Source organism: Symphalangus syndactylus, chromosome 8, assembly GCF_028878055.3.
Source record: "Symphalangus syndactylus isolate Jambi chromosome 8, NHGRI_mSymSyn1-v2.1_pri, whole genome shotgun sequence".
NCBI lineage: Eukaryota > Metazoa > Chordata > Mammalia > Primates > Hylobatidae > Symphalangus > Symphalangus syndactylus.
This window is the reverse complement of record NC_072430.2, coordinates 21,119,733-21,263,911: the sequence shown is the minus strand read 5'-3', so window position 1 is coordinate 21,263,911 and position 144,179 is coordinate 21,119,733. Positions and strand designations below refer to the sequence as shown.

The window sequence follows — 144,179 nt, the reverse complement described above, 5'->3', positions numbered from 1 at the left end:
CTAAATGGCATTTGGAATAAGCACCCAGGAGAGGCCTGAAGACTGTGCAGGCAGCGAGATTCAAAGCACAAGGTTCCCAGGCTTTCGGCATCCTACTTCTCCAGTGTCCCGTGCATCCATTTGTCCCAGACCTCCTACCCCACTCTGCCCTAGTTGAGGCCCCATCATATTTCCCATGAACCTGATATGGTTTGGATGTGTGTTCCCTCCAAATCTCATGTTGAAATGTTATTCCCCATGTTGGAGGTGGGGCTTAATGGGAAGTGTTTGGATTTTGGGGGTGAGACCCTCATGGAAGGCTTAGCACCATCCCCTTGGTGATGAGTGAGTGCTTTCTCTGAGTTCACGCAAGAGGGTCGTTTAAAGAGCGTGTCCCCTCCTGCACCCCGTGCTCCTGCTCTCATCATGTGAAGCACTGGCTCCCCCTTTGCCTTCTGCTGTGATTGGAAGCTTTCTGAGGCCCTCCTGAGAAGCAGATACTGGCACAATGCTTCCTGTACAACATGCACAGTTGTGAGCCAATTTAACCTCTTTTCTTTATAAATTACCCAATCTCAGGTATTCCTTTATAGCAAACAAAAATGGCCTAATGCAGGAGCATTACAACAGCACCATCACTGTCCCCCAGCCTGCAGTCTCCTCTACTCAATTCATTTCCAACAGCTTTCAGCTGGGCCATGTTAAGGCACATCTCAGTATGTCTTTACCTGGCTTGTAAACCTTCAAATTGGTCTCCTCACAGACACTGCCTACAGCAGTTTCCCAAATGATCTTCCGGGTCACACTAGTTCCTACAAAATATTAATGGTGTTCCTTGGGAAAAAAGCTCCATGCCCAAATTGTATTGGAACTGCTGGGCACAGCAACAAAGGCAAGCTTCCACACAGATGGACTTCTCAGCACCCCCACCATGCAGGCGGTACCATGAAACTCCCAGAAGGGGAGAATGGGCCACCGTTTCCTCATTCCCTAGCTTACTGGGAACACCTTCTTCCTCTCTCTTTTGTGGAGGTAGAATTCCATCGAACACAGTGTGGGGAAATGTGGCCTAAAGAATGAAGTCCAAATTCCTTAGGCCAGCATTCAAGATAACCTGTGATTAGGTCCTAGGATCATGGAGAATTGAGTTAATTGTATCAGAATGGGATTTCTGCAACCACAAAAGCCTCCAGTGAGAGTAAATGAACTTGAAATAGAAGAGATCTTGTGCTGCAATCCTGGGGATGGTGCCATAGGTGGGAATAGGTGGATGCACGAGGGTCAGGTAGCCTGGAGACTCTGTGCTTAAAGAAGGATCTGCTTAGAAAGGAAGTTTCTGGTTGAACAATTTAAAGGGAGACTATTGTGAATGTAGCACGAATATCTGCCCTACCCATCTGAGAAATGGCCATGATAAAGGTAGAGGACATAGGAGTGGGAACAAGCTTTGGAAGTCACATAGTTTGGTGGTCTCATAATAGTGTTCCTAGCAGTCACCTAGAGGTACTTGTTAGACACACACCCCCACACTCCCCTCAACATGCACATGTTGGAAATTCTAACACAGCAGATCTGAAATGGAGCTTGGGAATCTAAATTTAAAATATGTTCCCCAGATGACTTGAATGCATGTAGTCTTTACATATTTCCATATATATTGATCCAATAAATATTGGCTAATAGATATTGATCTATTCTTTGTTTCATACAGATAATGAAGCTGAGGCCCGTTCAATCCATGAGGGGCTAGGCCATGGGTTGAGGTGCCTTCTAACTTTACATCAGGTCTCTCTCCACTTTACCAGGTCTAAACGAGCTGGAAGTCATCCCTGGGAGAAACAGGTTTTGGAGAGACAAGGAGCAAATTGTGTCCTCTCTGGAGGACTAATCTGGAAGTTTAATTACATAAACATAGGAAGCAAATACTGAAGAGCCTAAGGGGGTGACAGCCATAGTGATTTTAACCAGCTAGTTAGAGTACAATGAAGTATTCAGGGTGAGAGAATTATGGTAGGCCAAGGGATAAAACCTTGCATGGAGAAAGGATGGTGATGACATGCTTCCAGGGAGGCCCAACCATGCTCCAGAATGTCCTCGCCTAGAATAGTTGAAGAGTTAGTCAATATAGCTACAAGTATTTTTCAAGCATCAGTGCTTTAGGTCAGGAGCAGAGTCTGGGACAGGGACTCAGAGACAGAATGCACTGAGGGATGAAGGGACTGGGAGAAGTAGGACATGGTGGGAGGAAAGAGGCAAGGATGTAGCCTCTGCTGAAGTCTAGCTTCCTCTGGTCCCATGGGGAACTCAGGAACTTGGCATCTGTTTTAAAGAGCTATCTCGCATCGTGCCCTGAAATTCAGCAGTTGTTGGCTCTGCTGAGCTGGTCCCACCTCGAGGCAAGTGTTGGACTGCTGTACTCTCATATCGGTCTGTTAATGGCTGCAGGCTGCTCCTCCTGGGGAGTGGGGTGGGAGCTATCCTTTCAGAGGAGGTGGCTTCCTTCAGCTGAGAACAGTTCTCCAGAGAAGGTACAGCTGTGATTTGCCAGCTGCCAATACTTGGAGAAGGTGGGAGCTAGAGGCATGACAGAGTAGAGGGGATTTGGTGGAGTGCACACAGCATCCATCACCACCCAATTGTTTTGTACCCTACGGAGGGGAAAACTGAGGTCTTGAGTGAACAAAGGACTTGCTGAGGGTCACGTGGCTCAGTTCCTGAGTTTGGAGCTCTACTGTCACCAAGCCCCTTATTTTTATCCACAGATCCTCTAAGCAAAAGGGTGTTGCTGGTGGAATCTGTTTCTTTGTGCTTTCTCGGTAGAGCCAACAACTGCTGAACTTCAGGGCATGCTGCAAGATTTTTCTTTAAAACTGGTGCCATATTGATTTTTTTCAGGACCTTGTCCTTGCTGCCTGTCCTATACACTGTAATGAATTGCTTTCTTTTTCTGCTTGTACCTGGGGGTGACTTTATCATAGAAAGGGCTATTTTAAAAAGCAGACAGCGATGTCCTCTTCAATATGTTTCCCTGATGGATAAAAATGCATTCTCAAATGAACACAATGTTGGAATCATAGAATTTCGCACTGGAAAGGGAATATCAGAGACTATCTGGGGATCAGCGGGGTGGAGGGGGGATGCTTTCAGCATCCACGATATGCCACCACCCACTCTTCTTCACACACCTTTTCCTTGGCAGGTTTTGACTACAAGTCTACAGGTGTGCAGTGGCTAATTTCTCTCCCTCCCCACTTTATGAACCAGACACATAGCAGCAGAGTAGGCAATAAAACAACATCCCAGGATTTCCTGTGATATCACTTATAGCCTATCAGAGCTTCTGATCACTGCAAGATAATCTGAGACAACACCTGAGCCAATATCATTCCATCCAAAGCAAAGAAGCTTGATATTTTAATTAACTTGTCTGGCCTCGTCATGGGCATAAGTAGAACTCTCGGGGGGTGTTTTGAAATATGAAAACAGCTCTTGGATCTCAGTTTTGACCTTCAAATGCCTCTGGGGGTCTGGGAACGCCCCACTTGGGACTCTGAATATTTTCAGATTGCAGATGGGGAAGCTGAAGCCCAGAGTGGGGAAGTGATTTTCCCAAGGCCACATAGCAAAGAAGATAAAAAACTGAAACTTAAGGTCAGACATTTCCTCAAGACATCAAAAGTTAGAGCCCATGAGATAATGAGTGAAAACACGCATAGCAAACTGTAAAGCTGTCTACATATGTATGTGATAGGCCTTGAGTCCACTTCTTGAGTCCATCCTTTTGAAAGGTTGCCTTGACAAGCAGCAGGACTGAGAAGTCATCAGAAACCTGGAAATGCCAGGACTTACAGGTTGTTTTTTGTTTTTTGGGTTTTTTTGAGACGGAGTTTTGCTCTGTCACCAGGCTGGAGTCCAGTGGTGCGATCTTGGCTCACTGCAACCTCCGCCTCCCGGGTTCAAGCGATTCTCCTGCCACAGCCTCTCGAGTAGCTGGGACTACAGGCACGCACCACCACACCCAGCTAATTTTTGTATTTTTAGTAGGGATGGGGTTTCACCATGTTGGCCAGGATGGTCTCGATATCTTGACCTCATGATCCGCCTGCTTTGGCCTCCCAAAGTGCTGGGATTACAGGCATGAGCCATTGCGCCCGGCCAGGACTTACAGTTTTAATAAGGAGAGCCAAGACGTTTTTCTGTGGCTTTTCTTGAAGGTGATCTCACTGCACTGACTGACGATCCTTCCCCATTTTTATAGCAATCTGGTGGTGATATCACAGCAAATAAATTTAAGTGACATGTTCACTTCAATTGCAGGCTTTAAACTCTAAGCATTGTATTTTATTTTCCTGAAGATGTGGCACACAGCTGATTCACCTGTACTCCTGAGTCATATTTATAGGACAAAAGCTTTCTTGGCAGCAACGCGAATTAGTTCATGATTTTCAAGATTCATTGCAAAAGCTGGGTGCATGTGGCTTTCTATCTGGAAGGGCTGAAGTCATTATTATTCTCCCTCATTGATACAGGGTTCACCGCCATGTGAGCTCAGGCTGCCCACCTGAGGTGCTGTTCTCACTCAGGAGATTTGCCTCCACAAGCTCCAAGACTGCTTGGAAGACCTGGGGTCATTTGAAAGGTATTACTGAATTGCTTCCTTTGGCCCACTCCTGCAGATCCTGAAATTCCATTAGAGTGTCTCAGTTCAGCTTCATTCATTGACATCAAGCTGGAAGGGACCTGAGAAAATATTTAAATTAGCATCTTCATTGCACAAATGAGAAACAGAGGCTTCTACCAGGGGTGTGTCTCACCTGTGGTCACACAGCTAATGACAGAGCCAGAACTAGGACTTAGAACTGTTGGCTCCTCCCGGAGGGCTGATTTTGTCACATCCTGTTGTCTTCTCAATTGAACAACACCTGATAGAGTGCTTATCAGGCTCTGGTGTGGAAAACGCAGCCACACATTCATTCTTTCAGCACACTTTGTCAAATTCCTATCACATGTGAGGTACTGTTCTAAGCTATTGGGAGCAGGGTGATGAACATGATAAAGGGTTTATTTTATGAGCTTCTATTCTTGGGAGAGAGATGAACTGATAAACTAATAAATAAGTAGGCAAACAGATAACATCAAAGACTTAGAAGTACTATTTTAAAAAACAAAGCCACACAAGGACTTAGTAGGAGAGAGAGTGATGGTTCTAGGGAGGTACTTTGGCGAGATTGTCCAAGAAACACATCTCTGTGGAGATGGCTTTTGAGCAGAGACAAAATAATAAAGCAAGTCATCTGAAGAGCTCCCCAGGCAGGGTGAAGAGTGGAGGCAAAGGCGCTGGGGTCAGAATTAGCTTGATGTACTAAAGGAATAGAAAGAAGATCCGTGTGACTCTAGTAGAAGGAATAAGATGAGAGTCTTAGAACATGAGTTTACAGAAATAGGCATGGGCTAGATCTCCTTACATAGAATCTTTTTAAAAATTAGCTTGTAATAATTGTACTTATTTATTAAGAACAAGTGATATTTTGATACATATACAATGTATCATGATCAAATCAGAGTAATTCGCATGTACAGCGCCTCAAGCATTTATCATCTCTGTGTTGGGAATATTCTGAATCCTCTCTTCAGCTATTTTGAAGTATACAATACATTTTTGACAAAGGTGTGAAGTACACATATTTGGGAAAGAAGAGTCTCTTCAATAAATGGTGCTGGGAAAATTGGATATCCATGTGCAGAAGAATAAAATCAGATCATCTCGGCCCATCTCTAGTATAGAATCTCGTGGCTCATGATAAAGCATTTAGATTTTATTTGTAATTGATTAAGATGATCTGATTAACAGTTTTTAAAAGTCACTCTAATTGTTGCCAGGAGATTTTCATATAAGGGGTTTGGTAAGGAGGTTTTGCAGCAGTCCAGGTGACCATGGAGGCAGTAGTGAACTTGGAAAAATGACATGTGCTCAGATTCTGAGTATATCTTCAGTGCACAGCTAACATTCTTGCTAATAGATTGGATGAGGGTATGAAAGAAAGAAAAGAGATAAAGTTGCATTCTTTAATTGAATAAATGGAATGCCACTTATTGAGGTGAAGAAATATGTGGAAGAAATGCTTACGTGAGTAGGGGAGGTGTATGAAAGCATGAGTTCTGTTTTGGATGTGTTAAGTTTGAAATACTTAGTCAACAATCAAGTGGAGAGAAAAGTAGGCAATTGATACATGGGTCTGGAGTTCAGAAAAGACATTAGGCTTAAAAAACAAAGTTTTTAAAACTTTATAGTTTGGGGCTTAGCAAACTACAGCCTGCAGATCAAATCCATCTGCTGGCTGTTTCTTGTAAATAAAGTTTTATTGGAACACAACCACATTCATCCACATATTGTCTGTAGCTGCTTTTGCATTACAACGGCAGGAGTTGAAAGACCATCTGAGTCAAAAAACCTAAAATATTTGCTAGTCTGGCCCTTTATGGAAAGTTTACTGGCCACTGTAATAGTTAATATTTAAAACTGTGAAAGTAGATAATAGTACATAATAAGTGAGAGTATAGATAAGAAAAAATTAAGAAGAACTCGAGTTCTGAGGCATTTCACCATTTAGAGGACTAGAAGAGAGTGGGGACCATCAAAGGAGATTGAATGGAGTGACTGGCAAGACAGGAGAAAAGGATAGTGTGGTATCCTGAAGTGATCACTTATGTCAGATGCTGTTGATAAGCAGAGAGAAATGAGGTCTAAGATTCAGCCTTTGGGCTTGGCAAGATAGCAGGCATCTGTGACCCTAAAAGGGGCTATTGTACTGTAGTGGTGGGAATAGCAGCTCAACTCAAGTAGCATTAGGAAAAAAAAGAGGTGAAGAAATAAGGACAGTGGGAGCAGATTTCTCTTGAGTAATTTTGCTGTAAATGGGAGCATAGAAATGGGGGTGTGGCTAGAAAGGGATGTGGGGGTCTAGAGAATTGTTCTTAATTTGGGAGACATTTTGGCATAGTTGACAGTTGATGGAAATGGAGGGAGAAATTGGTGACACAGGAGAGACAATGAATGTTGGAAGAAACAAAGTTCTTGGCTAGAAAACAGTGTTCAGAACCCACACTTGGGCTGGATAGGACAGCCTTAGATGGGATCAGTGCTATGGTTTCAACATTTGTGTCTGCTTCAGAATTCATGTTGAAACTTAATCCCCAGTGCAATGGTATTAAAAAGCGAGACCTTTTAGAAGGTGATTAGGTCATGATGGCTCTTCCCTCAAGGGTGAGATTAAGACCTTATGAAAGGGCTTGAGGGAATGAGTTTTCCTTTTCCTTCCTTCTAATATGTGAAGACACAGCATTCGACCCCTCTGGAGGAAGCAGCATTTAAGGCACCATCTTGGAAGCAGGGACCAGAGCCTCTCCAGATACTAAACTACTGGCACCTTGATCTTGGACTTTGCTGACTCCAGAACCATAAGCATAGATTTCTGTTCTTTATAAATTACCCAGTCTCAGCAGGAATGGACTAAGACAACCAGGAATAATTCTTCCATTGTAACAGAATGAAAGCAGATAGGTTGGTTGATTTGAGGTGGAAAGATTTAGAAGGTTTTTTTTTTTTCTTATTGCTTCTATACTGTTTTCTTAGGGAAATAGTAGGTAAAACCTACCTCTACATATATACCCAAGAGGCATTAAAACATACATCCAATCAAAAACCTGTATGTGAATGTTCATAGCAGAAGTATTCATAAGAGTCAAAAAGTGGGAAAAACCCAAATATCAATGAACTGATGAAAGACTAAATAACATGTGGTATATCCATACATGGGAATATTACTAGGCACTAAAAAGAATAAAGTATGGATACGTGCCATAACATAGATGAACCTTGAAAACATTATGCTAAGTGAAAGAAGCCAGTCACCGCCAAAGACCACGTAAGATTCCACTTATGAAATATCTAGAACAGGCAAATCTATAAGGACAGAAAATAGATTAGTGGTTGCCTAAAGTTGGAATGGAGGTTGGGGAAAAACATGACCAGTAATGGGTATGAAGTTTTCTTTTGAGTGATGAAAATGTTTTAAAACTAATTGTGGTGATGGTTGTACAGCAGCTCTAGCAAACTAACACAGGTTACGAGGATAAAGACATTCATCTGGCTGGAGGGGAAATAAGTTCTTCCTTAAGTCTTTCAAAAATTTGGACCCGTGGGGGATGACCAGAAGGGATATGACCTAAGAGCTCAAGGGATTTGAAAACATTGTGCTTGCTCACCTACACCCATCTAATCTTCGACAAAGCTAACAAAAACAAGCAATGAGGAAAGGACTCTCTATTCAATAAATGCTGCTAGGATAACTTGCTAGCCATATGCAGATTGAAATCGGATCCCTACCATTCACCATATACAAAAACCAACTCAAGATGAATTAAAGACTTAAATGTAAAATCTAAAACTATAAAGACCCTAGAAGAAAATCTGTGACCCTCAGCAAGTTCAATTATTATTTTTTCTTTCCAACTTTTGTTTTAGTTTCAAGGGGTACTTGCTGAAGGTCACAGGGTCCAGAAGAGTCTTTGAAATGGAGGTGGAAGATTTCACAGGTGTACGTGTGTGTGTTTCTGTGTGTGTGTGCGTGTGTGTGTGTGCATGTCATGTGCACATTTGTGGGCCAGAGTATTATAGGAACAAAGTCATGGAGACAGGAGAGCATGAAGTGGGTTTGGGAGCAGTGAAAGTTTGAGTTTGGGAGCAGCACAGGGATGAATGATAGGATTGGGCTGGAGAGGCAAGCTGGGGCTTTGTTTCGGATGCTGCTCCAGTGGGTGGCCCCATTTTTCAGGGCTAGATGAAGATAAGGAAAGTGGGAGCCACTGTTTCCCCACAAGTTTCCTGGACGAGAGGATGGGCCATTTAGTGGTTGTCCTGGAAGTCACAATGAGCCTAGAGCCCATGTGTGAGATATAGACAAGGAAAAGTCACCTGGGGCAGTTGGGAGTATCAGTGAGGAAGGAACCTTCCACCCTAAAGGTGTGGGAAACTTAGGAGAGGTTGGGTCCATGCAAAGAGGGTCTCCTTTGGGAGTGGGTACATGAGGGAGGCACAGAATGGAAGAGATAAACTAATGAAATTAGTATCTGCTGAGCAGCTTCTGTGTCCCAAACACTCTACTAGGCCTTTCAGGTACATTATCTGAGTTCCTTCTCACAATAGCCCAGTAAAAATGGTACCATTACCCCATCTTCCACATAAGAAATAGACTCAGAGAGAGGTAGTCACATGCCCAAAGGCAAAGAGCTAGTGGCCAGGCTGAGCATGAATCTAAATTTCCCTGCCTCATTTTTACACTCTACCATACCTCTGCAGTAATTTTTGAAAGGACAGATTGCCTGGCCATATGGGCCATCTGCTCAGTTGTTGTTGATCACAATCCACCCACCCCTCTGGCATAAACATGCCTTGTTCACCCAACCAGAGGAGCTTGGATACCATCTACGCCTCCTTGGGTTCTTAAAGACCACAAGAATAGCCACCCAAGATGAAATGGTGAGGCTTTTGCCCAAAGCGGGGGCCTCAGTGGGCTCAGAGACCGATGGGAATGTGTGTGACAGTGTGTTTATCATATTCAAAGGGAGACCTTTCTAATAACAAGTGTTGTATTGGGGACAATTATTTTTAACCAGGGCTCTTTCAAGAAAAGATGGACAATAAACTTCATGTGCCCTTCAGCTAAAAGCATTTTACTTTAACCTTCAGCTACAGAAAGCCTGGGGAATATGACAATGGTTTTCATTCATTGACCACCTACTGTGTACCAGGGGCTCTACACATATTATCTTGTGTTGTGATGGGAAACACAAGGATGGTGCATTGCCAGCCACTGAAGCCAGTATAGCAGAAGCATGAGAGCCCTTGTCACATAGGTGAGCACCAGGGCAGTCATCCCCAAAGTCTGCTGGGTGGAAAGAATGAGTGGTCCTCTATCTGGTGCACTCCCTGCAGCCACACAGATTGCATTTCTGGGACACTTGCTATGGTTTAAATATGTTCCCCAAATTTTATGTATTTGATACTTAATCCCCAAATTTATATGTTTATGGCATTTGGAGGTGGAAACTTTGGGAGGTAATTACCATTAGATAAGGTCATCAGGATGGGGTCCCCATGATGGAACTGGTAGCTTTATAAGAAGAGGAAGAGGGACCTGAGCTGGCATGCTCTTGCTGTCTTACCATATGATGCCCTTTGTGATGTTATGACATGATAAGACAGCCCTCACCAGATGCAGCCCCTCAACCTTGGACTTCCCAGCCTCCAGAACTATAAGAAGTATTTTTTTCTTCATAAATTACCCATCCTTGCGTATTCAGCCATAGCAACAGAAAAAAGACTAAGACAACACTGTGATCTGCATGCCTGGAGAGGGGCAGAACATCTGAGCTTCCCACGTCATCACAGCCTCTGCCAAGCCTCTCTGATAGTTCCTGCTTTTCTGGCAATTGCAAGCCATCTCCCCATGGGCTCAGTGGTTGCCTTTCTCCATTCTGAGAAGATTCTGATTGTGAATTCAGCACAAAATCAAGGCCGGTTCTCCTTGATTTTTCTCCTTCCTTTACTAGGGAACTTTCTGTTTCATTAGAGCATATTTGAGCAATTGATACTCCTCTACCAGCAAGATTTTGTGTGCACAATGATTCCACTGGGACAAGTGTCCAAATAGACCTTATTTTCTGAGCTAGTGATTCACTGGGGGTAGATTCAAGGAAATTGATGAGCACATCACCACATGTATGAGGGTCCGTGACTCTCGAAATGGTTAGCTCATGTCCTGCTAGTCTAGATTGCAGCCTTATTAACTCTTCCTTGGACACAACCTCTAATGGCTTCCCCACTTTCACTGCCTGTCATTCAGCTGGAAAGGCTCAGTGAGGCTGGGGCAGGCAGGACAGAAAAGGCCATTGCAGAATTACGGAGTAAACATAAAAGATGCCAGGGAAAGGGGAGGGTAAGTCTAGGACCAAGAAGGCTTGTGGGGTGGGGGAGCTGGAAGGTGGCAGGGGAGCTGATTTTCTGAGAATCTTCTACATACCAGACACTACTCTGAGCCTTTTAAGCTCAATATCACAGTGTAATCCTTCTAAAGCATAATTCTGCTCTCACCACTTCTCTGTTTAAAACCCTTCAAGGGCATGTTGACACCTCTAAATAGAGATCCAAACCACTTCTTATGACATAGAAGACTCCCCAGCTCCAGTTCCTGCCTAATCTTGCACCACTTTTCTTTCTTACATCCTGTAGTCATACATTGGCTGCACCTACAACTGACATTGCAGTTTCCCAATGACTTCCTCTCATACCTTCAAGCCTCAGCACGTGCTGATCTCTTTGGTCATGATACCCTGTCTTCAGTGTCTTCATCTGTTAGATAAACAACCTGCATTTGTTCTTTAAATGTCTCTTTCTCTAGGCCAGGCACAGTGGTTCATGCATGTAATCCCAGCACTTTGGGATGCCAAAGCGGGTGAATCACTTGAGGTCAGGAGTTCAAGACAAGCCTGGCCAACATGGTAAAACCCCATCTCTACTAAAAATACAAAAATTAGCCAGATGTGATGGCGTATGCCTCTAATCCCAGCTACTGGGGAGTCTGAGGCAGGAGAACCATTTGAACCCGGGAGGCAGAGGTTGCAGTGGGCCGAGATCATGACATTGCATTCTAGCCTGGGTGACAGAGCGAGACTCCATTAAATAAATAAATAAATAAATAAATGTCTCTTCTTTTGGACACAGCCTTTTGTCTTCCCCAGGCTTGGACAGCTGTCCTCTAACTGGGTTCTCATATGCTCCATTGCAAGCCCTATCCTAGACACATTTCACTTCATAGTAGTTGTCTATTGCCCCACTGGACAGTGAGCTCCTTCAGGACCAGGTCTGGATCCCTGAATCCTCAGCAGCTTACATGATACTGAGCATGTGGTTGGCCCTCCAAATACGTCTGTTGTGTGAATCAATGTCTGAGTCCATTTGCAGATAGGCTGGCAGGATACCAAATTTCTTTCAAAAGCAGTGTCAGAAAGCTTCTAGTAGCCAGTTACCTTTTGATACCCAGGGATGCAACTGTAGAACTTTGGGTCCTTTAAAACCAGTAAAGTCATCAGAAAATTTTAGTGGATGAAGACATGGAGGGACACACATTTCCAGCAAGTGCAGGAGAGGAAACAAAGAAAATCACCAGAAGATCTGACTTCTGAGCTGTTCATGCCTCGGCAATTCAGAAGGCAGGAAAATGCTCTGGGCAAAGCCAGAGTTTATTTATTCTGCCAAATTCAAGCCAGTTTTAATAATATAATGGCTTTAAAATGGTTTGGTATTCCTGGCATGGCCTTCCTCACCTGTGCAAGCCCAGAATGCCCTGCCCCCTAGCATATAGACATTCATTCACCCGCTCACTCATTTTTTTCATTTATTCATTGAATACATAATCCATTAAGTGCCAGCTCTGTGCCAGGCTTTATACTAGTGCCTGGTAATTAAGAGATTGCCAGAGAAAATGAACCTACTGAGGGATGGGAAAAGTAGGTGGTCTCTCTAATACAATGAGTGGTCTAGTGGACTTAGCACAGAGGAGGGCCCCTGATCTAGCCAGGGATTCAAGGAAGACTCAAACTTGACAAATGAGGAAAGAAGCCTTTACTAGCAGGAGGAATAGTGGGGCCAAGTCCTGGGGGTGTGAGAAAGAATTGTATATTGTTAGGACTCCAGGTTGTTCATCACTGATGAATAATGATGCCAGAGAGGAGGCAGGGCTGAATCTAGGGGGCCATGAATGACAAGTCAATAGTTGTCATTTTAACCTTTGGATGATGCGAGCCACTGGAAAGCTTTAAGCAACGAAGGACAGGATTTGATTTTCAGTGATTGCCAGGCTGCTATTTGGAGGATAAAATGAGGTTGGAAGTCCAAGGTGAGGGGCAGAGAGTGACTATAATCAGTGAAGGAGCTTGCTTGAATTCTGGTGCAGATGCATTTGAGGACTACTTCCTCTGCTGCCTGGCTCAATGCAACATTCAGATCTTCCTTCCTCTCATGGAGAGTTCATAGGTTCAGAGGCATCAAATTCTTTTGTTAGGTGACTTGTGCCTTTTATATGGTCTGAGGGGATGTGCTGAAGACTGATTTCATGCCCACTTGTCATCAGCCTGATGTCTGTTACACCCTCAAAATTCTATGGGCTTCACAGAAGTGTAAATCAGCTTCAGGGGCCTTGGAGACCATATAACCAAGGCCTTGTGCTGAGCATACCTACCTTTGTCTCTTTCATTCCAGCTTATTTGGGAGTGACTTGAAAAGTACCATGATTATAACCCTTCCCTGAAGCATAGGGACCAGCCCCTCCCTTCCTCTCCTGCTTCCTCTCCCTCAGCAATTTTTTATAAGGAAGAATGTCTTAATTTTTCCTTAATTCTTGAGGGATGGTTTTGCTAGATATAAAATTATTGGTTAAGAGGTTTTTGTTTGTTTGTTTTTTCAGGACTTTAAATATGTCATCCCACTGCCTTCTGGCCTCCTTGGTTTCTGATGAGAAATCAGCTGTTATCATATTGAGGATCCTTTGTACACAATGAGTTGGTTCTCTCTTGTTGCTTTGAAAATTCTCTTTGTGGCTTCGGGTATCCACAATTTGAGTATAATATGTCTTGGTGTGAATCTCTTAGAATTTATCTTGTTTGGAATTCATTGAACTTTATGAGTGTGTAGATTCATATCTATCATCAGGTTTGGAACTATTTTGTTTTTGAGATGAGGGGTCTCATCTCAAAAAAAAAGTGAGATGGGCCTTTTTTTTTTTTTTTTTGAGTCTCACTCTGTCACCCAGGCTGGAGTGTAGTGGCACAATCATAGCTCACTGCAACCTTGAACTCCTGGGTTCAAGCAATCCTCCTGCCTCAGTCTCCTGAGTAGCTGGGACTATAGGCATATGCCACCACACTCAGCTCATTTAAAAAAAATTTAGTAGAGATGCAGTCTTGCTATGTTGAGCAGGCTGGAGGTTTGGGAAGCTTTTAGCCACTATTTTCTCTCCGTTCTCCTTCTGGGATTCCTATGATGCATATATTGGTACAATTGATGGTGTTCCACAGGTTCCTCAGGCTCTGTTCGTTTGTCTTCATTTTGTTTTCTTTCTGTTCCCCAGACTGGATCATATCAAGGGCCTTATCTTCAAGTTATCTGATCCTTTATTCTTCCTGCTTAAATCTACTGTTGAAGTCCTCCAGTGAATTTTTTATTTCAACTATTGTACTTTTCAACCAGAATTTCTGTTTGGTTCCTTTTTATAATGTCTATCTCTTTATTAATATTTTCATTTTGTTCACACATTCCTTTCCTAATTTCATTTAGTGGTTTGTTCATGGTTTTCTTCAGCTCATGGAACACATTTAATACAGCTGATTTAACATCTTTGACTAGTTATGTCTGGTCTTCCTCAGAGATGGCTTCTGTTAAGTTTTTTTTTTCCTGTGATTGGATCATACTCTTCTGTTTCTTTGTAGGTTTTTTTTGTTTTTTCCTTGAGAACTGGACATTCTGAGTATTATAATGTGGCAACTCTGGGAATCAGATTCTTCCCTTCTTCAAAGATTGCTGATTTTTGCTTCTTGAAGGCTAGCATTATCTGTTTGTGACTTTTCCAATTTATTTCTGCAAAGTACATATTCCTTGTTGTGTCTGGTCACTGAAATTTATGTTCTATTTTCTTTGAAGTCAACTAGTGACCTAACAAAGATTTTTCTTAAAGGTCTGGCTCTAAAATGATGGGGGAAAGGGTTCTATCTCTTTAAATCTTCCAATAGAAGACACCAGGGAAGTCACTGATGACAAGAGACTGTACCAGTCTCTCAAGCCATGACCAAACCAACCAAAATGTACAACTTCAAACTTTTGGAGGACAAGTCTCACTGCCCACCCTCTCACAGCCAGCTGTGCCAAGAACATAAGCTTCTATGCCCACAGGTGTAGTGGGGCTGAGAAATGGAGGAAAGTACTTGGTTTGCCCATGCTACTCACTTATGAAGGATCAGCAGCCTCTTCCTTTATCAAGAATTCTATTGGGTGTCATTAATGTCCTGAAGTTCCAGAGTTCCAGCAGAGTTTATTTCACTTACTCTTTTCAGCTTAATGTTTGCTTTGGGGGAGGGACTAGTCTATAGAGCTATTTGCACCATGATTTTGGGTGATATCATGGTATCACTTGGAAGAGCTTTCTGAGTTCCCCTATCGGGGAGGGAGGCATCTGGGGCTTGGTAGAATGTCAGTGGTAAGTTCAGGTCTCAAAGAATAGAAGCAGGGATTTGACCACTTAGGATTGGCTCCAGGCTTGGATTCAGAGTGAGAGGGAGGGGTGAACTGGGGCCCTCTTTAATGCTACTCAGCTTACTACCTTTGGGTAGGATGAAGTAGCAACTGACATCTATTGAGTGCCTGACATTTTTTCATTAAAGCCTCACCAGTCTTGAATAAGAAATTTTACTGTCCTCATTTCATAAATGAAATGACAGAGGCTCAGAGAGGTGATGTAATATTTCCCATACCATATAGCTGGTAATGGTGGGGGCAGGATTTGAACCTAGGTCTGTGCGAGTCCACAGCTTAACCCCTCTCAGCTTATCATGCTTTGGATGGGGAGTCCATGTAGTAGCCCTGCCTAGAAATAAAAATGTAGTATTTGATTAGACCTTCACCTGGGCTGTACCTCTCGGAGGCTAAGTCAACTGGACCTCAGTTTTTCCATCTCTGCAGTGGGAGCTCAAGGTGGTTTATCTCTGAGATTCTATGGAATTCAAAGAAAACAGGGGCCCAAAACAGGCCTGTAAAGCCCCAGTTAAGAGCTTCCCAGGACTCAGAGAGAGGGGCTGGGTCCAGCCTGGCTGGAGCAGGGCATATTCCCTCCACAGAGGACTGGTCCTTCTCAGCAGCACCAGTCTGGCCCTTTGTCTGCTGAGGTGCCAGTTGGCTGAAGAAGCTGCTAATCTCTGCTTAGCATCCTGGCAGGATAGGGGGCCAGAGAGCCAGGGTTGGAAGGAGCTGCATCTTCCTTCAAGGAGGCCTTCATTACACCCACACCTTGGGCACTGCCAGGTGATCTCTCTGTCTTGTTCCAAACATGGCCAAAGACTGGCCTTGGCTGAACATGGCTTATCTTTAGAGAATACTCTATGCTCAGCTGAAATTAGAGCCAATTTTTTTCTTTGACACTGTCAACCCCTCAACTTTTTGCGCCTACCTGCATGTTGGCTGCTAGCGTATGCTTGCTGACATAGCAGATCCTACTCTTCAGACTAGGGCTATTTGCTGTGGGGAGTTAGCCTTTCCATGGAGCTGCATTTCTTGCCTCTCACTCAGGTAAAATCCCTCCTAGTGGCCTTGCCCCACGGGAAAAAAGCAAGAGTGGTCCTTCCTCATCATAACTAACACCAGGCACCAGTTGGATGCTTGAGGCAGGTAAACTCCATCCTGATCCACAATCAACACTTCCCTGCCTTCATTCAGGTTGTTCTTCCTCCTCTTTTGTGTTATCCAATCAAAAAGCAGGGAGCTACATTTTCTCCTTCTCTTGCCTTCCCTGCAAACTGAGTTGAAACCAGCAGATACACAAGGGTCCTTGCTGTGTGTCAGGCACCAAGGCACCAAGATGAAAGAGTTGGTCCCTGGCCTCAGGAACTCATAATACATGTCAACCAATTGGCTGAGGCCAGAAGAGCTCTGAAGACCCAAAATCAGAGAGGTTATGAAAAGGTCCTCCATTTTTCAAACCAATGAGGGATGGAACTTTCCCTTATTGGGAATGAACCAGGAATGATCCAGGGATAAGGCATGCAGCCTAGATGCTACTGTCTGTGGTGTCAGAGAAACAGAACCAATAGTTTCTCTCTCTCTCTCTCTGTCTGTGTGTGTGTGTGTGTGCAGAGAGAGAGAGAGATTTACGACTTATGTAACAATTGACTAACATGATTACAGAGGCTGACAAGTCCCAAGATCTGCACTCTGCAAGCTAGAGACCTGGCAGAGCCGATGAGTAGTTCCAGTCCTAAAGCAGGCAAACTCAAGATCCCGAAAGAGCTGATGTCTCAGTTCAAGTCTGAACAGGAAAAACCTAATGTCCCAGCTCAAAGGCGGGAAGGCAAAAGAAGCTCCTTCTGACTCAGTCTTTTTGTTCCATTCAGGAGGGCAATCTGCTTTACTCAGTTTACCAACTCAAATGTTAATCTCATCCAGAAACACCCTCACAGACACACCCAGTGTAATGTTTGACCAAATGTCGGCACCCTGTGGCCCAGCCAAGTTGACACATAAAATTCGCCATCACAGGGAGAATCTTTCACTGGTTTCTGTGTGCTGAGTCTCACCATCCAACAGACTGATACATCATTTGATGGGGAGAATGTAGCAGAGACATTAATGGTGTGGACTCTGAGCCACTCTCAGCATTTGTGCCGTGGATTTATCACTTTCTCTCTGTGTGAACTTGGTCATTTTGTTTAACCTTCTGTGTCTAAGTTATCCCACCAGCAAGATGGAGCTATTAATAGAAACCATGTTGTGGTGTCGTAGCAGAAGAGAGTAACTCTGTAAAGCACTTAGCACAGTGTCTGGTGGATAATACCTGCTCAAGACTTGCAAGTTATTGTCATTGTTGTTATTACAGACTTTTTGCCTCTTCCTCCAGAGTGTGTGCTAACTCAGCACAGAGAAAAGTGCATGGGGTTTGGACCCAGAAAGGCCAAGTCTGGCTCCATCCTGCACATCTAGAGCAAATAGCCAAGATTCTCTGTGCCTGGCACTCCCTGTGTGTAAGTGGGGAGGATGTGACTCAATAGATTGCTTCAAGGGTTAGAGAAAGCATCCATACAGCATCCAGCCCACCTGAGCTACTCAATGGTAGCTGGTTCCTTTTCCACCCCTAATGGCAGAGACTGCATCTGTCTTTCATTAGCATCCCCAGTGAGCACCACACTGGTAGTAAGGGCTCATAAGAGGTTGTTTGAATGCAGTGGCTTTGCCTGATGAGAAAACATGGCCCTACCTATTCCCAGACACCCTTTCTAGAGATCAGGTCCAACAAGTGCTCAGTATCACGTTGTATCCACATAGCCTTCTAAGAGGACAGTCTGTCCCAGGTACTTGTGAAACTCTTGCTGCTGCCAGGTCTAAGTGAGCTGATGGAAGGCAAGAGAGATGGCTGGTGGGAGAAGAGCAAGGCTGTTTCTCAACTCTGGGACAATGGGAAGTGAATAGAAAATAGAGAATCAATTGCACTTGGGAGTGATTCAGAATAAATTGCCACTGTGTCCCCTGAGCTATCACCCCACTGACCAATGGTCCTCCTTATGTCAATTTAGTGTTTCCCACTTGTAAAGTACGTGGACATCACCACATGCCTGAAGACAGGCCGGGCAGGGGCAATTATTCTCATTTTTCAGAAGAGGAAACTGAAGCTGAGTAGAGGAATATGCCCAGGGTCACACAGCTCTCCTCTTCTCAGGTTGATGTTTTTCTCCATGGAGACAAAACTAGAGTCTTTTCAGAGTATCCCTGGTGGCTGGCGAGGCAGAAAGCACAGCCCCACAAGTATGTCTCAGGCTGGCAAACATCCCCGAGTGGCTGGAGATGAAGGATTTCTTCAACAGTAAATTGAATCTATGTTATTGTAACAAGAGTTGTGCTTCTGACTCCCAAGGCAGCCCAAACGGTCAATCAGGACACAGGTCTTTTTCTCCAATCCTTGTCAGTGGGTGCCAAAGTCTCTTCCTTCTCTTCTTCTCCTCATCCTTCTCCTGCTCCTTGTCCTTCTTCTTTATCTGCTCCTTCTCTTCCTTCTTTTTCCGTAATCTCTTTTCTTGACCAGATTGCAACATGCAGCTTCACACTTTAATGGTCTGGCCTTGGGATAAAGTCATCAATATTCTAAGAAACCATTTCAGGAATTTTTTTTCTCTTAGTCTCTTTTTAAGTCAGGTGTTTTTAACCTGATGCCATGGACAGTGATTGACTCTGAAAAACAGAGAATATTTGAATTGATATTAAATTTTTGTGTCTTTTTTATGTGAATTGGGGATGGAGGGCATAGCATTCATCAAATTCTCAAAATGGAATAAACACAAAAAGGGTCTTTATTAAGGGCTTATTGACTCAGACTTAACATACAATGATGACAAAATGGTATGATGTGGGCTTCCTGATCCATGGAAAAGTGGCAGAATCTAAGCAAGAAGACCCCTGCACACAGCAGGGCCTAAGCCAAGTTGTCTGATGTCTGTGGACATGACAGATGAAAAGAGTTGGTGTTCGTCTTTTGAAATTATTTGGTTCAAGCTGAGTGTCTCTCTTTATGGAGAAGTGATCAAAGAAGAGTCTATCAGCCTGCAATCCCAGCATTTGGGGAGGCCAAGGCATGTGGATCATTGAGGTCAGGAGTTTGAGACTGGCCTGACCAATATGGTGAAATCCCATCTCTACTAAAAATACAAAAATTAGCCTGGTGTAATGGCACACGTGTGTAATTCCAGCTACCTGGGAGGCTGAGACAAAATAATACCTTACACCAGGGAGGTGGAGGTTGCAGTGAGCTGAGATTGTGCCACTGCACTCCAGCCTGGGTGACAGAGTGAGACTGCCTCAAAAACAAAACAAAACAGTCCATCATTGCACTGAATTGTTTTACAGAGGAGAGGTGACAAATTTTATTCTTGCAGAAATATCACATATCTGGAGTGGAAACATGGAAGAAGTTTATTTTCCTTTTCTAGAGAGCTTCCCATCAAAAGGAATGGAAAAAATTGAAGCTTTGAGAATTCAGTTGGACAAAACAAAGAACTTCTTGGATTCAATGCAATTACAGTGTAATTTGGCCAAGAATCTATCTTTGGATTGAGCTGATGGCTAGGAAACTTAGAAGTTATTAGTCACCCTGGAGTTCAGTACACAGGCTGATGCCTATTGGAATCGTTTTCCCATCATCATATCCCAGTCCTGTCCACACAAAGAATCATGATAAGTGTGATCATTAGGTGACACCAACATACAGGGCTGTTGGGTTTAATTATGAGAAATCCCGTGTTCTAGTGGAAAGAGATCAGGCTTTGAAGTCATAAAGTCTTGGGTTCACTTCTTGGCTGCACTGCTCAGCAGCTGCATGATTTGAGGCAACTTTCTTCGTTCTGTAATTTTCTCATTCCTTGCGCATAAAGTGAGGATGAAGACTCTTGCCTTACCATTTGGTTATGATGATTAAAGGAGATAATGTACAAAAAAGAGCAGAGCCTGGGACCCGACATGTTAATTCCGTTTCTCCCGATGAAAACGTGTTTACCTAAAGGTCCAGCTCCAGGGAACCCAGGCTTCTCAGGACAGGAATCTCCACACAAGAAGGGAGAGTCCAAGAATAAACAAAAAAGTTGTGACAAAACTCAAGCACTGAGCCCTACTCAGCCCTACTGGTTTCCATTTTACCCATATGCCCAACTACTTCATGATTTAGTTTTCTAGCTTCTAGTTGATTAGAAATTGAATTAGAATTGGGTTAATATTCAGCTCTCTTTCATCTTTGGAAAAAAAAAGAATTGGGTTCATAAAAGGAGAAACTATTATATTCATTCATAAGATCACCAAGAAAAGATTTTGAAAAAATATTTAAAAAGTAAACCCTAGATATGACTAGCAAGGGCAGTCAGTATGTTAGCCCAGGGCTGCTGTTACAAAGTGCTATACGATGAGTGGTTTAGCCAACAGAAATTTATTCTCACAGTCCTGGAGGCTACAAGTTGGAAATTATAGGATAGGCAGGATTGGTTCCTTCTGAGGGCAGTGAGGGAGAATCGGGTCATGCCCCTCTCCTAACTTTAGGATGATTTTCTGTCAGTCTTTCTTTCTTTTCTTTTTTTTTTTTTTTTTTTTGAGACAGAGTCTCACTCTGTCACCCAGGCTGGAGTGCAGTGGCGTGATCTCGGCTCACTGCAACTTCCGCCTCCCGGGTTCAAGCGATTCTCCAGCCTCAGCCTCCCGAGTAGCTGGGACTACAGGCACACGCCGCCATGCCCAGCTAATTTTTTGTATTTGAGTAGAGATGGGGTTTCACCACGTTGCCCAGGCTGGTCTCGAACTCCTGACCTCAGGCAATCCACCCGCCTTGGCCTCTCAAAGTGCTGGGATTACAGGTGTGAGCCACTGCACCTGGCCTGCTGTCAGTCTTTCAAGCCATAATAAGTGTTTCTTGGCTTGTAGATGCATCACCCTGATTTCTGCCTTCATCTCCACCTGGCATTCTCTTTGTGTGTGTGTGTGTCTGTCTCCAAGCTTCCCTTTTTTATAAGGCCACCAGTCATATTGGATTAGGGTCTCTCTCTACTCCAGTATAACTTAATATTAACTCATTATATCTGCAAAGACCCTATTCCCAAATAAGATCACATTCTGAGATACTGAAGGTTAGGACTTCAACATACGAATGTGTAGGGTGATGCAGTTTAACCTATACTAGGCAGAAATCTGGGATTATTTAGTTTAGGGGCAAGCAGTATCTGCTTTCTGAAAGAAAGACTGTATTTGGCTCCATACTCAGAACAATGATCTCTGGGTCATTAAGAAGGGACTTAAATTTTCTTCAGCATCTTAATCATTTTAGAAAGAACTCTGTAAAAAATGACTAACGTGGAAGATGCGTGGGGCTCAATGCTCACTGATGCAGACTCGCTGCTCACCAGGCACAAATGCAAGCTGCAAGCTGCCTTTCCAGAAGATTCCCAAAGCAGGCAACTGAGCACTCACAACAGCATGAGATCAGTTTTGTGGTTTTCACCTCAAGGCTTAGGACCACAGGGTCTCTGCTGAGCTGACTTGCAGGCACTCAGACTGGAAGCAGAATGACTTCTTCTGCTAGGTACAGGTCACCTGAACTAACCAGGGATGTGGACCAGGCTCTGAGCAGATGCTCAAAGGAGGATTCCACGAGATCACTGGCTTTCAGGAATCACTCCTCCCTAGGGAGTGTGTTAACATCTCTGGCTATGAAATGTATATACTATGCAGCAAGGCATAAAACAAATGGCACTTACTGTCTGAGTCTCCGGACTGAGTATATATGCATCAGAGGCAGTCTGAAGTAGCCTAAAGAGAATCAGAAAACCTAGATCTGAGGTCCAGCTCGCTAACTTCCTAGCAGAGCAAGCTTGGCGAGTGCCTTACCCTCTCTAAACATCAGTTTCTAAATCTGCAAAATACTGATGACTTCCACACAGGGTGATGTAAATATCGCATGGGGCAATGGGTGAGAAAGTACCTGGAACGCTTTAGAGTGTGCCATAGGTGCACTGAGTCATGCTGGTCTCCACCCAACTGCTCTCGGGGGCTGTGTTCTCATTTCCCACATGCGGTAGGTGTTGGCTGCCAGCAGCTCATGCTTGCATCCTTTTGGAGGGTGGCCTTGGTTGATGGGAGCTACTTTGCCCAGGGATGCCTGGGATGTATAGCCAAACCCCCAGGAGTGACTTGTGGCCAGCAGTGGATTGAGATGGGGTGTAACCACCCAGACGTCCTGCCTCTGCCAAGACAACTTCTGTGGTGCATCTGAAGCTCCAGAGCTCCCCATGGCATCAGGAGGCCAGACTCCCCCTAAACCACACATTCGCCTAGCTTGTCCCCTTCCCATATTTCACATTTCTGACTCCTTCACAGGTTTCTCCTGAGAACACTTCCTCTTTAAATTGCTCACACAAGAATCTCTGTCTTAGGCTCCACTTCTAGGGAACCTGACCTAAGCCAGGAGGCCACGCAAGAATCACTGGTTGGCCTTTCCATCTTGCAGTGTTTCCTCTTTCAGAGGTGACACTAACTAGTCTGACTCTAAGATCTTTGCACAGTTCTTTACTCTGCCTTGAATATTCTTCCCCCAGATCATTAGCCGGCTGACTCCTTGTCAGTCAGATCTCCCTTTAAATGTCACCTGCATAGAGAAGCCCTCCCTAACTGTGTGATGTAAAGTGGTCATTTAAATTCTCCACATAGCCCTTGGCATACTCTGCTTCTTGCGATCTTTGTTTATTATCTCATCCCTCTTCCTTCCCCTGTGGTAAGCGAGCCTCGCTTTTCATCTCTGCGATAGCACATTTGGGCTGAACAGTCTCTGAGGGTCCTTCCTGCTTTGGTGTTCCACTTTCTATGGGCTGGGATCAAACACAAAGCATTAACATTCCATTAGCAGCAGCAGACAAGTGATCGCGTTGAGAGTTCCACGGCTGCCTCCTGCGTGACCCAGAGCAGACTCCTTCCCTCCCTGAGTTGGTTTCCTCACCTGCTGCACAGAGGTAGGACAAGATGACCTCCAGTTGCAGTCCTATAATTCTGATGACATGTAATGTCTATTGTTTCTGGAACCTGCGGACACACTACTGCAGGACTGCTAGTGTTGAACCTTCTTTGTTTTCTGCGCTTTCTTAAAACAGTTACAGTCAGCTGATATGAAGGCTTGCAAATACCTTTTTATTATTTTGGGGAGTATGCCTGGTGTCATTTTATTACCATTAGGCCTGTGTGCCTCAAACCTCATCCTTTCCAATCACAGATGCTGAAAAGAAACCTGTTTCTCCCTGTCATCCATAGGTGCATGGGACAAATGAGACATAGTCCCTACACCAAGGTGCTCAGTCTCTCAAGTGACTGTAATTATAGCACGTTGCATTCGTTCATTCTTTCCTGCACTAATTCATACATTTATTCAACAAATACCTAGTGAATGACTATTATCTAGACTCCAAGGACTCAACAGTGAACAAGATAAACTGCCTATCCTCATGGAGCTTCCGTTCTTGTGTTACCTGCCATCACAAAAGTATTTCAGGGTCCTCTCAAGCACTGAAGAGGAGGCAACCAGCTCTCTCTGCTTGGATAGACCTTGGAAGACTCTTTGGAGGAGAGAACATTTGGGCTGGGTTTTGAAGAATAAAGAAGAGTTTTCCAGACAAAGAAGGCATTCATGAAGGTATTGCTGTGGCTGAGTTGGAAGGACAGTGGCAGGGAGACTAGGGGAGGAGGCCAGAGAGGTGAACCAGGCAGAGCCAGATTGTGAAGACCACGTGAATCATCCCAGATAGTTGCACTTTATCCTGAAGATAATGGGGAGTCACTGAAGGTTCTTACTCATGGGAAAGATATGGTTTGAGAAGTGTCTTGGCACTCGGGCAGCGTGGCAAAGAGTATTCATTTCCTACAGCAGCTGTAACTAATCATCACCGACTGGGTGACTTAAGACAACAGAAGTTTATTTTCTCACAATCCTGGAAGCTGGAAGTCTGAAATCAAGGTGTCCGGCAGGGTTGGCTCCCTCTGGAGGGATCGGAAGGGGAGTCGGCTCCATGTGTCTCTCTCAGTTCCTGGCAGTTACTGGCAAAGCTTGGCATTCCTCGGCTTGCAGTTGTATCACTCCTATCTCTGCTTCACGTGGTCCTCTCCAGCGTGTCTCTGCCATCACACGGCCTTCCACTCTCTCTGTCTCTTCTCTTCTTACACGGACACTGGTCATATTGAATGCAGGGCCCACCCCATTCCAATATGACCTCATCTTAACTAATTACATCAGCAATGATCCTATTCCCAAATAAAGTCTCACTCTGAGGTACCGGGGTTAGCACTTCAACACATCTTTTGTGAGCACGCAGTCAGCAGGAATGGGGCCACAGAGCCGGGGGGGCAGCATGAGGTGGACACTCTGCCTGTAACAGCACCTGTGTCACCAGGTGAGGGACTTGTGGGCAGGGATGTGGGTTTGGGGTATTTCCATAGCCCTCTCTGTAGGACTGAAAACCATCAGTTGTCCATAACGAGGAATGGGGCAAATACCTGATAAGGCTATGGGAGACTAAATCCCATCCCTCAGTCGCTCCCGAAGCAATCACTGCCTTCTCTGTGGGTGGTTCTGCCCCTCTGATAATGCACGTCACCACTGGCAGCAACTTGAAGAGCCTCTCTGTACTTTTACATTCTAAATTATGTACATGACCCATGCCTGGAACAGCCATGCCCAGCACCCAGCCACTTAGCACCCAGAGGTGCCACAACTCCAGCCCACCTGGAGGACCTCTAAGCAGGGCCCCAAGCAGAAGTTGTGCAGACTGCAACCCTGTCTGCAGCTTGAAGATCTGGGGTTTTTTCTGGAGCCCTTTCTCTGCTGTGGTGGATGTGGAATCTCTGCCCTCCCCACACTCCTAAGCCTCCAGTGATATCTCCTGAGGTGTGGGCTGGGCAACAGAGCCTGTTTGGAATGTTGTTAGGATTTTTTATTGCTAGTATCAGAGGAGCTATTGTAGATTCTTCTCACATTTCACCTGACCCAAATTTCGGGTGGGGAAATGGGGAACTTCCCCTTCTTTGAATTCGCACAGCTCTTGATTCTCATGTTCATTCTTGTATTCATCCATTCATGCACTCATTTATTTGACACCTTCAGCAAATATTTAATGAGCACCTATTCAGTGCCAGGTTGTAAACAAAATAGAGCAAAAGCCCTGTCTCACGGAGCTAATATTTGACAATTATGCAATGAATATCTTTCATGTGCCAGGCACAAAGAAGACACCTGCCCTTCCTTTTGCCAAGTAGCATTTCAGTGATTAAAAGCTTGGGCTGTGGAATTCAAGAGCCAGGTTTCAAATACACAATCAGTTACTTACAAGCGAGGTGAGCTGTGGCCATATGTTATAATCTCTCAGAGCCTCTGTTTCTCTCTATGAACTGAGGACAATAATATCTTCCCCTGGACAGTTATAAGATCAGGTGAAATGATACATGAAATGTGCAGCATAGAGTCATGAGTGTATAAAAAATGTTCAATGAACATTCACTGTTATTATAATTGTTACTAATTATTACTAAATATTACAGTTGCAAGAGAACATGGGTTCTGTCTCTCCACCTGGTTGTATGTGCACATCAGCTCCTCTTCAGAGTTGAGAGCTTGCAACAAAAACATGGGTAAAATAATACTAAAAACTCAAACGAGAAACAGAAGAAAAGGGACAGATTAAAAAACCAAACCAAACAAAACAAAACCCCAAGAAACCACAAAAAGCACAGGAGGGAAGAGAGAAAAATGACTGAAAGGCTATTTCAGTAGCTGATTTTCAAGTAGCCTGCCTTCTTCCACAGTAGAAAGAGTCTGGGCAAAGAGCAAGGCAGGCTCTGATGTTTGTAATGGAAGCACAGGCTGTTAAGTGGGTAATAAATGCTTCTGCCTTTGACATCAGAGTGGGATGCATCCCACAGGTCTTTTTACAGGAGACATATAGGATGATGCTCTTCAAAGCATTTGCACCAAAAAACTGCAGGGCTGCTCTTGTTGGAAGTCTGAGGGAACCTATTTAATCCCTCCTCTCCCCTCTGGCTGTGTAACCAATTGAGAACGCACACAAGGAGCCAGGCAAGGCTCAGTGTCAGTGTTGTTATTGATGATACCGTATTGGGAAGCTTCCCTAAACTGCATTCACCATAACAGAAAGTCTGGAGCAAGGCAGGCTTCCCTGCCTTAGCAGCAAGTCTGGAGCAAGGCAGGCTTCCCCACTCAGGGAGTGCTGGCTGGGGGCTCATCCTAGAGGCAGCCTGGGCCTCACAGACCCCACAGTAGGAACATTGGCAGAACTTCAGCTGGTGTGGCCAGAGAGCCATCTCTTTCAGGTCTCTCCCTCGCCAAGGGTCTCAAATTCATACCTTCAGTGTTATCTCTAAACAAGTTATATTAGTTTGCTAGGGCAGCCATAATAAAGTAACACAGATTGCCTGGCTTAAACAACAGAGATTTATTTACTCACAATCCTGGAGGCTGGAAGTCCCAGATCAGGGTGTTGGCAGGGGTTCTTCCCAGGCTTTACCCTTTGGCTTGCAGACGGCTGTCTTTCCTTGTTGTCCTCACGTGGTCTTCTCTCTGCACATGTCTGTGTCCTAATCTTCTTTTCTTACAAGGACACCAGTTATATTGGATTAGGGCCTACTCTAATGACCTCATTGTAACTTGATTGCCTCTTTAAAGGCTCTATCTCCAAATACAGTCACATTCTGAGGTACTAGGAGCTAGCACTTCAACATATGAATTTTGGAAGAGACATAATTCAGCCCAGAACACAAGGTCAGGCAGACAGTCAGGGAAATATGCCTGGAGAATATAAAAATGTTCATCATGCTGCATTCTTTTAAAAGCCATTTATTCTTTTGAATATGTCACACTTGCACATGGTACAAATTTGAAATGCTACAAAAGAATATGGAAAGAAGCATAATTTTCCTTCCTCCCTGACCCCAGTCCCCATAGAAGCCGTGTGATTTATGTTTTGTGTTTGACTCTCCAGAAAGAGTCTTTGCACATATGTGTGCTTACACAGAGCACACTCTCTGTTCTGCACCTTGCTTTTTCAACTAAAAGTGTATATTTGAGGGGACTTACTTGCCTAAGAAAAAAAAGCAGGTGCACTTTCCTCTATTCATCCTGTTAAGCGCAACTAAAAGCCTAGGCATTGTATGCAAGACAAACATACAGAGTTCCTGCAAGATAGAGAGGGGAAGGCAAAAGGCTAGAGACCTCAGAACCCAGGGAATAACATGGTGGTGGGTTCCTTGGGTTTTATTTTGTCCTCATATATCCCAGAATTGGATGTGAAGAAGCCAGCACTCCCAGAAACATGAACAGGAGCAGACAAAGTCAAAAGCTCAAACAGAATCTGCTCCCAATAACTACTCTACATTAGCTAAACACTTCACACACAAAAACCTGAAACCTCTAACCTCACTCATGACAGAAAAGGGCAAAAGAAGAGCCTAGATTTTCAGTCTCATGATGTTTTAACAAGGCACTCCAATACTCCTACTGATGTCAGAGGTGGCCAGTTAGGAAGCCAGGAATTTCATTCCTACCAGCTGACAATGAGACCTCCTTCGCAACAGTATCACTAGAGACCATGTGGGGAGCCTGGACTTTCACTCTCACCCAGCAAAATGGAGAGCCCCCTTCTCAAGTATCAACAAAGCCAAATGTGAACTCAGGACTTCTATTTCTGCCTAAAAATGACAAGACAGTGTCCCCACTTCCCCTGCTAGAGCAGTCATTAAAAATAGCTAAAACACTCAGATTCATAGCCTCATTGCATAAAACTAAAATGTCCAGATCTTAAAATAAAATCACTTGTCATATCATAAACCAAGAAGATCACAGACTGAATGAGGAAAGACATTTAATAGATAGCAACACTGAGATGACAGAGATATTAGAATAATCTGACAAAGATTTTAAAGTATCATGATAAAAATGCTTCAACAAACAATGATAAACAGGCTTGTAACAAATGAAAACATAGAAAGTTTCAGCAAAGAAATAGAAAGACAAGGCAAAAATTAAAAGATATAAAGAAGAACTAAAAGGTAAACTTAGAATTGAAAAATACAGTAACCAAAATAAAAAGTTCAGTGTTCAGTGGATGGGCCGAACAGCAAAATGAGGGGATAAAGAGTAATTAATGAACTGGAAGATAGAACAATAGGAATTACTCAGTCTGAACAACATAGGAAAAACAGAATGTAAAATCAAAAACAGAGCCTCATGGACCAGTAGAACTTCAACAAAAATCTAAAATTTGTATCACTGGGGTCCCAAAAGGAGAGAGAAGAATTGTGCTGAAAAAGTAGTCAAAGAAATAATAATAGCTAAAACTCCCCAAAGTTGGCAAGACATACAAACCTACAAAGTCAAAATGCTGAGCAAATCTCAAACAGGATAAACCAAAGAAATCCACACCAAGACACATCATATTTAAATTTCTGAAAACCAAAAACATGAAAAAAAATCTTAAAAACAGCCAGAGAAAGACAATATCTTATCTGTAAGGGAAAAACAAATAGAATAACAGTGAATTTCTCATTAGAAAATATGGAGGCCAGAAGGAAGTAGCACAATATTTTCAGGTGCTGAGAGCAAGAACTGTTAATCCAGAATCCTACATCTAGTGAAAATATCCTTTAAAAATGAATGAGAAATTAAGACATTTTCAGATGAAGGAAAATTAAGAGAATTTGTCATCAGTAGAACTGCCCTAAATAATGGCTAAAGACAGTTCTCTAAACAGAAAGGAAACAATAAAAGAAGGAATCTTGGAACATCTGGAGGGAAGAAAGAACATGGCTAAAATATGGGTAATAAAATAGGTAGTCTTTCTCCTCTTTGGTTTTCTAAACTGTGTTTGATATTTGAAGCAAAAACTCTAGCATTGTCTGATGTGTTCTAAATTTATGTAGAAGAAATAGTTAAGAAAATTATTAATCCAGTTTGGCTCTGTGTCCCCACCCAAATCTTATCTCTAATTGTAATCCCCACTTGATGAGGGAGGGAGCTGGTGGGAGGCCATTAGATCATGGGGGCGGTTTCCCCCAGGCTGTCCTTGTGATAGTGACAGTGAGGGAGTTCTCACAAGACCTGATAGTTTAAAAGTGGCAGCTTCCCCTCTCCATTCTCTTTCTCTTGCCGCCTTGTGAAGAATGTGCCTGCTTCTCCTTCACCTTCTGCCGTGATTATAAGTTTCCTGAGGCCTCCCCAGCCATGCAGAACTATGAGTAAGACAGACTTCTTTTTTTAAATAAATTGCCTAGTCTCAGGTATTTCTTTAGAGCAGTGTGAAAATGGACTAATACAATTATATTATACATGAGGGAGAGTAAAGGGTCATTAAGTGAAGTGAGGTATCATCCTTAATCAAACTCTAAGAATGATGATAAGAGTAGACTGTAATAAATTATGTATATAAAGTAATATCTGGAGCAATCACTAAAAAAAAAAAAACCCTACTCAAAGAGATGCACTATAAAAAACACTATAGAGAAATCAAAACTCTACATCTTTGTAAATCTAAAAATATCCATATAACCCACCAGAAGGAAGAACAAAACAGAGAGAACAAACAGAAAAATAAGACTTAAGGCTTATCATGTAAATAATTACACTCAGGCTGGGCACGGTGGCTCACACCTGTAATCCCAGCACTTTGGGAGGCCGAGACGGGTGGATCATGAGGTCAGGAGATCGAGACCATCCTGGCTAACACAGTGAAACCCCGTCTTTACTAAAAATACAAAAAAATTAGCCGGGCATGGTGGCGGGTGCCTGTAGTCCCAGCTACTTGGGAGGCTGAGACAGGAGAATGGCGTGAACTTGGGAGGCGGAGCTTGCAGTGAGCCAAGATTGTACCACTGCACTCCAGCCTGGGCAACAGAGCGAGACTCTGTCTCCAAAAAAAAAAAAAATAATAATAGTAATTACACTCAAACACATCAACTGAAAAACAGAGATTAGTAACATGACTCAACTATATTCTGCTTACAAGAAATTCACTTCAAGCATGATGATACAGGCAGGTTAAAAGTGAAATGATAGAAAAAATCTATATCCATGCAAACATTAATCGAAGGAAAGCAGGAGTCGCTATGTTAATGTAAGATAAAGTAGGCTTCAAAGATAATTATCTGAGCTAGCAAGGGATATTATACAATGATAAGTCAGTTTACCAAGAAGAAATAATAATTGTAAATGTGTATGTCTCAAACAACAGAGCTGTGAAATGTGCAGCTCCTGGTGCTGTGATTCATGTCCTCCCGTTCCTCCCGCTTTCAGGGGGCCCCTGGGGAGAATGTGAAGCTCCTAGCGGGTGGGGGATGGCTGCAGCAGCAGGCAGGGAAGTCACAGGACGGCCCTTTCTTGTTTTGGCCCCACAGTGGGTCTACCAAGGAGGCGCTGACAGCCTCTCTCAGCAGCTCAGAGCATATGAGCCCCAGGAGTCCCAGGCTGCCCAGACCTGCTTACTCAGATAGGCTTCCCAACCCTTCCAACACCTGCCCAAGAAAGAAAACCTCCACATGAGCATCTCGCTATTATAGCCTTCATGTTCTGCTCAGGAAGTGGCCCTCGGGGAGCAAACTCCAATAAACCACCTTCAGAAAATGGAGCTGGTGACTGGAGGAGAGGCCAGCCCTTGCCCCTGGAGAATATGCTGACACTGGGCTTCTTCCTGCAGTGACAACATCAATCAGACCCTCCCACAAAAAAAAAAAAAAAGCTGAATTCATCTAAGTAAAGAGTCCCTTCTGAGGTTCCCCTTCCCATTGCAGGCTGAGTCTGCCCTTTTGGGTACTTGACCCCTTCCTTATTACCTGCAGTCCTTTCCCACAGTGGGAAATAATCTTGGATTTGATTTGCCATCTGCGCACAGGGAGGCATGCTGGGGTGGAGGAAGGAATGCAGGAACTCAGATTGGGGTCAAATCGTAGTTCTGCTACTTCCTAGCTGTGTGACTGCAGCCAAGTTACTTAACCTCAAGCCTCAGTTTTCTTGTCTCTACAATGAGCATAATAATTCTGCCTACTTCTACTTAGGTTGTTTCACATCGTGCCTGGCAATTAGTAAGGACTCATTAAATAGCCTTTTTTTAAAAAAAAGGAAGTTCCATATTTGGCCTTATAATTTATATGTGTGTCAGGAAAATCCACTATCTATTCGACAGGCATTTATTGAATGCCTTCTATGGACCAAGCACTGTACTAGTCACTGGGGACATTATGAGAAAACAGTTATTGAGTCTTGTTGGGGAAACAGTATTATTCAAATAAACACAAAGATGTTTATTAAACAAATGTGTATTTAGGCACCTAAGTGCTATACAATTGTTAACTCATCTGATCCTTATAAAAATCACACGAGGTAGGTACTATTCATTCCCCCACTTTACAAAAAAGAAAATGGGGGCATAGATGGATTAACTTGCCCAAGGTCACCTGTATCAGTTAGCTATAGCCACATAATAAACCAGTCCCAAAAGTTAGTGCCTTAATACAACCATGTATTTGTTCTCACAAGTTGTTGGCTGGGTATCAGCTCTGATCCAGGCTGGGCTCAGTTAGGCGGTTCTCCTGTTCTCATCCATGTGCCTGTGGCCAGTAGGGGCTTGGCTCTGCTCCACATGCCTCTCCTCCTCTTCTGAAAGCAACAGGCCAGTCCAGGCATGTCCTTTTTATAGGGATGGCAGAAGTACAAGAGAGCGAGCAGTAGGTTCAGAGCTGGTATCCTGTCATTTCCCCCCTAATTCCACTGGTTAAAGCAAGTGGCTAAACACAGGGGCAGGCAGCAAGCCCTGCCCACAGGAGAGGGTACTGCAAACTGGCATGGTAAGGATAAGCAGAGATGAGTGAGGAACCAGGGTAATGATGCAGCCCTGCACATCACCTGCCTGGTGGGTGGTGGGGCCAGGTGTGTGCTGGCAGTCTTGATCCAGTGTCCTGCTCTTATGCATTAAGTGCATTAAGCTGAGCTGCCTCTTGTGTGTGTGCAAATGAGAATAATGCTGGGAAAGACAAGCATGGGGTGCCATGAGTGTAAATCACAGGGGAGTGCTGGAGTCTGGGTAGTCCGGAAAAGGTCTTTCTGAGGAAGTCATGTTTGAGAGGAAAAGGATGCATCCGGGTTAATGCAGCAGAGATCACACTTTGTGCCAAGGTTGCAAGGTGGTTTCACTTCCTAGCAGGGGATGGAAGGCCTTTGCAATGCCCCCTGACCACCCTTTGCAGCCCCCCAGCCTCCAAATCTGTCCTTTCATCCAACGAGCCTGTGCTCTGCCTGGCCACGCAGGACTGTTGACCTTCCAGAGACAACCCTGGGCCTGCTGTCTTCCATTGGTCAACGCTCCCTCCTGGACTCCCCTTCTTCCTCCGAGGCCAAGCTCAAAGCCTGCCTTTGTGGAGCAGCCTGCCCTGATCCTCCAGGTAGAATTCACCCCTTACTACCACGAGCCACCCCACCAGTCACACATTCTGACCACAGAATGCATCACACAGCTTTGTAGTGATTGGCTTTACGGAATAACGCAAAAGATGGTCATTGAGCTCATACTGGTTGGACTTCCACACTGGACTCTGAGCCTCTTGAAAGTGTGGGCACATACACACACACACACACGCACATACACACACACATGTCCACACAAATGCACACACACACAATGCACACACACACACACACCATGAAGAGGTGATGTGAAGAGGAAGGTGGAGATTGGAGTGATGTGACCTCAAGCCAAGGAATGCCTGCAGCCACCAGAAACTGGGGGAAGCAAGAAACGGTTTCGTTCTTGATTCTGGACTCATGGCTTTCAGAATTTGAGAGAATACATTTTTTTTTGTTTTAAGCCACTCAGCTCGTAATGAATTGTTACAGCAACCACAGAAAACTAATATGCCCCTCTTTGTCCGTTAAAGGAAGAAAATTCCACCAACATTTTAGCCTTCTTGGAGGAGCTGGGGAAAGGGCTCAGCCTCGGCTCCACCAGTTCAGGTAGAATGACTAATAGGATGGGCCCATCTTACCCATGGGTGCTTCAGAAGCAAAAGTAAATCAGGCTCTTCCCTCTCTTCCCAGCCCTGCGGGCCCCTGCCTGCTCTCAGGGGAGCTATGGCTGGTTCCTCTTTCCTGTCCCAGAGAGCTAAGCCTTTGTTCATCCATTTCCAGTGACTCCAGAGAGATTCCCCAGCTCTGTAATCAGAAACACCTTGTGGTGGTGTGGCCTTGTGGCCATCCGGTCTTTGCAATTCCAACCCCCAACTTCATGGAGGCAAATGGTCAGGTCAGACCACCCTGTCACTAGAGAAGGGAAGAGGCAGGAAAACCAAAGCCACATGCTTTGGCAGAGATCCCAGAAGAATGGTCCATCAGCCTACTCAGACGCACACTCGTGTGTGAGGCTCGCCATGGAGACACGTGCAGAGGACTCTGTTCCCTGTTTGGGGAGCTCATGGATCAATAAGGCATCGCCCAAACATCATTCAGTCATTCCTCAAACATGCCTGGCAAGCCTCCTCTGTGCTGAGGACTGCACCAGCTGAGGCCCAGGGTTAGAGCAGGCTCTGGCGCCACACTGGCTGGGGACACGGTTCTGCCGTGACAGCCCTCAGTTTCATGTCGCAACATGGGGACAATAATAGCACCTGCCACTGGAGGTTGGGGTGGGATTGGTTGCTTACATCCCCTCATTCAGCCCCTTTCCCTCCAGGGTTCCTGCCAATGGATTCTGCACACAGGACACTGAACCAAGAGAGGCAAATATCGGCTTTGTTATCTGCGTAGAGCATAGCGCTTCTTGGTACACTGAAAGTGGCTTGGCCCTCAGGTCAAAATGCAAGTCTTCCTCATGCTGGTGGAGATGCTGGACCCAAAGGGGCAGAGGCTGGCTTTCAGCCCTGTGAGCAGAAGATCATGGGTTCTTATTCCAGGCACGCTGTGTGGCCTTGGACAGGTAACTTAACCTCTCTGAGCCTCAGCTTTCTCATCTCCAAAAAGATCATTATGTGGGTCTTCCTGTGTGGCTGTGATGACAAAAACCGAAGAGAGGCTCTGTGTGGTGGCCCCATCCTCAGTGTCCCCCACAAACAGGTGCACTGCAATTTCCTCTGTCCTCTCCTGAGATAGAGTCTGAGCCAAGAACACCGTCCCAGGCTGGCAAGGCAGGGGTGCTCCTGAAGCTCGTCCCTCCACCCCACCACCCACCTCTTTCCTACCATGCCCCGGTTCTGACCCTGCTCTTTCTGTTTCAGGCCTTTCCCTTCTGCTTCTCTGCAGCTCCTGGCTGGGCCCCTTCATCTTATAAACACTGCAGTGAGAGCCCTGACAGCCCCACTGGCTCCCTGGAGAGGGAACAGTCACCGAATAAGAAAATGTCTATTAAGGCTGGGCTGGAGCTCCCATCATTCACATGGCATCGGCTGCATTCAGCAAATGGGCTTAGACTGTACTCACATCCTTAATGGGAGACTGGGACAGAAATAAAGCAAGCAGGAGCTTTAGGACAGCCTGGGGGCAGACGGGGAGCTCAAGGAGCTCTGCTACTTTCTATGTTTGTGATCATGGGCACCTCCCTTATGTCTCTGCACCTCAATACTTCCATCTGGGAAATGGGGCAACCCCCTTCACTCTGCTGCATTAATGTGAGGCTTTGACCATGCACTTGAAAAATCCTTGATTTTATTCCTTGAAGACTCTATGCATTCAGCAAGATCATTTGTCCTGAGAGTGACTGAAAGGCTGCCCCAGGCCTCTGGGGCTGCAGAAAGGGTGGAGAGCCAGGAGCCTTAGTTCTGGGTCCTACTCCTGGGCCTGCAGCCTAAAGGAATGACAACTCAGCCCTGCCCTTTCCTTCAGGGTACATGGTGGGAACCTCCCAGCAGAGCCAGCTTCAGTCTCACTATCAAGAGGTCCTCTAGGCCCTGCATTGTGCCGGAGCAGACAAGGGAATGGCTTCCCCTCCCCCTCTCCTCCCCTCCCCTCCCCCTCTCCTCCCCTCCCCTCCCCCTCTCTTCTCCTCTCCCCAGGCTGCAGCACACAGCAAGCCCCTCCCCCAGGGTGCTCCTCCTCCCCCACTGGCCTGTTGAGACAGGGATTGTTGTTTTTATCCCACCTCCCTCTGCCATCTTCCCTGTGGGCTAGTCAGCAAACATGTTGTAAGTCTGGGGTCACGCTAATGTCCTCAAATCTCAGTTTTCAGGGAAGTTACTCCTTCCCTTAATGCCACACTTCCTTAGCCAGAGATCCTCCAGGGTAAGACCAATGGGAGCAAGTCCCAAGCCAGGGGATCCGGGTACCAGCTGTCCTGACTGCAGGCTGTCACCTCTCACTCCAGCTGCCACTCTGACTTCCTCCCATCACCTCTGGACAGCTTTGAATGGCCTTCGGGGAGCTGCACCTTCAATTTCCAGTCCAAATATGGACCAGAGGCACTACAAGCACAGTTAGCTTAAGGCTGTTGGGTTAAGAGACTTTTCTGAGTTTTGAGTGCAACATACAGGAATTATTTTAAAAGAAGCATCTAAATATGAGTATGGGATCTTGCTGCTCCTGATGTTCCTTGGCCTTGACTCTATTTGGAGGGAAAGAGGGAGGTGCCTCATGGACATTCCTCCTTTTAGTCCCCAATTGTACCAGGTTGTAGCATCCCGCCCTTTGCCATTTTTGCCCCCCCTCCCCCCCATTCTCTAATTCTGTCACTGGATCCTACTAGAGGAAGCATTAGTTCATGGCAGCAATTGGGTTCCCTGTGAAGCCATCCCAGAGAGGTTTAGCCTGAGGCATCCCTGAAAGGCCTGACAGCATGCCCGCAAATGGGTGACAGGTCCTTCCCTGAAGAGGGTTCCGGGCGGTACATCTCCCAGCCCATCACTGCTCACACCTTAATTATGTCTGCAGGGATCACCCTGCCCACAGTAAAGACAGTCTTTGACATTTTTACCCAAAACAGTCACTGCATTGGGATTATTCAGTGCTGCTCCAAGAATACTGGGTAAACACTGTCCTTACAATTGTCTGGAGCACCAAAATGACCACAATATTGTACCGTCTGGAACAAAGCTGTAGTCAGCCCCAAAGACAGGGTCTGGTTCCATTCCCAGAGCCACCAAGAGCTGGGAGATGAGAAGCATTTCTCTCCGAAGCTTTGGTGCTCCATGCTATACCCACGCAGACCTCCCAACCTGCATTTCTGTGGAGGCTGTGATCACCGACAGGCTACCTCTTTTTCGTGGCAGTTCCAGGCTTACACCCTATCCTTTCACCAGGGAAAAGGCAGAGGGTTTCTTTGCCAGTAATTTGCATTCCTGTTAAACTTCATTAGCTCTAATTGGTCTGGCCTAGGTCATGTGCCCATTTCTGAATCAATCACTGTAGCTAGAGGAGAATGCCATGCTTTGATTGGCCAGCTATTCATGTTGCCATGCCCATCCCAGGAGAGGAGAATGGAGAACAGAGCCAGAAAACTAAATCTTGGATTTAAGAATGGGGAGGGGTGGTTCTCCAAGGAAATCTGGGGTGCTGTCACTAAAATGAATGGAATGGATGCTGAGCAGGCAGATACAAGAGGAATCTACTCAGTGGTTGAGACTTTGCCATAGTGAAAGCAGTTGGTGTGGAGTGGATCCTCAGAACTAGGTGCTCATCCTTCGGTCTCCCCGTTACCCTGGCAGGTTTTCTGGGGGTACCTTCAGGTCATGTCTCAGCTCTGGCTTGGGCTCTCCACAGTGTCCGTACTCACTGGGGGCTTCCGGAAGTTCATGCTCAATACCATGAATTCCCAAACCTCGAGCAACTGCTCAGGGTTTCTGCAGTGTCTGCTAGCTTTGGGTGAGGGTTAGGTCACTGATTCTGTTAATGATCCATTTTAGGGTGCTAGCATTCATCCACAGGCACAGGATCCCACCAGCCTGGCCCACAGGACTTGTGATTAGGGGAACCCAGTTGCGCAGTAAGCAGCAAGGCCCTAACCATTGCTCAGGCAAGAGTCATCCCCTTTCTGAGCCTCAGTTTCCTTCTCTGAAAGATTAAATGGATGGTCACTGTGCTCCATCAGCTCTGAGATTGATGGGCCTCCCAGCTTGTGGGGGAGGAAGCTCACGCCTCTTGAATAGCTACTGTGTTGGCGTTATCTCCATATATAGCATCATACATTCCTCACAGTGACCCTTGGAGAAAAGTATTTAATCTCTCATTTTCAGCTGAGAAAACAGAAAGAAGAGGTTAGACAACTTGCCTTGGGGTTATAGAGCCAAGCCTTGAACTTAGTGTGTCTGCTTCCTTGTCAGGAAAGCACCGGCCAGCTCAGAGATGGGGCTCTGTCAACTCTCTTCCCATAACTTCTCTCTCCCTCTCCCTTCTAGAGAGAGCTCCAGGAAGAGTTGCAAAGTGGGAGAGATTTATGCCTCCTGTCCTCTTGGGCAGGCCCTATTCCTCTCTGGTGACAATTGCATTCTTGGCATTTCCATTTCCCTCCTGGAAAGCAGCCTTGTCTTATGTGTTCTCTCACACTTGCCCTCTTGTTCTTCAGTTCTTTCCTGCAGAGTGACATTAATCCAGTTTGGGGGCAGTGATAGCTGAAAAACAGTCAATGTGAGGGCTGGAAATAGCCTAAGAAATCAGCAAATGCCATCCCCTGCTTTTGCTTCTCTGCACTTGCTGGAGGGAGAGAGCCTTCATTATCACACATGTAATAAAAATAAATGTTTATTGACTGTTGACTGAGTGAGGACAGGATTCATGGTGGCTAGAACAGACCTTATCATTTAATTCAATACATTGTCTTGCAGTTTAATCAGGATGGGTGGGTGACCAGGGCAGGCTCCCACCAAGTGGGAAGTGGCACAGCAGGGACAGGAGGAGGTATTCAAGCTCCTAGCACATAGAATTACATCAGAAAATGCACAAAAGCCAAAGTCAAAGTCATAATTCTCTGCCCCTTATTCCCACTCCCAGTCTCTTAGCATTTCAGATGTGAGAAAACAGAAGAGAGAAAAGGAAATCCAGCCATAAACTCCTGATTCAGAGAAGCAAATGTCAATCCCAAGAACAGGGCAGTCCCTCTTCCCAGCTTTCAAAGTAACATTCCTGAATGGAACATTCACCAAAAGCCTGTATAGCAGACAGATCAATCAGTTTGCCTCCTATGCCCAACTTCCCCTTCTGACTTAATCAGCTCCACTCACTTCCTCTGCAAAGAGCAGTCATGTGACCTCAACCCTGCCACAGCCAGTTGGACCAAGCATGACCACATGACTCAAGACTGGCTTGTTTGTGGGCTGGACTGAGTCAATGAAATGCTCAATGAGAGGAACTGAGTCACAGAGGTCAGAGGTGGTAGCTATTCAACAAGAAGATCTAGAGAGCTGTAGTTGGGGGTGGTGTCTTGCTAAGCCAGAACCATGAGAGATGGAGTAGTGTGGTCTGCAGAAACAAGAGGGTATACAGGCTGTGAGAGATGCCAAGCTGGAAGGCCACGAGGCCCTAGAGAGAAGGGGCTGAAAAAGCCAGAGACTCCTCTGTGTTTCCTGAAGCTCTGTCCTATAAGTAAGGAAGGTGCTAAATGCATTCAATGACCCTTCCATTTGCTGGGGCTGGATAACTGGTGTATTAGTCCATTTTCATACTGCTATAAAGAACTGTCCAAGACTGGGTAATTTATAAAGGAAAGAGGTTTAATTGACTCCTGGTTCAGCATAGCTGGGGAGGCCTCAGGAAACTTACAATCATGGCAGAAGGCAAAGGAGAAGCAAGACAATTTCTTCACAAGGCTCGGCATAGGAAGAAGTGCCGTGCAAAGGGCGAGGAGCCCCCTATAAAACCATTAGATCTTGTGAGAACTCACTATCACAAGAACGGCATGGGAGAAACCGCCCCGTGATTCAATTACTCCCACCTGGTGTCTCCCTTGACATGTGGGAATTATGGGGATTACAATTCAAGATGAGATTTGGGTGGGGACACAAAGCCCAACCATATCAACTGGTTTTCATAATAACCAAGAGAGCTCTGCCTGGGATAGCCTACCATGAGTCAGGTGTGAAAGTTGATCATATGAATTGGGTTATTCCTTTTTTTTTTTTGAGACGGAGTTTCACTCTTGTTGCCCAGGCTGGAGTGCAATGGCATGATCTCGGCTCACCGCAACCTCTGTCTCCTGGGTTCAAGCGATCCTCCTGCCTCAGCCTCCCAAGTAGTTAGGATTACAGGCATGTGCCACCACGCCTGGCTAATTTTATATTGTTAGTAGAGATGGGGTTTCTCCATGTTGGTCAGGCTGGTCTCAAACTCCCGACCTCAGGTGATCCACCCGCCTCGGCCTCCCAAGGTGCTGGGATTACAGGTGTGAGCCACCGTGCCTGGCCCTCTTTTTTTTTTTGAGACAGGATCTCACTCCTGGAGGCAGCCTGCAAGGAATGACAGATTCCTAAGAAGGGAAGAAGAGACTGCAAAGAGAAGGGTCCTAGGACTGACCCTGGGGACACACAGACTTTCAGGGCAGGAGAAAGTGGTCAGACAGAAGCAGGGGACCCAAGGGAGTAGAGAGTTTTGGAAGTCAGGGTAGGAGAGAATGTCATGTCAAGGAGTTAGAACAGACAGCCACGCCACCTGCTGCTAAGAGGCAAAGAAGAAGAGCGTGGTGAAAAGGCTTTGTGTTTTACTCTGTAGAGTGAGGTTGACTCAACCACCAGCACTTAGTTGTTATAAAATGAGGCATGGCCTACTGTTCTTTAATTATGCAATTTAATTAAGTACCTTTTTCTCCCCTTTACCTGTTTGGCTTCACAATCATATGCCATCTAAGACTCTTTGTTTAAAAGACGCAGTGTGGGCCGGGCGCGGTGGCTCACGCCTGTAATCCCAGCACTTTGGGAGGCTGAGGCGGCAGGTCACGAGGTCAGGAGATCGAGACCATCCTGGCTAACCCGGTGAAACCCCATCTCTACTAAAAATACAAAAAATTAGCAAGGCATGATGGCACGTGCCTGTAGTCCCAGCTACTCAGGAGGCTGAGCCAGGAGAGTTGCTTGAACCAGGGAGGTGGAGGTTGCAGTGAGTCAAGATTGCGCCACTGTGCTCCAGCCTGGGCTACAGAGCAAGACTTCATCTCAAAAAAAAAAAAAAAAAAAAAAGAAAGATGCAGTGTGCCATTGAAATCCATACTTTGCTGGGCTGGTTCCCACTTCCTTCACCCTAGTGTATTCCCAGCTTCAGCTTCAAAGATACATCTCAGGGCTTGGTTTAAGACTGTTAACTACTCCCAAATTAAGATACATTACACTCCTCCCCATATTCTTCCTCCGCTATGTCTGCTGGGCTGAAAACAAAAGAACCATTTCAAAATGCAATAAACACTACATGCAAATCAGTGCCCCAAATAACTGTGGGTAATCATTTTGGAGAACCAAAGCTGCTTAGAATACCAATGCTGTGCAGGCAGGTTTGCATGAGGCAAGAAATCCCAGGTGGCCCTGTACTAGTTTGGCTAAGAGAGGATGGGTAAGTCAAAGGAAACCGCTATCACAGAGACCTGAGCCTTTCCTTGAAGATTCTCCAAGAAAATACCACCAGTCTACAGCTTTATTTTATGAGCTGAGTTGGGACTCCCACTTACAAATGGGCACCAATAAGGTCTCAGCCCATCAATGATTATGGCAGCTATTGGCTGTCCTCTGCTTGTTCCCCAAGCACTATGCTGTGTGTCTTCACAATCTCTATCTCACTTAGTCCTGCATGGGAAAATATAACCTCCACTTTACAAATGACTGAACTGAGTTTCTGAGCTCTTAAGTAGAACAGGAACTCAATTTCAAACAGCCTTAACCAGAAATCTTTATGTGGCCTCTCTCTGAGTAGATTTTGTTTCATGTTATATATTTGTTCAATTCCTAGGTTTAGAGGGGACGATAGAGTGGGGTGAAAAGGATCAGAATGGGGCATTTGGAGAACTGGGTGTTGGCACCAGCATGGACCTGCTTTGTGGTTCTGGGGGAGTCACCTCATGTCCATGTCCATGGGCCTCATTTTCTTCCTCTATGAAAATGAGGGGATGGGCTGGTCCCATGGTGACCTCTCCTACTCAACCTTACAAAGGTGGCAGGATAGAGTTTAAGTTCCTTTGTAGCCTCACTCATTCTCATCTCCCACCCCTCCCTGACACCCTTTCACTGCTGCTGCAGCCATGACAAAGGTTGGAGGTCCCCTGGACAGCCCCCAGCCTTTGCACCAGCTGCTGCCTCTGTTAGGGGGCCTTCCAGCTTTTCTGGTTGGCAAGCTTCTCTTCATCTACCGAAGCCCCAGCTCAAGTGTCCCCTCCTCTTCACAATCTCCCTGACTCTAAAAGGAAGTTCTAATAGAGCCATCTCCCCCTCTTATATCCATAAGAATCCAGTTCACAGCTATCCGTTGGAGCACTCTGAAATGCTGGGTCACTGTCTCCCTCCCTTCTCCATGACCCAGGGCAGGAGATGGGTTGCACTGGGGCACCATTGCATTGCCACCCTCAGGCCCAGCATCTAGGATATAATGCTTTCTAGATGGTGACAGAATGAATGCCCTTCCAAGGCAAACCTCATCTCTGGCATCCTAAGATGGTATGAATTTAACTGTGCTCCTGGCAGAGCAGAAAATGCCAAAACGAGAGATAATTTTACCTTCCCTGTCTATTTCTGTTTCTCTGTTTCATTGACTTTCACTCCTACAATCCAGCTCATTGTCAGCAGACAAGCCATCTTGTGAGGGTAAATAAATGTCAGTCATAGCTGGGATTCCCTCTTCTCCTGAAACAAAGCCTCCATGAGCCTGCGTTGGAACATGGAAGGGCCTGATATCTTTGTGGCTAGCATTATTTTGATTTGGAGATCCGATCACCCAGAAAAGCCCCCTCTCCTAAATATCCACCTTATTGGGAAGCCATGGTGTCTGAGGGCACTGTTAGTAACTTACAGTGAGGAAATTCTCTGTTCAATGGACATGTCATTTGGAAAAATATCAAAGCCATTAACTATCATTCAGAAGTATTTTGACTCACTCATCATTCATGTGTTTATTTATTCATGTATTCACTCATTCAAGAGTTACTATAAACTGGGTACAAATCATTTTAACTTCCCTCCTGAGAAAGGTTCCACACTGGCTTATCGACCCAAGGTTACCAATTAATATAGTAATAGCCGATATTTATGGAATGCTTATTGTTTACTGGGCACTGTAGTGAAAACTTTATCTATGTTAATGTATTTAACCCTCACAACAACTCCACTAGATTGGTATCATTTTTTATCGTCTTTATTTTGCAGATGAGAAAACTGAGGCACAAAGAGATTCTTAGCTTGCTTAGGACCACATGTCTGGCAACCAGCAGAGTTGGACTAAGATCATCATATGCTCTTTTTTTTTTTTAAATTATAAACTTTATTTCTCAACATAAGCTCCTTCAAGTTCAAGACACTTTTCTAAGCAATAATACCAGCCATGTAGTCCATCCCTAAAGAACTGAGGGTCCTGAGAATTTAACTATGTCAATGCAGTCTTTTTTACATTACTTTTTTTTTTCAAAGTGTTTGTTGTTGTTTATTTTCTTTGAAATTAACTGGCATGCTGGATCTCATTGATACTAGCATCAAAATACCTGATATTATTAGCCGTGACATATGTTAACTAGTGGTTTCTTTTCTTTATTTATTTTATTTATTTTTTATTTTTTTATTCTTTTTTATTATACTTTAGGTTTTAGGGTACATGTGCACAATGTGCAGGTTTGTTACATATGTATCCATGTGCCATGTTGTTTTGCTGCACCCATTAACTCGTCATTTAGCATTAGGTATAATCATATGCTCTTAACTACAACCTGCACCCTTAGGATGGGAAGGGACCCTAGGAGGCAGTCATGTCCCCAAGGGTATCGGCAGAGTCTAAGGAGCATCAGACAGGAGGCAGAACCCATGACTTCCATCCAAAACTATGCCCCTGGCCAAGTATGTCACCTTGGCAAAGCACTTGGCCCTTTGAGTAACAATGTGGTTTTGTTATTCTTGCTGGCTTTAATTAACCTGCTAATATTTTTAAAGGAACTTGGATTAGAAGATGACTAGCGAAGCCAGAGGGCTCTCCAGCCTCTACAATTCTGCAAACTAGATCTTCCCCACACCCTGCAAATTATTATCGGTACTGTCAAGGTGGCTGAGGCTTAATGTCTGAAATCGACATCAGCAGAAGGCAGGCTGTGCTCTGGTCAGGCTGCTCTGGAGGGCCTGACACCTTGTTTCCTGGGGCTATAATGAAGATGGGGGTTCTGTAGCTCCAGCCTGTGATTAAACCACTTCCAGGAGGGTGTAGGGAAGAGAGGCCTGAGGCCATGACCTTGGAGGAGCCTGTTGAAAATGCACATGTTCCATTTTCACAGTGTGTCCCTTCCATCCTGTCCCCAGCTCCAACTGCTGGCACTAACACTGGTTAGAATCTCAAGGGTGGCTGGAGGGTCTCTCACACGGGGCAGAGTGATGCTGGCCAACGGGGTTTTCAGTGCGCAGGAGACACAGAGAATAATGCACACACAGAGCCAGGAGAAGTGGGCTGGACAGTGTCATTTTTCAGATCAAGTGACAAGGTATCAGGTCATTCAGTGTTAAGGACAAGGTCTTCATATATCCTAGTGCTGCCCCAGAAAGGCCGTGTGATAGGGCGGAGCGAGCACAGGCCCTCACGGCAGTCACATGGACTTAAATCCAAGTGCTGCCTCTCATTAGCTGTGTGTCCATGTGTGGGCTATTGGCATCCGTGAGCCTCACTTTCCTCTTCTATAAAATGGGGAACTCTCTCCAACTTTCAGGGTTGTAGCAACAATTAGAAATGACGTTAGTCAAATGCTCAACTCTCAACTCAGCACACAGATGCTCAATATTTGTTTTGTTCTGTTTTTTTGAGACGAAGTCTCGCTCTGTTGCCCAGGCTGGAGTGCAGTGGTGTGAACTCGGCTTGCTGCAACCTCCACTCCCTGGGTTTAAGTGATTCTCCTGCCTCAGCCTCCCAAATACTACAGGCGCACACCACCACCCCCAGCTAATTTTTTTGTATTTTTAGTAGAGACAGGGTTTCACTATGTTGGCCAGGTTGGTTTCCAACTCCTGACCTCAGGTGATCCGCCCACCTTGGCCTCCCAAAGTGCTGGGATTACAGGTGAAAGTCATTGCAACTGGCCTTTATATGCTTTTTACTTCAAGTTGTATATATTTTTTTTGAACTCTTACAACCATGAGTCACTTTGCAAGATACAGAGGGAAAAATGAGGCTCAGAGAGGTTAATCCAATTACCAGGGTTGCTTGCTGGATAAATAGCAAAAATCAAGTGTACAGATCTGACACTTGATCTAAAAGTCAGCATTTTCCACTCTAGTTTTCTGCCCCTACCTCCCCTGCCCCCATCATTTATGGCATCACATATAGTAAAGGGATGTAAGCTAATGGCTTGGGATTTCTGGGCATGAGAATTCTGGAAACATGGTTTGGGTCTTGTTCTTTATATTGGTGTTATCTGGATCAAATGTTTTGAGTCTTCTGAAAAAGTCTAGGGAAATTTGATCAAAGGTGCTTACCCCAAATATAACTAGTCAGTGACGTCCTTGAGAAGTAAAATCGAATCCTCTAATTGAAAAATTCACTCATTAGAAAAGACTTTGAATTATAAATACAGTCAGATAATGGATCTTATAAGGAGTTGTATGTATGACAGGATTTTCCCTTATTAATTCATTTTTTAACTGGAACTAAAATGCACATTGATTTTCTTCTTATCATTCTTTTAACAACTCTGGCTAAATGGGAACTGAGCAGATGAATGACAAATGGAACACTCCCACCTGTCTCTGGGCTCATGAGACATAGTCAAGTTTACAGTTTTGGGAATATTCTTAGTATGTGACAGAAATTCATTAGGCAACTAAGCAGAACACAGTGATTTGAGTGGGAAGAAAGCTGTCTTGCTCTGGAGGGCCAGCACCAACCAGCAATAACTCCTTTGCTCTCTCCTGTTCCCTCCCTTCATACAAAGCGTAGTGACATGCAGGCTGAGAGGTCAACACATGCTTCCAATTGTGCCCAAGACATCAGAGCATGAGCCTGTGACTGCTTTGTGAAAAACTTGCTCCAGCACATTAGGCAAGCCACCCCATCTCAGTGTCCCCATCCCTATCAGTTTCCTGGGGCGGCTGTAGCAAATTCCCAAAAGCTAGGTGGCTTGAAACAGCAGCAATTAATTCTCTCATGGTTCTGGAGTCTAGAACTCCAAGATCAACGTGTGGGCGGGGTTTGTTCCTTCCAAGGGTTGTGAGGGGAGAGCTGCTCCACGTCTCTCTCCTGGCTTTCAGTGGCTGCTGACCATCCATCACTTCAATCTCTGCCTCCATTTTCACATGGGCTTCTCCCCTGTGTCTGCGTCTCTGTGTCCAGATCTCCCTCTTCTTCTGATAACACCAGTCATTGGATTAGGGCCTGCTCTAATTCAATATGACTTCATTTTAAATGAATTACGTCCACAAAGATCCTATTTTCTTTTTTAATTTTTGTGGGTACGTGGTAGGAGTATATATTTGTGGGGGTACATGATATGCTTTGATACAGGCATGCAATGTGAAATAAGCACATCATGGAGAATGGGGTATCCATCCCCTCAAGCATTTGTCCTTTGATTTACAAACAATCCAATTATAACCTTTAAGTTATTTTAAAATGTATACTTAAGTTATGATTGACTGTGGTCCCTCTGTTGTGCTATAAAATAGTAGGACTTATTCATTCTAACTTTCTTTTGTACCCACTAATTGTCCCCACCTCCCTCTGCAATTCCCCCACTACCCTTCCCAGGCTCTGGTAGCCATTCTCTGCTCTCTATGTCCATGAGTTCAACTGTTTTGAGTTTTAGATCCCACAAGTAAGTGAGAACATGTGATGTTTGTCTTTCTGTGCCTGGCGTATTTCACTTAACATAGTGAGCTCCAGTTCCATCCACGTTGTTGCCAATGATGGGATCTCATTCTTTTTTATGAGTGAATAGTACTCCATTGTGTATATGTACCACATTTTATTCATCCATTCATCAGTTGATGGACATTTAGATTGCTTCCAAATCTCAGCTACTGTGAACAGTGCTGCAACAAACATGGGAGTGTAGATAATCATGTCGATACACTAATTTTCTTTTTTGGGGGTATATACCCAGCAGTGGGATTGCTGGATCATACGGTAGCTCTATTTTTAGCTTTTTGAGGAACCTCCAAACTGTTCTTCATAGTGGTTGTACTAATTTGCATTCCTACCAACAGTGAGGGTTCCCTTCTTTCCACATCCCCATCAGCATTTGTTATTGCCTATTTTTTGGAAAAAAAGCCATTTTAACTGGGGTGAGATGATATCTCATAGCTTTGATTTGCATTTTTCTGATGATAAGTGATGTTGTGCACCTTTACATGTGCCTGTTTGCCATTTGTGTGTCTTCTTTTGAGAAATGTCTATTTACTTTTTTTTGGATCATTTTAAAAATCAGATTATTAGATTGTCTTTTCCTATAGAGTTGTTTGAGCTCCTTATATCTTCTGGTTATTAATCCCTTGTGAGATGAGTAGTTTGCAGGTATTTTCTCCCATTCTGTGGGTTGTCTTTTTACTTTGTTGGTTGTTCTCTTTGCTGTGCAGAACCTTTTTAACTTGTGATCCGATTTGTCCATTTTTGCTTTGGTTCCTTGTGCTTGTGGAGTATTGCTCAAGAAATTTTTGCCCAGACAATGTCCTAGAGATTTTCTCCAATGTTTTCTTGTAGTGGTTTCATAGTTTGAGGTCTTAAATTTAACTCTTTAATCCACTTTGGTTTGATTTTTGTATGTGGCGAGACATAGGGATCTAGTTCATTTTTCTGAATGTCCCTTATTTTCAAATAAGGTCACATTTATAGACACTGGAAAGTAGGACTCAAACATACTTTTTGGGGCATGCCATTTAACCCACAGTACCATTCTTAATTGGGGATATTGGAAGAGGTGTTAATATAACAGATGAATTCTATTCTGCCAAGTAGTCCGGCTATTTCATCCTTAGGTCTAATTACAACAAAACATGCTTAAGGACTGTCAGAATCAGAGGGCGAGAGGTTTTCAAAAATCTAGATGTGGGACTCTTTAGGTGTACAGTGTCACGCTGAGGCATAAACGCTGGAAAGGGCAGCCTTGGGATAATTAGAGTTTGACTTGGAGTTTGTTTAGCAGGAAATGTCATATTTGTACTTAAGTTTAGAAGTGATAACCTCGCTGAGTAGTTTGAAATAAAAAAGGGTTCATCATTTTGGCTCAAGTGCTAGCGCTGACCTGATTGTTGAAAAGCATTTTTAAATAGCATAAGATAAAGGTCAAATACTTCATAACTCTCAAACTTCTGCCAAATGGGGTTGGAAAGATTCGTGATTCCATAGCACACAGGGAAGGTGCTGAATGCTCTACCTACTGCTGTCCTGGCTCACCCCCTCCAGTCATGGCTCCTTATCTCTTGAATCACCTGTCATGGAAAGCCCCCACCTCATCAGGCAGCCTTCCTGGCATATCTTTATCTCTGTGCTTTGTTCTTGCTGTTGTTCCTTTAGATAGAACTCTAGTCCCTCCCAATATATTCTTTCTGCCACAGGCCATCTTCCACTCCCTTCATTGTCCATTTTTCCATGCAGGCCAAGCTCAAATGTTGCTGTTTCAGGATACAGATGTTCCAATTATTGTCGACAGCAGAATCCTGACGTCACTAGCCAGGGGAGGTCATTCAGTAATCAATCAAGTATTTTCGAACGCCACTTATGTGGCAGACACAGTGTTAGGTATAGCAGTGACCATAGAAACTGACTACCTCCTCATCTTTGCTGGTGGATCTTGAAGTCTAGTAAGGACTCTAATAACACCTGAAAGAGTTCTTTTATCTCTGAATGCTATAAAGATGCCATAGAAAAGTTATTGATGTGAGCTGAACTCATGATATGGAATTTATTTAATATACAGTTTACTAAAGAATTAACCTTAGCCCAGTTTCATGTGACAAGTTATTACACTGTATTTCCTCGAATATAAGATCCTGTCTTTTCAAATGTCAATGGTCTTGAAATCAAGCTGCAGCTTAAAATTGATTTTTAAAAGAACTTGTCCTCTGTGCAAATGTTGCCTCTGCCTGTCAGGTGCTGTCAACTAATTTGAGTTATTTGACTTGGCAGCACCACCTAGAGTTGGATTTTATCTTAAACTGAATCCCTAATTGTCACTTGCAATGTCTTCAAAAAGATTACATTCCAGGGCAATGTTAAAACAGAAGTTATTACAGGCAGAAGGCCTGAGTACAGATCTGTGGGAGGTAAATTTACTAAGAGTAAAGCCAATAGTTGTGGCCAGAGGGGTCCCGCACTTTCTCATTGTCTTGAAAAGCAACAACCTCTCCTCTGGGCGGTAAGGATGCTAATTCACAACCTATAGAGCGAAGCCTTTGTCTTGTTGTGAGACACGTATAAAACGATGGCACCGGTCAGGCAATGCAGTTAGCTGGCAGCAAGAGAAATCGACTGATCCCTTAGAATGGATTAGAGAATGGTAAAGCTGGGAGAGTTAGTGTGACCGGCCCATGCTAATGAAGGACGGTGACTTAGGAGTCATGAGTCAGAATCTTACTGATTTCCAAGAGAAGGTTTCTACCTTCCAGCAATAGAAACTCAATTAAGAAAAAAACACAATGTTGAGTTTAACCAAATAGGAAACTCAGACAGAGTGCCAATGTTCTTCAATATGCCTTGAATTAAGGCATTAAAGAATGAAGGTCATGAACAGAAATTATGGAAAACAGCATGTCTCCACACTGCTCTGCATCAATGCCAATGGCCTAAGGTGAGTGAAACTTCAGACGCTGAATTATGTAAGCCCTGGGCTTAAACTTGAATTAAGAAACTAGAGAAGAAGGTGGCATAAATGGGTGACATTGTCATCTAATTTTTCTTTAATGTACATTTAACAGTGCTACTTAAAAAACAAATATTAATGAAATTAGGGATATTTTATAATGGTTAAAACTACAGCAATTCCATTTCTGAGTATATGTATATAAATATATATACATATATATGCATAGAAATATATGTACATATATATGTATATAAATATATGTACATATATATGTATATAAATATATGTACATATATGTATATATACACACATATATATGTACATATACACATATATGTATATATATATACACACACACATACACACACATGTATATACATACATATGTCCAAATTCATTGACATCAGGATCTCTAAGAGATATCTGCACTTCCATGTTCATTGCAGCATATTAACAATAGCCAAGATTTGGAAACAACCTAAATATCCATTGATGGATAAATGGATAAAGGAAATGTGGTATATCCACACAATGGAATATTATTCAGCCTTTAAAAAGAAGAAAATCTTACCATGTGTGACCAAATAGATGAACCTGGAGGACATTATGCTAACAGAAATAAGTCAGTCACAGAAGGACAAATACTGCATGATTCCACTTATATGAGGTATCTAAGTAGTCAAACTCATAGAAGCAGAGAGTAAAAAATGATGATTGCCAGGGAGAAATGGGGATTTGATGATCAATGGGTATAAAGATGCAGTTATGTGAGATGAATAAGTTCTGGAAATGGGATATAGTTAGTGCCTATAGTTAACAATACTGTATTGTGTACTTAAAAAAATTAAGATGGAGGCCGAGGCGGGCAGATCACGAAGTCAAGAGATGAAGACCCTCCTGGCTAACATGGTGAAACCCCATCTCTACTGAAAAACAGAAAAAATTAGCTGGGCATGGTGGTGGGCGCCTGTAGTCCCAGCTACTCGGGAGGCTGAGGCAGGAGAATGGCGTGAACCTGGGAGGCAGAGCTTGCAGTGAGCCGAGATTGTGCCACTGCACTCCAGCCTGGGTAACAGAGAAAGACTCTGTCTCAAAAAAAACCAAAAAAAAAAATTAAGAGAGTAGATCTCATGTTAAGTGTTCTTACCATAAGAAACAAAGACAACAGGGCATGAGGAAATTTTGAGTAGGATGGCTATGTTTATTGCCTGATTATGGTAATGGCTTCAGGGGTGCAAGCATACATCCTAACTCATCCAATTATATACATTCTGTATGAACAGTTTTTGTATATTAGTTATACCTCAGTAAAACTGTTTAAAACAAACTAAATTAAACTAAAAATGGAAATTCTTGTTGGATTATAGTCATATTATTAGCATTTATCACTTAGGGATTTGCATTTGAGTGATATGGCAGAAAACCCAAATATCAATGACATAAGCAATATAGGTACATTGTTCTCATAAAAAGGAAAGTTCATTAGTAGAGAGTGGCCAGCATTGGTTCAGGGCCAGTGACATCCTGATGTTCTTAGTCTTGTTTGTATGGTTGCAATATGGTGCAGTGGTTCCAGCCAACACATCTGTGTTTCGGGCAGGAGGATGGAAGAAGAGAAAAGGTGCAAAGGAGAAGAATTTGCTCCCTTTGAGGAGCTTTCTTGGAACCCACCCCAAAACTTCGACCTACATCTCACTGACTGGAACTCTATGAAAGCGTAGCTGGGGAATGCGGTTGTCATTTGTAAGCTGGGTTCCTTGCTATCTTCTAAAAATTGAGTTTTTTAAGTAAAGAATTCAGGGATAGTGGATATCAGTGGGCAACCAGCAGCATCATAGGACCTTCTTATGACACTACAGAGAGTGTTTCTCTCCATCTGTAATTGCTCAAAGGTCACAATTCAGGAAGAGAGTCTTCCCTATTTGCAGCTCATAGTTCATGGTTTAATACTACACAGATGCACTCAATGATAAAAGCACAAATTAGTTTGTCTTCCCCAATGTGCAGACTTTTCTGCACTGCACACTCCACTGTGGTGGAGGGAAAGTTCATGTATCCCTGAGTTTGGCAGGAAGGACAAAATTCTGAAAGCGTTTTAGCTGAAAAAAAAAAAATCTTTCTCACTGCACAGAAATCAATGATTGAAAAATCCCTGCTGAATTGCACCATCAAAGATCTCCTCTGGCCCTGACACTTGCAGATTTATCTTTAACCTTCCATTTTGGCTATTTGCGGAATTGAACCAGCCTCTCCACCAAAATAGAAGTTGCATCATTTGATCGCTGAAGTTCCTACTGGGTTTACAATTGTGTGATCCTCAGTGTTGGCATTCACGGTTTCCTCCTACAGGCTTCTTTGACTGTTCATCTCTCAGCATTTCTTTATTTCTGTCTTGTGTGATAATTTTCACGTTTGCATCCACACCATACTGTGGGCTGTTTGAGACCAATGATCTTCGTTCCTTCATCCCAGCAGCATCCCTTCCATGGGCATCTTGTGGATCCTTATTAATACTGGCTAAATAAATGGAGCCCTCTTGTGGAGTTAGGTCCTTGCCTAAGGATGCTGTGGACTATTGAAAGCCTATTCCCTCTGCGTCTCCCACTGTTGTTTCTGCCCATGATGACGGTTAGGGTGGCAACACCAACAGAATAATGACCACCATGGACCAAGTTATAAACTAGATAGCACACATTCTATCTAATCCTTCTACAAACCTGAGAGGCAGTGACAGTTGAGAGGGAGCTGATTCCCAGAGAAGTTTAGCCCCTTGGCCAAGGTCACACAATGAGCACTTGGCAGAGCTGGCAAACAAACCCAAATTTGACTTCAAAGCTCTGTTTGAGGCCGGGCACGGTGGCTCACACCTGTAATCCCAACACTTTGGGAGGCCGAGGTGAGCAGATCACAAGGTCAGGAGTTCGAGACCAGCCTGGTCAATATGGTGAAACCCCATCTCTACTAAAAATACAAAAATTAGCCGGGTGTGGTGGCATGCACCTGTAGTCCCAGCTACTCAGGAGGCTGAAGCAGAAGAATCGCTTGAACCCAGGAGGCAGAGGTTGTAGTGAGCTGAGATCACACCACTGTACTCCAGCCTGGATGACAGAGTGAGACTCCATCTCAAAAAAAAAAAAAAAAAAAAAAAAGGCTCCATTTGATTGAACCCAGGATAGCTCATCTTGCACTTTCATGGACTAGACGTTGACTTGTAGTGCGTTGTGGTTGTTGCAGAGGAAATGGAGACATTCCTTCTGAACCTAGAGCTAGAAACAATAATGGCTTGGAAGGAGCATTCGTATTTGTTCAAATGCACTCCTTAGCTACAACCTCATACTCTTTCCTAGAAAGAAATATCTTACATACTGTCAAACCTCCCACAAAGATTTTCACATGTCTCCAAAGCTTAACAAATAAATATCATTGTCTTATTTGACATGCTGATCCCACGTGTTTTCTGGCCAGTGAAAATATCCAACTAAGGAAGGCTGGAGCATTTTAGTTCAAAGATGTCTGTCAAGGCCCCCAGTTTCTGTAGAGCATCTTCAGGGGAGAGGGAATCAGCCGAGTGATGCCCGTCGTGGTGGCTGTCCAGCACTTTACAATTCAGAAAACACCTTGCCTCCAATATCTCTGTCGTTTTGCTTCCCTTGAAAGGTAGAAAGGTCATGTGAGGTAAAGTGGGTTGAACAATCTATCCGTAGGCATAGACAGAGTAAGAGGCAGCTTTTACCATAACTCAGCTCCAAGACTCCGACGCTCATGGTCTGTCCCCACTCCAGGCTGCTGTGGCTACAGAAAAAAAAAAAAATTCATGGTGCTGTGCAACTATCTTTGTTTCCTCAGTGAGCCACGTACAGACAGCAAGCATAAAAGCATTTTTCATTTGAGCCTGGGCCACCTAGAATCCCTGGATATGGACTGCCCAGGTGGGGTTCTGGGCACCTGTGTGTATGTGGCTGACCTGGCCCTCAGCTGACCAATCGCCATACTTCAGAGCTGGGCCTGAGCAGAGCCCGGTGGACCAGGCCAGGAAAATGAAGAGGTGGCTTCGGTTTTGTGTCAGCCACTAACTCATTGCGTGACCTTGAACAAGCCCCTCTCTTTCTGTGTGTCCCCGTCTCCTTATCTGCAAAACAAAGGGTTTATAATCAATCCTGGCCAAGCTTCTTTCAGCTCCACAACCCACAGTACAGGGACCTGATCTCAGGTCATGCTTACCCGCAATGGGAGGGAGGTTGGCCTTCCGGGGTCTCTACCACATGCAGATTCCAATCACAATACCTGCCTCTCATCTTCTTTCCCTTTTTACCCCCCACTCTGCTCATAGCAGAGCCTCTCTAGTCTTTATTTTGATACTTTAGGAGCAAGTAAGAGAAAACCTGACTCAAACCATTTTTAATAAAAAAATGTAATGGGTTTGTGCATCTGAAAAGTTCAGCAGCTCAGGGGACACAACCAGGACCCTGTTTCTCTCGGTATCTCCAGGTTCCGCTTGTTTGGTGTTTGCGTTCTTCTCAGGATGAGTCTTTCTTCATGGTTTCAAGATAACCCCTGCCTCTTGGGAAGACGTGCCTCCTCATTTATCCTCAAAGATGGGAGGTGGGGGTGCAGTGAGAAAGCATCTCCTTGTACTACCATCCAACAAAACCCTGGGCTTTTGGCTGGGCATGGGAGTTCATTCCTGTAATCCCAACAGTTTGGTAGGCTGAAGCAGGAGGATTGCTTGGGCCCAGGAGGTCAAGGTTGCAGTGAGTTGTGATGGCACCACTGCACTCCATCCAGCCTGGTCAACAGAGCAAGACTTCGTCCTGACAAAAAATTAACAAATTAACTGGGTATGGTGATGTATACCTATAGTCCCAGCTACTGGGGAGGCTGAAGTGGGAGGATCGCTTGAGCCCAAGAATTCAAGGTTGTAGTGAGTTATAATCATGCCGCTGCACTCCAGCCTGAGCAACAGTGCGAGACCCTGTCTCTACAACAAACAAACAAAACCCTGGGCTCTCACCTAACTGGATCCATGTATGACACATGCTCAGTCCTGAGCCTGAAGAATAATTGTACTAATTAGTTTAGGCCTAAACCCTGTGCCCTCCCCTAGAACCAGAGGTGAGCCTGCCTCACTGAAACACAAGCTCCACTAAGGAAGGGGTTCAGCTAAACAACTGGGGTGCAGGTGCCATCAGAAAAGAATGGGTATTGGGTGGCTCTGATCACCAGACGGGCCTTACAACGGCCCTTGGTTGGTATATTGGTACCAATACCAATTGGTACCTTGGGTGGTATATTAGTTTCTGATGACTTCTGTTGAAAGAAATTACCATAACCTTGGTGGCTTAAAAAAAACCACAAATTAATTCTCTTACAGTTCTGGAAGCAGAGGTCCAAAATCACTTTCACAGGGTTGAAACCAAGGTGTTGGCATGGCCGTGCTCCCCCGCGGAGGCTCTAGGAGAGAAGCTGTGTCCTGGCCTTTTCCAGCTCCTAGGGCTGTGTCCCTTGGCTAACGGCCTCTTCCTTCATCGTCAAAGCCAGCAGCATAGCACCTTCCAATCTCTCTCTACTTCTGTGGTCACATCACCTTCTCTTTCTCTCTCCTCGGACCCTCCTGTTGCCCTCTAATGAGGCCCTTGTGACCACACTGAGCCCACAAGGCAATCCAGGATCATCTCCCATCTCCCATTCAAGATCCCGAACTCTATCCCATCTGTGAAGTTTCTTTTGCCATACGACATTCACAGCTTCCAGGGATTAGGACCTGGACATTTTTGGGGGCCATTGTTCCATCAACCACAGGTGGCTCTCCTGCTGCCATAGGCATAATTACCTGTACCTTCTTGGTGCTTCCCAGGCCTTTCTTCATACCTGTGCAATGGCACTTATCACATTTACATCCTGGAATCCTGTATGTATTTACAGGTCTGCCCACTGGACTGTGAACACCTTGGTACTATGAACTTTCCATTTATTTCCCCAGTAAGCATAGCAGCATGGCTGGCTCAGAGCAAGTTCTCAATGAGTGAATAGATAAATCTCTTCACCCAGGCAATGTAATGCAAATTGAAAGCACAAGACCCAAGGGAACCTGGAACCAAGGACAACTCAGAGACAGCATGGGGTTAACGCAAAGACCCTAAATCCCAGGCTCAAATCTCCAGGCCCCTTCTGCTGCCTCCATACTGAGAGAGTTAGCCAAGCACATCTTATTTCCCGGAACCTATTTTTAAAATCCCTCAGTACTAGCGAGCAACATTGTAGCTATAAATAGAAGCCGTGGATTTTATGATCAGGGAAAATGAGTCCATCATATTATAAAAAAAATACCCACACACTCACTATTTATAGCCCAGGGATTTCCATAGCTGAGCATACTCACTGAGAACCCCTGGCTGATTTTCCTTCCAGCCGAACGGGGCTTGTGGAAATGTAGCAGGCAGGGGGAAAGTATGTCATCCTAAATTGCATTTATGTTTGAAAACCCGCTTTCTAAAGAAAAGGGGATCATGCAAAATGTATGAAACTGACAGGAGTCTTTTAGGAGAAAAAGAATCACATTGCTGGTCGTGGGGTAGCTCAGGGTTCTGAGGGTGAGGGTGAAGGATCCACGCAAAGACATTCATTGTGAAACGTACCAGCCAGGCCAGAATATTCAGGACCCAGTGAGCCCCTCTGAAATGGAAGTAATAGCCAGTCTGCACTGAGCTCTTACTGTATGCCAAGCTCTGTGCTAGGGACCTGCGTGTATTATTTCCTTTCACCATTTCAACAGACACAATGTGCTAGTCCTAGTATTATTAATCCCTTATTGCACGTGGGTAAACCAAGGCATAGAGAGGATGAGCATGTGGGATTGGAGAGAGAGCCAGCATTCTCAAGCACAAGCCTAGACTGTCAGCATCATGGTTTCAGAGAGCAGGGAGAAGGTGGGTGGAGACCTGTCTGCACATGTTTTCCGTTTGGTGTGCAAGACCTCCATCATCAACCTCTATCTGACTCCTGGGACACCCCTTCCTTCTCTTTCCAACTCCTTCTCCTTCCTCTCCTCCCACTCAGCAAATGCATCCTAGAGAGGGAGGTCATTGCCTTACTGGCTTAGGCTCGGGATGATGTTTATCATATTCACCCTCCAGCCTGGGAGGCCATGGCCAATCAGGACAGCTGTTGACCATAAGCAGCCAGAGCCACCACACAGTCCTGTTCTGCACCCAGGAAGGTTTCCTTTCTTCCAGCTAGATGCCCTCCTTATTTCTGTACCCCATCCAGGCCCACTACTTCTTAAGATGGCTTCCCTAATCACCCCTGCCCTTGCCACTTTTCCTCAACTGGCCTCTGTCTTCCTAGAGGACTGTATCTATTAAAATCACCCAAGTTGCAAGACCCTAAATGTCCTTGGAAAAAGCAGATGCTGCAAATATCAGGTGTCAGCTCCCAGGAAGCAGGCATAGACAGTCACAGAGCTGAGGCCAGAGGAACATGAGCTCAAGTCTCAGACTGGCTGATGAAGAAACTGAGGTCCAACTCAAGGGAACCTCTATCCCTGGCCAGTGGTGGAACCAATGCAGGGTCCAGTTTTCCCAAGAGTGAGCATCAAATGTCATGTAGGAGAATTCTGAGCACGGTAATGCCTGTGGGCAAGATATATCATCTGTCAACTTTCTCTTTTGGAAAATGAGCATCTAAAATAAGATTTTGTAATTACTTCTCAGTAAGATCTTCTTTATCTCCTCTACCACGCTCTTGTCCAGGTCAACATGAGATCTCCCCTGGCAGCAGCAACCCCCTCCCACTTGGTTCCCTTTTCTTTGCTCTGTCCTTTCTCATTCTCATTTGTTCTTCACGCTTCAACCAGCAAGGTCTTCCAGAAACTCAAATTGGGTGATGTCATCCCTGCCTCCTCTCTATGATGTCATCCCTGCCCCGTCCCTGTCCTCCAGGTAAATCATAAACTTCCTATGACCGTTCTTAAGGCCTTTCATGGTGTACAAGGCCCTGTCCATTTCTCTAGTCTTTCCTGTTGTTGCTACATAGGAGGCTTTTGCTCCAGCCAGAGCAAGTTGCTTGACGTTCCCTGAACTCATCTGCTCTTTTGTGGCCCTGGAGTCTTTGCTCAAGTTCACAGGAGTTCTGTGGAAACAGAGACTGTGTTTTTCATCTCCTTATTTCTTGGTTTGTAGGGGATGCTTAATACCTGTTAATGGAATAAATGGATGGATGGGAGGATGAATGAGTAAACGAATGTATGAATACTATTTTCCACCTCTGGAATCCACCTGTTTTCCAAGACTCCTTCAGTGCTTCCTCACCTTCAACTTCACCTCTATTGTAAAGTCTCTCCTAGACATCACCTCCAGTATACATCTGGTACAATTTCATTAAGCCTTTCCTGATCCCAGTTAATGCAACCCAGTATATATTTTCTGTATTTGCCTTCCCCACTAGACTGTCCCACCCAAGAAAAGAGACACTTTTTTGAATGTGGGTTGATTCCCGGTGCCTGGCATGAGCTTTAATGACTGAATGCACTGAAAAGCTGTCTGGCCATATGCATGAATGAAAAAGCTCAGTGACACATGCCCATGGTCATACAGAGAGCTAGGGGAAGAGCTAGGGCCAGATCCCAGTGATTAGTCTTCCAGTTTTCTGTTCTTTCCAACATGTCCCAGTGTAGATAAGAAGCCGGGGATTTCGCCAGTTTTAGATTTTTTTCCAGGTCTTTGGAATGCCACAAAACACACCAAGCAAGTAGGAGTCATCTCAAAGTGACCAAACCAGAATACGTCTGCCCGTGATGCCAAACTCACTCACTCATCAGTGGCTTCTTTTCTGGAAGAATGGTATCCAGGGCATTGCTAGTTTCACCTTGTATCCTGAATGACTGGATTACAAAACAAGTGATGATGCCTTGGGAAGAAGGTGTTGACAGCAGGAAGATGGGAACAGATTTCAGAGCTGGGAGTGGTTTAGAGTAGCAACAAGAGCCGCAGACAAGAACCTGCATTATTTTTTTAACTCTGTGACTGATTTATTGGTCTGTCTGGGCCTTGGCTCACATTTCCAAAATATGACGGAAGTAGAATACATTTTCTCTAAGGCCCTTCCAAGTTCTCAAGCTCTGTGTGTTTATATCTCCAAAGCTCATCTGAAAAGACACAAATGATTTGAAGGCTCATAATGAAGACAGAACTTTTCCAGTAATGTGACAAGTAGTAGGCTTATTTTCCAAGTGTTCAACAATCAACAACAAATGTAACAAAAATAACGACAAAATTTGGAATGTTTCTTAAAAACAAACCTACTAGATTCAATGTTAAATTTAATCACTTACAAGTAATATCCTAACCGTGATCATCCCCTGGAAGACCTTTGCTTCTGCTGATCCCCATGCCTTCTTCTAATAGAAATGCCCTTACAACTATTGTTTGCAGTGGGGTGGGGAGAAAGGAAAGAAGGAAGGAAAGAGGGAGGAAGAGAGGGAGGAAAAGGGGGAGGGAGGGCAGAAGAAATCCCTTAAAAGATTACAAAGTACTTTTATGTAGATTAATTTAATTTGTCATAGGAAGCCTCTGAAGCAAGTCTATGATCCCCATTTTACAGATAAAAGAACAGAGATGTAGATGAATCTCTTGCTAAGGTCACACTATTAGTAAAAGGCAGAAATATCAATCATGGTGATCTTGAATTTCCATTCTGTGGAGCTGACAATAGGATAGGAAAGAGAAAGATCAAAAACCAGTATTAGCCACATAGGGGCCATCATCCTCCACCAAAACAAAGTGATGTTGAACCTGCCTTATCACATAACAGTCATCAATGTAGGTCAGTAATTTCATGTGACTGAGTCACAATGACAAAAGCTAACAATGGCTCTCATCTTTTGAAAGATGTGGCTTTGTTTAAAGCATTTAAAAGAGATTTCCCACACCGAAATTCCTACATTAAAATTTTAATTAAATGCTACATAGCGTAAAAAATAGCTACCCATTTTGTCCATTCCTTTGTCATATTTCATCTTCACTGCTGCCATTTTAAAGATTTTCAGTTTTCTCTATGAGTTACACCAATTTCTAATTGGCATCATTTTGAAGTTTTACAACTTTATTTCAAAGGAAATCAAAAGAGAAGGAAAAGGGAGCCACAAAATGTGATTGATGGAGAAGATAAACTCAGCCCTTCCACAACATGCGTAACTGCTCAGTTTGAGTGACTTGGCTTTGAGAGGCATTCATTGCAAAGCAAGGAACATTTGTTGTGAATCTAGTGTTTGGCATGGGGAAGGGGCAGATGAAAAGATGAATAGACTTTGAGGAGTTCAAAATCTGCTGGCAAAGATGGACCCAACCCCACTTGGTGAGTTCTATAACAGTCCTCTCCCAGCTGCTTGTACTGAAGTATCATTTTTAACCGTCTTTGCAGCCATCTCTTTTGTGGGTGTGTCAAATGAAAAAGGTGCATCTGCCCCCAGGTCTGTTAATAATAAATTTCACAGCAACAATACTATTATTGCTAACAAGGACGATTAACATTTTTATCATGCTTTAATGCTTACGAACCACAGTCACACTCAATGTGCCTTAAAACTGCAGAATTAGAGAAGTTTGAGTCAGGTAATATTTTTCCGCTGAAAATATTTATGTTCAATTTTCTACAACTAGCAAATTTGAGACATTATTAACTTTTTACAAATATTGTAAAGAGAACCCCTTGTGGGCCATTTCCAACTATGCCAAAATGCATGCTGACATCCTTCAAATATTAAAAAGAGCAAGCAAAACATTTCAACTATTTGGACTATGTGAACCAAGCCAGTGGGGAATGCACATGACTCTGCAGAAGCAAAGAACATTATTCAGCAAAAAAGACATGCATTCTGCATAAGGCTATAAAATAATTTTTTCCTAGAGCATATTTTTAGATCATTGTACTGCAAGAATGCTGATTTCTTTCTAAAACAAATTGATTATCAAGAATCACTGAACTTCTGTAAAAGAATAGCAACTTATCTAAATTTCCTGTTTTGACAAGCATTAAGGAAAATTATATAGTACTCACAGCCACAAGAGGAATGTGCTATATAGTTCTTATACTGTTGAGACTGTTAATCATATCAAAACAAATAATTTCACTCAGCTAAGTTTGTACTTGGTACAGCAGATATTCTTATTGCAATACTTAATTCATGGACTCAAGCCATTGGCCATTCAAGGCTAAGGGCATAGAGGAGCCGGCACATGCAAGTCTCTCTCCCTGGTACTGAGTTGCCCATCCTCTCGCATTAGGGTCTAGTTGTGTCTCTTTCCTGCTGAGAGGACCAGATGCAGAGTCAGGATTTAGAACTCTGTTCTAGCTCCATCACTACATAACTAATTGTGTAGCCGAGGTCACATTATTCACTTGCTTTCTCTCACCCTCAATTTCTTCAGAATGTAAAATGAGCACATTAAAAAGAGGGCTCTATGCTCCAATATCCTATGATTTGGTGACTTAAAATTGCCAAAGTAGGGCGGGCATGGTGGCTCATGCCTGTAATCCTAGCACTTTGGGAGGCCGTGGCAGGCGGATTGCTTAAGCCAGGAGTTTGAGACCAGCTTAGGCAATATGGCAAAACTCAGGTTCCAAAAAAAAAAAAAAAAAAAATGCAAAAATTAGCTAGGTATGGTGGTGTGCTCCTGCGGTCTCAGCTACTCAGAAGGCTGAGGAGGGAGGATCACCTGAGGCCCAGGTAGGTTGAGGCTGTGGTGAGCCATGATTGTGCCACTGCACTCCAGCCTGGGTGACACAGTGAAACCCTGTCTCCAACGACAACAACAAAAAAAGATATTGCTAAAATATTTGAACAACTGGCAGGGTTCTCAATTTGATTTAACAAAGCATAATTAGGGTCATCTCTCATATTTCATGTACTATGCTAGGTACTAAAAGTACAATTACATATTAGTTAGAAACTTTTTGGTTGAAATGGGCACAAAACATACTGGCATATGTGGGAAAAAAAGGTAATAATGTCAGGTAATTTATTGGGTCATGAACCAAACTTGTAGGATTCCAGCTGGGAGTCAGGTACAATTGGAAAGAGAACCTGCAACACCCTCAAATCTTTATTTTTTCTGTTTTATTCCTTTATACCAAAATGACTTTACCCAGAAGGTGTGTGGCAGAGTTTCAGGTGGCCCCCAATTATCCCAGCCTCTTAGCACTCACAACCTTATACAATTCCCTATCCTTAAGTATGGGCATGACTTGAGAGTTACCTCTCACCAATAAATATGGCAAAGGTAAAATGATGTCACTTCTGTGATTACGTTACCTAAGACTGTAACATATTTCTTACTAATGTGTTTTTTCTTGCTGGTTTGGATGAAGCCAGTGGGCCTCTTGGGGATGCCCCAGTGACAAGAAACTGTGGGCAGCAGCCTCTAGCCAATAGTCACGTACGAAATGAAGGTAGCCTCTGACCAACACCAGCCAACAAAAAACTCAGACCTTCGGGCCCACGGGCAACAGCATCCAATTCTGTCAACAGCCATGTGAACTTGGAAGGGGATCCTTCCCCAGCTGAGCCTTGAGATGAGACAGGGGCATCAGTTCCCACCTTGATTACAGCTTTCAGATGAGGCCCTGGTGCAGAGGATCCAGCAAAGCTGTACTCAGATTTATGACCCACAGAAACTGTGAGATAACAAATGTACGTTTTTTAAGCCACTGAGTTTGTGATAATTTGTTATATAATAGATATATTATATATATATTTAGTGGCATGGCCACTAAAATCCCTGCACCTGAATCTCAAGCTTTGGAACCTAGGCAGAGCTGAAAACCAGTTTTTCTCCTTTCCTGTTGAAAATTCCTAATGGAGAACTTTGATCATCCCAGCTTGTGTCAGGTATCCACACCACTAACCACTGAGGTCAGGGAGGTGGAAATCAGCAGGAGGCAGCAGCCTTTATTCTGGCTGATTGAATTGGATAGAACATTTCTCACGACAAGAGAAAAAGTGCAATTATGGGCAGGCCAAACAGTAGTTGCCCGCCGCAAATTGCGAGCAATGTACACATGTTTTTTGCCCATGATCTAGAGGCAGGTGTACATGAGTTAATTGCCTATTAAAATCAGTTGTTTCTGCACTGCAGTAAGGGAAGCACAGATCTTGAAGAAGGACATTTACCCAAACCTGAGAGTCAGTAAAAAATATCCAGGGAAAGTGACACTTAAGATAGCAACTGAAAACTGAATAGGAGTAATCCAGGTAAAAAAAAAAAAAAAAAAAAAGGACAACTAAGAATGCCTCAGTGAAAAACGCACAGGTGCTAGAGAAAAAAAATGAAGTATCTGGTTGATTCCAAACATCTTTAATATACTCAGATCACAGTGTGGAGAGTGTGCTAGGGAAGTGCCAAGAAAGAGGCTGAAGAAATTTTCCAGGGTTGGGACATAAAAGACCTGGTATTAGTCAGAATTCCTAGTGACATATCACAGACTCCATTCTTAGTTGGCTCACAGGGTTAAGACAGCATGCAGTGAGAAACTCTGCAGCCATGGTGAGACCCAGCACACCAGAACATCATGGTTGCCCATCCCCACCGTTGGCACCAGTCATCCCACACTGGATAACAAAAGCTCTCCCAGAGAAGTTAGATTTCCCACCCTTCTGCCTGGTAGGAGATTATCTCCCAGCTCACCACTGGGTCTGTTGCCTCAGGTAACACTTTGGCATCCAGCTCTCATAGTGGGGGTCTGATTGGAAGAAGCCAGGTCGCTTGCCTGTGTCCGAGCTGCAAGGAAGGCTGGAACGTGTTATTGCAGATGCTGATTTTATTCCATCATGGGAATGTGGGAATCATATATGGGAACTGTCAAAGTGTAGAGAAGTTGTTCAAAAGATAAAGACATCCATAAATGACAGCTGCCCATGAAAGTCTTCATGAGCCAACTGAGAATTTTGCCTTTGTCTCCGGGGATGTCATCAAAGGGGTTTGGGTAAGGGAATGGCATGCTTCCTCTTATAGTTTAGGAAGCTCACTTGGCATAGAGGGTGGAGGATGAATTGGAGGCAAGGAGGCCAGGTGGAAACCTGTTGAGGCATTCAGGTGAGGAAGTCCAAATGTTGGGAATAAAGTTGAGGCAATGGGAGTGGAGAGAAGGATACCTGTGGGTGGATCCTAGGAGGCACATAAAAAAGTACTTTCTCTTAAGTAGACAAAAATACTTAATAAATTACCATTCTTTTCTGCACACCCACCCCCACCCACCACCCGCATCTTAGCAAAACTTGGGGATATTCCTCTCTACCAAGGGTTAAATTTGGATTTTTAAATGCATTTTCCCAAAGAAACATTACAGTGGTGGGCCATGTGGGAAACCTATCATTTGTAATATAGCTTTTCTGACAAGTATCTTTTAAATATATATTGAGCATGGAATCTTTCTTCAAATGAAATCTAATATAAAGTCAACGAGGGCAGATGTTGGGTGAGCGTGGTGTTTTTCAGTTCAGAACTCTGCCCTCCCTTTCTTTCCAAAATATCAGCCTGGAAGAAGATCTGCAGAACCCTGGGGTATCATGTTGCATGGTTTGAGAATATGTGCCCCTTGAAAGTGTGTCTTGAGCTTACACAAAAGGTGGAACTGACTCCCAGTTGCTGTTATGTGCTGCTATAAGTACTAGGTGGATTCACTGGGGAGAGAGAGGAAAAGGAAGGCAGGAGCTACCAGAGAAGGTTTCTTGGAGGAGGGTGGCTGGTGCTGAGCCTCCAAGGATCAGAAAGATGTGCCAAGGAGGGAGTAGCAATAGGAGTGCTCTATGAAGAGCTGATGCTGGCAAGGGCACTTACTGGAATTAGATGAGCAGTATGGTGGGCAGACTATAAGATGTCCCCACTGGTCCTTGTCTCCTGGGATTCACACCCTTGTATAAGCCCCTCTTCTTGAATGTGAGCAAGACCTTCTTTTAACAAATAGAATACAGCAATGGTAATGGGATGTCACCTCCGTCATTGGGTTACATGAGATCTTGGTTTCCATCTTTCTTGCAGCTCTCTTTTTTGTCTTCTTGCCTTGCACACTTTGATGAAGCAAGCTGCAATACTGGAGAGGCTCATGTGGCAAAGAATTGCTGGTGGCCACTGGCCAACAGTCATCTAGGAAGTGAGGCCCTCAGTCCAGCACCCTCAAGGAGCTAAATTGTGTCAACAATATCCTGAGAAGAGGCCTGCAGTGGATACATCCCCTGTTGAGCCTTCAGATGAGCTCCCAGCCCTGGTTGACACACTGATTTCAGCCTTGAGAGAGACCCTGAGCAGAAAGCTCAACTAAGCTGTGCCCATCTAACTGTGAGATCATAAGTGTGTGTTGTTTTAAGTCACTAAGTGTTGTGAATGTGTTACACAGCAAAAGATAGCTGATGTAGTGACTTTGGGCATGTTCTTCACATTACTGACCCTCCGCTTTCTACTCTGTAAGTGTGGGGAATATGTGGACCACCTTTCAGGTTTGGTGGAGGGATTATATAAAACAAGACACGGAATGCCAGCATTCTGTAGCGCTAGCTGTAGATGTTCAATAATCAGTAGCTACAGCCACCACCACTAACATCAACAATGCATAAAGGAGAAATAACCCTCAGAAGATTTTCGCAATCTGTGCATGTCTGTCACTTACTGGAAGAACCAATATGGCCCCGTGAACCTCTCCCAGAAATCTAGCTCTGGAATAAGAGTGAAAGACAGACAAAATATCTCTGGAAGCTTTAAACCCCTCAGTTTCTAGGGTTGGCCCTAACCATGCATGCTTCTTGATCACACTGCACCAAGGGAATCCCAGGTTCAGTACCATGGCTGAATCTGTAATATACATTCATGAGTTGATCTTATGTCAGGGGAGAGAAGGGCAACACTGTGCTAGTTTTTTAAGGCAGCATTCCCAAGTTAATGTAAAAAAAAGTCTGCATTTTCTTTATCATTCCTCCATCATGTTCAACCCCCAACGAAGATTACAACCTTCAGATATTACTCACTCTCCAGTTGTAAGAGTTAAGATTAACAGTGTAAACAGATATTCTATACTGCTTTGCCAGAAAAACTTGGCTGATCCAACAGATTTTAACTCTGTAGGACAGATTTTGCTGTATTTGTGCTTTCCTTTTTTTGTTCTGTCTTCCCCAGAGGAGTATTAACTCAAAGCCATCACGAGAGACCCGTCGCTGCTTCCTGCTTTTTATATTATCACTTGCATCTTTCTCTTTTATGATTTCTCCAGCCATTTGATTAAGCACACACACACACGCACACCCCGAGGATGCCATCCACTTCTAAAAAGGCAACAATTTGATTGGAAAATGGAGAGTATATAAAAGCATCTTCATATCCACCCAGTTCACTCTCATCTACCTTTCCTTGTCTACTCAAGCCAACAGCAGGACTTTGCTCTTTAAATGTAATGGCTGCTATGAAATACAGTTAGTGACCAAACTTAGAAAGGAATTAAGAAGACTGAAGTGGGTTGGAAGCTAACAGAGAGGTAAGGTACCCTCTGCACTTGTATTTTCAGTGATCTCTAAAAACGTGATGGATGCCAATGATGTTTTAACAAGGTTGCTGATACTTAAATCTTGACTGTTTAGAAAAAAACAGATAAGAGATGAAAGAACATTCTTTTCTTTGTCCAAAGTAGGTACAGTGACTGTGTTTTGAGTGGGTGAACTCTGAAACTAACAGTAATTTGACACACCAGCCATTAAGAAGGCAAAGAGGTGAGTCTGTCAGCCACTGCTTGTTTCATTAGTCTGAAAAGTGAGAAACTATTTCTTGAAAGTTTTGCATTTTTGTTCATTGATGTGACAGGTGTTGCATTTTATTAGCAATAGCTTTGCCTAGTCATATATACATATATCTTACTGTTAGCTTTTAATTGATGGCTTCTAACAATTGGAAATATTCATCAGCTAAGTTGGGATCTTTGAAGATTAAAAAATAGCCTTTTTCAGTCACTGCTTTTTCATCTGAAAAATGGGAATCATGACGTGAGCTTGTGGTGGTAGTATGAATTTTAAGCAGAAATAATATACATGAAAGGGCCTGGCACAGAATAGAGGCTCAATTAATGCTGGCAAGGATGATGATGATGATGATAAAACTAAGCAGAGATGTATAATATCCTGATTATTCCTATAGAAAGCATAAGCTTTCTTTAATCAATGAAATGTCTTTAGACATTTTCCTAGATGGATTGTTAATATGGTCACCCTAGCAATTCAATATTCCTGTGTTTCATGAGATATTCGTAAGTCATCCAAAGCCCCTCCTTCCTTATTCATTTAGAGGAATCTAGTGCAAGGAACTCTAGCTGGATTTGGCTTTATGCAGAGCTTCAGATAGGCTGAGTCGGCCTATGGCTGGCTTGTGAGAATAAACAGAAGTCTTAGGAAGGATCTAGATTGGAAAGACAAGATGAGGAGCCCTTTGCCTTCCTCATCGTCCATTAAGAGACTCTCCTTCAGCGTGACGGAGGCAATCATATGACGGTTTGCTTCAAACTTGGCAGATGACGTGGTTAACTGGGTTGGGGGTGGTGGTTCGAGAAATGGTCTCTGATCCTAGTTCAGCTCTGTGGCATGTCATCTCTTAATTACTGTGGCTTCCCTGTCACTGGAGAGTATTTGTCAGCTTTTAGAACAATTAATATTATGGAGAGTTGAGACTAAGAGGAAGAACGAGGGACTTCAATAACCTTTACATTTTTAGTAATTTTATGGATACGTCTATTTTATGGACAATCTCCCCAGCAGAACTGAATTACTACATTTAATATTTATCCTTGGAATAAGGTAATATGTGCTCGAGTGTACACGGAGCAATTAATTTAACAATGCTCTCCACTCTTACCTTGGGAGCTGAAACCAAGCATGCTGACATCAACTAATTATAAATAAAATATATACGAATCATTTTGTTTGCAATTAACTGGCGACAAGGCTACTACTTTCTTGCCCCCTGCATTGTAAGTTATCATAAAAAAAAAGCAACAAGAACCACTTCTCATTTAGGAATTCAACACTGTCCAAGCTATGGCTGGGGGAGATAAATAAAACAAGGCTGAAGTTTGTGTGTCCTGTGGCCTGGTGGGGAGGTGAAAGGGGAAGGTTGGGCTAGAGAGGAGACCTCAGCACTGAGATTAGACAATCTACGTCACAGGCAAAAATGGAAATAGGAGATGAAGGAGCATTGGGCTGAGGGTATCCTTGTGAAGGCATGAAACATCTGTGGCATTTTTATGTGATGCTTCTTTCATGTCTCACCAGGTGGACATCCCCAACACTTTCTGTGGTCTTTTAAAATTCTAAATAAACACAGCCACGACACCAAGACTTCTCCTAGCTGGAGAGCAAGCAGGAGTTTGGTTCAAATAGGTTTTGAGCATGATTAAGTGACTGAGAGTGGATGTTTTAAGGCCTGAATAATATCTGAATGCTTCTCAGGTGAAAACCTCTTAGAGGTATCTGTCTCACAGCTGGGGAATCCTGCCAATGGCAACCAACCACCTTGATTATCTGTCACCTGCAAACAAAAACAGCAGCAAGAAAAATGTAAAATGTAAAAATGTAAAATGGGTTTGTTGCTGCTGTCTTACTTTGATGGGAGAAAGGAATGAAAACTCAAAGCAATGAGGGCTTTAGAAAAATCAGTGCCTGGAATTCACCGTGGTGTGGACTGTATCGAGCCATTTAGGATGAGGGAAGCAGTCTTTGAGCAGACAGTAGAAACAGGAATTAATCAATTTGACCTTTGCCGATGCTATTCATAAGGGGACATTATTCGTTTCTGGTTGGGAAATCTTTGCTTCAGCACGCAGGCTGTAGATTACTGCATAAGAACATTCTCTTTTGTTTCCAACACATCACGGTGTTTGCAAGAGAGTCTGAGATGGGAAAATGGAAACTGTTCATATTCAATCTGGTTGAGAAAACGATAATGAAACAGCCAGGGCCTTTTTTTTTTTCTAACAGATGATTTTTATTTATTTATGTTTGTGTGTGTGATCCTATTTGGAAGGAAAGCAAATTTCAGTTAATAACATTGTGCAGTATTGTTGCTTTGCTAGATAGATTCACCACCGGCTGAGTGTATCCCTCCCTGCCTTTGGAATCTACCAGATCCTCATCACATTCTGGCCAAGCTAGGTGGGGCTGAGGTGACCAGCTCAAGGTCTGGCAGCGAGTTTGCTGAATGATGTCCCCAGATACACCAACAGAAGCCCAACAAAACTAATTTTGCTGATACCATACCTAATCCCTTTCAAACACATAGTAATCTGTGAGCCACATGGGTATAATGGTGGCCCAGAAATGATCCACGCAGTTATTCATTAATGAGCTTATTCATCAATGAGTGCCTCTTTCCCAGTGGGAGAGGCTTGGGTGTAAAAAGATTTCCAACATGTTCACCCTTGAGATTGCCTGAATTTGTACCTCATCTATCTTGTCATATTAAACAGGCAGAGAAAGCCACTGCTCACTTTGATGGGCATTGGATACTGGCATGAAAAGCTATAGTCCTGAAAGCTTGCTGAGGCTGCTTCATAGATTATTCATTTATAGTTGTGACTACTGTAACAGGTAGACAGCAAAGAAATTGAATAATTGTCATTAACTGTTGGACTCTTACAATCTCAAAGGGACCTTACAGGTTACTCCGACCCTTTTCAACATCACTGCTTAACAAGGCTTCAGCTTTTGCTTGAATGCCGCAAGTGATGGGGAACTCACTACTTACCAAGAGAGCCCATTTGATATTCGGATTGCTGTGAGTCACGAGTTGGAAAATTGTTTCTGTAAAGGGCTGGACACTAAATGCTTTAGGCTTAGTGGGCCATTCAGTCTCTGTAGCGAGTACTCGTCTCTGTTCTTGTAGCACAGACAAGACAAAAACGAATGGGTGGGCACTAGAATCTTGTTTACCGAAGCGGTCAGTGACTTAGATTTGACCCATGAGCTGTGGTTTGCTGACCACTGCTCTAAGGGTGAAGGTGCTCTTTCTTGTCTTGGAAAAAAAGCAATTGTCTTCCTGGTGGCCTAGTTCAACCTCTTGGGGCCACCTCTAAGAGGTAATCAAGCTCTCTCCTATAAGAAACCCCTGCAGCTATTTGAAATTGATGGTATCCTCTTTCCAAATTATCTGTTTTGTGTTTGCCACTTCTCTCAGCTCTTCCCAGCTGCCCCAATTTCAATCTTTCACCATCTCCTTGGTGTGGTCGGTTGATGATCTCATTTTGATAACCTCTTGATATGGGTGTTGCAAAGCAAGAGTTCCGACCTGAAAGCTGATCCTAAACAAATGTTTGAGTGCTCTTCACGTCATTTCACCTGTGCTTTATGTCACTCTTCACTCAGGCCCTGCCACTGACACAGGCTGTCCTATTCGCGTGAATGCAAATGAGTCAAACTGCTGCTCAGCCCAGAGGCCGCAGTCACCCTCCTGGCCTCTGGCTAACCAGGGAGCTCTGCTGGATAGATGCTGCCCCTCCCTGGGCTACCATTTTCTTCCTTTGAAGCTGGAGATGCTGACAGACTCAAGTGAGCTCAGGGAGATGGACATGCATTGTGAACTGTAAAGAGCCATATGCAGGTATTAAAAATTAACAGGACCATGCTGGGGGCGGTGGCTCATGCCTGTAATCCCAGCATTTTGGGAGGCCGAGGTGGGCAGATCACGAGGTCAGGAGATCGAGACCATCCTGGCTAACATGGTGAAACCCCGTCTCTACTAAAAATACAAAAAATTAGCCAGGCGTGGTGGTGGGCGCCTGTAGTCGCATCTACTTGGGAGGCTGAGGCAGGAGAATGGTGTGAACCCAGGAGGCGGAACTTGCAGTGAGCCAAGATTGTGCCACTGCACTCCAGCCTGGGCGACAGAACGAGACTCCATCTCAAAAAAAAAAATAAAAATAAAATAAAATAAAAAAATAAAAAAATTAGCAGGACCAGACCACCCAGGAGGAAGCCCCAGGTTCAAGTCACGGGGTCTGTCAGGTATCAGCTTTGAGACTGAGGAATCCTCCAGACCAAACCCCCATGTATATGATGAGAGCCAATGAAATGTGGGAAATGAGCAGTTTTGAAAACCTCAGAGCACTATAAAAAAAAAAAGTCATGAACAGTAGAGATACTGATTTTTAGAAAGGAAGGGAGCTTCCAATCTTTCCTGAGTCATTTCTAAGGAAGTCCTTTCTCCCTCTTGGGTCCTACCACCTGCAACCCCATATCATACATTTGTCTGACTGCACTACACATAGTGTTTCTTCTCGAAAAGGAACAACTAGGTTTGACCTTTCTCAGTGGGCTCTATTTTTCAGTATTTGAAAGTCTTTGCAAGTGCTGCTCCTGGACTTGAAATATTTCTGCTCCCCAACCCCCAAACCATTTCCCTTTCATTTGACTGACTCCCACTTATCTTTCAGACTCCTTTTAGAAGTTTCCCTCACCCCAGGAAGGCTTCCTCAATCTCCTAGATCCAAGGAAGGGCCTCTCTTTTGTGCAACCGCATGACCTAATAAGTGCTCGATTAAACACTTATTAAATGAATGAGTGCACAAATGAATGAATAGATTGTGGATCCAATAGGCTAATATCTGCAAAAAGCTGGAAACAGATGTACTATTTATGTGTCTCATGCAAACATTAAACTCACTACCGATTGCCAAGCACCCTCACACAGAGGGACTGGTGAAGCGTACTGTGTGCCTTGCCACGTCCCCGCAAAGTGTGGAGGCTGGTAGGGATCAGGACCCCATCGTCCTTATGAATGATGGGAGGAGCCTCAGTCAAGCACAGCCACTAAGTCTTGGCTTGGGTGGCTGTCTGGAGGCTGGATCCTCTTACAGCTACCTGCTCCACTGTCTCACACTCACCACCCCATAGGCCAGACTCAGCAGATGGCCTTGCCTGCTCCTTCAGGGAGGAAACCAGCACAACAGGAGGCATGGGCTCCCCTAGCTCCCTCTCTACTTGCCTCCCTGAGAGCTCAAAAGAAGGGCAGTCCCTGCACAATTTTGAGACTTTTCTTCCACCTGTGTCCTTCAGCATCCCTAGGATTTGCTCCATGTCTTCAACTTCTTGTCTATCTGCCTTGGGTCTCTCTCAGCTCCTGCACACAAGAGCTGCTTGTTACCAGCTCTGGGATTTCCCTTGCATATTCCTCCTGATTAGCTTGTTCTTGCTTCTGCCTTATCACCTGGCCAATGTTTACGGATCCTTGGGGACCCAACTCAGATGCTACCTCCTCTGGGCAGCCAGCTGCAGTCCCTGCAGATAGGTGTAGTCACTTTCCTCTATGCCTCCAAGAATGGTATTTGGTAACCTCTATAAGATAGAGCATAACAATTCACAACAACTATGAGGGTCTAGTGACGACAATAACTATCTTTTTATCAATAGCTCACTCTGTTCCAGGAACACTGCTGGAGACTCCATGCACACATCTCACTGGCAATCTTAAGTCTCAAGCAGCCACCAGCTATGTTACTATTGTTCTTTTTTTCTTTAGCCTGGCAGACAGTATAGGAAGTTAGGAACTTGGGCTTGGGGTTAGGAAGACTGGGTTACAAATCCCCAAGTCCATCATTTGCCAGCTGCATGACTTTAGGGAACTTACATAACCTTTTTGAGCTTCCCTTCCCAAGCAAAGATAATGGACCCACTTTATAGGGTTTGGTGAGGTTAAAATGAGCTTTCCTAGTTAAAACTCCCGGCACCTGGAGTTCCTGGCATAGGTTAAGCCCTCAATAAAAGCCCCTATGAGGACCCAGAAGACAGGGGACTTATCGAAGTCATTTTTGCATCCCTGGTGCCTAACACTGTGCCCGACTTCAGTAGATACTCCTTACAAATTTAGGGTGGTGGTCTTCCACTGCATTGCTGAGGAACAATCCCTGTTTGGCCATAGGGATCATGGGCTTCCTCAATCCTGGCTTTCCTGTGCACTCCCCACTTCCTATTATTTGAGAAAAACAGGAAGAATGACTATGTAATGTAGGAGTCTTCCCTGCTGCCTTTTTCCCCACGCATATACACACCAATAAAAGATGTATGTGCCGGCTTTTGCTATGCTCAAACAACATTTTTCAAATCTCTGCAAACCATGAATGAGACACTTGTGCTGTCAAATCGCACTTCCTTACAGGCTGCTTTGTTTCCTGGAATGGTGGGACGCATGGAATCCAAGCTCTGAGGTTTCATTTATTGTAAGCACTGGGCTCCCTGACCAAATTAGGTGTCAAACTCTACCTGCAGATTGGGAAATTGGGGCTGAAGAAAGAGCCGGCTGCCAATTTGGCACGTAGAAATAGTCCTTCTGGAGTTTCTGGGGACCAGCTCCCTGTCTGCAACTACCCATAATAACTGGTTGGGAAATTCAGAGATATTGCTCCCAATTTCGCTGGAAAATGTTGGAATGCAACTGTTATACACAGGCTGGGATGCAAAGTGCTTTTCTCAGAAAACTGTGGCCTTTGGACCCTGGTTCTTAAGACACAAGGTTTCTGTTTCCATGGACTTACAGGGTTTTTCAACAGGAGTTACTGGCATCTCAATAATAATTGGAGGAAATGTCTTGTCACTAAGCCAACAAAAACCACTCAGACTCTGCTGTTTCCCAAAGCCCCTCACGGAGGGACTCTGTCCTGTAGAGCTGCAGGGCTGGGGTGTGGGTGCTCCTGGGCAGGCCTGATTCCCCTAAATCTCTGCTGAGTCTCTCCTCTGCATCTTTCTCCCCACATCCAGACCAGAGAGGAAGACAGAAAGGCCAGCTAGGGAGGGTATGGGTTGGTGGTGTCGGTGAGGTGGTAGGTGATTCCTATTCTGTAGCAGGGATGGGAGGGAAGCAGCCTTTTGGTAGGCAGGAGGATCTTCTGAGAAGTAGGGGCAGAAGGTTCCTTGCACCATCCAACTGGGGAAGGGGCATAGCGGTGGGCCCTGGGAACCTGCTAACCAGGATGTCTGGGTTCTTCCCCCAGCTCTGCTTCTGAGGCACCCAGCGGACCTGGGCAATTTGCCCCCCTCGTCGATAGAGACCATGGTCGCTGCTTGCTCTGACCATGTTTCCCGGCACTTGCCTTACTTCCCTGGACGTTGGGGTGGATTTTAGTGAGGTCCCAGAGAACCAGGAGACAGGCTGCTTATCTTCTAGAAAATCATGTTCACATTCATGGAAGGCCTTAGGTACTAGTGCTTAGCTATGACCTTTGGAGACAAGGACTCCATCTTCCTGAAGACGGTAAAAATGTCCTGCGTAGTGAAAGCAATTGGAGGGGCCTGGATTTGAACCCCAGTCTGTGTCAGAGGTCCCAAGTCTTCCAAGAAAGCGGAAAGCGTCCCGAGGCAGGTTATAGGGCCTACAAGGTGGGCAACTGGACATGGGGGTGGGTTGGGGCTGGCGCCAAAGGGCGGCAGGGATTGAGGGTATAGTGGTTTGACCACGACGTAACTACCTTCAGCTGCCAGGCCATCCTCCTGTTCCCTGGAAGATAGGAGGAGCTGGGAGTGGGGAACTGAGCAACCTGGGCTTCCATGATGAAGAAAGAGACAGCGCAGGAGCAAAATGTCCAGGAAGGAGGGAGAGAGACCAGAGAAAGGAGGGAGAGAGAACAGAGGAAGGAGGAGGCGTCCCCAGGTCCCCATGTACGCCACGTGGGTGGGAGCGTGTCCCACACACCCACGCGCCCATAGCCACATTCGCCACGCTCCCGCCGGGGCCGGGCTCACCACGCGCCTCTGGGTGCCGAGCCTCCACAGGCCACGTACCCGCCACCTGCTGCTGCATCCCCACTGCGGGGACAGGAGCACTCAGTGCCCCCTTCCGTCCCCCTGCCCCGCGGCCTCCTATCCTCCAGGGCCAGGCGGAGGCCAAGTCTTTCCCGGGCCCCCTCCCCAACGCGGAGTGGGAGGTGGAGGGAGGAGCTCGGCCCGCAGCCGCCGGCCCTCCCCGCACTGGAGCTCCCCTCCCCTCCCCTCCCTCCCTGCCCCTCGGCTGCCGCAGCCCAGCTCGCTGCGCGCATCAGCGTGGGCTCCCCTGAGCGAGTCGCTAGGTAACGCGGCTGGCTCCGCCGACCCGGGGCCGGGGAAGCCCGCGCGCATCGTCAGTAGCGGCGCCGCGGGGCGGGGGGCGCACAGACCCTCCCCCATCCCGGCCTGCCAACACCTGGCTTGCGCTCAGCCCCCGCCCAGGATGCCTTAATCTGCGCCGATTGCTGCCGCCGAGGTGCCCCTCCCCTGCAGGGACCTCGACGCCGCCAGCTCCTTCCTCCTTTCCCGCAGGTGCGCACTGCTGTGCTTGCGGCCGGGTGGGCGCCCCGCCGCTGCGGTCGTGGTCGCCGCTGGTAAGCTGCCCTCTGGGGCTGGGGCAGGAAGCAGTGGGGGGCGCTGAAAGAGCAGGGCAGCTACGGCCACCGCGGCCGCCGGACCGGCCATGTGCTAAAGTTTCTTGGGGCTCGGCGCCCCGCTGGGCGCGCAGCGCGGGGCGCAGAGGCGCCGTGGGTGGGGCAGCGCGGTCCTGCTGGCTCCCGCCCGCCCCCGGCCCCCGCAGGGTGCAGCTCTGCGCGTTCTCATGCTGTCTCTTTCTCTCTCTTTCCCTCCGCGCTGCCTCCCCGAGGTCCTCCCGCCGAGCCCCGGCGCGGGGCTTGAGGAGCCCCCGGGTGCCGCCCAGAGACGAGCAGGCTGCGCGCACACCTCGCCAGCGGCAGACGGGGATATGAGCAGCACGCACGGGGTCCCGCGCCCGGCGGCCAGCCCTATCCGGCGGCGGCCCGCGGGTCAACGCTGCCCGGGAGAATGAGGCAGGAGCCGGCGGCAGCCTCCTTTTTTTCCTCCTCCTCGCCTTCCTGCGGCTCCGGCGCTCCGGGTCCAGGCCGGGCTGTGGCTCTGCTGCGTGCCCCGCGCGCCCCTCAACTGCCTCCGGATGCGCTTCTCGGTAAGCCAGGCCCTCCGCCTCGCGAATAAAGCTCCCTTCGCAGGGCCCGGAGGCCGCCTCCGGGCCCCTGTCCTACCCTCCTTCCCCACTTACAGCCTGGAAACATTCGGGCTTCCGATTGAATCCTTCAATTTCCCCTGCCCCGAAGCCCCGCCTGGAGGCTGAACTGCCCGGGCAGACCTGGTGCTTTCCCTCTGCCTTCTGGAGAAAGATGCGGGTTTGACATGCAGCGGGAGACCTGTCTGGTCTAGATAACGGCATGTGTGTGCAGCTGGGTTCAGACTTAGCATCTGGGGGCAACAACCCTTATTTAGTGGGTGTCCAGGCCGTGCCGGGCAGTGTGCCTCAAAGCCGCTCTGGGAAATAGGTCCCCGTTTCTCCTTGGCCCAGATGAGGAAACTGAGGCTCAGAGAGGTTGAATGACTTAATCAAGGTCACAAGGTTAGGAAGTGGGAGACCAGGATTGGAAACCAGGGTACTCTACTTCCCTGCCAGACTGTTCCCTTTGTAACAAACACACCTGTCTCATTTCTTCTACTAACTGCTTCCGTCTCAAGAGTCATTGCATGTGTGTGAAAATACTTGCTCCAATGAGTATCTGTTCTGATGAAATAAATTGTAGCAAGCACTTTTTGTCCATCCTGCCATCACGTTGCTGCCAACCCCGAATGTGTACTCCAAGTGTAAAGCTACTTTTTAGTTCAGGTGAGAGGATAATATGTTTTCCTAGGTGTTCTCTTTCCTGGGGTTTTCCCAGTTCTCTTGAAGGATCGAAAGGACAGTGGTTCCTCCTGTGTGCCCAGCACATGCTAGGCCTCAGAACTGCATCCTAAACCTTTCCTTGGGGGCAGGGCTCATCAAGGTTACCTGCCCCTGGTTTTGTAAATCTTGGAGATGATTACTTAACCGGAGCGGGGGCTGATCCCAGATGGCCACTGTGCAGGGGCTGGCCCAGTGTTGGCTCATATTTGCCAGCCCTCAGTGTCAGCAGAACTTCTGAGCCCCAAACACTTCTGAGCTCCAAAGAAAAGGAGTTTTAATGCAGATACGATGCCTGATGCATGCCCCCAGTTCTCTGGCTTGCTGCTGTTAGCTGTTTGCTCAAGTGCATTTAGTTAACCGTTTGCTTAAGTGCATTTAGTTCAATCCTGAAGGGGCAAGCCAGATGGAATCACTTGGTCCTGGTCTGAGGGGCTTGTTCCATTGGTGGAGTCACAGCGTTGAGCTCAGTTGTCTGCATGCACATTTGTGTTGGTGCAGAGAAAGTCCCTTAGCAGTAGGGGCGTCTGTGTCTCTGTTATTAAAGAGCAAGGGTGGACTGACCAGTCCCTCAGACCCCCTTCAGCTAAATGATTCTATGAGTGACAAAACTAGTAAGTTACAGGTTTGAGCTAGGGTGTCTTAGTCCAGTCATTTGGACGAACATTCTACACTGAATGGGTTGTTGATTTCCAAGAAGAGGACTCGGTTTCCAGGGAGCTGTGAGATTGAGGTTCAGCCCAAAAGAGGTGAAGCTCGAGCTGTGCTTAATAGATTATTTACTGGGCTAACACATAGTGGCTATAAAATGTTCCAAGCTACCAGATTGGGGTTATGGGATAGGTTAGGCCTTTCAATAGGAGAGATGACATTAGCTCCTAAGAACTGGTGACTTACAATGCATTAACAAGATGCCCAGCAGGCTAGAAAGCAGCAAGCTGGTGAGCTTTTCCTGCCCCTCCCAAAAATAATCAATCATATTTGCATAGGTAAAACATTCCCAGCACAATTACTGCAAATAAATGAAGTGATTTTTTTTTTTAGACTCTTCCAACTCCATTGTTTGCTGAGTATATTAGCGACGCGTGGAGCCGGCCTTAGCTTGGCTGCAGAGGGGCTGGGACAGGGAAGGTGGGCTGAAGGATGTTCAGACCCTGAGTTAGTTTTTGGCTGTGGATTAGAGCTAAATCCATCACTTTGACCTATGGGTCGTTAATGGGGTTGTCATTGGTCTTTTTAAGATGTGGATTAATGAACCTCTTAAAGTGTTGCCGAATCCCAAATGAAATGGGCATGTCCCACCTTTTTCCCAGAAACTTGGCTCTTAGCGGGTTTTGTGACTGTTTGAAATTCACAAAACCAGAGCAAAGCTTTCATTTTTGACAGGCTCATAGGGATCTGCAAAGGAAAAATAATGCATCTTGTGTGGAGATATTAATCTCCCAGCATTGTGTGTTTTAGCTTCTCATGATTAACTGGTAAGGGTTTGAATAAAAATGAAGGCAGAGAAACAATCTTCATTAAGTTGCTTTTGAAAATGCTGAGGTAATTATGAAATAACGATTTTTGTGTCATAGATCATACTACTCATAGCCAAAGCTGGATTACATCACAAAACATTACTCTTGTTACTGATACTTATTTTTTAATTCATTAGTTTTCTCATATTTTTTGCTTTTTTTCTCCCAGTATGAAAATAAGCCATCAAGAATAAATTCTTCCTTTTCAGTTTTTCTTTGTCTTAAATCCAGTTTTGTTTTTTTTTTTCTGTAAGATCTCTAAAGCTGAACTCTTCCACACCATACATATAACGGCCTCATGTTAAAATATGTTTTAAGTGCCTCAGATTTCTTTTGGGAGAACAAGAGGGTTATGTATCATAAGTAAATAACAACGATGAGACATTTCCCTTGTTTGCTTACTATTCTAAGTCAGGGATTGAGAACATGCCCTCATGATTGCAGCTGCCACACTTAGCATCATGAGGACACAGCCCGAGTGCTGTGGCGTTTCTGCATCAGTGAGGATGCACACCTGGACTGATCAGAGTGTGGAGGAAAAGAACAGCTTCCAAAGGCCAGGAAACCTGGGGTTTATTCCCGACTCAGTTGTTAATTGGCTTTGTGGCCTTGGACAAATTATTTCCATTTGCTGGGTCTGGGTTTACATATATGCAATGGGTGTGTACGTTTGCATGTATATGTGTGTGTATTGGTACCAGACATCACCCTCCAAACTCTGTTTGAAGAATCCTCAAAATTTGGGTATAGCTGGTTATTAATTGCTCCAGAATGCTCTGTACTTTAAGGTTACATAATGTTCCAATTAGACATTCCTATAAACAATAAGAAATTGGTGATTATAGAAGATATGCTGTTTATTACCCTAAGTGGAGACTCTGTACCCTGAGTGTGTGAAGGAGGATGGAGCTTTGATCTTAAAGGTGATTATGCCAGCTTCCCCGTCAGAATCCCCTTGCACGATAGAGGTTCGGCACAAATCTGAGAGCACTAGAATGAGCCATGACCCTCTCTAGGATCCGTGTGGCAGAAGATGCAAGAACCATTATGTAATTTGGGTCAATGAGGTAAGAAGACTATGACATTCTATCTGTGTAGCTTTAGAGTTCAGGGGACTTGGAGATTTCGCCTCAATCTCAGGCTGTTCCCGGAAGGTAAGGAGGGGGAAGTATGTAATTACTGTTTGCAGTTGTTTTGAAAATGGAGAGTACTTTAGTTAGAGGCTTGAACTCAGCTGAAGCTGGGAAATAGTGAGGAAGAAGCTTGTCAATTTGGCAGTGGTATTTTTTGCCAGGTTTTGTGTGCAGGCTTCCCTTGTAACATCTAAGGAAGTGTGTTGTCTGAGGTCAGGCTCCCTGGTGAAGCTGCAGTCATTTTCAGATAGAGAGGGCACGAGGAAGGAACCACCAGCCCTTAAACACTTCGTCCTTGCAACTCTGCAGAGTAGATATTATGAAGCCCGTGTTCTAGATGAGGAACCCAGGCTCAGAGAGCTGAAGTGTCTTTCTTAGTCTCTAATAATTATCGAATGGCAGAACCAAGCAATGTTTTAAATGGACTCTGCTGGGGTTTAAATCAACCCGTGCTGGACCTCATTTCCACTTTTGCTGCCGTTTGTCTGGCAACCAAATTGCGTCCTTCCTCCCCAATTTCTAGATAACCATGACACTAAAAAAGCACGCAGATGATTTGACTTAAGTAACATACAGAGGTGATTTTGCTGTCAATAAACCTCTAAATTCACCACGAGTTTTGTTAGTACATTAGATTTCTTTTAACTACACGATGTCAAACGTGTCCATTTCCAAAAAGATTCCTAAATAAGCCAAGTGTAACCCTAAAAGGGTTAGTGCTGGTGATTGTTTGGGAAAAGCTAAAAGAATTCTCCTGGGTCCCACATTCATCCCCCTGGGGTTCTGTGGGAGGTGAACACAAACTGACGTATGTGACGTCAGTCTGAGGAGTTGTGGCTAGGCTGCTCCTCCTGAAAAAGGGACACAATAAAAGTTATGTAACAGAAGCTTTCAAAAGAACTGTTTCTCCTCCTCCAGGATGCCCATGAGTTAATCCTCCCACAAACAACAGACTAGAGAAGGTATTCAGAGGAACACATGTACGACCTTCACGGTTCACCTGCAGCTCTTAGGAGTTTCTGGGACTCGGGAGGAAAGGTAGGTCTCAAAGAACTTTTCACGTTACTGAGTAGAGATGCCGTCATAGCTGATGTTGGGGACGGCCTTTGGAAGGTCACCCATGTGAGTATAGCTGCTGCTGTTCTTCGCTGTAAGTGTGCAGAGCTGGCCAAGCGTCCACCATTCCCAGGACCGGAGAGATTCCAGAGTCCTGTCAGTAACACTCAATTTACAAAGAGCAAAGGAAAATCCCTGAAATACTGTGTCTCCCCATCGCGCGGCTTTACATTCTGCTAATGATACTCAGGCTGGGTTTCTTCACCAGCAGTTGAGAATGCTTCCATCTCTGAGGCTGGCCTTGCCTGTGTCATGCAAGTGACGTCTTTACCAATAGACCCCCTCCTTCCATCTCCCTTGGATCACTGAGCTGCTTATATGCCAAAAGCTTCAAGTTTCTTGATAGGTGATGAATGAGAAAAAGCAGACAGAATGAGTTAGAAAGCTTGACTATGCTTCATCTACAGTCTGTAAAATACCACATCTCAGCAGTCAGCACAAGTCTTTGATTGGGTAGATGAGGAATAACATTGCATGTCCTCAGTGCGGCCCATGGAATCTGCATCTTCTGCCCCCCGCCCCAAACTTTGAGAGAACAGGTACCCCAGGGCTTCAGCTTTGGGCTAGATTTCTAATATGTGTAGTTACTAAAAAGTAAAAAATGCAAGAGTAGCTTTGCAGAGTCACCAGAGAGGATAAGATAAAAAGACAGAGAAGTTCATGGCCTCTGATACGTGATTACTGCGAACACTTATTCGGGGCATGGTAGTAGAAACTATTTCACACACGTTTCCAGCAACAAGAATCACAGAATAAATTCACTAAGAAATTTAGCTGTGTTTCTTGTTGTCTTTCTGTGTGGCTTATGACAAGTGCAGGTGGCACTTCATGTGGTTAAAAACCTCCACCTTCCTAAGTCCTTCATGGTGGCTGAGAGAGGCTAGGCTAAATGCCTTGGTGGACCCGCATTTTTGAAACCTGACTCCCAAGGTCAGGTGGTGGTCTTGGTGAGGGTCAATGTATTTCCAGGTGCTTCTGTTTCTTAATAATCTACGATGAGCTGCTGTATGTACCTCATTTAGCATCACCGAGCAAAAGAGCAAACAGAGAATGCCCAGGGCATTTTCCCAACCTTCCGTATATCTCTGTCTCTATCTGCTAATATGATCTGGGGATCCTGATCCACTTCTTGATTCTTTTAATTTAGAAAATGGATGATAATGACCGTCATTTTTTAAATGATCAATACTGATAAGTCTTATATTTTTAAATAAAGTGAATGCCCCCGAGAACATCACGTGCAAGTTTAAAATGATTTATGAATGGATACAGTATCCTTTAACTTATTCAGAGGGCTTTATTGAATACTTCTAAAGCAGTACGTCCAGTTTTGCAGTGTTCAAGTCTAAAGGTAGAAGTGAAAGCCACATCCTGTGTTCTTCATCTGAAAAGGAGGAGTGGAAAAATACACCCGGCTTCTAAGAGGGAATGTTGAGACTGTTCCTCTCTCAGTTTTACTGACAAGATAACATTGCTTCGGTCTGAAAATTCTCTGTAGATGCAGCTTCTACAGCAGGGCTGGTTGTCCTCCCGTCTGCTCGAGGACGTCGCTGTGGCGATTGAGAGTGGCTCTGTCCATCTGTGCAGGCATGGAGCCATCTCCTCCACAGAGCATGCCTCTCTCTGGTCCTGTCTGGTTACTAGGATCCACTCCCCACACACACCATCATCCTTTCCTCAGACAGATATCAGGGGCAACAGTTTAACAAACAGTTATAGAGCACTAGCTCTGATCAAGGCACTGCTGGGCATTGAGGCTGCAGTGGTGGACACAGACAGCTGTAGTGTGTCATAGGCTGCTGCTGTTTCAGTAGGCCTGGGACGTCACCCTCTGTCCTTTTTAAGGGGTCTGTTCAGAATCTGGAGGACTTAGCTGTTGCAGACTTGGAGGCATGCTGGGGCTGGTGGGGAGAGCCCAGGCTGGGAGGCAGGGGGCCTTCTCTTTCCTCTCACCTGGGTGCCTAGGGCCAAGCCACCCCCGACTCTGACCCTTCATTGGTTTCAAGTGCAAAGATTGGGCCACTGCAGGTTTTTTTCAAGTGTGATCCAAGGACTACTTCCATGGAAACACCAGGTGAGCTTATTAAAATACATACGGGTGGACCTTGCTTCAGACTTGCTAAATTAGAACTCCTGCGGATGGGGGGCCCAGAATCTATATTTTTAACACACTTCCAGGTCACTGTCACCTCGAGCACAGTGGTGTTTGAGAAGCACTGGTTCTCACAGGTAGCAGATCAGTAATGCCCCTCCCTGCTCTAAAGGACTCAGAATGTGGCACTCAACGCCCATGCTGGCCACTCTCCCCGCCTTCACCCACCGCCGTGCTGTCCAAGCCACTCGACTCTCTCTTCACCATGCTTCCCGCTCCTCCTTCTCTACGCATTACAGTTTGTTTCCCATATGGTAGCCAGAGTGAGCCTTTTAAAGGATCTCATTTCTCCTCGGCTGGGAGAGCTTCAGTGCCCCCTGTGCCCAATAGCCAGGGACCTTAAGGTGACCCTCAGGGCCCTGCACCATCTGGCTCTCCATCTCACCTCCTCTCCTACCACCTGCCCCCTTGCTTCCCTCTTCGTGTCACAGTCCTAGAACCCACCCAGCTGCCAGGCATTCACTCTGAGGAGCCACAGGACCTGGGGACTGGCAAGGCAGGGTGCCAGCCCCGGTAGGTGGGGCAGAGCCCTGTGAAGCTCTGTTTTCTGTCCTGCCACTACGCTGAAAACCCCTGCAGACTGACACTCTTAAGCCCACTTGGGCAAATCTGTTTCTGGGCCTGCCCACCACCATAGTAAAAGTAAATTTAGAAGCAGCTGTTTAATTCCAGGCACCGTGTTACAGGGTGACTCATCGTGGGACTGCATTGTCAAAGTGGCTCTAGAACTTTTTTTCAGAGGAAGTTTCTGGATATAGACTTCAGCCCTCTTGGGCTGGACTATTAACTCAGCCACTTTTAATCCCAGGGCCCTGTCATCCCTCCTTCTCTTCTTTCTGCAAATATTCACAAGACACCTGCTACGTCCAGGCACTGCAGTCCCCACAATCTGTGTCTGTGTAGTTGTATCTCTGACTGCCGCTGTTGCTTACAGATGAAACGACGTGGTCCGGAAAGTATTTCTGGCCTTTTTTTTCCCTCCTACTGAGAAATAGTTGCTCTGGCCTGTGTATCAACAGCAGCCCTCTTGGGGCCTAGGTTAAGCAAACTGCACTGGAAAGTATCAGTCCCTTGGCAAGTAGGAGGGAAAGATGGACGATGTTGTGAGATTCACCTCCAAGGCGAGCTGAGTGTGTAACTGGAAGATCTGTGGGGTCTCTCAGATGGGATGCGTGCTCAGCGTGTGGGGCCAAGCCTTGGTTTTCTGAAAGCCAGCCTGCCCAGCAGTGCAAACGAGTGAAAAAGGCCAGGACAACTTCAGACCCTTTTGGGTCTGACATTGCAGATGCTTTACCTTGAATCGTAAGGAGGGATGCTTTCTGTGGACACATTGACCAAGCCTTCACTGAGAGGCCATTAGCAAAGTGGGGTGGAGGATGAAAGTAGAGATGTTCCCTGCCGTTTATGGATTCAGAGACAGTTGGGGAAAACGTGTTACGTAACTACCTGTAGCTAATTAGAGTGACTGACGTGCTCTGAGAAAGCAGAGATAGGAAAGATGGGTTTGGCCGGGGGAGGGTGGAGGCGTTTGACTTGAGCCCTGAGAGATGAGAAGGAATTTCTTGAGCAGAGATGAGCGGGAAAGGCATTCTAGGTAGGAGGGCAAGTGTGAGCAGAAGCACAGAGGCCTGTTTATTGGGGAGAGGGGACTGTGTTACAGGTCTGTAGAGTCAGGCTGAGGCTGCGAGGCAGGGACAAGGCTGGGTCACTCCTGCTTAGATGGGAGTGGGTCTTGAATGCTAGATTAAGGAGGGTTCCACATCTTACAGGTGACAGGGAGCTGTGGGAGGGGTTTGACTGAGGATTTGCATTAAAAAGATAGCTGGTAGCCCTGTTTATGACCCCCCATACCCTCTATATTATCGGATAGTGAAGATGCATAAAACGTTCAGGAAGAAATACTGTGTGGGAATGAGCATGGTTGTCCCAGGTGTAACCTCAGGCACCGTTTCTCTGATTGCAGTGTCTCTGCTTGTCTGTATCTATTGACTGATCCTCTGGGCCCTGCTGCCCAGACCCCAACTCCGCCAACCCTGCTGGGGCTCGGAAGGAAAGCAAGGTAGCTGCTGGCTTCAGCACTTGCTGCCCAGCCATCGTGGACTCTAGCCAACAGGAAATGGAGCGGGCAGTGTCCCAGCCTGATTCACCGAGCCATGGGTCTCCCTGTGCCTCTGCAAATGCATTCAGACTGCTCCTGGCCTAAAAACAATGCTCCCAGACCTACATCCACAGCTGAGAGAATCCAGGGCACACATTTGCCAGCCAGCTTCCCTGAGCTTCCCCCAGCAGTGGGCTCAGTGGGTGGAAAAGGGGGACACGGTCTGGAATCAAGGCGGGTGCCACTCAGTGACCATTTGCTTTGAAATCGACGTGCTCGGCAGGGCCGGTGACTTTTGCAAAGCTGGCTGGACAAAGGGAACATGAAGAAGGGGAGGGTGTCTCAGGGTCATGGGTGGTTATACTACCCTTGAACTTCACCTTCTTTATTGCTAAGGAGGAGAGAGAGAGAGAGAAAAGTGTGTTCCACAAGCCAGTGGGCAAATTCTTAGCTGTTTTCTGTGGAGTCTGGGCCTGGCAGAGAGCCCTCTTCATGACTGGCTGACTGCCAGATGGTGCCAAGGGCATGGCATCCCGGGCAGTCAGCCTCCTGGTGAAGATTGCCACCCTCTGGAGGGTTCCCTGCCCCAGGACGTGGGCCTGGGAAGGGAATGCAGCTCCACCCTCCATGGGTCCCATTTACAGCTCAACAAACTGAGGCCAAGAGAAGTGGAATTGTGGCCGCGTGGCACATCAAATCATTCTGGAGTCGGTCATGATCCTTGAGGCCGGCCAATGCCCAGTGCCCATTGCTGGCAGCAGTCCACCTGGAAATGGACAGTTTGTCCTCACACTGCCTTGCTGCCCACCAGGCATGGAGGATGTAGCTTTCTCCTTGTTCATCTGTCTTCCCTCTTGGAACCCAGGCCCAGAGCCAGGGGGCTGGGCATGACCCCTAGATGTCTGACCCTTTGTTTGCTTCTTGGTTTCTGAAGCTTGCGTGGAAGTTGAATGCAAGCAGAGAAAGGAATTTCGTAGCAAGTTATCAGAGCAGATTAGAATGGTTGTCAGGATCTGGGCATGGAAATCGATGGGGCTGAGTTCTCTGTTTGGAGCTCTAGGGCTCCTGAAATGCACCATCAGGTCCTGGGAAAGCCTTTCATCCTGGTTCTCAGAGCCCCTAGTGCACACTTACCTACATACATAAGTTTAAGCCAAACCGTCTCGTGAGGTCATCATCGCTGGCTCCATCTCCTTCTTTCAACTGTCTATTCCCTGGATCCTCAGTACCTGGGGTGAACCTTGCTTGGCACCTGCCAGTTACTCCTGCCTGTTAGTGACTGGATGGGGGATGCAGTGTGCAAAGGGACTTGTGCAGTGGTCAGTCTGGCTGAGCTTTTGGGGCAGCCTGGCGCTCCTGACTGTTTCTCACCTTATCAAGTAGGTTCTCCTAAATGCATGAGAAGCTGATGACAGCTCCGCTGGCTGACTTCAAAACAGTAAAACCTTCAGGGCTTTATTAGGCAGATCTATAAGTACAGTTCCTGCCCATAAAATGCATCCATCACAGCTCCGTGCAACATAAAGGAATTGTTTGCAAACTTTCCCAGGTTATTACCCCCAAACTTAGTAAATATATGTATCGGATAAATAATCTTGGGAGGCCCATAAATTATTGCAGTTTCGGACAAAACTAATCTACCTGCTGGCACATTTCATAGGTTTCACCACCTTATTGACTCTCATTTTAATGAAAGACGAGAGCAAAGCTATAAAAACTATCCTCATGGGTTGGGGACCCGATCAGATGATGGATGACAGTGTAGAAAATGTATGAGTTCTGTGTGGTTATTCAGGGTAATTATTATTAAGACATTCTGAGCATCTGACCTCAGTTCCTTTTGTTTTCCTGGGCAAGGACCTAGTACCTCCCAGATTCTGCTGCACTTGGCTGGCGACACTCTGTGCCTACAGTCTCACCATTGGAATGGCAGTTCTTCAACAGGATTTTGATGGCTGTCACAGTCACTTTGGGGGACATGCAGCTTTTATTTGAAGCTGTTGAGTCAGATTGTGAGGGACTGGACAGACCTGGATTGAAATCTGAGCTTATCCTCTAACTCCCTGTGTGATTCTTGGACAGTTTGCTTCAGTCTTTATGAGTCCTGTTTTCTCTTCTGAAAAATGGGCATAACAACAACAATTAATGGTAATCCCAGCTTTGATTAATATTTGCTGGGTGCTTACCGGGGTGGGGACCCTGTGCAATAAGTCCTTTCTATGGACTCTTTCACTGAATGTGTACAACAGCTTGATAAAGGAGTTACTTTTATTATTCCCATTTTACAGATGAAAATACTAAGCCTTCAAGTATGTATTGGTGCATACAAAAACACCTCAGATAGTGGTTTTGAACATGAGTAATCCCTTACTTTGCTCAGCTAGGTGGCCTTGCTGCGGGCCTCATGTGAGGTTGCAGTCAGACTGTGGCTGGGGCTGGAATCGTCTGGGAGGCTTCCTCACTCACGTGTCTGGCAACTGAGTGAGAAGGGGTGCACAGCCTGAGGGCGGGAGTGGGGAGGCTGGCACAACTGAGACTCTCCATCGCTCTGTGGACGCTCTGTGTGGCTGGGTAGCTGTACTGCTTACCTGTAGGCTAGGGCTCCATTGCCCCAAGAGAGAGCAAGAGGTTGTAGTGGGTGGGGGTGTCTGTCTCTATCCTCTTTGCTGATTGAGCCTCAGAAGTCACATAGTATCACTTCCAGCATGTCCTTAGAAGCAAGTCCCTAAGGCCAGCCCATATTCGAGGGGATGGGGGGTAGTTAGACTCCATCCTTTGATGGGAGGAGTGCCGAAGGATGCCAGTATGTTTAAAGCCACCACGGAGTGCTTAGGTAACTTACACAAGGTAGACCGTTGCAAGGCAGCAGAGTGGAGTGTCGAATCCCGAGCATGGCCGTCACCCCTCTGCAGTGTAAAGTGTGAAGCACCACAGGCCCTGTGAAACAGGACATCTGTAAGCATGTGAGCTGTTTCCCCTTCAGATGTCCTTTCTGAAGAAGGAAGCAGAGCTGTGTGTGAGTCCAGCTGCTGCTCCTCAGCTTCAAAGAGGCCTTGATACCAACCCTTGGGGCAGACCACCTCCCCTCCCCTCCCCTGCTGTCCCTGGCCTCCCTTCCCTTCACCTGGAGCCACGTTCTCACTTTCTTGGGTCCTGGGCAATTCTGTTTTCATGGGCTTCTTCCTCCATAGAAAGAAAAATTAAAAATTATTTCTTAGGACTGAGCTGATATAAAGATGAACATATTAATGTTATATATTAAAACATTTTCTTCCACCCAGAAGTTCGTTGTTTTCCTTCTGATTTTAAATTGGAACATTTCTGTGGGCCCTGGGCACTGTGCCTGCTGCATCTGAAGGAGAAGTTGGCTTGCCCTTCCCCCTCCACCCCTCACCGCCTCCTCTCCCTCCCCCTTCTCCTGCTCCGCCTCCGCTATTCACTCTCCTGCCCTGGCCACCACTTAGCAGGCTGCTGTCCTCTCCTAGGCTGTGAACTTTCAGGTTCTCTGCACCCTGGGCAAGCCCCGTGACTGGGAGCTGACTGTTTCCGGTAACTCTGGCTTTCCTGTCTCCTGGTCCTTCACCAAGGGTAGACGTCCCTCATGAGGAGGAACTTATGCAGAGACTCATCTTCCCTGTAAGCCCACGGAGCCGTCACCCCTGTCTGGCTTCTGGCTGGTCTCTCATAGCAGAGTACCGGAAGGGCCTCCTTTCCTGTGCACCTGCAGGAGTGGTGGCAGTGCAGAGACGGCTGCTCTCCTGGCTCCTGCATCTGATACCCCAGCCAGCCCATCCATCCATGAATCCTCCACTCAACCATTTAGGAAACAGCTTTTTACTGGTGAGCATTTCATGAGGCCTATCTTGTCTCCTTCCTCATGGAATTTAGAGGGACACAAAGACAAAAAAAAAAAAAAACTGACAAATGATTCTAAGCAATGGGAGATTTTTTTCCCCAAGGGCTGGGGTCTCACTGTGTTACCCAGGCTGGAGTGCAGTGTCCATTCACAGGCGCAATCATTGCACACTACACCCTTGAATTCCTAGGCTCGAGCACTTCTCCTTTTTTAGCTTCCCAGCAATGGGAGATTTTTTTTATAAGAAACTGGCATTTCATGGAAATCGAAGCAAGAAGTGTACTCTGGCCTCGTGAAGGAGAAATGAAGCCATCAGCGACCAGGATGTCTTCCTTCCTCTCTGTCTGGAGCCCCAGGTCTCACCATCTGGTACCCTTTGTCTCTAACTTTCCTCTCCAACTTTGGGTTTTTCTTCTTGTCCTCCGAGCATATGGCCAAACAATGGTCACCCCAGTTTGGCAGCCCCACCCCTGCATTTGTATGGCCTCAAAGCTCACTCCGTCTCCCCGGGGCCTAAATTCCCAGGAGAGAAGTAGCGTGGCCTGGCTTGGCAAGGAGCCCTCTGCTCTAAACAGCTGTGGCTGGGAGGTGGTGTCACATGGTAGGGAAAGCTGTCCCTCGAGGCTCTCACTGGGACAGGTTCCCCAGGTAGCGTGTGCAGGAAGGGAGAGAGAAATAGCACGTTCACTACACCTTTGCCTCAAAACCAATTCCTGGTTTAGGGTGGTGGTTGCCAGCCTTTTGATGTCCATAGAAGAGGATATTTGTTTAGTTGAGAAATTAGTATAAGATTGCCCAATTTTAATCTGCCCTCTCTCATCAGCATGTGATAAATAATTTAGAAAACCGGAAGACCTTAATATTAGAATCGTAAAAGTATTTTAAATTTATTCATTAATCAAATTAATCGAATGTAATTAAACTAGTCAGTGTATTGTTCTTGGTTTTCCCATTTCACCACTGACAGCTGAGACTTTGGTCACAGAGCTGAACAGGTCTGTGGACTTACACCGGGACCCACAGCGCTCGGAGTCCTCAGAGATCATTTTTAACAATAATAATACAACCCAGACAGCACCAAAAAGAGTCGACCTGTGTCTGGAGCCTGCTGAAGTCGGAGGGCAGGGAAGCAACATGATCTAGTGTGTGATTTAGAAAGCTAGCCCTTCGGCCATGTGGAGGTTGAACTAACATTCGCAAATTAGAAATCTGTGTTGGCAAACACTTTTAAATGGAGCAAATGTTTGGCATATGCAGACACACTCAAACTGACGGATTTCTGAAAGCGCATCCCCATTCGGAAGCTAGAGCCAAGGTCCCACCTGCTCGGGGGTTTTCCCTGGAGCTTGAGAGGAACCTGTCACTCACCCACCTCCGAGTCTGAAGACACAGGCTGCCAGCGGTTGTGTTCATGATGTCAACTTTGATGGTTGATTCCTGTTTTGGAGAAAACCACTGGCTTTTGGAATAATTTTTGCCGTCTCTCCACAAGAGCCCTGCGATTCATATAAGTTCTGTTTATAAAACCCCTTCGTGGGCACAGGTCAAATTTAGCAAGTCTGGGATAGGGCAAGGCTTACTGGCCCAAAATGGCAGATGAGGAAAAAGGCTCAGACTCCGTCAGGAGCCTTCCCAGGGCCACACAGCTCCTAAGAAATGGAGCAGGAATTAGACCAGAGTCTCTGCTGCCAAGTTCATCTCCCTGTTACTATACACTCGCTACACCTGCAGTTGGGAGGCTGTTCCTGATCTTGGCTCTGTTGTCTGTTATGCGTCCTAGCTGGGTGCTTAGTCTCCTAGGGTTGCCATAACAATACCAAAAGCTGGGTGGATTAAGACAGCAGAAATGTATGGCCTTGTAGTTCTGGACACGAGAAGTCTGAAGTCCAAGTGTCAGCAGGGCTGTGCTCCATCGGAACGCTCCAGGGGAGGATCCCTGTCTCCTCCCGGTTGCTGGTGGTTGCCCACAATCCTTGGCATTCTTGCCTTGTAGCTGTACCACTCCAGCCTCTGCCCCTGTCTTCACATGACCTTCTCCCTGTGTGTCTATTTGTCTGTGTCCAAATGCTCTCTTTTTCTCTTATGAAGACATTAGTCATTGGGTTTACTCACCCTGACTCATGTGACCAGATTTTAACTTGATTGCATCAGCAAAGATGCCATTTCCAAATAAAGTCACAGGTACTAGCAGTTAGGACTTGAGCATATCTTTTGGGGGTACACAGGTCCCCTATGACACTGAGACACTGCCAGGGGGCCCCTGGTGGACCACGCTCTTACCCAGAAGGTTCTGTGCCTGGTCAGTGTTCTCCCATCCCTGTTCTCCCATCTCCTCAGTCCCTTGCCCAGGCCCATGAGATGCTTCCAGTAGGGGCTGTGCTCATGAGTCCCTCTGCCAGGAGGGGCATGAAGTCAGCTGCTGCCAGCCTGGGGACGGGTTGTGCCACTTTCGCATCTGTTTGAGATGCTGCAAGTGCATGGCTTCAGTGAGTGGGTGGCAGTGTGAGCACATTGTGTGTTGCGGGGAGCCAGGCCACCTCCGGCTGGATGTGTCGCCTTCCTCAGGGCTCCTGGCAGCACCTGGTACATTACTGGGTCGGGGTATCATTTTGACCTCAGGGTGGCCGAGGAAGCTATGTTTGGGGAAGTGGCATGGAGCTTAGACATTCGAGCTGGCCTGGTTCTTTTTCCCCACCAGATGACAAGCGTCTCTAGGGCAGGGATGCCTGGCCATCTCCATTTCCCCTCCAGCAGTTTCAGGCTCATGGGAGCTGCCATGTTTCTGCAGCTTTAGTCCCACATTGCTGTGACCCTGTGAGGCTCCCCTGGGCAAGTCTCTTCACTCTCTGAGCACCCTGCAGGGCTGCTGTGGGGTTCCATGAGATGATGCATTTTAAAACCATGCATGACTTGAAATGCCCGCAGCTGTCCTTATTATCTGCGAGATGTCTCAGGACGAAGTGGCAGGACCTGATTGAAGAATAGGGTTGAAGACAGCACCTCGATATGTCTGGCAATGCAGGGATAGGTGGCCATGTAGCCCCAGTGGGAGCCACTTATAGGAAAAGGTGGTAGATTTGGGCAAGGAGGTGGCCCCTCTGAAAACCTGTTGCAGTTTCAAGTGAATTTCTGAAGACACGTCAAGTTTTAGATCTACTGAGTCTGCAGTGACCATGGCCAATGGGATGGGAAAATTTTCTCACTAGAGACCAGAGAGAGGGAACACAGACTCTCCAGAGAGTTTCGTGAGGGTCCCTGCCAAGGACTAGTGGAAACCCAAGCGGCTGGGGACAGGGATAGTGGGAGAGGTGGGAGGCCATGTGGGATCTTGGAAAAGAAGAAGCTTCCTTTTGGCAGCATGGGAGACAGCCTGGGAAAGTCAGGGTTGCAGGATGGGAATCCAGGGTTTCAGGAGGCAGGAACCTGGAGCAACCTGGCTGGGCAGTGCTGTCAGCAGACCCAAGAATATTGACTGCTTGGCCTGTGAAGGAAAAGTTTGCTGCAAAGTGGAATTGAAAGTGGCCAGGGGCCAACAGGGAAGCGGCCGCCCTCACTCCTTATGGCTCTAAGGGGCTGGGTCTGTCCTCAGGTTCTGTGTGTGTCCCTGATTCCTAAAGCTACCTGGATGCTCCCTGAGAGCAGGAGCTGCTTCTGAAAGACCATGAATCCCCCCACCCCACTCCCCATCAAGCAGCCAGCAGAGTGCCTGGGGCATAGCAGGTGCTCAGTTAACAAAAATAGACAAGACCTGTTGCCAGAGGCAGCTATTGCTCAAGTGCTGGAGTTTTCAACCCAGCTGTCTATGAGAATAACCTTCCCAGGAGTATTTGAAAAATGCTCATGCCCGGGCCTTCTCACTTTGTGTTAATGATGCAGTTGGTCTGAGCTGGAACCTGGTACCAGGCATTTTCAAAGCTGCTCATGGACGCTGCATTCATTGTTAAGATTCACCACCAGCTCCAAACTGTGGCTGCACTATGTGGGCACATGCCCGGTCTTTCTGGGCCTGTTCAGTCATTTGCAAATAGCCTCACAGAAATGTACATGGTGGGTCCAATGTGTGCCTGGCACACAGAGCCACCCTGGCTAATGCTGATTCAAATTCACAAGACGATTTTGCCCTGTTTTGGTGGGTAGCTCCCCTGTGGAGATGACTGCTCAGGGAAACTGGCAGATTTCCAGAAGAGGGAAGAGGAGCAGCCATTGCTGATTGGATCATCCAAGCTGGGTTAGCGTCTGGCTTCAAGCACTGGTTTAAGGTGAGCGCTAAGGTCCTGTGGGATGTTGAGAGTGTTTGAGGAGAAAAAACACATTTCCTTGGTCTAGGTCTCCTTTCAATGAAAAATGCCATTTTGTCAGAAATTCCCCTCTTTTCGGATCAGGCAGTGCATTTGATGTTAACGAGCTCTCATTGAACACACGCTATGTGCTGCATCTGTGCAAGGGCTTGGGGACCCCCTAAATGAATTAGACAAATTAGACAAAGTCATGCCGTGTTGGAGCCCAGTGGCTTTTGGGTCCCCCTTCCCCAGGCACCTTAACCCAGGACAGCCACACTAGCAGGAGGAGGGCGGGGAGGGAGAGATTCAACTTGAGGATCAGGATTTGCCAACTTGAAGAAGAGCAGGGTTTGCGGGGCCTGCTTGTCAAAACACTTTTTTCTTGGTGTAAACTGTTCCCAATCGATTGAGAAAGAAGATTTGGAACCAGGCCCATGACCTTCTGCAGGTGCTGAGCTGTAGGTCTATAGATTGTTGGAATGTTACATAAAACAAAAAGCTGCTAAGGCCATGCCTGGAAGAGCAAGCTCTCCCACAGGTCGGCCTCCTTCTCTGCATATTGCACAGCTTCAAGAGATCTTAAAAGAAAGGACTCTTTTAAGCAAGGGTCAGATGGGATTGGGATGACACACAGGGAAGGTGTAGATGCAGTTGCAGTGAAGGAGAGAGTGAGGACCCAGAGACCTCCTGTCCTCAGCCACAGGTGGCTTCCTCATGCAGTCCACAGCCCGTGCATATTGGTGCAGGGCACTGCGGGATGGAGTGTTCATCCCAACCACACGTTCCTGCTGGGCACAGCCTCACTCCTGGCGATAGGTTGGAGCTGAGGGCACAGAAATGGCCAAGGCAGGGAGTCAAGCCAGACAGCCAGCATCTCCAGAGAATGGTGACAGATGTTGTCTGCCAGGTAAGTGCAGGAAGTGCAGAACCTGCCTTGAAGCTGGACGAGGGTCATACAAGGTGTTCCAGAGAGGGGACATCTGAGCTGCATCTTAAAGGAAGAGTAGCAATTAGCTATGTGCAGAAGGGCAGTCCAGGCAGGAAGAACAGATGTATGTAACCCAGGAGGAGAACATGGGCCAGTGGGAGGAGAGCATGGACCAGCGGGAAGGGCAGGAAGCTAGGACTGGGCAAGACAGAAAGATCTGCCTGCTGGTTTGATAGAGTGAGGGAAGTGTGGGGCCCTGTTTTAGCTCAGTAGCCGAAGACCTGAGTTCCAGCAAAGCACACGTGTGCATGTTCTTAGTGTGTGTGGTGCGTGTGTGTATGCGTGTGTGTGCATGCATAGGAGGAAGGGGAGCGGAGAGTTGTCAAATGAGGCAAGCCAAAACCCAGGCAGTGGGATGGTAATGTTAACATCTGTTTTACAAGGGAGTTCCCAACGCATCCTCCAGGATCATGGTTCGCTCAGCCTCACATTGCTACAAAGTGGGAATTTTACCAATGCTTTAAAGCCCTTCCAAGGGCTTCCAGGGTCTCTGATCTTCCTGGCATAGCTCTCTGGCATCTCCCTCACCCTCAGCACCCCGTGCCCCAGACCTCAGGAAGGTGTTTCAGGCCCAGTTTTTTCTTCCTTTGAACCATGGCACGTGCTGTTGCCTCCACTGGAACACTCTCCCGCTTCTCTTCCTCCTTCAGATCTTAGCCCGCGGTCGCCTTCTCTCTGACCCTGGTCCCTTCCACTGCAGGCTGTTGCTGCGGTGTCTCTGGGCTGCTCCACCACACGGTGCCTGCCCATCATAGCATCCACCACCAGGTGGCCTTTTTCTTGGTAAGTTCCTTACAGGCATGCAACATGCTTTGTGCACCTCTCAAATCTTCAACGCCTAGCGTGGTATCTGGCCCCAGGTGGGCACTTGGTCGCATATTTGTTAAATTATTGAATCCTTGAGAAAGCCCAAGCTCAGCAAGGTTAAAAAACGTTGCTGCCAGTGAGTAACAGAGTGGACATTCAAACCGGCCTTCTCGCTGGCCCCACTCCTGTGCACCTCTCACTGCACCTACCCGCTTGCTGCCTTTCCTACCGATCTCAACGATTATGCAGTCAGCTGTGGGAGAAATGGGGCTCAGAGTCCGGTCTTCTAGAAGGTAGGCACTGGAGTGAGCCAGGCAGGGGTGTCAGGGTGTCAGTGTTCAAGCTCAATGGGGAAACTGAGGCAGAACCCCAGAAATAGAGATTGGGCTGTTCCAGCTAAGTAGGGGCAGTGCACAGGCATGACCCTGTACCCGCTGGAGACTTCATTTGTGGCAACAAGGCTCACTGCAGCCCCACCTCCTGGGACGAAGCACCTCCTGCCCTGTTTTGTGTGGAATAAAGCTGGGACTTCCATGAAGGGACTGGCCTGGGTGAGGGGCAAGCCAGAAGCTGCACCACACCTTCTGGAACTCTAGAGGCCATTCCAAGCCTCACTTGTTTTTCTTTTCGCAAAAATGGAAGTAGAAAGCCTCTGCTCTGTTTGCCTTACTCTGTAAATAAAAATGGAATCAGGAGAGTAGCAGTTTGAATCCCACTTGCAAGCAGTTTGTAAAAAGTGCCCAGGTGCCCCAAAAGGTGGAAACATTTATTTTCCATTTGCAAAAAATAACGCTTTGTTGTGTCGATATCATGTGGCAGCAGAGTACTCTGCAGTTTGCAGTTTGGGAATGCAAAGGGCAGGGTCTCCTTGCAGCCTGGCTCTGGGAAGCCTCCTCACCACAGCCCTCCATGTTTTCCATGACACTCTCCAGCTCCCAGAGTGGGCTGCCTTGCCTGCTTAGCAGGCTCTAAAATCGTACTTTACATTTATGCCATGATTCGGGCTTGCGTTGGAATTTGTTCCTTCAAATAGCTCTGTTTGGCATATGTTTTTATTCCACAGTAAAACCATTTTTAACAGTTAACACATGCGCATTGTCACAAATCAGATTGTATAGGCAAGTATATCATAACAGCCCTGACACATCCTGAATGCTTGCTTTGTGCCAGGCACTGTTCTGGGGATGTTTTTCCTATAAACTCATTTAATCCTCATCACAACCTTGTCCCCACTTTGTGTGATCCAGGATTTGCATCCAGACAGTGCATTGATCGTCTTGGAGCCCCAGTCATGGGCTTCCTGATGTGGAAGAGGAAGCCACTGCCGTACTAGTGGCTCTTTCTCCTCCTCTCAGTTTCATCCATGCTTATTAAAGTGCTTCTATCTGTTACTTTTTAATCTTTAGATACATTTTTGTCCAGCACCCTTGCACAGGGTGCTGTCTCCTTATTTCATAAGATGAGGTTGTTAATCCATACTGTTTCTTTTGTCTTTCCTCTCAAGCTTTGGTGCCACCCACCTACTTCCTTCAGGCTGACATTCCTTCAAGGTTGCTGAAGTTTGCATCCCGTCCTGAACACTCTAGCGTATGCATTGTCCATAGCTGGACTCTGAATGTTGAGAACAGTAGGTGACATTGCTATAATTATTGCTACATCAGAGGTGTCTAATGCTGGGTTAACTCATGCGCTGGGATGACCTTTTCTTCTCTGGAGATCAATGTCAGAACCCCTAGACCACTCAAAGCAGAATGGCCCAGAACAGACTCGAGTGGGTTCTCCCGCCTACGCAATGTCAGTTGCTTGGAAGCATGCCATATTGTAGTTTGCTTCATCTTTGGATCATGACTTTATTGCGCAGGATTTTTTTCTGGGATTTCTGGTTGCCTTTCTTTTTTTCTTCTTGCTTTATATGCCTTTTTCATACTCTCCCTTTTTTCATACCACCTGTTCCATTGAGCCTTTCCCCATTGTTTTTTTGTTTTATTTTGTTTTCTTCTGGAGAGCTAACCCCTGTCAGGATGCTCTCCCCTCCTCTACCCAGGGTACTGCATCCTCTCCAAGCCTGCTGCCCCCAGGTCATCTCGGGCTCACCGTCATTGCTTTCGTGGGTTGGAGGCTCTGTTTGCTCAAGTTACTTCCTAAGAAAAGGTACATGGAAAGTAAACTGTCTGAAATTGTCTGTATTTTATGCTCACACTGAGGGTCAATTTCCAGGTTCTAAATCATTTGCCTTCAGAATTTTGAAGACTTTAGAGTTTTCCTTGTTGCTGATGAGAAGTCTGATTCCTGGTTCTTCGTAGATTATTTATTTTCTATCTTTCTTGTGCAGAAGATTTTAAGAATTCTTCTTCATTCACGGGGTCCATGTATTACATGAGGATAGTCTCCAGGGTGGGTCTTCATTTATTCATTGTTCTGGACGCCCAGTGGACCCCTTTCATCTGAAAGCCCACGTCCTTCAGCTCTGGGAGATTCTAACAGAACTGATTGTTTTAAAACCTTCATTTGTTTTCCATTCTCCATATCTGAGCCTCTTTCTTGTCGGCCTAAAATCTTCCAGAAAGGGATTATATTCTTCTACATTTTTCTCATTTCTTTGCCTTTTTGCTCTTTATTCTAGATTTTGTTGACTTCATTTTCCAGTTTGTCGTTTTGATTTTTTTTAACTTTTAAAAACATGTTGGCACTAACATTTTTAATCTCTGAGAGCTTTTTCTTGTCTCTGATCATTTCTTTTCCTAGAATCTATTTTCGTTTTATAGCTACTAGTATACTGAGTGCTGGAGTAGTAATTAGAGCATTTTGTTTGTTTGTTTGCTTTAGTCCATGAAAATTATTTCTGTCTCCTCTAAGGTCAGTTTTTGATTGTTGTGACTCTGCTCTTCCTGCTGCTCACTTTCTCCTGTGCCTTTTCGTTTTGAGCTGAAAAAAGTCTAGCAGCTGTTGTGAGATTGTTCTTTGGCCAATGAGTAAACAGGCTGAGAAAGACTGGGTAACTGACCAGGGTCACCCAGGTAGAAATGAGTAGCTGGTAACCAAACCCCAGTCTTCTGATTTCTACTCTGCTTCTCTTCCCCCGCAAAACTTGATTGATTTCAAGTAGGTTTTAGGCCAAGACTTGACCCACTTTGCTGATTGCACGGAGGCCGGCATCTCTCGGTAACTGGGGCTGTGGGAGAAGCTGACTTTCCCATTTCCCATCACGGGTCTGTGCCTCCTGCGTGGTATGCCGCAGGCCCCAGGAATTCTGTGGTTGTCAGGAGACCATGCAGCCACATCTGGGATGGTTGGTGGCTTCTCATTGGCCTGATGTCCTTTGTCAATGGTGAGGCCCCAGAATCCACTCCCAGGTATCCCACAGCCCCCCACAAAAAGCTCAGACTTCTCCCTCTCAGAACAGGAGACCCTCAGCTCTGAGATGGGGACCACAGTGGAGCAGCACCCACTAGAAGGATTCCTGGGTCCCCGAGGCTTGGTTAGAAGCAAATCTTCACCTTCATGTGGAATAATTCAAGGGGGTGTTTGACTGCAGGCAGGCTGCCTGTCTTCGTCCATTTGGGCTGCTATAACAAAATAGCATAAATTCAGTGGCTTCTAAACTACACACATTTATTTCTCACAGTTCTAAAGCTGGGGATTCCAAGATCAAGTTGCCAATAGATTGAGTGCCTGGAGAGGGCCCACTTGGTGGTTTGCAGATGACCGTCTTCATGCTGCCTCCTCACCTAGTGGAGGGAGGGGTGGAGAGCTGTCTTCTGGGGTCCCTTTTATAAGGACACTAATTCTTTTCATGAGGGCTCCACCCTCATGACCTAATCTCCTTCCAAAGGCCCTACTTCCTAATACTATCAGCTTGAGGGTGAAGATTTCAACATATGAATTTTGGGGGGACACATTTAGATCATAGCAGTGCAAAATTAGGAAAATGTGGAAGAAACCCTTAAACCATAGACACTTTAACTCATGTCATCCTCATCTTCTGCTCCTGGAACTTTCTCCTATAGAATATTCTGACTTGCAGAGAGAAACAGTGAAATCATTCAGAGGAATTTCTTGGTCCTCCAGCTTTGGGATGCTCCTTAGATCACATGGAATCTGAGACTGAGCCATTTATTGGGAACTTTTCTTTATTCCCTTTTTTTTCCATTTATTCAGCAGATGTATATGAAATCTTCCTGTAAACATAAAACGATGCTTAAATACAAGAGATGAGAAGGGTGCAGAGGCAATTAAGACGTGGCATCTGCCCTCGAGGGCCCTGCAACTCAGAGGGAGAGACAAACGTGTGAACAGGTGCACTGTGAGGCGGAGGGAAGGCTGCGCTGCTGGGAGGTACAGTTAGTGGGCTGCGTGATTGCGGGGAAAGGAGTGATGAATTGTGTTCGGGGGAACTGAGGCAGACTGGAGCAGAGACGGCACCAGGGCTGGGCTGGACAGTAAGTTGAGTGTCATTAGATGGAACTAGTAAAGCAAGGCATGGCTTGAGCAAGAGCCAGGGGTCAGAGGCTCACAAGTGCCAGGCCCGTCCCAGGGCTGCTGGCCCCAGTTGGTGGGAGTCCAGGGCAGCAAAGGACTTGGCCATGCGAAGGTTTGGGTTTCTTGTTTGGTGAGGGCACAGTACCGCCGCCTTAGGTCTGTGCTGGGGAGTAAATGAGCCAGCTGGGGCAGGAGGTGGGCTCCATGATGGTTGCATAGTAAGCCTTAATCCAAGTTAGCTGTCATTGCTTATGACAAGGTGGCCAACAGTTCCACATAGCCTTGGAGCGCATACTAGTTGGAGAGCAAGTGGTGCCGGGTTTCAAAGAACTGTGGGCATTAAAAACAGTTCATGGCAAAAAGGGAGAAGCAGATGCCCTTAGAAAGGGTGCAGCCACCTTCTCCACATCGCCACTTTGTGGACAGGCAAACAGGCTCGTAAAGGACAGATGTAGCTCATTTATGTGCGGTGAGACAGGACTGAAGGCATGTGGTTTATAGGTGCCTTTTGCTTCTTTTTTTGTTTATTTAGTTGGCTAGTTATTTTTGCGCCCTTTACCTATTTTTTAGGAGCATATTTTTCCCTGCTTTTCAGTTTCAGTACTCATGTATAGATTTCTCTCTTTTCTTTTCTAGCATAGTGTTTGAGATGGGTGAGAGACAGTCCAGGCAACAGCTTCAGAAGGTGTGTGTTTAACAGAGAAGCAAGCAAGTGCTGTTGTCTGGCTCGGCGTAAGAGCTTTCTGACCGGCAGAGCTGACAGGAGCCATTGCTTATGGACTGCTTTGGGAGGTGATTCATGCAGCCCCGGAAATGCTCAAGCAGAAATCTGGGCAACCATCTGGTGAAACTAGTAGAGAAGGGAATGAGGGTTCAATGAGTGGTCAGACTGGAAAAGCCTGAACATTCTCTTCCTCCCCAGAGAGTTGGGGGCCAGGAATTCTGCTCACGTATTCAGACCCTCCTTCTGTGAGCCTCTCCTGGGTGCCAGGCCCCATATAGATGCCAGTAATAAGGAAGTTAAGGGACAGAGGCAGGAGAATGTAAATTTTGCAAATGTAGAGTACAGGAGTTAATCTTATGGATTTGGGCTCAGGACAGCCCCAAGGGTTGACAGCCCTAATCTTATGGATTTGGGCTCAGGACAGCCCCAAGGGTTGACAGCCCTGGCGCCTAGCAGGACCATCGTGGACAAATTACTTAACCCCAGGGAATCACAACTTCCTTTTCTGGAAAATGGGCAGATATTCATTCATTGAGCCTCTGCCATATAGCATTGTTCTTGACACAGGGGCTGCAGTGAAGGACATGATTGCTGTCAAGTGGCTTCTCTTCAAAGTAGGGGGGAGAAATGAAAAAAATAACATACTTTGGAGTAGGGAATCCTACTTTTTTCAGTACTTTGATGAAAATGAAGTAGGATACATAGCTGGAGAGTGATGGGAATAGGGGACCTTAATAGACAGGGTATCCTGGAAGACTTTTGCTGCAGGGACACGGTATCTGAGCAATCCGAATGCTGTGATGGAGCCAGCCAGTGCAAAAGTTTGGGCAAAGTGTGTTCCAGTAGAGGAGACAGCCAGTGTAAAGGCCCTGGGGTAGTATTTTCAAAAAAGATCAAGGATGTTCAGTCCTGTAGTTGTGATGGGATTGACAGAGAGGGGAGAGTAGCAGGAATTTAGATAGCTAGTGTATTTTTCTCGTGTAGCATCTTATAGAAAAGTCGTTTTTTTTCAAGTTTTTTTTTTTGTTTTTTTTTTTTTTAACTCTTGTTAGTCTGGACAAGTATTGGATCAAAATTGTAAGCTTGACTTCTCCCCGCATGTCAGCCGCAGTTTCTTCAAAAAGTTATCATTCAGAAGGATGCTATTTCCAGGCTGGACGCAAACGCAGTTGGAGGGATCCATATGCAGAGATGAGAATTTTTGTATCTCAGAAGGTGGTAAAACCCACCCAGCTGTCTAGTCATGTCGGAAAAAAAATCACATTAAAATGCAAATGCTCCTGAGTAAGTGAAATGTTGATGGGTGCAGCCCGCCAAAGAAAAATATTCATGAAATACAGGCTGTTGATCCACAGCTAGCATGGCCAAGCCATTTGCTCAGCAAGACCTGAGCGCTAGGAAATCGCAATTATGGGAGCTGTTCTGTGCCCTTAGCAAACCCTGATCTTCCCAGGGGCATTTGGAAATGGGGATGCTCAAGTGCTGGGTAATCATGGGATGGGGTGGGGAAGCCTGCTTGGTAAAAGGACAGTCTGGCCACATCGCTTTCATCATCTATTTGAACCTCTCAGCATGGATCTTGGGGACAAAGACTAAAGACGGTGTCACCTCCACCTTCCCAAGAGGAAGGGGTCTGCATTTCCCTGCATCGTTTCAACTTCTATTTCTGATCCTATCAGGGACTCTAAGCTGGATTTCCTTAAAAAGCATTCTCCTTTCATGGGTGGGTCTTTGAAAAAGCATTGAGAACATAGATTTTCTTAGTAAATATCTGTTATTTGCAACTTTGAGCCATAAAACGTGGGAGTGGAGAGAGAGAGAAAAATGTGTACCAGACATCATGACTGTTTCCCATTGAATCCATACAGCAGTAATCAGGTGGGCATTGTTATTCCATTTTGTAGACAGGAAAACTGAGGCTCAGAAACAATAGAGTGGGGCCATTCAGAGCATGGCCTTGGTGAACATGAGAGAATCCCAGCTCTCTCACACCCTGAGGAATGGAGAGACGTTTCTCCCACTCGCTGACTCCACTTTGCCCATTTATAAAATGTGATGATAGCGCCTTCCTCTCTTCTGTTGTTGCAAGCATTAAAATTTTGATGGACATAAAATGCTTAGAACATTACCTGGCCCCTGGGAAGCAGTCAGCAATGCTAGGGGCTCTGCTGCCTGCTTTAAATGTGACCACGGTCACTCAGCAAGCAGGAAGTAAGAGATGATGACATCAGCACGATTGTCCCTGTGCAGGAAGACCAAGCTCGAAGCCCAGAGACCCCTTGAGATCACCAGCGACAAACATTCACCAGTGACAAACACTCAACACAGGTCACAAATGAGCATTGTCCTGCTCACACAGTTCTTGCTCGGTTACTTGTGGAATTATTCTCCCTACTTTACAGATGAAAAAAATTGACATTCATAAAAAGCCCTCTTTTCCTTAAGGATTGCAAACAAAAGCCTCTTTCAGCGAGTGTTCCCATTACCTATTGCTGTGTTACAAGCCAGTCTAAAACTCAGTGGCTTGAAACAGAAGGTTGTTATTATCTCATGGGGTTCTGTGAGTTGACTGGACTCAGCTGGTGGTTCTCACTTTAGATCTCCTGGGTACTGGGGGCAGATGGTGGCTGGGGCTGGAGCCACTGGCTGGCAACTGGGCTGGGCTGGCCGGCACAGCCAGGGCTGTAGGGCTTCTCTGCCCCTGTTTCTCTCCACCTGGCTATCTGGGGCTTCATCACAACAGGTGGCCTCAGGGGAGTTGGATACTGACATGGCAGCCAGCTTCCCAAGAGGGAGTGTTCCAAGACACAGGAGATGGAAGCTGCTGGGCTGTACGGCTGGCCCAGGAACCTGCATGGGCTCTCACCCAAGGGGAGGGAACATGGACCCCTGCCTCATGATTAGAAGGGAGTGAGTGGCCATCTGTAATCCCCCATTGCTGGGCAAGGAGGATTTTGCAGATCCTGGAGGGCTAAGTATGTAATAGTTCACTCCCCTGTAACATGGGTTCCGCTAGGTCCCTCAGCACAAACCTGGAGCCTTGCTTGATCCTGCTGGAGACAGAGGCCATCACTGGCTCCTGTCGGGGGGCCTGGGTGGTTGGCTTAGACTAGAACCTGCCTCTTTGGGGATCTGGGAAAAGGTCACTCTGGCAGACAGACTGAACCCAGGCAAGCAGTCAACATGCGAGGCCTGTGGAAGACATGCTGGTGATAGGCAGAGCACGGTGGGAGGGAGTGGGAGAGGAAAGGTGGGCCCTGGAAGGATTCAGGAAGGCAGGCAAGCTGACCTCCAGGCCTCAGGAGCACAGCCAAGGCCACCAGGCAGGTGCAGGGCAGACCACTCTCCGGCGGGTGAGGGGCAGGCATGAAAGTCAGTAGCCCAGGCCAGGGTCGCCAAGCAGGTTCCTGGGACAGGAGCTCAGCCAGAGGCCGAGTCCTGAGAGGTGGGCCACACTGTGTACTGGTAAAGCCCAGCTGTCATCCCTGAAACACAGAAGCTGGGGTTCCCATAACCCTGGGCCATTGAGGCTCAGCCCCAGAGAGGTGGGGAGCCCCTTCCAGGCCTCGGGCCCTGATTGCTTCTGAGAACCAAGGCAGGTAAGGTCTGCAGAGGAAAGTCCAGGAGGTGGAGGGGCTGCCCGGGCTGGGTACCCCGCAGGACCTGAGTTTATATCCTCTTCCCCTCAGGACACCAGCCCCGGCTGAGGACCTGCACAGGATGTTCCAGAGATCCCTTCAGTTCTGGGGCTTTCTGTGACCAAAGACTGTCCCAGAGCCTGTCACCAAAAACCAGCTCATTCCACCAGGGCCCTGGAAGCTCTGGTTCAAATCCAGCACTCCTTAGCCTCTGTTCCCTGCATCCTCTAGAGGGATTGATACTAGAGCAAATCCTTAAGTAGGACTTAGCAAAGGCCCTGGTGGTTCGGTCTAAGTGTTTGTGAAATCATTCAATAAGGGACCTAAGGATTACCTCTTTTTAAAATTTTGAGCTAATGTAGAAGTCATTTCTGCACCCAGTGGCCCCTCCAGTGAACATCTTATATAACCCGAGTGTAATCAGCAAACCCAGGAAGTTACCAATGTGTAATACTATTAACTCAATTGCACACCGATTCAGATTGCACCAGTTTTCCCACGAATGTCCTTCCGTCCAGGATCCCGTTCCAGATCCCACACTGCTTGGTCGCCATGTCTCCTTACTCCCCTCCAATCTGGGGCAGTTCTTCAGTCTTTCTTTGTCTTCCATGACCCTAACACTTCAGAAGAGCACTTGTCAGCTATTTTCTTAAATGTCCCTCGGTTTAAGTTTGTCTGAAGTTCTTTTTTGGACTGAGGTTGTGCACTTTTGGCAAGAATCCTACAGAGCTGATGTTGTGGCCTTCTTGGTGCCCCATATCGGGATTCCTGGTGTGGACGTCACTGGTGACATTGACCTCTATCACTGAGTTAAAGGGATGTCTGCCAGGCTTACTGTAAAGTTGCTATCTTTTCTTCGTAATTGATAAATACCTTGGAGGAAATACTTTGAGACCATGTGAATCTCTTTCTCCTCAAACATGAGCTCATTAGTTTTAGCATCCATCGGTAGGTCTTGTCCACGATAATTATTACTGTGGTGATTGCCTACTGGTGATTTTTCTGTTTCTCTCTCTCTTTGTAGTCCTACATTTATTTATTGAAACGCTACGGTAAGAAAGAACTGGTCTTTCTTCCCCATTTATGTATGTGATTATTTATTTATGTCAATGAAAACTCATAGACATTTCTTTTATCCTGTGACTTATAATCTAATACTGTGGTTATTTATTTTCTTGCTCAAATTATCCCAGCTTTGGCCATCAGAAGTTCCTTCAGGTTTGCTCTTGTGTTTTCAACCAGCCCCTCCACCCCCACCTGTTTTTGGAAGAGTTCCTTGACTTTCTGGTATCACAAAATGTTCAAGGCTTATCTTGTATGTTCCCTTCCGCCACTCTGGAATCAACCACTTCTCCAAGGAGCCCTGGTTCATTTTATTGGAGAATGGCATAGAGAAACCAAGGTTTGGGCGCCAGGTATGTTTATTGCCACTGAGCTGTCATTGCTTTTAGGCCTTTTAGGGGACATAGCTGGGAATGACATGGACAGGCACTAATCCACGCGTGCACACTCATCTGTATTTCTGTGTCCGCCTACGTGGATGTATATTAAAAACCACGTGTTTATACTGGTGTCTCTAATTCTAGTCCAACATCACAAGGCTCATTTTAACTTTTTCCCTTTCCTGCAATTTTTTCCCCAAAAGCAAGAAACTCAGCTTTTGTTAGCTAAAATATATTTATTTAATTCTAGTATACACTAAAGTGTTTCAGATTTATTAACCCATGCCCCCATGAGAAGCACATTTACCCAATTACTGAGTGGGTGATAGCGTTTGTGTACAGTCTTTTTGTCCTCAGCCTTATGCTATCCAATCAAAATACTGTTTTCCAAAATTACTTAGGTGAGTTCTTTTCTTTCCCACCCCCTTCAGTGTGGTAATACTATTTATTTGTAATAGTTTGGTCCACTTATTAATGTTTACATTCCATTTTGGGTTTCCTTCAGGTCTTGGTTGGTTTGAATTGTTTTGTGTGGACATATGAAAGACATGCTAAACACCGCAGTGCTCCTGAATCAGATCTATAGCAAAAGATATACTCAGAGAAGCATCACTTCCTCCCCGTCCTCGTCACCGTGATCCTACCCACCTCTTCTCTGCATCCCTTTCTCTCCTCTAGGGAACCAGTCTCTTTAATTTCTAGTTTACCCTTCCTATATTTCTTTTGCACAAGCGAGCAGATGCATGCATGCATTTTTGTAGCCCCTTTCTTCCATGAGGTGTAGCGCACTGTTGTATGTTACATGTCTGTAGCATGCACTTTCACACTTTGCTTTTCTAAGTTAACACTGGGTCCTTGAAATCTCTCCAAGTCCATTCATAGGGTCCTTCCTCCTTCCTTTTTGCCACCACATCGTACTCTGTGTGGACGTGCCGTGGTTTATTCAGCCCTTCTCCTATATCTGAGCATTTAGGTTGCTTTTCGTATTTTTGCATTTACAAATGATGCTGCAGTGGATGCACTTGCATGTGTGTTTTCGTAGCATTGGAGGTTATCTTCAGGGTAGAGTCCAAGAAATGCAGTTGCATAGTTGGAAGGGAGATGTATATGTGGTTTTGTGAAGTGTTGCCAATTTTGTTTCCAGAAAGCTTTGCCTTCAAGGGTTGGAAAATATTTCTTTCTTGTTGGAAGTCAATGGTAAGCGTAAGGGGCAAGGTGGGGATATTGCTACTCTTGTTACGGGATCTTTAGGATGTTGCTTTTCTGGCCAGAAATCTCTGTGGCCAGTGGTGCCTTTGCCCGAGTTCTTGTCCAGCATCCAGGAAGAATGAGGTGTGCAGACAAGTGGAGGGTGAGCAAGATGGAGAGGTGCTTTACTGAGTGTTGCAACAGCTCAGAGGAGATCTGCAGTGGGTAGCTCCTCTCTGTGGGCAGGTCATCCCATTGAGTGTACAGCTCTCAGCAGAGAAGAGGCCCTGGAGTGAGTGGTTCCTTTATGCCAGCAGGTCGTCCCACCATTTCTGCAGCTCTCAGCAGAGAGGAGGCCCTGAAGAGGGTGACTCCTCTTTGCAGCTGAGTCTTAACATCTGTGCAGATCTCTGAAGCCCTCAGTAGAGAGGATAGATCCTCTCTGCAGCTGGTCCTCCTGTGGTCTCTCTGTCCTCTGCTCTGCTCTGGCTGAACCTGGGGCTTATATGGACCTCAGAGGAGAGGAAGTGTGTGCCAGTTGGTCCATGGGCAGCCATGGGTGGGCCTGGAAAAGGCACCACAAGTCCCCAGTTTGATCTGCAGGACTGGCAGCCTGGCCCCCAGCCTTCAGGCCCTCCCTGGCCTTAAGGTGGAGCCTTCCTAGGGACCCACCTGCTTCTGCTCAGGAATCTGTCTGCCTCCTGATGCTGTTCATGGCACTCGGGCTTGGCCCCAGTTTTGCTCTGAGATCAGAGCAGATGCCAAGAGCAGGGAGAAGTCAGACAGTGGGAAGAGGCACTTCCAAAGCTGTGAGGGCAGGGATGACTTCCCAGGTCCCCAAGAGTGCAGGGAGGCCTGAGTCTGCAGCCATGGTTTGGGCAGCTGCAGCTGCACCCAGTGGGGTGGGGCTTCTGCCTACTCAGCCGCTCCAGACGGCCTGCCACTGCCATCACTCTGATGGAGGCTCTTTCTCACCAGGCAACGATCTGTCAGGCAAAGTGCGTCCTCCCATCTGTCCTCTTAGCATCAAGGAAGGGCAGATGCTGGTCTCTCCCTGACAGCTTACTGAGGGCTCTCATACACGCTGCCTCGTTTTGTTCTCTAACAACCTCATGAAGAATCTGAGCTTACTCTACTGTTGGCTCCATTTTAAAGGCAAGGAAACTGAGGCTAAGAGAAGTTAAGGGATTTTCCCTTGGTCACAGAGTTAGTTGGGATCACAAGAGTCTCAAAATCAGTTTTCTCAGATTATGGCCTTCTTCCCCTCTCCATGTACACTACTGGAACCATAAGAGGCCTTGGCTATCACCCAGTTTGAGCCCATCGTGAATCCATTACAGATGAGGACCAGAGAGAGAAGTTGATGTATTTTAGTTAACACAGCTCATTGAGGGCCATACCTGGAACCCAAATCCCTGGGTCCTTCCCCTACTCCCTGTTAGTCCTGGGAATTGGAGGTAGAGTCCCCCTGGCAGGTGGGGTCCATGGCCCAGTGGAAGTGGCAGGCAGGCGGGGGGTGACGTTGCTGGGCTGGAGGTCTGCACCATAGGCCTGCGTCTCATCTCTGCTGTTGAAGCATCCTTTCCTCAGAGATACCTGATGACCTGGGTTCCTCGGGGAAGTCTAGACTAACAGAATTAACTTTTCCCACAACTGAAAAACGTGTTCTCATTGAGCAAAGGAAATACTGATTAATTTACTCTTAAGTGTCAGTACAGGGAGCTGTTTTTTCTCTCTTTAGATCAGTGTTTAAACTTTTCTCACTCAACACACAGTAAACTAATCCTCCTTTCCATCAGACTTCAGGGGGAGAAAGAAAATAAGCAAGGTTATCCTTGCTGCCATCTTTTTTTTTTTTTTGAGATGGAGTCTCACTTTGTCACCCAGGCTGGGGTGCAGTGGCACGATCTTGGCTCACTGCAACCTCCTCCTTCCGGGTTCAAGCAATTTTCCTGCCTCAGCCTCCCAAGTAGCTGGGACTTCAGGCACCCGCCACCATGCCTGGCTAATTTTTTGTATTTTTAGTAGAGACGGGGTTTCACCGTGTTAACCAGGATGGTCTCGATCTCCTGACCCTGTGATCTACCCGCCTCAGCCCCCAAAAGTGCTGGGATTACAGGCATGAGCCACTGCACCCGGCCGCTGCCATCTCTTTATAGGGAAATCCAGCTAGGCGGGCTGGGCTATGCTGTCCCTACCTCCCATCTCAGCTGCCTCTCAGAGTGAGCCAATGCATGCACTCACTCTCAGTACTGAACACCACAACTGCCCCAGGCCAGGCTCAGGGGCCAGAGGACATGGAGGTGAATCAGACCTACCCAGGCCTGTCCCTCCAAAGGAGCTCAGTTTAGTGGGGAAAGACCCAAATCAAGAGATGGTCACAGGATAGGGCAGGAGTTGCCCAGACATCCGAAGACAGGGTCCTGGGAATTGCTACCAATGGAATCGAGCCTCATAGGGGCCAGCAGTCGTTATCCAAGCCAGGAAGAGCATGTGAACAAACGCACAGGGGTTAGAGCCCTAGCAGGCGGTGGTGGGACTGGAATGTGGTGGGCATTTGAGGGCAGGCAGGAGATGGGCAATACCTGGAAGTCATGTCGGCTGCGTGATTTAAATCGCAACTCAGTTTATGATCATTTCTTTACTTTTTTCACTGCCATATCCCCAGTACCTAGAAACTTCCTGGAATGTTGCAGAGGTTCACTAATTATTTAAGTCTCAATTCCTTATCTCTAAAATGCAGATAATGCTTATTTTTGTCTGTGCTGTCACTGTGTCTCTAGAATAGGGTCTTGGCTGGGCACGGTGGCTCACGCCTGTAATCTCAACATTTGGTGGAGGTGGGCAGATCACTTGAGCCCAAGAAGAATTTGAGACCAGCCTGGACAGCAGAGTGAGACCTCATCTCTAAAAAACAAAATAGAATGGGGCCAGCATAGATTAAATACTAAATAAATATTTGTTGAGTGGGTGAATGGATGGAGGAACTGTGTATTTACTAATTAGTAGCTATGACTTTTATCATCATGTGTGGCTGGATAGTAGCTACTGGCCCCATCATGACATATCAAGTACAAAGCCAGATCCAGCAACATCTTGGCAATTAGGGAGGGGAAGCACTGTAATTAATACTAATCATTGTGAACCTCCGTTGATCAGACTAAATGCTTTACAGATATTTTATCTCTTCACTGGTTCTTTGGAACTCCTGGGAGTAATTCCTGTCACCAGGGATGGCCTGGCTGCCGTCTCCCTTGAGTGGCTGTCTGATGACAGCCAGGCCATTCTGTGGCTGCCTGTGCTGGGCATGGGCATATGTGGAGGAGCTTGTCCTTTGGAAAACTCTTGCCCAGCCCCTGATGAAGACCTTGCCTGGGTTCAGACTCTGTCACTCAGAGGCTCCCAGCTCATTTCCTGAAAGCGTGGAAGGCAGCTGTGGAATGTTGCCAGAGCTGGCGGCCACCCTGTCCAGACATTTAGTCCTGGAGAGTCGCTTACCCATTTTACTTACTGTGGTTTGATTTTAGGAGCCAAGTGATTTTCAAAAATTTAATATGAAGTATCTAATGCATACAAGAGTATACAGTGTATATGTGTGATTGAAAAAATAAACAGGAATTGAACATCCGTGTGTACCCATTGCATCAAATGAATAAATTCCACAAGTGCCTTGCATGACTTACAAGGGCCTCAGCTCTTAGGACAACCCCCTCACCATGCTGCTGCGCCAGCCCTACTCGACGTAGCATTCCGCACTTCCACATTTTCTTCACATCTGCCAGTCCCCTGCCTCGGTGCCCTTCTCCCACCATCAGCTGAGATGGTCCTACTGACCTTCAGTGTCTCAGCTCAGACCTCCTATCTTCTGGAGACAGTTCACTGCATGCCCTCTCTGCAGTGCCCTGGACCCTCATCACCATAGTGATCAATTTGTGTTTTCCGTTCACTGGGCCATGAGCTCGTTGAGGGCCAGAGCCCTTGTCTTCCATTTGTATATGCCCATTGTTATGGGCGGCTGTGTTTTAGGTGACCACTGAGGTCTCTTCTTGGAGGGGAGAAGTTGATGCTTCCTCTGTGCTCTGGCCTCATCTGCTAGATTTGTCAAACAGCTATGCTAAATTTCCAGGCAGGAGCTTGCCCTTGTAGATAGGATCAGCGTGAACCTTCCCCGCTCCAAAATATGGAAATGTTCTCAAGATGGAGAAACACTTGGAATTACAGTTGAGCCTGAGCCACTCCATTGAAAGCACCAGCAAGTAATGGAAAGAATTCGGATAGAGTAATCCCTGTCTTCCTTTTCCGGAATGTCTGGTGCCTTTTAGCACATCAGGGAGCAAAGATTTAGTTCTGAGGCTGGCATTATTTTGACAAACAAGTTGGGACTAGAATTAAATGACCCAAAAGCCAACTCCCATTCAGCCTGAACATCTCTGCTGTATTATAGAAAGGCTGTCAGAACCTCTCTCATTTGTCATTTTTCACATATAGCAACGACCCCTTTTGGTTTTCAATTTCCAGCCTCTCAAGCGGAGAGGTACTGACACAAAGATTTCTCCTTGAGCGCCGGCATTGTTCTTGTCACTTGGCTGGTGAGGTTCTTCGAGGATTGTTGGAAAACAGAAGCACTCATAGTCTTCGTAGTTTTATTTATTTATATATTGATTGCTTTGAACGTGATAAAAGTAAATTAACATAATCAACTATGTTATAGAACATTTCTGAATTTTTCCCCCAGCATGTTTTTCCTAAACAAGTAAGGTTTTAAAAATCTTACTTGCACTGTATTGTACTTTGTATTTTTACTTTAGTCCCCATAATCATGTTGAATTTATGTGATCATTGATTTTATTTAATATGGAAAAGCTAGTTTCTTCTTAAATTTATACTACCTCTTATTCTCACTAGCTACGTTCTGCAAGCCACACTGCCCTTTATTGTAATATTGTCTAAATAGATACAGAAAAATGGAATTTTCTCTATTAAAGTATTTTACGTTTGAAATATAAAAGAACTAGATAGTTTTCTATTCAAATGCATTTATTTTAACATTGTTTGGTCAAAAAAGATAGATGAAGTTCCAGTCAACCACTTTTTCCCCCTGAAATTTCAAGATAATGCTGTATTAACTGTTCTAGATCTAACACTAGCTTATCCTTCCCTGTTACAAAATTGTTTGAACTTACTGAGAAAATATTCCCATCATTAACAAAAATAAACTATTTAAATAATAAAAAAATTATTTGCAGTCATAAGTAGAACTGAATTTTAATATCCTGTGTTTTTCCCCTTATCACATTGTGGGCATCTTCCTTTTTTTTTTTGAGAGGGAGTCTTGCTGTCTCGCCCAGGCTGGAGTGCAGTGGCGCGATCTCAGCTCACTGCAAGCTCCACCTCCCGGGTTGACGCCATTCTCCTGCCTCAGCCTCCTGAGTAGCTGGGACTACAGGCACCTGCCACCACACCTGGCTAATTTTTTTGTATTTTTAGTAGAGACGGGGTTTCACCATGTTAGCCAGGATGGTCTCCATCTCCTGACCTCATGATCTGCCTGCCTCGGCCTCCCAAAGTGCTGGGATTACAGGCGTGAGCCACCGCGCCCGGCCAGCCATCTTCCTTTCTTTTACCACGTGGTCTTTGTCACCATCATTTTCTTTTCTTTTTTTTTTAATTTTACGTTAAGTTCCGGGATACATGTGCAGAACCTGCAGGTTTGTTACATAGGTACACATGTACCATGGTGGTTTGCTGTGCCTATCAACCCATCATCTAGGTTTTAAGCCCCGCATGCATTGGGTATTTGTCTTAATGCTTTCCCTCCCCTTGTCCCCCACTCCCCAACAGGCTCCGGTGTGTGATGTTCTCCTCCCTGTGTCCATGTGTTTTCATTGTTCAGCTCCCACTTACCAGTGAGAACATGCAGTGTTTGGTTTTCTGTTCCTGTGTTAGTTTGCTGAGGATGGTCCCCATCATTTTCAGCTGCCAGGTAATGCATCAGTGAGTCGTAATCACATGAATTTTTCATTCCCCAATTTACTGTTGATCACTGAGTGGCTTGGCAAGGGACAAACTCCATTTCTTAGAATTGGCTCTGAGAAATTGGTCTAGAGAAGTAATAAAGAGGAAACCTCACCAGCAAATAGAGGCTGCAGAAAGTGCCAGGACCCAGCATCTTGGATATCGCGCAGCCATGCTCTGTCCAGCAGGGTCACTAACCTAGAGACCTCTAAGTCCTAGATGGACTGGACTTTTTTTTTTTTTTGAGACAGAGTCTCACTCTGTCACCAGGCTGGAGTGCAGTGGCACAATCTCGGCTCACTGCAACCTCTGCCTCCCAGGTTCAAGCGATTCTCCTGCCTCAGCCTCCTGAGTAGCTGGGACTACAGGTGTGGGCCACCACACCCAGCTAATTTTTGTATTTATAGTAGAAACGGGGTTTCACCATGTTGGTCAGGATGATCTCGATCACTTGACCTTGTGATCTGCCCGCCTTGGCCTCCCAAAGTGCCGGGATTACTGGCGTGAGCCACCGTGCCCAGCCCCCAGGTGGACTTTATAGCAACCTTGGATAAATGTGGGCCAGAGGAGAAGGCAAACAGTAACCGATTGACAGCCTTGGAAGAGTGCTAATGAACCAGTTGGTATTAAGCTGGAAACCTAGTCAAAAACTGTAAACTGTATGGAGAGTGTGCACATCCAGTGTGTGGATGATCTGAAGCTGGGAGGAGAGTGACTGTGTAGGAAGACAATCATCTAGGAGCCAAGGCAAACTCAACAGATTGGCACAGTGGCCAGAGGCCAGCCCCCTGGACTGTAATGTAAATACTGAGTCCTATTCTCGAGTTAAAAGTGCTCACCTTCCCCAAACAGGGAGCAATGTGATTTTGCAGCATCATGACTCACGGCATGCTGTGGTGGCCCCAAAGTGAAGTGGTTCTTATTAGCATCCATGGATGTGCCACATCCAGGAGGGAGAGGACAAACCTGCCCAGTTTGGGCTGAAAAAACTTTCCCTTATGTTTTCCTTATGCATGCTGTGATTTTAGTGTGGGCCTTCCCAGGAGAAGGGATTATAATTAGGAGTGGCTATGTGGACAAGTAGGGAACAGAAGGTGCTTAGCTGGACAAAGGGGCTTGTGAAGTCATGAGAATGAGCCTCTGTCATCATCATTGTCATCATCATCATCAATCATCATCATCACCACTTAATCATAGTGGCTGCCATTCATCAAGCTAGGAGACTTACAACTAATGTCTTTAATCCTACAAGCTACTATTATCCCCACTTTATAGGTGAGGAAACTGAAGCTCAGAGAGATGAAGCAGCTTGCCCCAGTCACATAGCTGATAAACCACTGAGACAAGATTGGGTCCCAGCTATATCTGAAGCCAGAGTTGTCATTCCTTCAGTATCAATTTTTCAAAAACCGTGGTGCTCCCTTGCAGAGGATAGCAAGAACTTGCTTTTGTTTAGTTCCTGGTTATAAAAGTAGTTCCAGTGGGTGCAAGCTAAGCGAGAATATTTTGTTTTAAAGCAAAGGGCATTCCTGACTGAGCTGTCGGCAAGTAGAATATACTTCCTGAGAGGTGGTAAATTCCAGAATGATAGGAAGTCTTCAAGAGGAGGCTTGGTTAGCACTGTGTGTTCTTCTAGGGGGAGCTCAAAGAAGCCAACAAAATAACCTTGAATACCCCTTCTGTACAAGTAAAAGCTCTGGTTGCATGCAACAGATACTGGTAAGAAATGAGTTCCAACCCGCCTTAAGCAGAAACACTGATTTTTGCAGGGATATGGGGTAGTTCGTAGGATAGAAGGAAATGGTGAGCTGAGCTTTAAAAAGGGCAAAAGTCAGCCTGGCTCCAGGCATCCAGGCGGCAGCAGCTAATGGAACCTCATTTCAGCACCGTGGCTAGCATGAGTCAGTGTTTACTGTTAAGCCACCTGCTATCACCCTACCTAAGACTATGCTCCAGAGACAGAGCATCTTATAGGCTTAGCCAGGATCCAGACCCATCCCCGTGGCAGCTTGATTGACAGCCTCCACTGGGAAGGGTAATTTTCCAGAGGGAAATCGAGACACTGATACCCATAGAAAGACCATGAATGCTGGGCAGGCCCAGTGAGCCATGATCTCGGTGCCTTCTAGCCCTGACTGGCTGGGATTCCACACTGAAACCTGAGTCCCCCTGCAGGGCTCTCCCTAGCTGCCCTGCAGCCTCTAGGCCCAGGCCACACACGGCACTGTGTCACTGTATACTCATGGTTTATTTTCCAAGACATGCATCCTAATTAAGCAAATGATTAAAAATTCTCAAGTGTGCTCATTGGAAGCAGCCCGGCAGAGGACTGGCTTGCTGGGAACTGCTTGAAAGTGAGTCGCCCATCGCCTTAGCACAGTAGGGGTGCTGATAAGGAGCACTCTGTCTTTCCAGAAAAGTGGCTCCCTTCCTGGTTACCATGCAGGGCTTTTGGCATTCAGCACAGCACTTAATATACCCAGTCTTTAAAACCCTTTTTTTTTAAAAAAAATTGTTTTTGCTAATTAATTAGTTTTAATATCAGTATTGTTTTATTGTGAATTATGCAGTTAACTAGTATTAAATCACCAATTAACTTATTAAGTATGGGATAGATATGAGAAGCATATTTAGAACGTAAGTATAAAGAGCAAGTGCTCACGTACCCACCACCAGCTTGAGAAATATTGCCAGTGGCTTAGGGAGTCCTGAGCATCCTCTCCATCCTGTCCACTTAGTGGGAACCGCTACGTCGGCTTTGGGATTTATTATTCTCTTGTTTTTCTTTGTGTTTTTATCACACTTGTCTCTCCATATAAAATATTTTAGATTCTCCCTGTTTCTGAACTTCCCACATAAGTGGGAACATCCTTTCTGTGGTCTTTTGCAACATGCTTTTTCACTCGATATTGTATTTGCAATTCATCCATGCGATGGCACGTTCCAGCATTTCAGTTTTTTCTCAACACTGTGTTTTTCCAGCATGAGAACGTACAACGGTAGAACCAGGCCACTGCGGATGGCCATTGATGCTGGGTCCAGCATTTCACTTATGCTGACATTGCTGTGTCTTTAAATGCTCTTATCCATGTACCCTGCTGCTCATGAGCAGGTGTACTCGGTGTGTATCTCAAGGTGGCATGGCTGGGTCACTGGGGTGTGAGTATGTTTGGCTTTACAAGATAATGCCATCCTGTTTTCCAAAGTGACAGTATCCACTGATACTCCTGCAATAGGTATCTGAGAGTCCCTGCTACCCTACAGACTCTGTCAGTGTTCGGTGGTCTTGTCAGATGTTTTAGTTCTTGCCAATCTGATGGCTGTTTGATGGTAGCTCACTGTGTTTCAATGGGCATTTCTCTGATACTGAGGTTTAGCTTCTTTACGGCTGTTTACTCTTTTGTAAACCATGCCTGGACATGGTTTTGCCCAGTTTTCTGCTGGATATTTATCATTTTCTTACTCATTTGAGACTAAAATGATGTATAGTGTATATCCCAGTTTGTGGCTTAACTTTTCACTTTTGATATTTTATTTTTTTGATAAACAGATACTGAATTTAAGGTCATTGAATTTCATAATTTTCCTTATAGTTTGAGCTTCTATGTCTTGTTAAGATATCCTTCTCTCTACCCCAAGGTCATACAGATATTCCTTTATATTGCCTTATAAAAGTTTTGAAGTGTTCTTTTTCTATTCTTATCTATAATCCATCTGGAACTGATGAACTACTGATTTGATTTCATTTATTTTTTCATACAGTTACTCAGGTATTCCAACACTGCTCGTCAAAGACCCATTTACCCCTGTGGATCAGCAGTGTCTACGTGTGTGTGACTTTTTGTTTTTGTTTCTTTGGCCTATTTGTCTAAGGCTTAGTATCAGCCTTAGACCTAAGACATATTGATGCCCTATGAGGCAGATCTCTCTACCTTATTCTTTAGTAAACATCTTGGCTGTTATTATCCATTTGCTCTTTGATATACATATTAGAACCTACTTGTCAAATATCACCAAAAACCCCATAGACATTTTGACTGGAACTGCAACAAACCTATAGAACACTTTAGGAAAAACTGGTGTTTTTAGGATATTGAATCTGGCATATTGAATCTAGCATTCCATGAAGATGGTATGTCTTCTTTTTCATGTTGGTCTGCTTTTATGTCTTTCAGTAAAGTTTTACAGTATTCTTCATCAAATTTTAAAAATCTTTATTAGATTTCTGGGCACTTTATATTTCAGATACTATTGCAAATACTGTTTTTAAAAAATTAACATCTTGATTGAGATATAATTCACAAACCACAAAATTCATCTATCTGAAGTGTACAGTTTCATGGCTTTAGTATATTTAGTGTATTTAGAGTTGTGCAACTGTCACTAAAAATCTAAGTTTAGAATATTGTTATTACTCCAGAAAGAAGCACCTTTACTGTTATCAGCCAATCCCCGCTTCCCCCTCCACCCAGCCCCTGACAGGAAGAAATGAGTAAATGATTGAGTGGATAAATGAATGTATAACCTTTAGCAAGCTTTATGTCAGACATTGACTGGCCGCAGCCTTTGCTTGTTATTTTTAATTTTTAAAATTTTATTTTTTAAGTTTTAATTTTTGTGGCTACATAGTGGGTGTATATATTTATGGGGTACTTGAGATGTTTTGATACAGGCACACAGTGGGAAATAACACATCATGAAGAATGGGGTATCCATCCCCTCAAGCATCTATCCATTGAGTTGCAAACATTCCCGTTACACTCTCTAATCTATTTTAAAATGTGCGGTTATTATTGTACTTGTTGCTTATCGTTTGTTTTCCTTTCGCATCTCTGTTATTGTTCTGGTTTCTAGGATAATCTCCTGGATTCTATGAGTCTCCTCCATCACTGTTCATCCTCCAGACCCTGGCCAAATAACTTTTTCCAAAGAAAACGATATTCTAACTACTCCATTTAAGGAAGCCCTCAGTAACCCCCCCGGGAATCAAGCCACACTCCCAACGTGGTGTCTACAGGGGAATTGAAGTTTTCAAGTTGATGACTTAAGCAACTTGGAAACAAACACTCGAGATGCAACTCTTCTGTGAGTCGGAGAAGGTCTCTTCTAGGTCTTTGTTTGCTTCAGAGTCCTCGGAAAGTAAACACAGCTGACCTGATTATTCCCCTCCACTTCCTCCTGAGTCAGAGTTGTCTCGAGTTAACTCAGGGAAGAGGCTAAATTAAGCCTTGAAACCAAGCAGCCTCCATGACAGGCACTTTGTTTTGCTTGAGTGACTGTGATGATGGGTCTTTGGTTATAAAGGCAGCACTAATTGCATCTTCTTAAACCAACCCTGGCCATCTATTCCCTGGCCTGCAGAGACTGGGAGATGCCAGGTTGCCCCAGAGCACCCACTCATTCATTCAGCACAATTTTCTTAAGTGCCTGCTCCATGCCCGGCACCACACTTGGAGGTGGGGATTCAAAAGTCCTTCCTCCAAGGGCTTGCAGTCTTTCTGACAAGATGGATGATAAACCAGAGACTCCATTAAAGAGATGATTAGTGCTTGGATAGACATCTGTCCAGGGCAGTAAAGGGAGTGGATTTCTAAGGTTCTTACAACCGACTTCTCATGACTTTGTGCAAAGTTTGAGCCATGGAGTCACCAAAATAAAAAGGGGGGGATCCACTAATACCTACAAACTAGCAGACACAACCACTTTGAAAAGCTGTTTAGATACGCATACCCTGTGCCCAGCAGCTCCTCTTCTAGGTATGTATGTAGTCAATAGGAAATGCACATGTGAATTTTACATTAAAAGAGAAAACTGTAAATAAATACTGAACTGTAGTTTAAAACATGCAGCATGCTGCAGTGTTTACGGGGAAATGAAATAATATCTGCAGTTTAGGCCAAGCATGGTGGCTCACACTTGTGATCCCAGCACTTAGGGAGGCTGAGGCAGGAGGATTGCTTGAGCCCAGGAGTTCAAGACCAGCCCAGCAACATAGCAGGACCCAGTCTCTACAAAAAGAGACGTAAAAATTTTAGCTGGGCGTGGTGGTGCACGCTCGTGGTACCAACTGCTCGGGAGGCTGAGGCAGGAGGATCGCTTGAGCCCAGGAGGTCAAGGATGCAGTGAGCCGTGATCACCCCCACTGTACTCCAGCCTGGGCAAAAGAACAAGAGCCTGTCTCAAAATAATAATAATAGTAATAATGATATATGTAGTTTAAAATGCACCCTAAAAAGAAGATAGATGAATAAGGAATGGGCAGATATGTGACAAAGCACGTATGGGAACATGTTAGTGATGGATTTGAGATGGTGAGTTTATGGGTGCTCACTGTAAAATTCCTTCAAATTTGCTGTATGTTAAAAAACTTCATATGAAATATTGGGAAAGATGTATATATATGCTTGCCTGAAGATATATACAAGAATGTTCATAGCAGCATTATTCATAATAGCCCCAAACTTGAAGCAGTGAAAATGCCTATCAACCATAGAATAGAGACATAAATTTTGGGTGTAGTGATCCAATGGAATACTGTTCACATATAAGAGTGAACGAGCCACAGCTATACACAACGACGTGAGCAAATCTCACAAACACAGTGTTGTAAGAAATCAGACTCAAAAGAGGACATACTGTATGATTCCATTTACGCAGAATTCAAAACCAGGCAAAGCTCATCAATGGTGTTAGAAGCCACACTAATGATTTTCAGGAGCTAGGGACAGTGACTGGATGGGGCACTGTGGGAGGCCCCTGGGTGCTGGAAGGCTCTGTTTCTTGATCTCAGTGCTAAACAGATGTGAAAGTGTATCAAGCTGTACATTTAAACTTTATGCACTTTCCTGCATGTTTACTATACATCATTAAAAGTATACGAGGGAAGGAAAAGCAGGAAAACCAAACGAATCCAACTAGAAGCTTTCCCTAGCTGAGCTATGGGAGTAGGAACCCACTGTGGGCCTATCTAGTAAACCGAAGTTGTGAAGAATATGAAACTTGCCTTTAGGGTGTTCATTTGTTCACTTATGCACAGTTTCATGTTGCATCAGTTCCTCCATTCTTCACTGATGTGCTTGCCTCTCCTTCATACAGATGTTCATTCACATGTACTGTGCTCCAGATCCAGAGCCGCTCTGTAAGGTGCGAGCGACCCAGCCCTTTCAGGGGCTCACGTGCACAGAGGGAGGGCATGCAGACATTTCATTTCCCGTCTCATTTCACATTCCCACATTCCTGGATTCCTGTTTGTGATCCTTCCTGGATATGTGCCCTAAGATAGCATTCGAATGAGAGAAACAGAACCGGTAAGATATATATAGGTGTATATAAAGAGATTTATTATACAGAATTGACTCATGTGATTTCAGAGACCAGCAAGTCCTGAGATGCGCAGGGTGAGTCAGCAAGCAGGAGACCCAGGATGGCCAGTGGTGTGGTTCCATCCGAAGCCCTGCAGGCTCAAGACCCGGGAAGAGCTGCCTGAAAATCGACAGTTCGAGTCCAAAGGCAGGAAAAAGCCATTGTCCCAGCTTGAAGGCAGGCAGGCAGGAGGAATTTGGGGGAATGTCAGCCTTTTTGTTTCATTCGGGCCTTCAGCTGATTGGTCAGTCACCACCCACATTTAGGACAGTCTGATTTCTTCAGTCTCCCAATTCAAATGTTAATCTCATCCTGACACACACACCCAGAATAACGCATGACCAGCTATCTGGGCATGCATGACCCAGTCAAACTGACACATAAATTTAACCATCATCAAACCCTGAAGCATGAAAAGCCTTCTGGCTCTAAAGGCGCAGCCCTCCAATGGAGGAAATGAGCTATGGGGCTGGCCTGGTGCACATCACGTCACAAGTGGACGGGCTGCCACCACCACACACACGGATCCTATTTTACATATGGTGTGGACCAGCAATTGGTGGAAAAGAAGGCTTTGGCTGCCCAGTCTGCCTCCTGGATGGCCATGTTTTCTGTCTTCGAAAATAAAAAGTTATTTTGATTATTGCAATATATATCATGCATTCAAAAAGAGTAGCTAGAAGATACGCCTGCAGTTTAAAGGAACAGTTTAAAGCTTAACAGATGGCAGATGACGAGTATCTGAAGGCCACTGGTGCCCCTCCCTCATGGCAGCCTGCTCCACTCTTGCCTGGAGAAAGCCACTCTCCTGAGTTTTGCGCTAGTCACTTTGGTGCTAATCATTCCGTTACTTCTTATGAAAATCAAAGAGCACATCTCTAAAACAATAGATGACTTGGTTTTGCTTTTGAGCCTTTATAAATCAAATTGTGCTGCACAAATTTGTCTGCCATATGCTCTTTCCCTCCGCTAAGTGTCTGGGCTCTGTTATTCCTGTTGCATGTAGTTGTAATTCATTCATTTCACCATCATATAATATTCCATTGTAGAGACTGACCACCACATGTTCATCTGCTCTTCTCTCGGTGCATATCTGGGTAACTTCCAGTTCTCTGCTGTGGCAGATGAAGCCCATGGGAGCAGTCCTGTCCATGTCTCCAGGTGCACAGAAGTGAGGCTTTCTCTAGGGTATAACCTGGCAGAGCAGGTGCCCAGTGGTAGAATATGTCTGTTACTTTTCTAGCTAATTCCAGGAAACTTTCTGGAATGATTGTAGCAATATCTGTTTCTGCCAGGGATTATGAGAATTTCTCACGGTGCTACTCATCCACACCGTGCATAGACCCTTTATCATCCTGCTGGTCTCAATGAATCACCTTCCCTGGCTTCCAGCCACTCCTACCCATACTGCAGTCAGAGCTTTAGCATGGTAGGACTGTGATGCCCATACACACTTTGTGTATGCTCAGGAAAGCATGTTTCTTGCGTGTAACTCAATATGTGAGAGTATGTGAAATCCCCACCACGAGGACGGAGGGCACAGACTTTAGTTTCACTGCAGTGCAGCTGACCCAGTTTCTCCTTCAAGGGAAAGGACGAAAACCAGTTCAACAAAGTGGGTGATGCCTGGGTAGACTTCTAGGCTCTTCTCTTTGTACCAGTGTCAGGACGCTCATCTTCTAAACCAATTAGCTGTGTTCTGCCATTTTCCCATGGCCAAGAGCAAGGTGTCCCAAGATAGGATCCTTGTGTGATTTGTCATTCTCCCACCATGGTCTGATCTGCAAGCAGATCACTACCCACTGCAGATCTGCCTGGCTATGGAGGGCATGCTTATAAATGATCATCTTTTGTGCTGCCTCTTTCCAATTACAGGTTAGCCTGGCAAGGAAGATAAAGACATTTGCAACCAAGATGGTAATCACGAGTGGAAATGATGAAGACAGAGGAGGTCAAGAAAAAGAAAGTAAAGAGGAGAGTGTCTTGGCAATGCTGGGGATTATCGGGACCATTCTGAACCTGATTGTGATCATATTTGTCTACATATACACCACCCTGTGAATGGCCCAGAATGGCCCAGAGCGTCCTCAGAGGCCTTGGTATGGCCAAAGACGGAAGTCCTGCGTGTCAGCGCATCACTGACCAGACCCTGCGAGAACAACCAGGCTTGACCCACACACACCACCCAATCAAATGCACCTTCAAACTTTACAAAAGGTCACACAAATAGACCGATCCTGCTGCAGGGAGCAGACACTAAAGCACAATGATTCCAACAAAACTCATCCACAGCATTAGGAACTCAATGTCCTTGGCAGGGGGCCCAGAAGAATGCTTGGAAGACCAGCCTCTGACACCATCGGTGAGCGGATGGGTGCAGAAATTCATTATTCCAGATCGCTGACAGATATCACATATTTGAAAAGATGAATAGGGTGGACATGGCTCAGATGTGTGTCTCCCAGGACAAGTGTTTCATCTTCACTTGACGAGCTATTTAGTGGAAAAACCACAGGGGCAGCCCTTTGACAGGCATCCCATTCATCAAAAGTGTCTAACTATTTGATACCAGGGAGATAACTTATTTTTCTTTTTTCATTGGCTTGACATGTGTATCTGTTCATATCAAGGTTTATAAATATATATTTTTAATAAATGTGCTCTATTTTTTAGCATGAACCAAATACTTGGAGAGGCGCTCCCAGATCCATAGAGCTTTCCTTAGTTTTATCTGCTTTGTCCCCTACTCCCCCAACTGCAGATATTCTATTGTGGAGCCATTCTAGTCCTTTTGTCTCATCTTGAATCTTTTACTTTTGTGCTCTTGTTCTCTCTCTCCTCTTTCTCTCTGCCTCTTTGGTCTGAAGGACATTTTCCCATACTGTCAGCCGTGGTTTTGGGTGCATGTTTTAAGATTGTCCATTGGGTGGCTTTTTGTTGTTATCTTGGAGATATAAAATGACTGTGGGCATGCAGACCTTAGATGCACCCTATCTTTACTGAGAATTATGCATGAATAAGGGCTGAGTGATAGATCAGCTTAAAATTAATTAAAAGGACTACCGTTGAGGAAGAAGAGCGTGGCTATATTTGCAGATGAACTTTTGAACAGAATATTCAGCTTCTTACTGGCAGCGTTATTGTTTCATTCTTGTGACCATTCATTTATCAGATTTTGATTTTAGTGGTCATGTGCCGTGAGAGTTGGGAAGAACAAGGCGGAAAGCTCAGTATCAGGTGCATTACTCCTTCCTTTACAAGATACCTGGGATCCTCTTCAAAAGCGGGTAGGGTATAAATGACACAAGAACTCCCCCATGAGAGCTCATGGTGGTTCAGGCTGTGAGGACAGCCCTGTGACAAGTGACTTTTCAGGGGCATGAGGAGGGGATTTAATGATTGCCCTAAAGGACTGCTGTATTTTTAAAGCCCTTATTTACACCCACATGAAGCTACTTCCTCTCTGGCAGGGATGGTTGCATAAAAACAAATTAGCTCCCTTCTCCTGGCTCCCTGAAATGGGCCCTTGCCTGGCTACAGTGGCATGGCCTTAAAGAGAGGGTTGGTATTCCTTCTGCCATTGCCAGCTGTATTAGTCTGTTTTCACACTGCTGACAAAGACATCCCCAAGACTGGGCTATTTACAAAAGAAAGCAGTTTATTGGACTTACAGTTCCACGTGGCTGAGGAGGCCTCACAATTACTGTGGAAGGTGAAAGTCACATCTCACATGGTGGCAGACAAGAGAAGTGAACATGTGCAAGGAGACTCCCATTTTTAAAACAGATCTCGTGAGACTTATTCACTATCATGCAAACAGCATGGGAAACCTGCCCCCGTGATTCAGTTACCTCCCGCCGGGTCCCTCCCACAACACATGGGTATTCAAGATGAGATTTGGGTGGGGTTACAGTCAAACTCTATCACCAGCCTTGCCCCTGGGCAGAAGCAGCAGCAGTCTGCCTGGCTGGATTCAAATGATTCTGAGGCTTCTATAGTCTTTGCCTCCAGATCTCTCCCTAACCCATGCTATGGTGTCTTAAATTCCACCATTAGAGAGTCATTTCTTGGGCTCTGTTAAAGGGACCAGGCTCTTTCATAAAGCAAATGCCCCTGAGCAGCTGGCTCCGGCATTGACTTATCAGGTATCTACTCTTCCCTGCCAGAAGGAAGGAAGCTAAGGTGCATGTAGGGCGTACTGTGTGCCTGGGCACTGTGCCAGACGCTTTGGGTACTTGGAGTCATTGAATTCTCATAGTAACCCTGTGAGAGAGGGAGTCTTTCCTGCACGTTGTAGAAGAAGGAAAAAGGGCTCAGAGAGGTCAAGAAATGTCCCTGAGATCACATGGCTCCTAGTGGAGTCAGGATCCAAACCTGATGTGTCTGATTCCTTAGCCCTTGGGGGTCCAGAGGCTGCTGAACAAGAAAGGAGGTGGAGAGGAGAGAAAGCTGCAGGAATACCACTGCACACCCTTCTCTCTCCCCTGTAAAAACAACCCTGGGAACTCCCTGGACACTAGCAGAATATCATACACCAAGAACAAGGGACGAGAGGAGGCTGGTTAGAAATAAAGCAATGTCGGGGGAAGGAGCTACTCAATAGGCTCTGTGTGGTTCTAGAAAGACTGTATGAAAATTCTGAACAGTGAACAGAACAAACAATAAAGGTGCAATGGAAGAAAATACTCGATGTCTTTTCTTTCAACATTGTGGGATATAAAACATTTCAATGTCATTCCTTTGCCTGTACATAGTGTTTATTTAAAAAAAATGAATGTGATGCTGTTAAACAGAGACTGTTTTGTGTGGACTATAGAAGCCTCAGTGGTTTTTCAAGTATACGAATTTGAAATGTATTGAGGGGGAAAAGTGCCTTTCCAGTCCTCTGCTCCTGGGATGGTTCTTCTAAGTTGTGCTAATCCACAGCCTGGAAATAAAGCTGCCTGTTCAATGTTGAACAAAGCAGTGACACCCTTTCCCATAGCTCCAGCATGCCCTGTCTTGTTTCCTTTCTAATTTAGTAGAAACCATGAACACACACTGGGCAAACTCATAGCTTCCCCCAGATCTGAAGCCATCGCGAAGGGACATGGAAGGGAGAGGCTGGCAGTGCCCCTCCATCCTCAACATCTGAGTCAGCCCGAGCCCAGGCTTGGCCAGCAATAGCAATACCCAAAACAACGCCAGGGCCATCTACCAAGCACTTTCTACTCATCCTGTTGGGCACAGAACAATCCCATGAGATGTGTGTGTGTTTATCCCCACTTTACAAGATGAGGAAAAAAAGCAAATTGACTTTTCTGAAATTGCACAGCCAGAAACCAGCAGAATCAGGTCTTTGCCCCATGTCCACCAGCCGTCAGCAGCTTGCCTGGCCCAGGTGGTGTGATGAACCATCTGGCTAGCACAGTCACAACATACAGATTCCCATCAGCCCTGGCACTTCTTGACCACAATACAGCTGGCCCTGTATTGATCACAATACAACTGGCCTTTCACCTCTCCTCTGGGAAGGCAACTTTGAAAGGCCAGATCCTAGCCCTGGAGGGCCAGCCATGCTGCTGGAAGTGTAGCCTGGTGGTTTGGAGCCACAGGGCACTTGCCCTATGGCCAGAAACCTCCTGGTCCTGAGTCCCATCTCTGCCTCTTTCAGTCTAAGTGATGGCAGGCAGCTCACAGGAACTCTTGAGTGTCAGCTTTCCTTCTCTGTAAGAGGGGATAACAACAGTCCCACCTGGAGGAGCTTTGTGAGGATTAAAGGAGCCTGACCAGCTGAAGCTGCCGGCACCACCAGGCCTGGCCCATAGCTCATGCTCAGGTCATGCTAAGCTCCTGCTGCTACATGAAGGCAGTCAGGGAGCCGTTGGGCATATATTTTGGGGGCCTCTCCTGGCCTCGCCCCCTCCAGTCTGCATGGTCCCCTCGCCTGCAGGGAGGACCAGAGAGGGGCCTTATGCCAGCAACAGAAAGGGAAGTTCACATGGCAACTCAGTCCTACTCTTCTTGTCTTTTCATAAATCACACACTCATAGTCACAGTCAAAAAATTAAAATTCTAAAAACTCTATACAAGCACTTTTTAAAATTAAGGTAACTCCCAAATCTCACCACCCAGAAGTAACCACTATTAATATTTAGTGTGTAATTTATAGAGCAGGTGGCTTGCATATCTGTTTGGTGAGTCCATTTTTTCTTGAATTTTGAAATCTCTTTGTCTTCAGGCAGGGCACACTCTTTGGCCACCGCCCCCGTGGCCCCTGCAGTCTTGCAGTGGACAGTTCTCCACATTTCTGTAAGTTGGGTCACAAGATGTTCTAGATGACATCCTTGAATGGCTGCCCAGACATTGACATAAACAGTAGATTGGATATTGTAATTTACAAAAAATGGCCTCATGCTATGAGCATTGCCTCCAAATAATTTTGTCATTGGCAACTATGAATATGCTTCCACATCAATGGATCTATATGGGCAAGCCCTCGTGATGGTTGTTCAGTGTTCTGTGGTTTAGACGATACCATCACAAATTCCCCTGTTCTCTTACTGCTGACCCTTAAGGTCATTGTCACTGTTTTGCCACGAACCATGCAGCCTTGCTCTTTAAAGCATCCCAAGCATTGTCCATGTCTCCCCCATGATCCCCTAGAGTGGTCTCAGGTAGTGTCCCTTACAGCAAGCTTCAAGGACATATGCCTCTTTCCCTTCCTCTCTGCCTCTCCCTCTCCCTCCATCCCTCTCTCCCTCCATTCCTCTCTCTCTCTCCCTCCATCCCTCTCCCTCTGTCCCTCTCTCCCTCTCTCTCTATCCCTCTCTCCCTATCTCCCTCCCCTTTCTCTCCATCCCTCTCTCCCTCTCCCTCCGTCCCTCTCTCTCTCTCCCTCTCCCTCCATCCCTCTCTCCCTGTCCCTCCCTCTCTGCCTCTCCCTTTCTCTCCCTCCCTCTCCCTCCATTCCTCTCTCCCTCTCCCTCTGTCCCTCTCTACCTCTCCCTCTGCCTCTCTCTGCCTCCCCGCCTCCCTCCCTGCTTCTCCCTCTCCCTCCCTCTCTCTCTGCTTCTCCCTCTCTCTCCCTCCCTCTCTCTGCCTTTCTCTGTCCCTCCCTCTCTCTCCCTCTCCCTCCCTCCCTATCTCCCTCTCCTGTTCCTCTCTGCCTCTCCCTCTTCCTCCCTCCCTTTCTGCCTCTCCCTCTCCATCTGCCTCTGCCTTTCCCTCTGTCCTTCTCTTTATTATTCCTCCTTTCTCTTTCCCTTTCCTCCTCCTCTAAACACCAGGGCCTCAGCTCACTTACCTCTCCTTTACATGTTGCCACCCCCATGCTTAGCTTAGGGCCCCCTTCCCACCAGCTGCCTGCAGAGCATGAGAAAGCCCATCCCCTTCCCTGTCTCACTGTTCTCCACACCAACAACCCCACTGGCCATTTAGGCACTTTCCTACCAGTGACTTCATGAGCCCAGACTGGCTAGGAGCATGCCATGCATTAGGAAGAGAAAGTTCCAGAGGCCAAATTCCTGATTCCTCTTCCAAAAGAGCTCACCTAGGAGACTTCTGTGGCCTCCATCTCCCTGAAGGCAGGACCCCTATAACAGGACACCTCCAGAAAGATCCCCTTATGGACCAGGAGACCCTCTGGCACCACTACGCAATGATTCCTCCCTGTCATGGGAAGCAGATGGGATGAACAGACTGTCAATATTTTCTGTTGTTCATAAACATGTTACATAAAACTTTAGATACTTTTCCCAGAAGATGGGCTACATGTTGCCAGGAGGAGCAAGATTACATAGCTGTAAATTTTCTCTTGAAAGGCTCTTTGTTAAGAGCCATATTTGTTTACTTTCTCCACTTCCATTAGGGAGTAATGGGGAAACTTTTCCAGAATGGGGTAAGAGTCATAGTTGCATGTCTCCACGGGAAAGTAATGAAAGGTCCTCGCACCTCCCTCCCTGACACAGCAGCTGCCAGGTACATAGACAGATGCTCAGCTTCAAAGCCGAGACATCCAACACTGTCATCCGCCACTGACTACCAAGAGGACAGCACAACTCAGCATCATGTTGGGGCAGCAGAAATATCCCACCTCCCAGCCAAGAGCAGGAAGCAGGGGGGTCATAGCTGAATAGCCCTAAGCATTGTAGTTAATCAAATAAGAGGGCAGTGCTTTTAACTCGTATCTATCTCATTGGAACTAAAAGAATCAAAGTTTGAACAAACACAGAGAGGTGAGTCAGCCTTAATTCTGGCAAGATCCAAAGCCTACACTTTATGTCTCCCTTATCTCATCTTTCTCTTAACCAGGAAGGGGTTGTTTATAGCACGAAGGGCCAAAGGCACAGATTGACTGACCCATCCGTGTGGTCCAGCCACAATTCAAAGCTGCCGAGATGCAGACAGGCTGTTTCATCTCTGAGACCTCGAGACAGGGAAGGTTGACTTCAGGCGCATCATCACGAGCTTGCGCATGCCAGAATGAACAGTGTAGCTTCTATTGAAGGGGATATGTGGTTAGCTTGCCTAGCCCCTCAGTCAGTTTCCAAAGAGATTCATAATTCTCAGAACAGAAACTGTGCAGCCGCCACAGTGCGGCGTCCTGCCCATGGTTACCATAACTCTCTCCCCTTCTTGCCACCCGAGCCTCTGTCGTCCTGACCAAGGTTGGCCATGTTCTTTTTTTTCGTTTTCTTTTTTTTTTTTTTTTGAGACAGAGTCTCACACTGCCGTCCGGACTGGAGTGCAATGGTGTGATCTCAGCTCAATACAACCTCCGCCTCCCGGGTTCAAGTGATTCTCCTGACTCAGCCTCCCGAGTAGCTGGGATTACAGGTGCCCACCACCACGCCTGGCTAATTTTTTGTATTTTTAGTAGAGGCAGGGTTTCGCTATGTTGGCCAGGCTGGTCTCAAACTCCTGACCTTCTCATCTACCTGCCTCAGCCTCCCAAAGTGCTGGGATTACAGGCATGAGCCACTGCGCCCAGCTGTGGCCATGTTCTTTCTTTGGTACTTTGTTTTCATTTCTAAAGAGCTCGCTTTAGTGCTTTTAGTTCTAAAGACTATACTATAGAATTTTGGATTCTGAAGTTCTGAGACTGCTTCAGTATTGAAGAGTTGTGTGAACTCAGCTTCAAGAGGCTGTTCTGGTTTGATGTTGGCTTGGCCACCCAAGCTGCTGATAGTTCTCACCTATCCCATTTCCCTCCAGGAAAGTTGGTGGATAATTCCATTGCCTGTGAGTACTAAAGCAATAAGTGTGTGTAGAAAGCCGATCCTCACTCTTCAAGGACCACCCCCTTTTTTTTTCTGAGGGCCAGGAAGTTATCCAGAAATGAAACTGGGATTCAGAAGCAGAAAACCTGTGTTCAAGTCCCAACACTGCCACGTATTGGCTATTGGTCCTGGATCACACCCTCAGTGTTGCTGAGCCTTCATTTTCTTGTTTTGAGTTTAATAATTCTGGTCTCTCAGTGTTGTGTGGATTACATCTTTATATATCATTTGGGGAACTGAAAAATATGTGCTTCTGCTAGCAGTTAATCACAGAAATTACAAATTATATAGAGATGATAGTTAGATAAATAAAAAGTAAATACATAGCAGAGATGAAAGAATATATAGAGATAGATATATTTAGATAGATATGTGTATTTAAATTTTTTCACTGAAGAATGATAAAGATACAAGATTCAGATGCAATAATGTTTCAAAATCCTTTCATTGTCAAAATTAATTGTAGTTTCACCTGGGCTGGTAGCAGAGGTCTATGTGATTGGAAAACTAAATATTAGGAACTTGGAAGTAGCTACATATTGAAATGTGAGCACAATGATCTCTTCATCAGTGATTTGAGATTTGAACTCTATCTTCTATCCACAAAGAGAACAAGCAGAGATATATTTATTCATAAGGCAAAGGTGTGTCTGTTGCAATTTCAGAGCCCTCTGTGTAGACAGATACCTTAACCCCTTTGTTCCAGGTGGTCCTCAGAAGAATCTTTGTGGAGTGGATGGGACAGGACGCCATGCATCAGTCATGGTCAGAAGTTAGCCATGTGCTCCCAGGCCAGTGCTCACATCTCCTCCTCTGCCTCTTACTTTTGCAGAGGAAGACAGAGACATAATCAATCACAGCTGCTGGAAGAGGTCACCATAGTGTTCTGCGTCTCTTGCAGCAGCCCAGAGCTAGGTGTGACCAGCTTCAAGTTAAAGACAAGCAAACTGAGGCAAATAGAGTGTAAGTCATGTACCAAATTCCACAGCTAGTGAATGGCAGAGCTGGGACTTGAATCAGCATTGTCTGGTCCAAAGGCTTTGAACTTTGGACTCATGTTGCTGAAGAATTCCAGCAGTTGCTCCCTGGGGTGAAAGGTGGGCTTAGACTGATCTCACAGGACTATGGGCACACATGCATTCTGGGAAAGAACCCAGTATCTCAGTGGCTATGGACTGAATGTTTGTGTCCCTTTCAACCTCCACAGCAAATTTAAATGTTGAAGCCCTAATTTGCTAATCACCAATCTGAAAAGGTAGGATCTTTAGGGAGTTAATTAGATTTAGATAAAGTCATGAGAATGGGGTCCTCATGAGAGATTACTGCCCTTATAAAAAAGACCTCAGAACTGTGAGAAGTGTTAATTGTTTAACTCACCTAGTCTGTGGTATTGTTTTTTGTTATAGCAGCCTAAACTAAGGCACGAGTGCATATATCTCTCATCACTTGTCATTTTAGAATTCCACCTGATGCTCCCTACTGTACCCAGAAAACACACACAGCGGTTTCCCATGGAATTTCATACAGACCCTCAGTGAGCCCTCCCCAATACTGAAGACAGCTTCCTCTGAGATGATAGGGTTTATTGGCTCCTTTATTTATTCATCCAACATGTATGGAATACCAACTGTGTGCCAGGCACCATGCTAGGCTTGGAGGCTCCAGAGATGCCTGTGGCATGGTCTCTAGCCATGAGAAGAAGGTAATTCATAGTCTAGTCAAGGAGATAGATATATAACTATCCTATTACCCAAGATGGTTTATTCTGCCTAGGACAAGATGGAAAATCATGAGATCCTTCCTAGGAGAGTTAGACTTGAAGAATGAGTAGGATTTTGTCACAGGATTAAAGGTAGAAGATGTTTGAGCCAGAGGAAACATCAACTGTAAAGGTACCAAAGTGGGAAGGAGAACAAGGCTGTCCTCAGTCCCAGGGAAAACTATTGCCACAGATGCCAGGACACATATTCTCATTTTTTTCTCTTTCAGACCTCGTGTTTTGGGGCTTATCTCAAAATTTCCTCAAAGTATGGGTTTTGAAAAAAATTCCAGGTTCACATGATTTGTCCCAGAGTTGACATTTTGTGATCTAAGTGAGTTGCCTTCCATTGGTTGGACACCATCAGTGTTCATTAATGTGCCATCATCTCGACAGCCAGCCTCAACTTCTAAAATATTTATGAAGCCTGACATGGGCCCTTATTTACCCACTAAAATATTTAACTACCAAAGATGAACAAGACCTGCAAAGAGTAGGCTGCAGCCCTGGGTTCAAACTGGCTCCGTTTTGCACCAAAGCACTCTTAAAACCAGCTATTTTGTTAGAAATCAAATATTAATATAAAGGGTGAATAATTCATTGGTAAGTCTGAGTTCCCGAGAAGTTCCATCAAAATCCCCAAGAGGAGATTTTGGTGCAGCAGCGACTATATAGACTCAGCTCTTCCCACCAAGTTCAAAATGAGAGATGCTGGCTCAGAGCATGGGCTCTTTAACTAGGCTGCCTGGGTTTTCACCCAACTCTCACTTACTTGCTGTGCCAAATGTCTTCTATTTGTCCCTATAAATCACCCCCTACCCTTCACACTCTGCCCTGTGCTCCAATAGGCTGAACTCTATGGACTGCAGCAACAAACACCGTGGACCTGTGGCTTCCAGTTGTTCAACCAATGGAAAGCCCTGGCAACCACTGCAGAAACTGAGAAGAAACAGGCTGAGAAATGTGTTTTCCCAGCTCCCTGTCTCCCTGCTGGATCACTATGGGCTCAACCAAAGGCCACATCTCCCCTCAGGTGGACTGTCCACATGGCTCCCTCTCTAGGCTCTGGTAACTACTACCTCCTCTCACTCCTTCAGACCTAGCAGTGCCTCAGCTTCCTGGGTTGCTAGCCCCAGGGTACTGCACCATCACTTGTTGCTTGCCCTAAACTCTGGTCATACATTTGCATTTAGTTCAAACTTATAAAATTGCTATTTTTGAAAGTCAAAAATCACCAAATATTGGCAGTCTCATGGTTCGACCTCACGTATTGTTCTTTTATTAAACTTGCTTTAATTTGTATGTGTTACCTATTTTCTACAACAACCTTAACTAATACAAAAGGTATGTGACTAGTTAATTGACCTCACTTTGCCTCAGTTTCCTCATCTATAACGTGGAAGGAATAATAGTAGAACCTGCTTTAGAAAGTTGTTCTAAGGATCAAGTAAGCTAACGTACACAAGAAGGGCATGTAAAACAATGTCTGGCAACAAAGACGTGCACAGTAGGTGTTGTGGGAAGAGATATTTGAGATAGAAAAATCAGAGGAATGGGTTTATGGCTTAATAACAGACTGGGCAGAAAGAAGGTGACATCCTCTGCAACACCCAATGGAGAAGAATACAAATAATTTACATTTATGTACATTACTCTACGGCTCAGAAAATGTATGCGTATGTTCTATTTTAACCACTTAATTAAAAATCTATTAGATGCCTACTATATTGCTGCCGATCACTATAGAAATATAACAGAGAGCCCATCAGGGACCCTCATGTCCATATCCTCATCTCCTGGACAGACACAGACAAAGAGGCTGAAAATGACATTACAGAGTCCTATGAAGTGCAATGATGAGAAAAGTCAAAGATGACGCAGGGAGCACTGACCACAGATTTGGGGAGTTAGAGGATGGCTTCTCACAGAAGGAAATGTTTCTGCTCTGATTTGAAAGAGAAGTAGGAATTATCCAGGCACAAGGTCCAGACGATAGAATAGTATTCCCAAGAAAGGTAACAGCAAGCCAGAAAGCTAAGAAATGAGAAAATGTGGAATATATAGAGGAATAAAAGAAGTTGAGTGTGGGTGGCGCAGTTCCTTGTTGCCTAAGTCAGTCCCTGGTACACAATAGGTGCTCAAATGATTAATGAAGAAACAGAAATTACAGGCACATCTCCAATACATTCACAAAAGGAAGACAATATTCTCCAAGTGGAGTGACTTGTCTCCCCACATGTTTATTGGACCTTATTGCTTACCTCACAGAAGAACAGCTCCCTGTACATGTTGGGTAGCCCACTTCCTACCCACCCAATCACTAATCTTTCCTTTATCAGAATTCAGAAAAAAAGATGCAGATCTCTGGAGGATCTCTGGAGCTCAGGAGGCAAGATTAAAAGGAGAGCAAACTGCTGGAGGCCAGGCCTTTGAGGAAGATCCTTTGAAGGCAATTCACTCATTCATCCACTTACTTACTTGTTGATTTATTTATTCACTCATTCAATAGATACTAGTTGAGCGCCTGCTGTATGTGCTGGTAGCTGGCCAGTGCCACACCAATAAACAGTAGAGATACATAACCCATTCTCATGGCAAGCTACGTCTGTGAGTATAAGCCCAGGTGATTGGGTAGAATGGCCAGGTAGGGACAGAAGGAGACAACCAGTGCAGACTCTTGCAGACTGTTGTCTTTGGCTCTGATAGCTAAGGGTAGGTTCCTATGGGAGTGGCCTTTGGTCAGGGAGCCAGGGTGAAACCTACAACTGAATTGCCAGGGCAATATAAAGCATCATTATCTAGTGTAAAAAAGCAAGGAATATGAGGTCAAAAGATCTGATTTAACTCTGACTTCCCCACTTGCTAACTGTGCGACTGACAATGGGTTGCTTCACCTCTGACATTTAGTCCTCTTTTATGTGAAAAATGGGAATAATCACACACCCCTTGCTGTGTAGTTGTGAGAATTAAATAGGATCAGGTATGAAAAGTGTATAGCACATAGGAGTCACTCCACAAATTGTAGTTTTTAGCATTATAAAAACAGTTTTAATTTCACTTCCATTGACCACAAGCCCTTGTTCCATTTTGGTGACTGGAAGGTGCTCTCCATGGTGCTGATCTATTTTGCAGCAGCTAGGAGCCTGCCCTGTGTTAAGAAGAAAAACTTTTGTCAAGAAGAACAGTGGCATCTACAGCAAGATGGAACACATATGTGTTCCTGAAAAGATACTCCACCAGGGATTTCTCCCACACTCACTGCTCATATGGAAGTACTATGGCCAAATTGCAAGAAGGAAACCAAAAGAAAGTACCAGTTACACAAAGACTATTCTTGAAAACATCAGTGTGATGGGAAGCACCACAGTGAGAATAATAATAGAAAAGAATAATAAGAATAACATCACAACAGCAGGAGTAATATTAAACAGCAAGAGGCAAAATACTATGGTGGTTAAGAATGCGGTTTCCAAAGGCAGCACACTTAACTCCAAATCCCAGCTATGTAGACCTTCAATGAGTTACTCAAATTCTCTGAGCTTCCTCATCCACAAGCAGAGTCAAAATAGTACCTGCCTCATAGTGTCATTGTCATGATTAAGTTACATAGTGTCATGATTATAATTCCTTTATGCCAGACACAACTCTAAATACCTTTCATACATTAAGTCAATTAATGTAAGATTAATTGACATTAAGTCAATTAATGTAAGATTAATTGACATTAAGTCAATTAATGTATGAAAGGTATTTAGAGTTGTGTCTGGCATAAAGGAAACACTCAATAAGCATTAGCTCTTAGCACAGTAGTAAGAACTTTTAGCACAATTGGTAAGCAGCGCTGAGTGAAGCATTGTATGCACATTATTTCTAAGCATCTCAACAACATGCAGTGACCAATTATCAACACAGATTGCATGTACTACATGCCAAGCACTGTCATACTTCCAGGCACCCTGGTTTCTTCAGCTCCTGGCACAGGGCCTTCCACACAGTGAATGCTTCCAGTACATGGGAGTTAAAATAAACTGAATTTATCTGAATTAGAAAGAAAATTGCCTTCAAATCCAAAGCTACTTGCCAGCATAGCCCATGCACTTAGGAGGAAAATGCCACATAGAAAGTAACCAAAATTCTACCCTCTTCTCCCCCCACCAGCAACCCCCTCTGGAAGAGGCAGCTGAGATTTTTTCTCTAAAGAAGTTAATCCTGCCAAGAAATAAATCCCCAATGAGCTTTCCAAGGAGACCGTTAGCAAACCATGGTTAGCCACTGGCAGGAGTTTCTTCCGTGGAAGTTCCATTGAGTCACTGCTGAATTCTTTTCTCCTGTGCAGCAGTTTGCCTGAGCCTGAGAGATGGCCAGCGATAACAGGAGAGTAAGTATTTCAGCAGCACAGAGTCAGACTTCTCAACAGCCAACAGGAAACCGTTTCTCTTTCCTTTAAACGGTTTATTAAAATACAAGGTTAAACCCAGCAAGGGAATACATTTTTCTGCCGCCTCCTCCAATTAACAAGCTATTTCCATGCTGAAGTTCTTTCTTTAGCAAAACCTCTGCATAAACTGTAGGAAGAGTGCTTTCCCCTCAGGGGACCATGGGGGTTATGAACTTGGAATCAATTAGATTGCAAGCCCAACTCTCCTATGATTTAGCTGTGCAACCTTAGGCAAATCACTTTTCAACTGCCTGAATTCAAGTTCAAGAAAATGGGGACAGCAACACCGACCTGCTTAGCTGCTGTGAGATGGTAAAGCATGTGGACGTAGCTAACTTGAGAGCCAGTGCACTGAAGGCAATTGGCGAACTTTGCTGCTACCCAAAATCCACTCCTCCCTTCTTCTCATCTTTTATCCCCAGCCCCAAGGCATGAATCCTGAATGATACATGTCAGTATGATAAACCTATTTCTCTGCCAGGACTGGTTTAAGAAAGGATATAGGGCATAATTTATTGGCCAGTGAGACATGAAGGAAAATCTGTTGGGGAGCTTCTGGAAAGGGTCATCACTTTCCAAAGGGATACCTCAAGAGGAAGGATGTAAATGTGGTTTGATGTTTTGTATTACTGAAATTTGGTGTCTATCTGTGATGTCTGGAAGTGCTGCAGCCATCTCGTGACTATGAGGAGATAAGCTTGGGAATAAAAGCTACCATACAAAAATGACAGAGCATAAAGATGGAAAGGACCAGGGGCTCTGATGACACCTGAGTGTCTGAGTTAAGCAACACTGACTCCACCCTGCTTTTGGATCCACTCCAATTTCTGGTTATGCAAAATGGTTCCTTTTTTGCTTAAGCCACTTTTAATGGAGCCATCTATTACATGCAGTTGAAATCATCCTAATAAGAACACCAATCAAGAATGAAATATCAGACTTAGGGCACATTTTATCATGGAAATATCACCTCTCTACCCAGCTAGCCAGTGGCCAGCAAATCTTTAATGAACACCATGAACACCTATTATACATGCATAGCTTGCATGTCTACAATGTAATATAAAGTAAGATAAAGAAAAATACCAGGACACCTTTCCTCTCAAAAGAAAAATGAACTTCAAGAAAATAGGGACAGCAACACCCACCTGCCATTTTATTTATTTGTTTGTTTTGAGACAGGGTCTTGCTCTGTCACCCAGGCTGCAGCGCAGTGGCACAACCATGGCTCACTGCAGCCTCAACCTCCTGGGCTCAAGCGATCCTTCCCATCTCAGCTTCCCAGATAGCTGAGACTACAGGCATGCACCACCATACCCAGCTAATTTTTAAAATTTTGTGTAGAGATGGGGGCCTCACTATGTTGTCAGGGCTGGTCTTGAACTCCTAGGCTCAAAAGATCCTCTTGCCTCAGCCTCCCAACGTGCTGGGATTACAGGTGTGAACCACTACACACTTGGCTCAAGCCATTTTATATCTAAGATAAAAATCATAGAGATGGTGACGATGATGAGAATGAGGATGATATTTGTGCCCATTCAGATTTTAAGTTGCAGACAACAGGGTCTACTCTATCTGGTTTAAATGGAAGAGGAATTTATTAAAGATTGTTAGGAGCTTGCAGAATCTCCAAGAGGGCCAGAGACTGGGGCCTGGAGACCACATGCCCAGGAACAATTTCCAAATCACCCGTTTGCACTGCTCGTAGCTCACTTGGATCTCATGGCCTCTGGCTACAGGCCCTGCAGACGCCAAGCACAGGACACAGCTGCTGCATCCTTGGGCTCTGCCAGAACTGAGATCTGGATGCTGCCTCTGCCTCATCCTTCACTATCCTCATCAAGAAAAGATTGCATGTGGGGTCTGCGTTTTTATATTTCCTTCTTCCAAATCAAGGCCTTACATGGATGCCTCTGATGGACTGCATCTAGTCAACATTCTCAGAAATGGCTGGGAAATCGACCTCTAGCTTTTACTTGAAGAGGAGAGACTTAAAAATGTGGGAATTTCCCCTAATATAGGAAAAATGTTCAGAAATGTTAAGCGATATGACAAGTGTTCATTATACCATCTACTCAGTACTTTGATTTAGCTGGAAAACTTTTGGACAAGCTGACAGAGGGTTGGGGAGATTATGTACCAATTTTAGGGGTAGTAAGTGGTTGGGTCATCAAACTAAAAAGCTGAAGATGCAGGTTCATATCTTAGCTCCATCACTAACCAGCTGGGACCAAGCAACTGCCTGGACCATTGATGATGACCTGACAAGCACCCCTGAGGCTCAAATGAGTCAGCCTTCTGCATCTGGTGCCGTGAACTCTCATGCTCCCTGTAGAGGGCTTGGAGACAGGGAAGCTGAGTCTCACTCTTGCCTTATTGACTAATTGGCTGAATGACCTTGAGAATGCCATTCTTGGGCCTTAGTCTCCACACTTTTTAAATAGCGGGTTGAGCTAGTTTGTGTCTAGGGGTTCTTTCTACTCCATTTCTTGTTCCTAGAAAGATGTCACATCTGATGACTCTTTAAAGTACCTCTGGTTTCTGTAGCAATAATTCCCCATTTAGTGTTGCTCCCTTTTGTAGGACTCACCAAAAAACAGCTTGCCCAAGAAAATTTGATTCTCAGGCATTAGTAAACTTGCACCAAATATTTCCCAAACTTAAAGTGACGAAGAAGTGTTTTGCAAACAGAGTACCACGTCAACACCTTCTAATAATACAGCAATCTCTCCCCAAAGACATGCCACTGACCTATGGCAGGCAGCTGTCTGCTGACTCATCCACCCTCAGAAGACAGATGGCTCGGCCTTGAAGGCCAGCCTCGGCCAGCCTATACATGATGAGCCACTCACTTCAAGAGTATCCAGGGATGCTCTCCACACGGGCTCCGGGCAACTTTATCTTTCACCCTAGGAAACTCATGCACTATAAATACAGCAGTCTCTGTCTCTGGCTAACCCAACTCCCAGCCTTTCACAGACATATCACAAAGACTGACATCTCCATTCCCACACTGACAAGAGAGCACAGACTGCACACACTCCACCCACCATATCCATTTGGTGGCTGGACCATGTTTCACTCAGCTTTCCTGTTTCTGAGCCCTTGACAAGGAACGTGATAGTCCATGGCTCCAGATGCAAAAGACTAACTCCTTTGAATGATTTTTGACCATGGACAAGCTTCTATGTCTCTTTCTGAGCCTCAGTTTTTCTATCTTGCAAATCAGAGATAAAAATATCCAACACAAAGAATTAGCCAGTGAATGTGTGTAGAAGCCCCTAGCCTGGTGTTGGGCACTTAGCACGTGCTCAGTAAATGTAGCTTGCCTTTATTTCTTCAATGTCCTCTTAGTATCTGGAACCCACTCTCTTTTTAGGGGGTGCTTCCATGTGAGTGCCCACCCCTCCACATATGTGGTCCCGCCTTCAGACCTGTCTCCTGGTGCCTTCAAGGCTCCTTCCAGGACTAACCTTCCAGTATCCTCACCCTGCCTGTAGTCAGAGCAGTGACCTGTCCAATGAGCTAAGCAGACAGTTCAAGCTAATTAGTCAATTATGGCAGCATGCATGATGTAAATAATGAATTATGAGACTGTTCACTGATGAAACATTAACCCAAGGGAAGTAGTGCTGTGGGCCCCCATCCACAGGGCTTATGGAGCCTGTAATTCCAATTTATATATATATATATATATATATATATATCTGTGACACACACACACACACACACACACAGAGTTAGGAGGTCCCAGAGAGCTGGCATGTTATCATTTGTGTCCTTATGATGTCTGTGACCAGAAGCTGGGCTACTTATGGGTGAGGGTCTGCATCCACCAAAGTGTGAGTCAGTTGGATGCACACACCATGAGACTCAGGAGGCTGAGTCCAGGCCACTGCCCTGCCCTGACTTGCTGCTGCAAGATTTTGGGGAACCACCCTCCTCCTCCTCTCATCTTCCTTTTCCTCTCAGTAACATAGCTGATGTCCACTGAGCATGTGGTATGAGCCAGATGCTTCACTTGGCTCCATGTGCATTTGCACATTCAGTCATCTCTGTTGCCCTGTGAAAAGATCTCATGGCCATCCCCATTGACATGAGAGGAAACTGAGGCACAGCCCCAGGTCACACAACTGCTAAGTGCTAACTTAGGGGTCTGCATATATTCAATACCCCATGGCTACACCCCCCTACACACCAATCATAGACAACTGAAGACTCCAAGAGAGAGCGTTCTGTTGACTCCAGTCACTGTAAATAAACATCTTTGCATGACTGATATGGTTAGGCTTTGTGTCCCTCACCCAAATCTCATCTTGAATTATAATCCCCATGTGTCAAGGGAGAGACCAGGTAAAGGTCATTGGATCATGGGGGCAGTTTCCCATATGCCATTCTCATGATACTGAGTGAGTTCTCACGAGATCTGACGGTTTTGTAACTGCTTAGTAGTTCCTCCTGCATTCATTCTCCTTCCTGCCACCTTCTGAAAAATGTACCTTGCTTCCCCTTCACCTTCTGCCATGATTGTGAGTTTTCTGAGGCTTCCCCAGCCATGCTGAACTGTGAGTCAATTAAACCTGCTTCCTTAATAAATTACCCAGTCTCAGATAGTTCTTTTTAGCAGTGTGAAAATGAACTAATACAGTAAATTGGCACTGCAGAGAGTGGGATACTGCTACAAAGATACCCAAAAATGTGGGAGTGACTTTGGAACTGGGTAACAGGCAGAGATTGGAGCAGTTTGGAGGGCTCAGAAGACAGGAAAATGTGAGAAAGTTTGGAACTTCCTGGGGATTTGTTTAATTGATTTGACCAAAATGCTGACAGTGATATAAACAGTGAAGTCCAGGCTGAGGTGGTCTCAGATGGAGATGACGAGCTGCTTTTTGGGAACTGGAATAAAGGTGATTCTTGGTATGCTTTAGCAAAGAGGCTGGTGACATTTTGCTTCTGCCCTAGAGATCTGTGGAACTTTGAACTTGAGAGAGATGGTTTAGAGCATTTGGCGGAAGAAATTTCTAAGCAACAAAGCATTCAAGAGGCAATCTGGGTGCTCTTAAAAGCATTCAGTTTTATGGATTCACAAAAGGATGGTTTGGAATTGGAATTTATGTTTAAAAGGGAAGCAGAGCATAAAAGTTCAGAAAATTTGCAGCCTGATGATGTGATTGAAAAGAAAAACCCATTTTCTACGGAGAAATTCAAGCCAGCTACAGAAAATTGCATAAATAATGAGGAGTTAAATGTTAATCACCAAGACAATGGGGAAAATGTCTCCAGGGCATGTCAGAGGTCTTCACAACAGCCCCTCCCATCACAGGCCCGAGGCCTAGGAGGAAAAAGTGGTTTCCTGGGCTGGACCCACTGTCTTGCTACATTGTGCAGTCTTGGGACTTGGTGCCCTGCATCCTAGCCATGGCTAAAAGAGGCCAATGTACATCTCAGGCCATTGCTTCAGAGGGTGCAAGCTCAAAGCCTTGGCAGCTTACACGTGGCGTTGGGCCTGCAGGTGCACAGAAGCCAAGAATTGGGGTTTGGGAACATCCACCTAGATTTCAGAGGGTATATGGAAATGCATGGATGTCCAGGCAGAAGTTTGCTGCAGGGGTGGAGTCCTTATGGGGAACCTCTGCTATGTTCCCCTCTGCTAGGACCCCAGAATGGTAGATCCATTGACAGTTTGCACCGTGCTCCTGGAAAAGCCACAGACATTCAATGCCATCCTGTGAATGCAGCTGGAAGAGGAGCTATACCCTGCAAAGCCACAGGGTTGGAGCTGCCCAAGGCCATGGGAGCCCACCTCTTGCATCAGCATGACCTGGCTGCAAGACATGAAGTCAAAGGAAATCATTTTGGAGCCATAAAAATTAATGACTGCCCAGCTGGGTTTCGGACTGGCATGGCACCTGTAGCCCCTTTGTTTTGGCTAATTTCTCCCATTTGGAATGAGAACATTTATCCAATGCCCGTATCACTGTTGTATCTTGGAAGTAACTAACTTGCTTTTGATTTTACAGGCTCCTAGGAAGAAGGAACTTGCCTTGTCTCAGATGAGACTTTGGACTTGGACTTTGGGTTAATGCTGCATTGAATTAAGACTTTGGGGGACGTGGGGAAGGCATGATTGGTTTTGAAATGTGAAAGTGACATGAGACTTGGGAAGGGCCAGGGACAGAAAAATATGGTTAGGCTTTGTGATCCCACCCAAATCTCATCTTGAATTATAATTCCCATAATTCCCACATGTCAAGGGAGAGACTGGTTGGAAATAAATGGATCATAAGGGCAGTTTCCCCCATGCTATTCTTGTGATAGTGAGTGAGTTATCATGAGATCTGATGGTTTTATAAGTGTTTGGTAGTTCCTCCTGTGTTCATTCTCCTTCCTGCCGCCTTCTGAAGAAGGTGTTTTGCTTCCCCTTCACTTTCTGCCATGATTGTAAATTTCCTGAGGTCTCCCCGGCCATGTGGAACTGTGAGTCAATTAAATCTCTTTCCTTTGTAAATTACCCAGTCTCAGGCAGTTCTTTATAGCAGTGTAAAAAAAAGACTAATACGATGACACAGGTTAGGGAATCCCTTTCTGAAAGTTTCACCTAAATAAAGAAGCATGATCATCACGGCTTTCCACCCACATCTGCCAGGTTTTGCCATGGCTACTTGGCAGAGAGCTTCAGTGCCACTGCTTTGCAGCCAGAGGGACCTGAGCATCAATCCTAACTCACCATGCTGCCCTTAGACACAGGCTTTTACTCTATCTGAGGTTCAGTTTCCCCATTTGTACAGTGGGCCTAATTCTCTATGTCAATGGCATCCTTGAGGAGGATCAAACTTTCCAGTGTGGAAAGGGCTGAGCAAGGGGCCTGCCTCGTAGAAGCTACTCAACAGCTACTGCCATTGTGGAAATTGACTGGCCCTTGCCAGTCGTAAAGCAGGCTCAGCCAGTTGTCTGACAAAGGGATGGATTTCCTTACAGTTTTAAAGGTGAGTTTTGCTTTCCAAGACTCCCTTCTGTTAGGCCCTTCTTTCCCCTCTACCTCCTCCTCTCTTTCCCTTACAGAAAGAAAGCGAGTCATTTAAAAAAAAAAAAAAAAGGCAGGAGGAAAAATGCTACTCTTGGCATCCTCTGGATGCCTTTCCTAGCCGCTGCTGTTGTCATGGTAACCTAAACCATTTGCCTGCCTCTTTCAGCTGTGCCTTCTCCCTCAAAAGCTGGGTGTGTGGCTGACCTTTTCCCTGCCCCTTGAAAGCTACGTTTAGAGTTCCCCAATCTATTCTTAAATGTCCCAGCAGCTCCCCATCCTCCCTGCTTTCTTTGCCTCTTACACTTGAGAGGGAGAAAGGACCATAGCAAGCAGATACCCCATGGCATTCACTCCACAGTCTAAGCAGACCTCTTGTGTGCAGGCACTGTGCCAGATAGAAATTTGTCAGTGCCGAAATGCATGAAGAGAACCAATCATTTTATCCTGGAGAAACTGAGGCCCAGAGATGGGAGGAGGAGAGCCTGTCTCAGAGCCCCATGTCCTCATGCCCAGGTGAGTGCTGAGCTTTTGTTGTCATTAGCCTTTGCCAATGACCAGCCTCATGTGGGCCCCAAGCTTTCCATCTGCAAGTGCAATGAAACTGTGGAGCCATGAGCAGAGCTGGCCAGTTTTCCCAAGATTCCTCTTTACCCTGGTGCAGCTGGGGGTTAGGGCCCAGATCTCCTTATGAATGTCCTTTTAGCACAGCTAAGGCAGATCTTCCCCCACCATGGCCCTATCCACTGCAGCAGACTTCCAGGAGTGCATGGAAGCTCCTGCTTCTCCCACCCTGCCTTGTTCCTTACCATGGGCAGAGCTGGAGAGAGTGTGGCTGCAGCTAGCTTTGATCCACTTAACCTGCCAGCTCCATCTGCAAGCTGACGTCACCTGAGCCACCACTATTCCCCCCACCCCCAACCTGGCATTTTCTGCTTATTAAAACACACATGCCATCTCCACTCCTGCACCATTAAGACATTTGCTCAGCAGCACAGACTCGGAAAAGGGAGAGATGGAGGGAGGGAGTCCACACACTGTAGAAATAAATTAATGTGGAATAAAACAGCAGTCCTGGCTCGCATAAAGTGGCTGGTTTGAGAGGCAGATAGATACTAAAAGCCTCTCATTACTAAAAAAGGAACACTTAAAATAAGCACCCATTGCTAATGGCTCCCCCTTAAATGAGGGAATATGACAAAGACTGCACGAAGACCAACTATGGGTCAGCATTCCATCGTCTTCATCACGACCACATGTACACAGTACTTACTATGTGTCAGGTGCTTGACCACACTCGCTAAATCTAGTTTTCATTTATACATCCGTTATACTTTCTTCCATCTCCACCCTCTGCTCCCTTCTCTCACTTTCTGTTCCCCACAGGTAAACCTTTTTTATTCTTTTTGTTGATTCTTTTCAGATTCACCATATCTATAGATAATCTATTTATTAGGGTGACTAACTTGGAGGCTTTCTCTATTGACTTCCTACTGTGGAATTTAATCCTCTTTCCTTAGCCCCTATACCCACCACAGACACTTCCTGCCTTCATCCTAACAACAGGGTCATGTGGTCATTTTATTTAGATTTTATTTAGATCAGAAGCTTTGCATGATCTTGACTATGTGAATATTCTACCTAGATAAGCCATGTAGTGATAAATTATCACCTTCAGAGCCTTTCAGACTCTGAAGGAAAATGATTCCATCTAGAATTTTGTGTCCAGTCAGACTCTTGCTAAAGTGTGAGGATAGATGAAAGACAGGTTGAGAATTTATGTCTTACTTTGAGATTTATTCATTTTTTTGTTTTTTTGTAGAGACAAGGTCTTGCTGTGTTTCCCAGGCTGGTTTTGAACTCCTGGGTTCAAGCTATCTACCCCTCCTTGTCTCTAGTCATCCTCCCACCTCAGCCTCCTGAGCAGCTGGGACTACAGACATATGCCACCAAGTCCAGCTATTTTATTTTACTTTGTAGAGATAGGGGTCTTGCCATGTTGACCAAGCTAGTCTTGAGCTCCTGGACTCAAGCAATCCTCTCAAAGTGGTGGCATCACAGGTGTGAGTGTGCCCAGCTGACATCTGTATTATTGAAACTCAACAGTAACCACACGGTTATTTAGAACATAGGCCAACAAGATATTTTTCAAGGAGGACTTCTTTATCACAACATTGTTTAGAATTACCAGCACATGGTGATAATTTAAAACTTGGCTTTTTTGTTGTTGCAAAATGTACATAACATAAAATTTATCATTATAAACATTTCTTTTTTTGGAGATGAAGTTTTGCCCTGTTGTTCAGACTTAAGTTCAGTGGTGCAATCATAGCTCACTGCAACTCCAAATTCCTGGGCACAAGTGATCTTCCTGCCTCACCCTCCTGAGTAGCTGGGACTACAGGCACATGCCACCACTTTCAGCTAATTTTTTTTTTTTTTTTATGAAATCTCACTCTGTCGCCCAGGCTGGAGTGCAGTGGCACAATCTCGGCTCACTGCAACCTCTGCCTCCTGGGTTCAAGCAATTCTCCTGCTTCAGCCTTCTGAGTAGCTGGGATTACAGGCACATGCCACTATGCCTGGCTAATTTTTTTTTTTTTTTGTATTTTTAGAGGAGACGGGGTTTCACACCATGTTGGCCAGGCTGGTCTCAAACTCCTGACTTCATGATCTGCCCACCTGGGCCTCCCAAAATTCTGGGATTACAGGCGTGAGCCACCGCACCTGGCTAATATTTTTATTTTTTGTAGAGACAGGGTCTTACTTTGTTGCCTTGGCTGGTCTCAAACCCCTGGTGGCTAGTTATCCTCCCATCTCTGCTTCCCAAAGTGCTGGGATTAAGGGCATTTTAACCATTTTTAAGTGTACAGTTCAGTGGCTCTAAGTACATTCATAC

At 45.6% G+C, this 144,179-nt stretch overlaps 1 protein-coding gene across 3 annotated transcripts; it reads left to right on the top strand.

Moving 5' to 3' along the window:
• Nucleotides 1-74,308: 74,308 nt before the first annotated feature.
• TUNAR (TCL1 upstream neural differentiation-associated RNA) lies at nt 74,309-123,482 on the top strand. 3 transcript variants are annotated; one of them, XM_063645490.1, is made up of 4 exons: nt 74,309-74,652; nt 74,925-75,242; nt 79,573-79,692; nt 120,675-123,482. In XM_063645490.1, the coding sequence occupies exons 3-4, from the start codon at nt 79,633-79,635 to the stop codon at nt 120,858-120,860; spliced, it is 246 nt and encodes an 81-aa protein (XP_063501560.1). In that variant the 5' UTR covers nt 74,309-74,652; nt 74,925-75,242; nt 79,573-79,632; the 3' UTR covers nt 120,861-123,482. The 3 variants fall into 3 exon arrangements, with proteins under 3 accessions (XP_063501560.1, XP_063501561.1, XP_055144244.1); XM_063645491.1 differs by lacking the exon at nt 74,309-74,652 and having other exon boundaries at nt 74,675-75,242; XM_055288269.2 differs by lacking the exons at nt 74,309-74,652; nt 79,573-79,692 and having other exon boundaries at nt 74,676-75,242.
• Nucleotides 123,483-144,179: the final 20,697 nt, after the last annotated feature.

Bases quoted from the DNA above. Each gene is read 5' to 3' on its own strand.
- TUNAR (XM_063645490.1), top strand. From the start codon at position 79,633: ATGTACGACCTTCACGGTTCACCTGCAGCTCTTAGGAGTTTCTGGGAC. The intron at 79,693-120,674 runs GTAGGTCTCAAA...TTCCAATTACAG, and splicing joins TCTGGGACTCGGGAGGAAAG to GTTAGCCTGGCAAGGAAGAT.